This window comes from Pezoporus wallicus, unplaced genomic scaffold (assembly GCF_028554395.1).
Source record: "Pezoporus wallicus isolate ANWC-B61680 ecotype Strahan unplaced genomic scaffold, APGP_CSIRO_Pwel_v1 contig_5352, whole genome shotgun sequence".
Taxonomy (NCBI): Eukaryota; Metazoa; Chordata; class Aves; order Psittaciformes; family Psittacidae; genus Pezoporus; species Pezoporus wallicus.
In genome coordinates this window covers 79335-223513 of record NW_026639660.1, presented here as the reverse complement: position 1 = coordinate 223513, position 144179 = coordinate 79335, and the positions used below count along the sequence as shown (strand labels likewise).

The window sequence follows — 144179 nt, the reverse complement described above, 5'->3', positions numbered from 1 at the left end:
TCTAGTGAGGCTGAAGCCTTTCTCAGGCCTGGAAGGAAGCAGAGGTTGTAACCAGGAATCTTTGTGATTACAATACTTCAACTCTCAGTGCTCTTACTCAGACAAGAGACGCTGGTAAGCTGGACCCAAACACACATTCACTGAGCACTTTTGGTTACTGCCTGTTCAGCATCAGGCTCTTTATCTGTTCTGTCTTGCATCTCAGCTACTCTGTGTTCAAGTTTTCTCCCCTCTTCAGCCAGTTCTCAGTCCTCTGCCAGAACCCTCACAGGGCTCTCAAACTCTCTCTTTGATCACTTCTTTTCCCTGTACTCAAAGGATGCAGGAACACTAACTATACTTTCCAAAATTATTGCAGCAAGCCCTTCTTTACCATTTCATGTAAGAAGCAATGAGGTTTTAATCATCTAGTTCATGTTCATTAAATTATCTATGGTACCTACAGGCTACCCTGAGATGAACCATCATAATAGAATATGGTGAAAATTAATGTGGCATTAAGACAGGAGCATAAAGAAAGGAAAAGAAAATAGGGTACCAGGGCTTAAAAGAAAAGCAATGAACCTGTTCGCCTTCTTATGAGTCTAACCTGATCCAACAGAAACACTTTAAAATGAACGTTAAACTAGGAATCTGTTTCTATGTGCTAAAAGATAACTGAGCCAAATCCCCATTAATGCAACTGGAAATGATCAAGGCTTTGCTCCTATGAAAGGAAGCCTTCCAGGTTTTAAGGGAAAGTAGATTTGCTGCCTGAACAAGAAGGAATGTAATATGTTGGGGTTTTTATATATATATATATATATATATAAAAATATATATATATATATAATTATATCCCTGGCCATAAAGACCACAAAGCCATTGTTAGCTCCAAAATGGAAGGCTTAACCCTGTAAATGTGTAAAGGCAAATTTATCATCTGTGCATAGGAAAAAAAAAAAAATTAGCTAGCAATTAAAACATGAACATTTCCTAAGTGGCATTATGTCTCCAGATGGCTTTATAGATATTAATTCAGACATTTTGCTATACATCAGTGATAAACTTCAAGATTGTACCAATGGGGACTGATTGCATTTCCAGTCATTTTATTGAGTTTCCACAGGAATGATCCTAACATAGCACACTGGGAGAGGTTCTTGCCCCACATTTACACTGGGGCAACAGAGTTTTGCTCTTATGCTTAATGACAGCTATTTTTTTCCCCTTTCCAGTGGGGAAAGAACACTGTCCAGATTTCAGAAACACTGTACCATAAAGTCGAGTTATCCCATTCTTCCACTACTATTGGAAGAAAATAAAATAAACACAAAAAGGTTCAAAAGGTTCATCAAGGCTTTAGTCATGTTTACATTTCTGCTAAATTTTTATCTTCTGTCTTTCCACTCAGGTACCTTCCAATACCAGGTCCTTAAACTACTGCTTCTGAAACAAATAATTCCTTGACACTAGAGGCACAGATGGATTATAAGCAATTTGCACTTGAAGTGGAGGCACTAATGCTGTCAATGAACCCATTTGTCTTTTCTTGCCCTTCCAATACTTCTGCAAAGCACTCAACCAAATACCTTGTCTCCTGTTCTGACCTCTTTCAGAAATGCAGTGATGAAGTGCAGAGGTCATTTAACTGAAACAGCAGCATCAAAACCTTTAAATATGCACTGACTTTCATAAGGAAACAAGCTAGCAAGTTACTTCGCAGAAAATAACAATGAAAAAGAAGCAGCCTGTTTCTCATGTGCATGTTTTAATGGTGGCTGTGTGACTAAGTTCCTACTAAAAAACCCTCTGATTTTTTCCAGAGGGATGAAGGAACCATATTGCAAGTTGGAAAACGAGCAAACAGTAGTACTAATTTCCCAGTTGTATCCAGTCAATACAACTAAATTTGTTTACCTGAGACCGCAAAGCAGGACAGATCAAAGTGACGTGTAAAGGCTGGAGTACAAATCCCAGCCTTTGAATGACTTGCATGGGCTGTTTCATTTCTCCTCATCTGTTTTATGTAACAAAAGGAAGTTCTAACCCTTACCAGCGTCAAGACATAGCAGTACCTGTGAGACTGCACTGCCAAAAAAATGTACTTTAAATATCTGCCATTTAATGAACACTAGTTGCTTTCTGCTTTGGAATTTGAAATCCAATAGTCTGTCTGGATTAAAACTCCAAAGCTCTGTATTTGCCAGTACCTTTACCAGAAGAACACAATTTAGGACTTGAGAGTTGGGATGCCAATGCCTTCCCACAATCCCAGAACTGACATCCAAAAGTTCAAGTACTGCCTGCACTGCCCCAGTGACAGAAGTAAGACGTGCTAATACATTAGGTTTTACTGTGATCGCATCAGTTCTAATCACAGAATTACTTCTTTTATTTTCACAGTCAACAAATCACTTATTCTGTATATCTAAGGAACGATTAATGCCTCTAGTCATTCTTACTCATTAAAAATTGTGATTTTTTTTCTGCCAACTTTTTCAAGGTTATCAACCAGGTGACTTCTAAGTGGGTTTTTATGCCACTTATTCTTTCACTCGTTTTTCACTTCTACTCCTGTCTGACAGTTTTACAGAACAGCAATTATCAGCAGATCCACAGCAGCAGTACTGTGACTATTAAAAATGCTATAGTTCAGAGCAATGTTTTTAATTATTCACCAGAGGCAGGCTTAAACTGGGCTTACAACTCAGCTATTTTTACCTAGCTTCCTTCATTTCAAATGAAGATTTGATAAAACGTTTCAGTCACAGTTCCAGGATATTTTGCATTTTTAAATGAAAGACTTTTTCTTCCCACATCCTCTATGGGCCGATTAGTGATTCAATTCTTAATATTCCTATGGTAATCAGTATTCTCTGTTTATAATACTCAATAGTATCTACAGATGTTTCTTATGTTCATCAGAGCACAGTGCATGAAATTTATGTCTTAATGTCTACTGAAATCTTTCTGGAGAGAATTCACCACTGTCTAAGGTGATTCTGCAAAGTATCTCATTCCCATACATTCAAGACTCTGAATCCTCTTGGTTTTGGACTAAAGTAATTAAACACAAACTACTAGAACTGCATTCTGTATTTGGAAACTGTCTTAACTCCACCAATCTCAAGCTAAAGCTTGAGATTTAAAATTTAAATCTCAAGTTTAAGAACTTGCAATTAACACTAAATCACTGAGCAGTGTTGAGCTTTTTTCCAAATCCAGGATCAATGAATAACATAAAAAACTTGTAGAGATCTAAACCTTGTTTTTACATAGCATTTGTCTGCCTGAACTAGAACTCCAACTCTGCTTTGAGACACAGGGTTTGGGCAAGTTAACAATAGTAGAACAATACTAACTGCATCTAATAAGAAGCCATTTGTTTTAGCTGTTCTTAGCAGTGAGTTAAAGATATATAACCCACATTTTTCATTTCCTAAATGTTCCAAAGGATATTTGTAGCTGTGTCTTTGGCACTTTGACCATGCATTTTAAATGTTGCAGTGGCAAGGGTGGAAGAACAGGAATGATGTATGGTCAACTAACAGATGGATAATGCCACCATTTTCCATCTCAAAAACTGAATCTAACATAATTAAAGTTTCTTTTCAATATATTTTTTCCCTTCTCCAATGCTCACTACCTTCAATTTCCCCAACTATCATGATTTCTCCCAACACACAATTGGCACTATTTATCAAAAATGACATTCTCAGATAAAAGAAGCTCTAGAATGTAAGTACATAGCCTACAGCCTACAGAGCTCACTTCCACTGCCTTGGCCAGGCTGAGCTTCCCATGTAAACAGTGGTCCGCTGTCAGTCACTGAGTCTTTTGCACAGACTGCTGTGTTTCTGTTGCTGAAAATTGTTTATCATGAAACACTAAATAAGAGCAGCATTGCCCTGGAAGTTTGCAAAGCAGCTAGCCAAGAGGGAAGGGGACAGACTTTCTTAGCTCCATATCTGGTCACTTTTAACCTTTCTTTGTTTGCTTTACCGAATCTCTGTCTTTTCTACAGGCACTCTGTCTACAGATGCTTGTAGAAAATATATCATTCAAATGTATGAGTGTTTTTTTCCAGAATGACCTGTGGAAGTACTATCAATTATGTGGGATTATTATTCCTGTGAACAGAGACACCAAGAAAATTACCATGAGCAATGTTCCCACTAGACAAAGTGTTTTCCTCACAGTCAACTCAGCTTTTTGTATTTCTCACCCTTACTGAGTATGACAATCCTGGACATTCAGAGGTGCACTAAGGGTAAGGAGTAAGCCTCCTGTCCCACATACACACATCATAGTCATGAAAGTTTCAGCAGGCATTCCCTTAAAACACTTGCAATCCCATGGCACTACAAATGGCTCTGAATCTAGCATTTATCTCCCACATGCTTTCCCATATTTTCCAAATAATTTTAACCACTGATGCTCCCAAATATGTCAAGGGTAGTTCTGATGAATAAATTTGAAGCAATTACAAAACTTAGCTATTATGCCTGTAAACAATTGTGGGTTTTATGTCTGTTTTTAAGAGCAGACAGTATTCCCCAATGTGATTTTTGACAGTGGTCTTAATTTTCTGAATGCAATTCTTCAAAATTCCAGAAACCTAGCATTCTTAAAGGGAATACGGGCACACAGATGTGAATTTTACTCATGATAACCTGATTTTGTAACATGTGGACTACCACTGAGATGGGCTCACAATTTAAAAATCTCAAGGCCATTTAAGAACCTTCAGAGACTAGGCCCTTGGGAGACAGACAACCTGATAAAGTGATGGCGGCAGGAAAACCGAAAAGAAAAAGTCAGTTCTAAGCAAAACTAACTTGGAATATATGGAGAAAGCCTCTTGCTAAACAGTCATCCTGGCAATTCCAAACGGGTCAGTCTTTACTCCACTAGCAGACTTCCTTTGCCATCTTGTTCTAACATCAAGATAAGCTACTTTGCATGACATCTATCACATGAGTTTATACCAGGGTGGGTCAACTGTGATGACAACTGTACATTCACAAAATGGAGAATCCTCAGTTGTTAACAGAACGGTGTAGGTGGCAAGTTATTACTGTCTCAGCCTGTCCCCTTGTCATGGGTTCAGCAGTAGCAGTTGTTTTTCTCCTTCTTAGTAGCTGGTGCAGTGCTGTGGTTTTGACTTTCAGCCTGGGAACAATGCTGATAACACCGATGTTTTTAGTTGCTGCTCAGTAATGTTTATTCTGACCAAGGACTTTCTGAGTCTCATGCTCTGCCAGGGAGGAGGGGAAGCCAGGAGGAAGCAGAGACAGGACACCTGACCCAAACTAGCCAAAGAGGTATTCCATACCACAGCACGTCATGCCCACTATATAAACCAGGGCAGTTACCCGAAAGGGCTAGATCACCACTCAGGTCGGGCTGGGTATCAGTCGGCAGGTGGTGAGCGGTTGTATTCTCTTCTCTTGTTATTTCCCTTACCATTATTATCATTGGTAGCAGCAGTAGTCGTTTGTGTTATACCTTAGTTATTGGACTGCTCTTGTCTCAACCCATGGGAGTTACATTCTTTCGATTCTCCTCCCCATCCCTCTGGGAGTTGGGGGGAGGAGGAAAGGGAGTGAGCGAGCAGCTGCACAGCTGACTGGGCTTAAACTACGACACCCCTGTTTGCTTAAATATGTGAAACCCACAGTGTTTTCTAGCCAAAAGGTGAATGGGCTTTACATAACTACAATAAGGATAAAGCACAGACTTAACAAGTAGGAACTGCTCCAAGCAAACATAATAAGGAGCCATGGGGAAAGCTCAGACACAAAAAAAAAAAAGAGGAAACTTTGAGTTAAAAACAAAACAAAGTAAGTCTAGAATTGTCAAAATGCTGCTTTGGGTTTACTAACCAACAAAAGTCTTTTCCAACCTAAGTGATTCTATGATCCTCTAATGTGATAGGAATATTTTAAAAGCAGCAGTGATTTAAAGTAGCATGTTTTTCCATCAATATATTTCTTTTGGCTAGACATGCACCAGGCGGAATCTACAAACTTTTACACCTTATGAGAGCTGGGAGAAAGTCCTGTAGGACTGCAAGAAAGCAGGAACTCATCATCACCACTAGAACCTCTCCCTCCTGTGAGGGAAGTGCAGGCTGAGGTACTACATGCTCTGTTTCCACATGCAAAATCTATGGCTAGAAAAGGCTTTTCAACATTTGAATTTTCAAAATAGTAAGGATGGAAACATTCAGAGAGCTGGAGCACCTCTTCTATGAAGACAGGAGTTAAGATTGTTCAGCCTGAAGAAGAGAAGGCTCCAGGAAAACCTTATTGCAGCCTTTCAATACCTACATACATGTGGGCTACAAGAAATCTGGAGAGGGACTTCTTACAAGGACATGTAGTGATAGGACAAGGGGGAATGGCTTTAAGCTAACAGAGGGAAGATTTAGATTAGACATTAGGAAGAGGTTCTTCCCTCTGAGGGTGGTGGGGCACTGGCACAGGTTGCCCAAAGAAGCACTGGGTGCCCCATCCCAGGAAGTGCTCAAGACCAGATTGGATAGGGCTTTGAGCCTGACCTAATGGAACCCCCATGGCAGGGGAGTTGGAACTAGATGATCTTTAAAGCCTCTTCCAACTCAAACCAGTCTATGATTCCTTGATGATTCTATGAATATTTCCAGTAAACTCCTCCATGCAGAAGTTCAACCTCTTATCAAAAATCAAAACTACTTTTTTTCCAACAGCCCAAAACCTAAACTTGTTGCCTCAGGCCACCAGAGGATGTCATTCTCAGAATTAAAACTATGAGGATTTTTCTTTTTTCTGATGAGAAATAAAAAGGCTTTCAGACAGACCTATCCTTTAAACGTAAATAAGACAATAAGTTAGAAAAACTATTTTTTCTTAAGAATGTATTTTCTTCTTTTATCAGTCAAGCCAATGCTCCAGCATATTGTGAGCAAGAAGATTATTTCCCGCCTTGCTAGTATTAAAGCAGCCTTTAAACGCACAGCATGAAAACATCACCATTAGACAGTTTATCTAGAGAAGAAATATAAGCCCGTTGGCCAGAGTTTTCTACAGACCTCCCTTCACTTTCAGCCATTTCAGGGTTTGTAAATCCAAGCCTACCAATGAAAGACAGTCTGTTGTCTAAACTTAAAATAAATATTAATACATTGGAGAGCAGACCTTTCTGGCATAGATCCTCATAGTTTTCTGCCTGAGAGACAGTGTTGATCCTTGGTGGCTAGAGTCATTCTTAAAACATTCCTAAACAAAAGCATTCCTAAAATATACCTAAAGCACAAGTCATATGGTGACCTTCAAGCAATCAGGGCAGCAAAGCACTGGATGAAGAAAGCCAGCAGAAAACCAAGATTGTGAAAATGCGCCCCTGAGCAGACAATCACTTGTCATGCAAGAAGCAGCCAGTAGTCACTGCCCACAAAAAGCTGAGCACTGTGAAGTGTCTCAGGACCTTGAAGTGAAATGTTTCACATCCTGAAGGGTTTCTCATGGTGTAACTCAAGGCAGTGGGCAGCAGACAAAACTTTTCAAGAAGCTGGGTGTAAGTCATTCCTGTAAACAAATATGCCAATTATGATGTCTCCACACATAAAATCCATTTATACACATACAAACAGATTTTGCATTAAAAATCCTTTTCTCTCTTTCTCTTTGCATAGGAAGGGTTATTTATTTTTTCTAACTCTGTAAATTCTAAGGGCAGATATCTTGGCCGAATTATGGCCTCTGTCCCGACAAGCTTTTCTGTTCTCAGAACCTCTCCTTATAGATGTTTTAATCATCTTTTGAGTAATTTCTGTTCCTTCTCTATCAATCCTCATTTCTCTGTTCTAACCAAGCGCTTACAGATCTGCCTGTTTTGTGTTTTGTCTTCTGCATTTCTTTCTTAAGAGCCTGTTACAGCCATCCATTTTTATACAGTCAATTTCCCTGGGGATTTTCCCATGCTCAGACCAAAGGAAGCCAAATATAATCTTTGGATTTGTTACACGAACAGGTTCTGAAAACTTGCAATTTCTATTAGTTTCAACAAGAAAGAAGCCTGTTTAACAGCTCAGGATTTCAGATTCTTATTGCTTTTAAAAGATTCTTATCACTGGAATCCTAAATGCATACAGGGGGAACATAATCCTATAAAATCTGACCATTCTCAGCTCAGATGCAATTTGCAGTATGAAAACATGAACAAAAAGGTAGTTGTTAAAAAAACAAAAAAAAAAACAAAAAAAAAAACAAAACCAGCCAGTAATCTGAGAATGCTATGTTAAAATTCATCACCTTCACTGGTTTCCTTTTTGTGATTCCTTAAGCATGCAGTTCTCCAGTGCTCTTTCTATTTGCTGTGTCTCACTTCATTCATTGTTTATCAAGTGCTTACAGTTCAGATCCCTTTTGGTGAAATATTTGCAACCTTGTGCTACTGTTGATTTTAGCTATGCTCTTTGCTTGCACAAATTTTCAAGTATCTTGTTCTCCTAATACAAAAATGTTGATTATATAAAAATTTCCTGGGACACCCAATAGCTTGTTTCTATGAAGAAATGTTCACTTTACTATTAATTAAGCAAGAGCACACTAGCAGCTGCTTGAAACAAGTGGAAAACACACACTGGACCTTTCTGAATAGAATGTCCTTCCTTCTGAGAAACAGAAATAACCAGAAGAAAACCAAAGGGAATCTTCCCTGAATTTTGCATGGAATCATCTGGTTAGGTGTGAGACAGTTCCACAGTTTTCAAAAGGCCACAAATTATTGCATTCCACCTTAACTTTTTCCTGCATATATAGAGACTGAGAATGGTTTAATAATGAGAGCACTGGGACCTGTGTCCTGGCTTTGGTATCGTTCAGTTTGAGTCTCCTTGCTTCTGCTTCTTACCTACTCTTTTAACTTTATCTTGCCATGGTATCCAAGTGCCTTGAGCATTACAGAACCAGCAGCAGGTCTTCATTTTGAAGGTAAATGTCTGCAGGGTCTTGAGGTTTTAAGCTTAGTTAATTCACCATTTTATGACAAACAAAAAAAAAAAGTGTAGAATGTATATGTATAAAATATATTTGTAGATGTCCAATCACGCTTTACTTTCTTTTTGTTCTATTGTAAAACTAGGTCTTCACACCCTATTTCAACTGGCCCTGAAAGTGCAGAGGTTTTCACACGTGCTTAAGTAGCTTTTGTGTTACTGAAGTAACTCACTGTCTGCAGTTTTATAAATAACAGTTTGCAGGATCAGCACCTAAACCTTCAATAATACATGGTTTGTTTTTTTAACGCTTCCATTCTTCCAAATTGTTCTTTAATTCCTCTGTTTTTCAGCTCTCATCAATATCATCAAATGACTAGTGTGGGACTGATTAGCATTGAAGCAGCAGCATTAAAGTCTAGCTTTATGTTCTGCATCAAATTTATTCCAAGAAGTGTCTTATAAACCTGTGTTTAACATTTCATCAGATCAATTTTTCTCATTTTAGAGTTCAAAGGTTTTATACCCCACAATCCCCGCACACCGGCCCAAATACTCATAAGGGGAAATATTACCCCTACAGAGCAGATAATAGGTGTGAGCAGGGTCACTAGTGTACCTCTTGGCACTTCTGGGGAACTTAACAGGGCCACTGTGTGTGTAGAAATATACTTTGCACCAAAATTCCTTCTCCAGTGTCAAGTGGATATTAGACATTGCATTCATGTACACTGCTATTTTGTGTAGGGTATTTGTGGGCTGTTTAATAGTCATTTATTTCATTCTGGAAGTGACTGCACTTCAGGTATGCTTGGAATGAGTGCTTCTGTATGCTGTGCTTTGCTATTTTCCGGGAATAAAGATGATGTAGATGCTATAGAGCAATGTATTTGAAGAGAGGTTTAAATATAATCTAACAAATTCTATCTCAAATGGATTTACAAGATTAAAAGCTAGTTAGAGAGATAAGATCATAAACTAAGATACAATCACAGGCTAACAAAGGAAGAAAGGAGTTGAAAGGGAAAATATAACTGAGATGAGGCATGAACAGATGAGCTAAAGGCTAGAGTTACAGAAAAGCAGCACTGAGCAGCTGAAGCTCCAAATAAGAGACAGATTCTTGCTGCTTGCACTGCTGAGATTATTTGATAATAGCAGTCAGCGTGTTAGAGCAGAGAGATCCAGAGTCTTTTTATTGGCAGTGTGCGCAGTAAAAGGAAAGCAGACAAATGTAACCATCAAAGTCTGCAGGTAGAATCATGAACATAGTTAGCATATCATCAATTAAAAAAAATAAAAATGTAGAACACTAGGTAGGGATCAGAAAAATAATAGGATCTCCAGAACCTGGACTGGACAGCAAGAGATAAGAACACATGGTTGTAACACACAGGAATTTAGAATGAAGATTTCAGAGGGAAGACTGGGAATACTGGAAGCTCTTTTAAAGGAAAGGGGGAGGGAGATCAGAACCAGATAAACTGGAAAAGAACTAGAAGAACTTTAGAGGAAAGAGATGCATAGCAGATGCTCAGAGAAGACGAACAGCACTTAGGAAGCAGTTCTGCGTATATAATGCTACAGTTCTATATATATGTTTGCAACATATTTGTGAGTACGAAACACTACGTTCCTGGTAGTGAGGACAGTCCAGCAGGCAAGCAGGTAACAATGACACAGAGAACAAGACAGGGAGACTTTCCAGGTAGAAAGAAGTCTGTAGAGAAAGTAATTACTGTAGTATGATAATGGCAGGAAAAGTCATAGCTAAAGGGCCTTTTTTGGTGCAATAAGTTGCTTCTTATCAGAGGAGAACATGGGTAAGGGAGATTTGGAGATACTGAGACATTTGATTGTGACAGAACTTAAACAAAAGAAGAGTAGAGACTCAGATATGAATAAAAGGGATTTTGGAAATAAGCATCCTAAAAAAAAGTACTGTTCATGTCTCATGCTCCAAAAGAGGTAAATGAATACTGGAACATACAGAAAAGGAAACCAGGTAATGAGGAGGAAATAGGTCAAGAAACACAAGCTATTAAACCCAGTAGTTGAGTGGAAGCACATGAATGTTCCTCTAAACATCAGTAGGGATTAACATTTTTACACATAAATTACTCTGTAGTGAAAACATATTTGTAAAGTTTTGAAAGAAAGTCTCATTTGTAATTGCACAATTTGCTCCAAACAGGAGTACAGGCTAGGAGGAAGCTGTGCCAGACAGCTTGTTATGGGATAGCTCGATAGCTCTCTGTGTCAGAGAAGTCAGTCATGATTCTGCTTTTCTCAGTATCTGCTCTATCAGTCCAGTCTTCTGAGTTTTAGAAGGTATTTATCTCCTTCAAACCTCATAAAAATAATATATTCTTTTATTTATTGATAATATTTTTGTCTGGGTACCAGGTAGCCCCATACCTGACAAATGGTTTGTGCTTTCCAGTAGCAGGCCTCATCATCTCTGAAGCTAATTATCTTATCTGGAGTCTGACTAAAAATGTGTTTGCTCCTGCTACATGTTTGTGAATCCTATTCATAGAAATAAAAGTTTGGGGATTTTTTTTCTCTGAGATACTTTGTGCTTATATTCCACACCACTGACCAAGTGACCCCTAGCCTTGCTTCTGTGTTATGATTATTTTGGCTAGCATTTAATGAGTTACTACAGTGAGATTGCTATAATTCCCATATCACCACCAGAAAGTTACTGAAGGTAATATGCCCCAAAGCCATGATGACAGCTTTTTCACACCAACATGCCTCTATTTACAGAGTCAAGTTCATACAAATAATTTATATGTCTAGGTGGATATTGCCGCTTACTTTCAAGTACAAACTTCAACCTGTGCTATCTTACAGGGAAAAAATTAATAGGAAGAGCAGTTCAGGAGTGCTAGGCAGGTATATCATGCTACCAGAAGGCTGATTCAGGGAGTGAAGATATTCCACCAGAGAAACGGTGGTTACGCTGACACTTCATGACAGTAACCACACAGGCATGTACATCAAGAGGAAAATATCAAGCTGCCCAGTCTGGTTTCTCACTATGCACAATGAATCATATTCATTGCAGTCTCATACAGTATTGATCTGCCACCCCACACCTGTCTCCTCACCCTCATCTTCTTTCCCAATGTGGGGAAAAACTCCATGGGTGATTCCTTTATTGCACTTTTGTCTTCTCCTAAATTGGTTCCTTCGCTCCATACTGTGTTTTGCCATTTTTTTACTGTATTGCCACCTCTCTTCCTCCAAGCGCCAAAGCTCTTGGAGCTGCCATTTTCTCCTCCTTTCACATAACAGAAGGCTTGATTCAAACTTTGTAGAAAACCCAGTCATCAGGTTGCTTGTTTGAAGGCTCATCTCCACAAACACAAAGGAACACAGAAGTACAATACCAAGCAGGGGAAACACCAAAAACTTGATATGAGAAGGGGAGCTTCCTGCCCTGGCTCTACCCAGGAGGACTGATCAACCCCAATGGCCAGGTGTGAAACCCAATATGAGTCAACAGGAGCAGCTCCTCAGATTATTTCACAGATTGAGGGGGTGGCAGTGACTGCATAAAGGGGTATGGGATTCATTATGGGATATAGGGCAAGAGCATCTTGGGATTGCACAACATTTGTTATAGGAAGTTTAGGGAAGAAACCAAAGGTAGGGAAAAGGATGGATCAAGGTAGTCTGACCAAGGACAGTTGCCTGGAGCAAGGCTGATCCACATACAAAGCCTACAGATTAAATGTCATTCTGATACCAAGCATAACGGAAGTTTTATGTTCTCCCTGATATTTGTTGTTTCTTGTATTTACTGAAGAACATTGGAGGACAAAACTGAAATGTGTAATATATGGTATGAGCTTTCTGGTCATCTTTGTCAGCAGGCTTAATAAGGTAATTTGAAGACTCAACATGCGAACTGAAATTGTTTCATAGTTTCTAGTGAATATGGTTTAGCCACACCTCCATTTCATTTCCTGCCTTCCAGCTTCAGTAAAATTCCTTCACACCAAATCTATGTATTTAAAATTCAGAAGCCCTGCTGGCCATGATTCTTCACAGTTCCAAATGCCCACATTGTGAGCTGAACCAGAAAATAAAATAAAAACTTTTTTCAAAGGGAAGGTCACTGTTCAAGAGCTCGGAGTTATGGTGTGATAGTGTTTGAAGTTGCCTACTGAACTCACTCGTTCCCTGCGCTTCAGACACAGGGGTTATGTAGGATCTAAAAAAAAAAACAAGCCCCAAAAAACTCCAATGTTCAGAAGCTTTTTTCTGGCTTTGATGACAACTCCTCTGAAATTGCTTATTTTTCAGATCAGTGGAGAGTGATACAGAAGGTCTTGGATCATTACAGAACATGAAGATACTTACACATCTGAGCATATTGCAAGTGACAGCAGAGCACAGAGTGAGCCCCCAACAACACTGTCTGCAGCCAGAGTCAAGAAAATAACATTCACTGGAATTTTCCTTACTTAAAGATATTTTCTGACTTTTTTATTGACCTAACACTGTTGTAAGTTTAAAGCAGTCAGCAATGTGTTACATCAGCCCTGATGCTTGATACAGAAACCCAAGGAAAAGGAACCACATTGGTGATCAGGTCAACAATTCAGTCTGCATACAGATTTATACAGCACCTATCTTAACAGCAGCACTTTCTCAATCCCTCCATCCAGAAGGAGGCTTCTGTAGGCTCAGGAGTCTGCAGTCAAGGAAAGGATAGGAAAGAGAAGTAAGTGACATTGCAACTCCAGTACAGCACACATTAAAGAGCAAAATGGCCATTCTGGAGGCAGCTCAGAGGTAGAGCCCCCATGGGCATGGTGTACTCTGCAGGTCAGCTGAACAGCAGCAGATTTATCTGCTAAGGGTACGCAGCAGCAAGCACAAAACGAACCTCAGTGTTCATTTTTTTAAAACCCCTGGCTCCCACGTTCACAGGCTCACATGTGAATAATTTTGTCTTCTTTTTTTAGAGAGAGTCTCTGAAAGTTACCACCTAGAAGTTTGAAATTCTAGCCCCCAAAGGGATAAGAAAACTTTCCTCTTTCTCTTAAATGCAATGCTTTAAATGTATTCTCTTTATTTTTATGACATCTGGGACGTGATTTTTGACTGCAACATTCACATGTCAATGAAGTTTCCACGCTAAGCAGTTGTGCACGGTGCCTGCCCAAAATGCTTTTCTTGCAGGAGGTGAACTGCCTCACTGGAAGTTAGTGACCCTGCGATACCAGTTACCAGATGAGCTGTATCTATTGTCAACTGTCACTAATACTGACATACTTCACACCCAAGCAAGTGAAGGCAAGCTGCTACACCTGCTACTACAGGCTGCAAGTCCATGTACAATATCTTCCCAAATCCTTAAGCAGAAGTTTGCTCTTCCATTCTTGAAATGTCAAGCTGAAAAACTCACCACAGGGCACATCTAAAATAAGGCCAATCATAGCACAGATGCATTGTTTCTCATCCAGTGTTTCCCTTAGAGCAGAACACAGAGCACACAATCTGCAAAAGGGCATGTAGATGCCACATGTGTGGTACCCTTATTTGTGCAAGCATCTCCAGCCTTCGGCAGGCAGCTGTGAGCTGAGGGGAGAAAGGGACCACCTATGAGAATGATATGAAATGGCAGTAACCATTTAATAGAAGTGATCAGATAATTAAAAACTCAGAGGGTTACACATAAGTAAGGTACAAATCCTGAGAGCCAATGGAGCTATCCCTAAAAGAAGTATGAACACAGTTTGGTGCTATGAAAGATTTCCATTGACTGTTATGACCATCTGGTCTGACCTCAAGGTGCCATCTTAAATTCTGGTTTCTTTTCACAGTATCCTCCCATTTGGTTCCTTTCCTAATGATTTTGTTTCCACTTTAGAAGTTCAACTAGCAGCTGCAGAATGGGTCATTTTCACACCATCGTTGTTTCTACTTCTTCAAGTTTCAAAAAGAAATTTCTATTAAAGTCTAGAGCACCCTGCAGCTTCTGGGTTTTCTTTTCCAGGAAAAAGAGGGCTGTTGACCCACTCAATCCACCTTCACAAAAGGGAGGGAGATTTGTTTTTATTTTCTTTATACCTGTAATCTTCCCATCCTCAAATTACTTTCTGTGAAGATGATCAACAGAGAAGAAAGAACTGTGGCACCTTGTGATTGATTATAGCTTTTCTCCCAGGTTGCTCTCCTCATCTATTTCATATGACATTTGCAAAAGTTAACATGATGTTAAATTCATCAGTTTCTAGAGGAAGAAAATGTCTAGCAATGAGAGATCAATTTGTTTCATCAAAAATAATTGTATTTCTTCTCAGGCTATCTTGGGAAATGTAATGAATATTTTAAAACACATTTCAAAATATTTCTCAGACATATTTCTTATGTTATATCACATAAGCATTACTTCATTCTGCTTAGTTATCAGCAGGTACTGTTTCTCAGCTTTTATAAGTCTGGGTTTTTTTCCAAAACCTTCCTTTAACTGACTCCACAGACACCTCTATAGCACACACACATTCTCATTTACTGCACAAAGCCATGGAAAAGCTGACCAAAACAACAATTTGTATTTACTTGGTTTAGGTCTGCGTTGCATCCTTAACAAGAGTACAGTTCTGAGCTGCTCTGAGGCACCAAGGGAGGGAACTGCACTGCAAGCTGGTGGTTATTTACTGTAAACATAAGTGTAAGCTAGCAGCAAATAACTACTCTGATGCTAAAGTCCAATAAGGATCAATTGTGCTGGCTCAAACACTTTTCCCAGACAGTGCCTTGCACCCCCACAGGAAAAGAGAGCAAGGACACACGGGTTTTACTTCAGTGTCCTGGATAAGTGTGGAAGAAAGTATGTACCAGGAAGCCCCAGCCTTGCCAAACAGCATTCCTCCATGCACAGCTCCTGAATACTTGGGGGTTCAATGAGTCAGCCACAGGCAGTGTCAGCACTCAGGCCAGGCAGACCTGCTTAAGAGTCCCATCTCCCTCCAAGTACCAGGACCACTGCAGAGAGAGGCGTGTCGGTGTTGGCAGTGAGATATCCTCTCTAGTCTTGCAGTGATCTGTGAGCCTGGCAGAGCAACAAAGTGCTAATGTGAGCAGCGTGTTTGAGTGCCCTTCAATGCATAGACAGACATCAGCTTTTCGTCTGTAAAATCCTACCCCAGTTGCCATAAAACCTGTCTGTACATTCTCTAAAAGGTCAACGGTTGAGCTAGTCAGGGAATATGGCCTTGTGTCTCAGTGAAAGCCACATAAAAGTACAGTGTAGGAATAGCCACTGAGCCTACTGCAGAGTCCCTTTAACTCAACAGGAAAGGTCCTTATTAATTTCATTCTCTTTATTGCTAGTACTAAGACTTAGAAGCTGCTCATTAACACAGGAATCTGCTAATATTTAGTTCCTATTTAGCAGTTTACAAAACGGGCTCTGTCATGTCGAAGCACGTTATTTCAGCCCAGTATATGAAAGGAATATTCACTCTTAAGGATGTGAGTTGGCAAACAGCAGTCGGGGCCATATTCGGCAGCAGGATGTACCAGTAAAAAGCAAGCTGGCAAATATCAAGGGCTTGGGAGGCAGACACATTTTACTTGCTTTCCATTCCAAAGTGCTGTCTAATTAACATTTCAGTCCACCCTGAAAGAATGAACAGAGGGCTGTACACAGCCCCCTCATTAGCCAGAGCCTCCCATGTGGGCAGGAAAAATGTCTGCAGATTCAAGATAGATCAGTCCAGACAGGAAGGTATGATAGCTGGCAGATCAAAAACTCCTTTCTTCAGCTAAAACCATGGAAAACTTACAGCCATGAGAGAATTCTGAAGAACAGATGAAGTCCAAAGACAAGACTTTCAAAAACGGTGCCTACTCCCAGCCTCTAAAATCCACCTTGCAAGTAACTTCATCTGGTTTTCCTGCCAAACCTCATTACTTTCCTTCTTCCTGCTATAATTGTTTTACTTGCCATTTTACTCACTTTTTTGGGGTCTGCTCACTTCTGCCCTCTATTTCTGTACTGGTGACATGGAATGCTTTCCTAAGTTTTTCTCCTTTTCATTGGCAAGCATCTTTTTTTCCAGTAGGTAGCTTCCTTGTGGTTTTCCTGCAGTCAGCAAGCCTGCAGCTCTGCTCAAGACCAGGAATACAGATGCAGATTTGTTACCAGTGGCTGCCAGCACCCACTTTTGAATGAATGAAGGCTACACAGGCAAGCCCCCAGTGACTGGATTTCACAGATCCAGCCACAGCTTTCCAGGATGATGAACTATCTGACTGATAACAGAAGATACAGGAATAAACACAGCTCTGAGGAGCCTCTCATGGCAGCTGGGCTTCAGTGGCCTCTTGTAGAAAGTACAAACAGCCGCAATCAAGCAGACCACCTGTAGCCATTCTGCTGGGTATCAGAGCACCAGTATTCAAGGGACAATAAAAGCAGGATAGATAAGTATATTAAAATAAAACTAAAAAAAAACAAAAACCTGCCCAACTAAAAGACAGAAAATCATGTGTGTTTGTGCTGCCAGGCAGCTCACAAAAAACACTCTGTATCACTCACGCTGCAGTCCTAGCTCAACACCATAAGCTTAAAGCACCTCAGCACTAAAAACCATGAGCCTGGCAGGTCCTTGCCATCCACAAAGACAGGGCAGTCAGCCATCACTGATGCTGAGCATCTGAACAGCCACAATCACCCATGCTGCAGCTGCTGCTGGACAAGCATGGGCCAGTACAAAATAGAGTGAATGCCCTAAAAGATAGTGATTACAGTCTTTAGCCACGTTAATGCAGTAGATCACACCCATGCAGCAGCTCACACCCATGCAGCAGCAGCCTGACCTCAACAAGCCATGAAGTGAAGTTACCAGATGTTACCCAAGACGATCAGTGATGCTAAAGCACAGGACATTGTCCTGACATCCTCCTTCAGGATGCCATTTTGTCCAAGATTTTAGGAACTGGACACAAAACCCTGTCACACTGTCAGTCTGTGACACCACAGTGCAGAATCAGCTCCAGGCTAAACATCCCCCGTATACTTTTGTGTCTCACTCACTTCTGATAGAAACTGGCTAGAAGGAACATGCTGCTATTTCATTTCCAGTAGGTACAAGCTCAGTATTTCTTTTTCTTTGTACAAGGAAAAAAAAAATTAAAAATGAATATACCCTTTACTCTGTTCTTTTCCTGGATCTATGCCCAGAAATCAGAAATGGAAATACACACCAGTTCCAATGATTTACAGGAAAAATATAAACCCACATTTTCCCTCTGCACTGCTTCCTGTGTCTCCACCACATTCAGCTATCAAAACTTTCAGGTGCAGGCTGTGGTAAATTGGTTCTCCAGGACTGCTTCCCTATGTTAACAGAAAGCAGAGTACGGCACAGCAAGGAGCATGCTCCTGGACTGACTCCAAAGCTGGAGACATCAAGGGAAAGATTATCCCTGACTTCAGAGAGATTAGGCAAGGCTCTAGAAGATGTGTATAGAAATAAATGTCAATAAAAAATAAATAAATCTAGTATCAGTAATACTGAAAGAAAACAAAGCCTCACAAAAACATTAGGCAGCCCACTGAATACCGTTAGCCTCATCGGAGACTGGAGAGCAAGGTGCAGGGCAACCCACAGGTCACAATATACCCAGTATAGAGCGAAAGTCACAAAACACACCAGCCAAATCCACATAAGTTGCTTTTTCAGTAGTTGCACTACATGTCAACCTGAACATCTGTGAGAAGCACATGCAAAACACTGCTAACCATTGGTATCCATACCATGCTGGGATGAAAGGCCAGCAAAGGGATTGGGCACTACAGAACCCTGCCATTTTCTGCACTTTGTACAGTGGCTACCAGAGCTGCTGCAGTTCCTTGGTTTGGAGGCTAGGCTATGGTCCTGCTCAAAGGTGAGGCCCTGGTCTGCTCCATCACAGAAAAGTGGCTGTACTTGATCATACTAGGCCATAACCTACATTCAGCAGGTGCTATAATCAGAGAAGGTCAACTAGCATATAACCAGAGAATCCTTAATACTGTCCCAGCTTCCAGTTGCTTTAGCTCAGGGATGTGACTGCTGTGGTTTCTGTAGAGGTAGGAACCCCCAACTTTCTCTTTCCTGAACTTATCCAGTTTCCCTCAAACTAACATAAATGTGTTCATAACACACTTTAACAAAAAATTCCAAGTGTCCACTACCCTTTACATAAGGAATCAATTTTTTTGTCTTTAAGGCTTTCTCCTACTAGTTTCCATTGAATGCCAACCAGTTACTGAATTGGAACACACAGCGAATATTCAACAAAGTGAATATTCAACCCTCTACATGCCACTTCTTACAGACTTACATCACAGTCTCCTCACCTGTCTCTTTCCAAACTGGAGTCCCAGCTCACTTTGTCATAGCCTCCTACAAAAGATTTTTGCGCCTTTGATCATTCTTGCTGTCCTCCAAACCTTTCTAGCTCTACTGCATATATTTTTAAATACAGAGATCAGATCTTCACACATTATTCAAGATGCAGACAACATATCTATATTTAACATCATGTTTTGTTCTGTATACCTCTCCTTTTAAGTCCCAACATTTGATTTGCCTTTTTGACAACTAGTGATTAAATTGACCTTTTCACAGAATTATCTACTAATAATATATAGATAATTCTCACTCCACTTCCTGGTATGAGCTCAAATCACGACTCATCTTTTATGAGAACAGGACTGTTTACTCCCCACATAAACCACTTTATCACTATGTACACTGAGGCTCATCTGACATTTTATTAATCAGTCAGTCGGTCTTATGAGGTCCTTCTGCAGTTCTCCAGCCAGCATTCACCCTTGCCACCCCTACTATGATAGCTTAGTATCATCAGCGGTTTCTCTCCAATCCATTTGTGAAACTGTAAGAACTAAACATTGACCTTTTTATACAACTTTTAGCCAAATTATCTATCTATACCAGAACTGTCCTAGTGTCATAGCTGCTTAGCTTCCTGAAAATCCTCTAATGAGGAAACTACTTTTTACGAAGGCTTCTAACAAAGTAGGCTATACCACACAGATCATCTTTATCTACAAGCTTATTGAGTCCTACAGAGGACAGTAATACATCTGCAAGGCAGATGTGCATCCTAACTCATCCCAAGTACACAATACCTATCCAGACATCCTCTAATTCTACTTTTTATTATAGTTTCTGCACTGTACCAAGTACTTATATCAGACTTACAGGCCTTGGACTTCCTAAACCACCTTGGATACCTCTTGAAGCTGGGCATCACATTTGTCACTTCCCACTTCTAAAGTACAAAGGCAGCTCTACACCAGAGGTCACACAGCACTGTGCTCCAGCTTGGGTTCCTCTGGAGCTTTTGAACAAGCACAGTCTAGTCTTTGTGATTTGTTGCTGTTCATTTTGACATCTTTTTATATAACAATCTATAATCACTTCAGTTTCAGAAAGACTTTCTCAAGAGTACTCCACAGGAAAAATTCTGGCACGGGAAATCTCCCCAGGTTATCCCACAGAGAACAACAATGCAAAGAATTAATGAATTTTTATTTCATTGGCCATAACAAGTACTCCTATCTCCATCATCTATTACTCCTACACATATTCTATCAGTCTTCATGCTCCGGATGCATTTGAAGAAACACATGTTCATTATTATAAAAATTTGGATCCCTACTGGTAGTTGACAAAACCAAAAATTTAAGTACCTTACTGAGCTTTATATATAACCTGCCAGGTAGGATGGTTCTTCTTTTTCTTTCTTCAAGCATAACTTCAGCTTCTTGACAGACTCTTCTTACTTCTGATAATCTCTATTTAGGGTAAAAGAAATCATCATGGCTTCTAACAGGTGGAGTGTCCCTAAATAGTCTTCATGTCAGCTTGGTGGTAACACGCTCCCCGATTTTGACACAGTTACCCTTCTCCACATTGAGGACTGCTGTGATGGATATTGTGGCTTCCTTTGCTCTAATAAGGATGCTGAACCAAAGTACATTATAGTCCTCATCAGAGAGTTTCTCTGTCCTCACCAGGTACCACACATAATTTGGCACAATGCCAAGCATACCCACGCCTCTTGCATGTTTGCTAATCAATTGCTTCATGAGCCAGCTATAGATGGTTTCAACACCTGGTTTCTACATTATATGTTACCTTCACCCTGTCAACATGAGGGAAACCAAACTCTCCCATTACACTTGTTTTTCTTGTCCCTCACAGGCTTTCTGTTTTCCCAAACACGCTGTGCTGACTGCCATGTCCTCCACTAGAGTTTTCACCCCACACGAAATTCCTCTTGTATGTAATGATGGATATCTATTGACACTGTAAACAGAAACAAAGGTAATGGGACTTTATGTTAACAGTGGAGAGGCAGTTAACTAAAATGAAGGCTTTCAAGTAGAAGACGTGTATAATACCAGACAAAGTAGATAAAATAAGTAAAGAGGGTAGGGAAAAAGAGTAAAACTGGGTGAAACTAATCCAGGACTATATTTGTCCTATTACTCTAGTTCATATGGGCTCAGTGTGCTCTCTGTTCCAGTCAATGGAAGGATAATAAGAGTAGGCAGAAAAATCCAGGAATTCACATGAATATGTCCCAATAAAGGTCAGAGAAAAACCATTCCCTACAGTCTGTTTTGTTGTAAAGAACAACATCGAGAAAAACCACAGAAGCTTGTTGATAGGAAAAAGCTCACAACCACACACACCAAGCTCTGATGCCATGGGACACCAGCAAGCTTGAGTTATAGCTCAGCGGGGCTGCTCCCCTTCTCTGTCAAGACATACTCAGGGCTTTTTTGCGGGACCAGGGCTTTAGTGTGGACTCCATTAGGACTATTACCATTTCACAAAAAATACACTTGCCAGGGATATGTAAAGAAGATACTGCAAGGTTGCTTCATGCACTGTGTAATCTGCATCTCATGTCTTTGTGTGGTGCTATGCTGTCTGCACCTGCTGCCTGTTTTGCCATGCCAGTGGTAGTGCAGCTTCACCATTCAACTAGAACAAAATTGAGCTTCAAGTCAGCAGGAGTAGGATTACCTCTCAGACCGGTACTTTTAGCAACACCACTAAAAAGTATCAAGTTATTATACTGAATTATAAAATAAACTTTAATTTTCTTTTTCCTGGTGCGCTGAGAGGTGCTGCATAACAGTACTTCCCTTTGTACTTTGAAAGCAAGGGCTACCTTCGAGCAGATAGTCTGCATTTAGGAATGGCCATACCAGAGAGACCTCTAGTTCAACTATGCTTCATCTCATCAGCACCAAATTCTGCAGGGTAAGGTTGTAGAGGCCTCACAGCAGGCAAATATGGGATAATGAGCACCTCATGCTTCTGATGTCTTAAAAGTAAATTACGTCGACCAGCTCTTTATGATGTGCTTCAAAATTCTGTTTGAATAGATAGGTACACTTTTCATCAACAGAAACCAATTCAGTAAGGTTGTAACATGCATTCAGTAAGGTGTACATGCATTCCCTTACTCCATAAAGATTTTTAAAAAATAGATCTTTTAAAACTATTTCTTAGAGTGTCACTTGCTGAACAACAGTTGTTCAATAGTCTCCTGCACAAGAATTGCAGAAAAAAAAGAATTTGCTTTTATGTAAGTTCCTAATGATGACAAGTTTGGGTGTATTTGCTTTGTTTTACTGCTTTTTGAGCCCTGCTGAACAATTCACTCTCCATGTATCCATAAAGTATAACATCCCTAACAGCCATGCTACATTAATTTCAGATTGCCTTATGTTGAGGGAAAAACTGAAAAGAAAGGAAAACTATCTCAGCAGGTAATCTTTAAATAATATTATTCGAATGCCCCATGTTTTGATAATGTAAAACTTCCTCTGAAAGAGGAGCTAACTTGTAGACAAAAAATACCTGATTCCCAAGTGACCAAGACTAAGGCATGCTGAGTTTTCCTACAAACTTCACCAGAATCCAGGGTGTTTTTTCCAGCTCAGACTGAAGCAGCCTTCATTTTATTCCATCAACATCCTTACTAGAATGGCCATGAATAAAAGGCTGTGATATTACCATATAAAATGCCTGTCCCCGGGTCATAGCACATGCACTCTTTCAGAATATGTTTCTTTTATTACCTGAAAGAATTGCTAGTACCCAACAGATCTTGAGTTATGCCAGCTTGGCTGACAGGGCTTAAGTCACTTTACTGCAGAAAATGCAGTATAAACAAAAACATATCCTCCAACAATTACAATGCCAAATTCAAGGCCATTTTACAACATTTTCATTTATCTCTTTCAGACTGTGCTGTCCAACTTTACTTACAAATAAAATTAGATTGGACTTACGACATCAAAGAGGACCTTGTTGATGGACAGATGCAGACTAATTGTCAATGTCTTGACCTCCACAGGGGTCTGCAGTCAGTGTGGTACCTAAAGAGCTATTACAGTTAATGGGTTAGTTCTAATTGCACCTTCTTTCCCCAAACCCCACACTAAAAAAATGCCCTGTGAAGACATAATGTGCTGCTTGGTCATTCACAGAAGACTCAGGCACTCAGGGAAACTTACAAAGTGCTTATAGTAGGAACTAAAGCACAAAACTGTAACACGATCTGTTAAAACTAACAGACAGCAAATACAGCAAAGGAAGCACATTACAAACAAGCTGACTTAGCTTCTTCCTCTAAACTTTTTCCTTCACAGGTTTTTTGATGGAATTCACCTCCAAACAGATGATCAGTTTCCTACCATTTCTTTGCTCCTGTAGAATGTTAATTTCCAGAAACACTGCATCAAGAAAGTAACCTATTCATAAGAATATTTGAAACGTCAACATGCCCACTTACATCTCTTCCTACTGAAGTCAATCACAAACCAGAGTATGAATTAACCACTAAACACACAGGAAGTGAAAAACACTGTCCTTCCCATCACACTAGTTGTCACTCTAAGTTGCGCAAATCTTTCCCTGGATCATAAGGTACCAATCAGTGGCAGAAAGAGGATTTCACAGGACGAATCACTAGGTTCATCTTTAGAAGGACTCCTTTACTCTGCTAGGAGTAAAGGAGATGGAGATGAAGGCTCACAGGAGTAGAATCAAGACTGCAGAGGTATCCTTAATGTAATAGGGCCACATCTCATAAAATTTGCAGCCTGATCAGAGTACCAGCCTCTTTGCAGGCTGCAAAGCAAAGTTATTTCTGTTGTGACTTTTTCTTATGCAACTTCATTTTAAAAGAACAAGAACACAGACCACATTTCTAACAGCTGTGTCAGTCCTACAATAACTTTCAGAAACCGGAGAGCAGAATGATGTCAAGCACTAGGTATGCATTAACTTGGAGGTAGGAACAAGATTTAGCCTTCAAAATCAAAATTTTCAGGTTATTGGTGATATACTAAAGCACTTTGAACAAATTTTGGGTGCTGTAGGTATTCCCTATGGCAACAAAGCAAGATAAGCAGCTAGCAATCCAGTAACTATCAAAAATGAAAATATTTAGAAACAAAGAATTTTTGTTACACCAAGTATACCTTTTCACCTTTAGAAGATGCATACAAGCTAGCCGAATTAGTAGGGCTGAGAGGGAGGTTATGAGATTAAAATAGACTAGCTTCCTCAGTTTGACCAAAAAACACTCAGGGTGGGGTAGCAAGATTTGGAGCTTGCCTCTAATCTTCTGCTGAAGCTAAAATACCACAGAACACAACTTTCCCTGAAATTATTTTAGCATTCAGACTGTGCTATAAATCCTGATGTTTCAATACACAGTAACTGGATCTTTCTGCAGACTTGCTTAGGCACATCTATCTCAAACACCTCTTTATATATTTCTTTTCAGCAGGAAAAAAGCCGTATTTCCCTACAACCACAATTTCGCACTTTAAGCTAAAACCTATTGTAAACAGCTCAAACCCAGAGGCAGCAACTAATACCAAATTAGGAATTTGGTAGCTAAACTCTTGCCATAAGCCCATCCATCTTTCATGTTAAAGAGACACTTCCTACCAATTTCTCAGAGGCTGGCTGTGAGACAATATAAAATAGTGCCAAAAAATGCTACTCTTTTTCCTCAGGCTTATTTCTGCCATGGTTTCAAAGGCAGAAAGAAATCATTCTGTAGGACTCTTCATTAGAAGAAAGCTGACATCTATGTCACATTGAAAATGCTACAGGGCCTTTCCCTCTGTCTACAACAAAAATAGGAATTCCATGAAATTCTGTAAAATTTATATAGAACTTTTTTTCTCCCCATGGCAATTTTAAATCAGTAAATTGCCTTTAATGAAAATAACAGGTGAGCTATGGACATATTCCTTTGCAGTTTAACCATCAAAGGCTCCCTGTATTGCATGGGAAGTCCAGGTTCAAAACTCAGGGCTGAAGATCCTATTAAGTGTCTGAGCACCTAAAAGTGACAAAGAGCCATTCAGTGAAGTCCCTGTGAGTTTCAGCACTGTTTGCTCCGTAAGAAACATCAATTCCTACAGTGATACTGCACCAGGGAAATACCGGGACTCTGACAAAACCCTGTCACTACCCTAAAATGGCAAAGCCCATGGTCCTTTGCCAGCATCTCCAAGGGAGCAGGGACTAATTCCAAAAACAAGCACCACACTTGGACATAGCACAGGCAAATGTTTCATCACTACCAGCCAGGTTCAGTTTGGAGGGAGAGGTCCTAAAGAGACAATCTTCCCCAGCAATGCCATAACACATGCCTTAGCTGACATTCAAAATACACGAGTTCAACCCCATCTAAATCAGACCCTACCCCAGCAGGGTCTGGACTTGCAGCCTTCCCACAGCTCTGTGTCCCCCTTTCTCCCACCACAGCACCAGGCTTGTGCTGCTCTAGATACCCACTCAGCTTTTGCTCACGTCTGTGATACTCCCTACACAGACTTGGAAAGTCAAGTTACTCTATTCAACAGCTTTATGATGAGGCTAAGAACCTTACTTGGCCAAACCATTTTACACAGTATCTTTAGAAACCAAAATAACGTCTTGTACTTGTTAACTTCGCAGGATTTGCTGATTCCAGGCTTAGGCTCAGCATTTAAAGAACTTAAAGCTTAAAAAATTAGCAGTCCTCTATCACTTTATAACTCCAGAGCCAGCTTAACAGATCAGAATCATTTTATATTAAAAAAGATCACACATTTAGCCTGAAAACCTGGATATTAAGTTTCATTGTGGCAGGATTTCAAATGACTGAATGTAAATTTGCCAAATCAGGCACTGTAGAAGTTGATGGGCCCCATCACAGCCAAGCATTTAACAACTCCAATTCCTTGCTGAAGTATCAGAAGGACACTGAAAGATGGCATGGCTATTGAACAGTGCACTTACTTGCTCAGCATGCATGGTTAACTCTTAACAGGTAAAAAATTAAACAGAATGAAAATCAGCACAGCATCTTGCCTTTTAAAATATATAAATGTATAATAGCACTGGAAGACCGGTACCAAATCCTCATACAAAGTCTTTAATTGAACTTCAGTACTAGGCAGCCACCTTGCCTAATGATCCGTTTAATACAAACTATAGTTCTTATCAAGAATGTTCTATTTTGTTTATTTGTTTAAATAATAAATCAGACAAAGAGTGACTGAGATGATGGCAGATCTGCAGAAAATATTTTGGCCTCTTACTCCAGCTTCTCTCCCATCTCCCACCTTAGAATAAAAAAGACCACTACAGTAACTTGTGTTTTAAATATCAACTGCTATTAGTCAAGACGATGTTCTGGAAGCTTAACACAAGACAAGCGAAAAAGTTGCCTCTTTTTTATTTATTTCCTGCTTGTAGTTCCTGGGTAAGAGCCACACATATCAAACAGAGGGGCTCCTGGATGGATTTTACCAACATGAAAGATCCGGGGTTTTAAATTATCTCACAGTCCAAAAACTTCCTTACAGGTGAGCTGGTGTAAACACAGTTAGTGAGTAGGTATCTCTTGTTTAGAAAAAACTGCATGCAAACAGAACATACTCAGATATGCAGATACACACAAGATCATCCTATATATTTAGGAACGAATTCCTAGCATAGTTTAGACATTTCAAGGCTAAATTTGTCCCAGACTCTCCACATCCAGTGCTGAATCTTTCTTCCACTAGTAGTTCCTTCAAAACTTCCAAGGCTTTATTTTAGTGCTGGTATTCAGCATTTTAAATCAGTCCAGAATAAATCTTGTGGGTGGGGAGAAGTGATCAATACAAGCAAAACACTGATCTTGTCTTCAGAGTTACCTGGAGAAGGAATGGGTTATTGCTGGCCATGCAGGTGTTTCATTGAGCAGAAGAAATCCTCTGTGAGCCTCTGACTTAACAACCTTTCTCACCTTGCAGTTTCAAAGGAACTAGTTTGGCACACATTAAAATGTTAATTTTCCAGGTGTTTCCTTAGAGGGAAAACATGACTCTTCTCTTAATTAAAAAAAAATAAAATAATAAAATGTCAAGAATCCAAATCTTAATCTTTCTTTTTCATTTTTAAAGCAGGCCAGAGGGAAGGAGGGAGTCACTTACAATTAGGCAGCAAAGCCAAAGTCACAGACAGGTGACCTCCACTGTACTAAAACCCTAATATTCACAGCAAGCAATAAATGATAGGAGCCTTATGAACTCAGGACACAGTAATGAAACTGAAGCACAACACTGTTTTTCTCATAGCCTCCAGGGTTACAGTGGATTCCTCACAAATCTGGTATTACAGACTCCTTGTTCTCTCACAAAGGCATGACAGGCTCAAGAAGGGCACCATGCATGGTAGAGCCTCCTCTGTACAATCCTGCTCAGAAGCAAAGGCCAATGTATGCCCCTGCTTCCTCCTGAGCAGGAAAAGCTGCAGGCTAGCAAGGGTGAGCTGGCTGTAGGACAGCCTGAGCTTCAGCCTCCATCCCATTTCCCTGCCCAGCTTGAAAAAGCACACACTTCAAAAGGTCCTTCAAAATAAATACAGGCTTCAAACCAACCTCTCCCAAGTGTACTTTAGTTGCCACAATCTCCTATCCCACTAACATGCTTCATGTCAAATTCCTCCCAAGGGAGAAACGTCTGCAGAAGTAGCCTGGATACACTTTAAAGCTGGAGACAGGAATTCAGCAGTATGTCCTTGGCATGTCTAAGACAGTATTGCTCCTTTGGGTCTGTGACATTTGCCTCAGAAAACAGTAACCTATGCCCAGTCTTTACTGTCTGTTACTTCCTCTCTTTAGTCTCCCATCAAAAGACTGGTCTTTAGATTTCAAGACTGATGTGCAGAAGGAAGCACACATAAAAATGAAATTGGAAAGACAGAAAAATATGCAAGAGGGAAGGAAAAATGAGTGAAAGAGCATGAGAATTTGCTACTTGATTACACTTCTGGAGAAACTGCCCTAGTAAGCACAACTCAATGCTACCTATTTGTACCTTATCACATCCATGTCAGCATTGCTAATTTATTATATACTTGAATAGCCATATTTGTGTTAGTCTCCACTACACACTATCAACATTGCTTGCAAAACACAGGCTACAGCATTTCTCCCATACATCAGCACCACCAATAGCCAGAAAAAAGAGAAACAAATTCTGCTTCTGGAGCATATGGGAGAGCTAGAAATTTGTATACAGCAGAACAAAGGAAGCCAGAGTTCATTTCTATTACCTTTCAAGACAAAATTGCAGACCCGGATCTGTTATTCATCTGCACAAGGTGGCAAGGATGTCACTACGGAAACATGCTGAGAACACTAGGAGATGCTGTCCTATCCTGTTGAGTTTTTCCAAGAGGAAACAAAATTAATGGCACTTGCAAAGTACACAATCACTTCAATTTGTGCAAAAAGCTTTGTAGCCAGAGGACCCAGTCCCATGGCTTCTGTGCAGCATAGCCAACAGGCACTACAGACACCACAGCAAAGCAGAATCAGGCCTTGAAAGAAATACCAGCACTGCTGAAAGTGAGAGACCAGTGAAGAGGGAGGAAAGAAGGAAGCCACAACAAGCTTCTTGGTATTAAAGCATGCCCAAATACCACGCTTAACATCACTGCTCAACTGGTTGCACGCAGAGGAGGCTGCGGGGAATCAAGCCCTCACGAGTTGACAGTCCCCCATAAAAAACTGACACCAACAAATAAGACCACAACTGAAGTCCTCTATTTGTCCTTAAAGGAGCTGGAATAGTCTTCAAGTCATTCCTTTTCTATTCTGCTTAATTACTAGATAGGGATCCTTGAATCACTAATCCAACGTTTAATCTCAATTTTAAATGCTTCACTTATGGATGTAAGCCATTCCCTTAGCCTCTACACAGAAACAGTCTCTGGTTTGATACAGCATTGCTAGAATGAGGATCCAAGAGGCACTTAACAAATACTAACACTGGTAGTCTGTGGCAGGAAAAGTTGCAAGGGGTGCAGGTTTGGAGACCTGTTCCAGCAGGGCAAGAATTTCAGAGAGAAGTAGACTTTTTAAGTGAGCAAGGCTAAGCTAAGAAGAAACAGGAATGTAAAGTACTTCCCCTACATTCAATAGAAATGTACAGCAGACTAGAATCTTACTCAAAGAAACCCCAGGTCAGCCATTACTGTACTGTAAAATCTTGATCCAATAATCAGTCGTCTTCTTCCTCTCAAGGCCTTACAGAAGTGCCTGTGCTCTCTCTACCTCCTGGGCTTCCAAGCACTCTTCACTTTTAGATGTGCAAAGAAGGAGAGCCTTCAAACCCAGCCCTGTATTTCTTAGACACTCAAAAGTCTCCTAAACCTCAGGCACCAGTTCCACAACACCTACCTGTCTTGAAGAACATTAAAGGGATTTTTTTTTTTTCCTACTGAGTTTAAAAAACTGTTTGCTATAATCTCTCTCCAGAGGCTCACTTGCTGCTGGTCATTATCAGCTTTTAACATTGAGCTTCGTGATGTCCCCAGGCAACTGCAGTCACATTACCTTAGTTTTCTAGATGGAGAGCAGAGGCCAAGATGCTTACCTCAACACAAGCAGGGAGTCTGGCTAAAACAGCCAAAGCACAACACAAATCTCTTGACACCTACCAATATGCTGCTCCTTTCCCATGACCACAACTTATTGCCTTTTTATTACAGAGCCACAGAGAAAACAAAATGCCACAACACATTTAAGCCTCTATAGAGGTAAAGGACAAAGACCCCTATGGCTTACTGTGCAACAGTAATCAGTACTACTTTCCATGGTCCACTTGCAAAAAAACACTTAAGCAATAATTTAATGCCTCAAATTTGCCTTTGCATTTAATCAATCACAGAAATCCAGTTCATGCTGGGACAATCAGATGATATCAATTTCACTGCTAAAGAGCACTGAGGAACAGAACAATGTTTTCAGTAGGTACAAATGAAAGTGTTAGGCACTTAACAATGAAGAACAATTGTGTATCCTTCCCTCAGATGTAGAGATCTGTGTCCAGGAATGACAACACAGGTATCAGCAGGTCCTCTGAACATCATGGTTTCCTGGAGCCAGTTCAGCCCTCCCTCCTAAGCAGGAGAATCACCACAGTTGCCAGGGCAGGTTCACTGTTGTAAAAACTACATAACAAGATCCAAATTGTGAGTACTAGGGCTGCCCCAGAATAAAAGTTCTGTGAGGTGAGAATTACGTTTCTAAGTGCAGTCAACTACCTTGGGGCGTTTGACTGAGCAATGTGCAAGAGCAAGATAAAAGTAAGACTTTAAGAACTTGTTGGTTTCCTGCTTTTGAAGTGTATTTGTGCATTCAGCTGGCAAAGGCAATCATAGGTGATTTTAGAAGGTTGCATTTTAATTCCTACTCATGTTTCAAATGCAATTTATTCTAAAAAAAAAAAAAAAAAAATTAAATTTTAACAGGCTCCAAATACTGAATCCTAGTCCTGGTGATGTCTAGGGAAATTTTGCCAATCATGTCACAGGAACAGATTAACTGGAGAGGGGAAGACAGAAGTTAGATCTGTAATCTGCCAACTTCAAATTCAATACTGCCAAAGGAGCACATGCTCTGCAACACTTAAGAGGACAGCACGACACAGAATCCCCTTCACTAGGAACACGTCTGCAACTATTGAAGTAGCCTGAAAGCCATCACCAATCTGCCTTCACTTGTCGGTTCGTGGCTATAATTTAAATGGAGTCACTCCTGAACTAGAAAATCCAAAAAAGGTGAATGCATCCTGGGATAACCATGTCCCTCCATGTGAGCCAGTCTGTAAGAGGCCTTCTCACAGAAAGGGGTCATCTTCACAACAGAAAGCAGGAGCTGTGGTCCTTCATCTACCAAAAGGAAACCAAGACGCTGAGATAAAGCAATCCATCCCATCACACACCAAGCCTATGGGAGATCACAGACCTGAAAAGACGTTTCTTCTGTCCCTTCTAATACCTTAACTTAAAAGCAGCTGAGCAGCAGTTTTTAAGGAGGGTAAAAAAGAGAAAAAAAAAAAAAACAAAAACAAAAAAAAAAAAAACAGACCTAACATCTGTGTCAATTAATGCCCATTACTTTTCTTTCTGAAGGAAAAACGTGCTTACTAGGATCTTCACTGTCTACATCCTTCCCAGTGTAAAAGGCTATGCACTTTCTTACTCAAAACAGGGAAATGTTCTCTATCCTCATACAAAGATATGTTCAGACTGAGAGGAAATGCACCATTTGATGTAAATCTTCAGAAGGAAAAGCAAACGGTCCCTGTGGAGAGATAACCCCTTCTTCTATCTGCACTGTCAAGTTTGACTTATGACAGAATTATGACCCCAAAATAACATTTTAATAAGTGTTTACATGCTACCACTCCCCGAAGACTAGGCTGATATAATTCTCCTTCAGAACTAATTATGCTTCAAGACAAGGCTACCCTCGGCGGACGCAGCAGTGAAAAACAGGACAGCGCTAGAGCCTTCTCTGGCAGGAGCGGAGCTCCTCCTTGTGGATTGTCGTTGCAAAATTGCGTCCTTTGCACGTATTCCCATGAAAAGACAAAAGAAACTGAAGTCATGTGTCAACATGCCTGGAATATTCACTTCCTACATTAGTTACATTAAGAATATGTGGACATATCAACATGTCTCCCTTTCTTCTTCCACTCTTCTCCCTAATGGGACAAGGAAGGATAGATCAGCTAGATGATCACTGTGGAATTTTTCCTTACTGTGGGTTCAGGATCAGAGCATTGCAAAGGTAATGCTGCTTGGTATTATCATCTTGTGTTATACAGGCTGCGAAGTGGACAAGACCAGACATTACCTTTTCAAGTGTACAGATGGGAAGAGAAAACACGTGGAGAGACATACCTGAAGATCTGAGGAAGATACAATGTCTTGGCGTTCTACATTCCATTGCATGAAAGGGAATGGAGATTTCAAATATCGCCCTTTTCATCTTAGTGTCCACCTCAGTAGAGGTTCAGTTCATATTTTGAAATCCCCATATCAAGCCTCAGACTACTGCTACTAGTAAATATTCCCACAGTAATCCAGAAAAGAGTGGGCATCTCAAGCACACCTTTCTGAGCTATCTAGCACACAACCCTTCCCAAAGCAGTGGTTTAGAGCCACAGAATAGTCTATTGTTGCATGATTATTCACTGGAGCATCAAACACTTCAGGGGCGTGCGTGTGTGTGTGTGTGTGTGTGTGTGTGTGTGTGTGTTCAAGGAATGAAAATTGCTGAAGAGATCAGTCCTCCCACAGTCAATCAAACCATATAATACGTTCAAGAAAAGCACCAGTTAGGTTTCTTTTGCCTGCACTGTGCCTATCAAAAGTTCTTTTAGACCTTCCTGTTCTGATGGCAAAACATTCTTTCCAGCTAGAATGTATGCCTAGTGTACTTGCCCTTTCACTGGCATGGTTCTTCAGCTTTTCCCTCCGCTTCTCCCCTTGTCATCATCACCCCTAAGCACTCAGTCTCCCAGCCTTCGTTCTGCTGGTTAAACAAGAATAGTCGTATTCTTGCGCCTTACATCTCCAGAGACCTGCGGCTGTGCTAACACCTGTCCTGGTCTGAGGTTATCTTCCTTGAACATGGAGTGATCAGAACTATCAGAGAAATATATATCAGGATCAGAAATTAATTTCAAGAGTGTTAATTCCTCACTGTGTTCAGTGGGAATACCTTATCAGAAACTTCCTATACTGGCTTTTGATACCAGGATGTAATGACTGTATATAAACTGATAAGCCTGCAATTTCCAATTTGCAAGAGAAATGCAAATGGTGAATCTGAACAAACAGCTTCATGTCTCTGGAGCCTCTGTCCTCATGGAAGTTTCTGAATCATTATTTTACAATGTTCATCTGCTACTGGATCAACAGAAAATTGTTTTTCTTCATCCATAGGTGAGTTTTTCTATTCTGGTTAGCTTTCAACATTCATACTGTACTTAAAGGAATATATTTCTTTAACCCACAAATGATCGCTCTCATTTTGATCCGTTATAATTAAAAAATAATATCCCCTGATTTCACTAGTAGTTTCTGAAATCTACACCTCTAAGAGTATATTTATGCACTCCAAAGAGATTCTAAGTCCTCATTTCTAGATTAACTGCCTTAGCAAGAGCTGAATAAACCCCAGGGACAGACTTTTGGCCCCAGCAAGTTCCCTTTTGGTATAACCTGTGATGTTCACCAGAACCTCTGACCAAAAGCACCCAGAACTCCGTGACAAAGAAAGCTCAGTGCACACCTGGTCTCTCATTCCTCCATCCCACACCTTTCAGGGAATCCATATTGCCTGCTTTCAGCACAAGGCCTGTGCTATAAGGTAGCATTTACTCTTCCCAGTGCATACAATATAATATCGCATTATCAGAGTTTGAGTATCAGTCAGAAGTGCATGCTGTTCATGTTTGTTTACTTGTACAGAACCTAGACAGCACTTCTCTCTAAAAAACAAAGTCATGTGAAAAATCATGCATCAACCACAGAGCAGGCAAAACTGCATCTGTGCACAAGGTCACTATCTCAAACTAAGCTTAGGGCTGTCAACAGCATATCAACTTCAAACGCATATCTTCATCAATTAAAAAAAAAAATAAAGTGGTAATGGTACTTCTTTCTTTTTCTCTTTGGTAAGGGATCTTTATCCAAAATTTGAGCCATTACTCTAAGGAACATTAAGTATAGCAGTTCTTCACTGGGGCAGAATGGCCTACCTTTAGACTACCCGAGAATGATTAACAAGAGCTCTCTAAATAGTTATTTAATTTCTCAGGTGGCTGTGTAATTTACAGTGTTATCTTCTTTATCCTGCAGGCTCATGGAAATCTTCCACCCTGGCTAAATAACCTGAGTGAAAAAGACCATTTCACCGGCTGATTATAACAAATAAATACAAAGCTTGCAATAGGAAGGCGAGATCAGCCTTTCAGCTATGTAACGTTGCCATCTAGCGATCGTCTCTGGATGTTACGCACGACAGGACCCACCCGGCTGTATTTACATCTCCAGCCCTTACCCTGAATCATTGGAAACCTCACATCTGCAACTCGTCCTGGTTGACAGAAGTGGGTCAAACCAATTTGTAAGTGCTGGAGAGGCATCTTTTCAGTTTATGCAATATATATATATATATGTTCAGGGCAAACTGATATAGACCAAATGTTGGTTGCTACTCCATTGACCAAAGCAGAATTTGTTTACCCTACTTCCAGCTGTAAGTTGATGCTGATCTATAAAGTAAGAGATAATAGAAGAAATTGCCTGTAAGTCAACACTACTAGAGTACTAGAAGAGAGGAAAATTTTCAAACACTTATTTCATGTGCAGATTTTAAAACTCAGCAGATGATCATTCACTATGATTAACCTTGACTGAAGGGCAGTTTTCTGAAACAGGAATAATACCCAAGGGGAGGGGGAAACAGTGAACAACAATAAAAACAATCATCAAGTGGGAAAAAAACCAACCAGGGAAAAGTCTTTAAGCATGAAAACATCACAATCTCTCAAGTGGAGACCTTTGAAGTATCTGGAAATGCCAGCACTGGGTAGTCTGAGAGGCAGTATTTGTGTGGTAGTGGCTGTGTACCTGCATCACAGGATATTTGGGGAGGTAGATGATAATGATGATTTTTTACCCTCCAGCCTGCCTATGCCTAATTCAGATGGTGGCCAACAGAGAAGGTCACTGGAGTTTGGGAGAGTACAGACAGGCCACTTTAAAAATTTACTGCTAATCTAAACCTCTGCTGTGCCTGTGCAAACAGCAGGTCTAAATAGCTTCACAGGGAGAAAACAAAAGTAATCACTGATTTATGTACTTGCCCACTGCCAAACCCTTGGATGCTGGCACGTAGTGCTTTGCTTCACTTAAAAATAAATAAATAAAGTCATTCTAAAACTGGAGCGAGAGAAAGTTGGGCAGTAAGGTTTTATTTTTGAGCATTAGGTATATATGCTAAATTCAGCACTAGAAAGGCCAAACTAGAAAAGCCAAATCATCAAAAGAACCAAATTAGTGGCAAGCCCAAGTCATCAATATGAAAATTCTCAGAAAGAAAAGCAGCAAGTGAGCACAAGAGTGCAATGATGGAGATAAAACAACAAAAAGTTGTTTACCTGATGTTTTGTTATTCTTCACTATTTGACAAGTACTGTCAACATTTAGCACTTTCCTACATCTTCCAAAAGACAAGGTCTAATTTTCAATCCTTTTGAGGATACTCATCACACCAAAATGCCAGGAATAACTAATGAGGTTTTTGTTAACACTCGGTAGAAAATTCATTTGTAGGGTTGGCTGCATGTGCATACAGCTCCTTCTATGCAGGCTTTGCTATCCTCCCCTCATAATTTGAGCACTTAACAATGAGAGCATAAGTGTTCTTCAGAATTAAATAAATACAAACCAGAAGCAAAAGAACCTGTAGAAGAAAAATTATCATCTGTCTTTCTTTTTAACAAAGACGTACTGAAGAGATCTATCATGATCACCTAAGAAGATGGACACTGCCTGCAAAAGCCGAGCACTGAAGACAGCACAGCAGCACCTGCAGATATTTACATTTCTCTCTCCCTTCATTCTAAGTATAAATTTCTCATGAAAAATTTTACCCAAACACAGATCATAAGCTGATCAAAGTGTATTGTCTGGGGACAGAAGTTAATTCCGACCTGGGGAAAGAAGTTAATTTAGAACTGACTTCATGAGTTACCTTCCCTTCATTCTCTTTACTACTCCTCTGAATCCTGTTCCGGTATTTTGAGTTCAACTTGTTGATGCATTTTGATGCTGTAAGAGAAAGATTCAAAAAACTAGCAAGGACTATTTGCTGAGGGCCTTATCCAAAATATACGACAAAGATTGACTATGCTGTTTCTTACAGCTTGCTGTTTCTTACAGCTTACTCTTGCTGAGCACAGAACAAAACTGTTTTTTCAACTGCACTTTAATCATTATTAACTTCCTTTTTAATTCTTCTAGCTGAGTGGGCTCTTTCATTTAAGCTGACATGTTTCAGACAAACCAAGTTGATATTTTGGATTCAGCACTGAATATAATGAAACCAGAAAATAAAGACCAGAACCTAAGTCTGCCTCCTCCCAGCTATATATCCTAGCCACAAACACACACTCTTGGGACAGAACTTTAAAGCTAGCATACCATGCTAGACAGCAACATTACCCCTTTCCTAAGTGTGATTAGAAAGAAATCAGTCACATGAAACTGTATTTTGTAAAGGGTGTCTGACCACAGACCAACTCCATAAGCACTTGCAGAATCAAGCAGCCCATGAGCCAGAGGCAGACCACTTTCATTTCTGTGCCTTCAGAGGTTTCAGACATCACTTAATACCTGAGCTGCTTCACTTGTCAAGACAAGGATAATCCCTAACATGTACAGAGGGACAGTGCAGACACTTGGAGAACTTCAGTCAAGAAAAAATGCCCCTGTGTAAATTAGAAACCTCCAGGGTTTCTATACAAAGCTCTTTGGGTCATAATTTAGGATTCAAGGGTCTGAATTTATCCTAAATCCAATCTCAAGCATATAAATTCCAGCTTGCACTTGGCCTTGTCCCTACCATCTCTCCATACAATAGGCCTTGAGCTGTAAAGGGAGGTTCCTAAACCCTGTGGGACCATTATCACAGTAACCACAGTCAAAAAAATTGTTGTAGGATCACTCAGAGGGAGATGAAACTGGCACAACCCTGCAGTAACAAGAAAACAAAACCATTCACCTGCAAAAGATATTAATCTACAGCCAAGTCTGTAAAACTGCATGCTTCAAAATTGCTTCTCTTGCTCTAACATGCCTGCTATGGAGATAGGTTGATAGAGAACCTCTGAGCCATCTTATTCTGTATCTGTGGTAGTGCTTTACAGATTTTATGGCCATCCAACAATACCCTTTTCTTTCTGTAATTGGCTCTGCTCAGTACTTCACAACCATTTTTATTCTCTGTCTCTCCAGAGAGTTAAAGGGATTTAGACTTTAACTCAGGAGAGAAATTAAACCTCTAATTAGACCAGGTGTGTCTAGGATTACATTCCCCAGGAAACCTACATAATTCCACTTTCATTTCACAAATTTATAAATCATTAGAATGCAAAAACTGTAAATAAGAATTAATCAGAAGCTTAAAACCATACTGAAACACCAGGAATGAGTTCATGCTTTCCATACTGAAAACATACTGTGAAGTACTACATTCCTGATCCAAAGCTCAGTGGAATTAGTGAAAAGAGACCCACAGGGGTTTGGATCAAACCTGAAACCCTGCAGGCATACAGTGTTTAACCAGATAGAGCTGCCCTGGCTTGACAGAAACAGCTCAGAAGCTGCAGATTAGCTTACCCAATGAGCTTCCCAAGGCCCATGTAGAGGCTTTGCCTAAAGGATGAGAGCATGAATAAGACTGGGCCTGTGGGGCTAAGTGCTTCTGAACAAGAAAGTCTGCCCAAAGCTCAGAGAAAATTAAAGTGCAAAAGAAGAAACAATTTACTTAAGGTCACATAGGAGAATCAGAATTACTATACATGTCATCTGAATTCGGTTCTTGTGGCCCACCTCCTAACCTCAGGCTTTGCCTGCTACACTGGAATGTTCTATGCTTCACCCAGCCTCTCCGGCTAACACTACCTGTGCAGGGAAAAGCAGATCTTTGCCAGATAAACAGACATCAAACTCACTCTTTGCAAGGAAGAAAAGGTTATCCTGATAGCTCTCCTGAGCAGAGAGATCTGTGGAGAAAGGTTACTATGTGCAAATCAAAAAGCCCTCAAAGGGCAGGGCGGCTCATATCTCAAAGGGTATTTCTGTGCTATTAGACAGACTGCTTGACTGTCCAAGAAAAAACACCTGTGGAAATTGAGCAAATGGCATTTCTGGTTTATGACATTTACGGTTTATCCATGTTAATTTATGAGGATGAAACCTGTCCATGTTGGTCAGTTAAGCAACCACTGATTTTCTCAATCATGGAAAAAAACTGGCATGTCAGTAATTAAAATAAACAATAAGTCTTTCAAGGCATTTGTCAACCTGAATATCTGCCAGGGAATTCAGAAAAGCAATGGCCCATATTAAGATTATTATACAGAAGGTTTAAAAGAGATACTGTCTCTGCCTTATACTGGATCTATTAAAATGGAAATTAATTACAATATACACCTTTAAAAGGGAATGAGCTTTTCTAACTTTGGTTCAGAGTGTAGACAATTTTCCCTAGGACCTGTCTCTACTCAACTTAGTCATAAATCTCCTCCACAGACAAAGCAGCCATAACAGCTAGCAGCATTGCAAAACATCAAAGCAAAGAAATACTGAAGACAGGTGACTTTGAGAATCATATGGCAGGTAAGGACAAAGCAAATATGACTTACAGTAACCAAACGAATCAAATTGAGTAAAATGAGACATTTTGACATATACAAGGAAAAAACACTGTTAAAAGACAGTTTTCAGAGTCTATTTCATATTTTGCTACCAATTCAAACAGGAAAACAAATCTCATTAAAGATAGATTCCACGTGCCAAGTCTGTAGTAGCCCTTAGCTCTTCTTTATGCAGTGGCTTTAGCTAATGATAATACACTACATCAATATACCTAGTTTTTATTAAATGATGCTCAGCACAGAGTCCAGGGCTGTAGCCATGCTGCAATTCTAAATTTTCTTTCTTAGAAAAGAGTAACAACTGGGAATTGATGAAGAGGTTTTTATCTGGTTCAATTTTAGAAACAACTCAAAGCAGATATTTTCATTACTATCCATCATCTTCTGTATTAGCCACTAATATTAGTGTAGATGAAGTATAGCCTCTAGTCTACTTTTCTAGTTTATTACTCACAGAAGGGAATCTCTTTATCTGAAAATAACAAATTTTTAAACTTTTCATAAGATAGGGCACTGGGCTAGCTGTGAAAAAAAATGATTGTCTTTCATCTTCAGATTACAAGTTAAAATTCTATAATTGAATTCTATCAAATAGATAGAAGGGTGAGGGGGTTCTATAACACCGCGTGAGTCTTTGCATGATCTTTTTATACATAAAAATCAGATTCCCCACAGAAGTTGTTAAGATATTTCATACACGGGTACATAGATATACACACACATACACACACACACACACATATATATATGAAGATTTTGCTTTCTAGCAAGAGTCTAGTTAGAATATTCCACTGCAATTCGAGGTATACACATTTGGAAAGTTGACGCAGATTCTGGGCTGTCCTGTCCCCTGTGTCAGAGGACCACAAGTGTGGGAGCAGAAACTTTGCATTTGTGGACACTGAAATTGTAAGGAATCAGCTGTAGCAGCTGAACGTTCTAAGTCCATGGGGCCTGAGGGGATTCATCCCAGAGTACTGAAGGAGTGAGTGGATGTTATGCAGGACCCGTCTCAATCGTCTACCAAAGGCCTTGGGAGTCCGGAGAGGTCCCTGCTGACTGGAAAGTCCTCAATATTATTCCAGCCTACAAGAAGGGTGTGAGGCCACTAACAGTCTTACTCCCAACTTGTTAGTCAAATCTTAGAAACTGGAAAAAATTATGGAGACAATTATAAAGGGTACTGTTGAAAGGTATTTAAAGAAACACATTTCCATTGCAGGACAGTATCACCAAGAACTTGGTGTGATCTAAACTGAAAGTGTTTCGAATACCAGAGTTACTTAAAGTTTAAAAAAAAAAAAAAAAACACACAAAAAAATTATTCATATGAAAACAAATCATATGAAAAAAATACAGAAAAGGAGAGAAGGTCTGTAGTGCCTTTTCTGATGGGGGCATCTTAAAATGTTATTATTGAAGCTCAAACCCATTTGAAGGTTTCCATAAACATTTAAGATAGAGATCTCATACATTTAAGATAAGAGATCTCATACATTTAAGATAGAGATCTCATTCCATGAGAGGCAACTCCGGTGACACATACAAAGAAAACCCCCTCAAGAATTGACCAGGCATAACTTCCAGCTACTCATGTAGTACATGTGCTCTTTTTGCATACCACACAAAGCCTTTGAAGAGTATCACAAGCACAGTGCAGCAGTGAAGAACTTCACATGGAGAAATGCACTGATGCTGCCCGGGTGCGCATCTCTTCCGTGCTACCCAAAAATATTTTGTGTTAGCATGTAACATGCTGCCTACTTTCCTCTTGCTGGGGGCTCTTAAGCAGTGACCCACTCTTGTTCAGAGAAGCCACATAAAAATGCTTCAAGGAGTGCCCATAAACCAGCAGCATAGCTGAGCAGGGCAGTCACTGGTTTTATGGCCTCTGGCAGCATGCAATATGGTGGCTTTTTCACAAAAGGCTGGCAGAGAGTGAATGTGTTCTCAAGATATGTTCAAGAAAACATACAGAAAAAGTGTTACAACCTACTTGGATCAGGAATACAGCTTGACAAAGTCATGACAACAGCAACTTAACAAGGGTCCACTGGTGGTCTGTGGCTCTTCGTGTCAGGGTACTTTAAAAGAACAAAAAATCTCCTTTTACTTTCATAGACCACTCCGAACTGCCTAGGAATACTGGACTTTAATACAAATTGCTAATTCTTGAATAACTGTGTGCATTTGAGAAGAAAAATAACCCAAATTCAACCTCCTACACCTTTTCCCTGCATCACAAACAGAGGTGTCAACATTTTGAGGGTCAGACATCTCTGAGGGCTCAGCCATGTAATGCACTGATGTAGAAGACACCACTCACTTCATCTTGCTTAGCATAGTACATACAAGGAAATGATTCTAAACCTCACAGCCTTCTTTCAGGCAGCCCTGTACTGCCATGCCTTCAAATTACAGTCCACACCAGAGGCAAACAGAGGGGAGGAAGGAAAGGACTGACCCTGCTATCAAAATGAAGTTTGCAGCCTGGCATTAGCACTCTCTGAGAGTTCATTATATCTCACAGAATCCACAGAAATACACATTCTTACGTTCCCCATTCTGTAAAGATATTTTTTAATGCATAACCAAACTACTTTCGAGTGCTCAATATTTCACATAGTGCCAGAAGGCAGGAGTATTTCACAAAGCACTTTGGGGTATTTAGAAGATTTTTGTGCAGTTCAATAAATACTGGAGGTCAATTACACTTAATTTCAAAAGGTCGTGAAGGCTTTTACACTGCTCCAGAAAATGAACTATCTTGGGATCTTTATCTTGTTAACAAAAAAATACATCATTCTATGCATGTGATGAAACAAAGTCTGTGTAATCCTTGACCTTTGCCAGTACACCTGGAGGCTATGTCAAAACTACATCTGAGCCCCAAGCAATAGCTGACCCTTTAAATCACAGGAATAGCAAACACTTTTACAAACTTACGAAGCAATTGCATAGGCAATCTGAAGAACCGCGTGTACTTAGACTTAAGGAGGGACAATCAGAATTATATTAGCTTCAGAAATAAATGTAACAATATCTGAATTGTTTCAGTACCGTATATCATCTTTAGCTCAGGAAACTGTTAGACGTTAGGCTGAAACTTTTATCAGGATGAATGCTGTCCGGCAGATCTTATAAATTCCCCAAAACCTAAAGTAGCCTGATCCCAGGTGGAACCATGTAAGGGCAATTCCTATTTTTCTGAAGGACAGCAAAAGAAAAGGTGCTTTTGGAAGATAAACAGAAATATTAGTTTCTGCTGCCATGACCATTAAGTCTCATATAGTATTAGGTCTTAAGCAAAAGCAAAAGCCAATTTCTTGATTAGATCTGCAGTTAAGAGATAGTTTGGTCCTAAATTTCAGCCCAAAATATACTGCATTTTGTGTCTTTGCTACACAAGGTCTTCAGTAAAAAATAGCCTAACAACATAAGTCAAACTTATTTTATGAGTAGTTAATGCAGACATGACAATGTAGGGCATAAATTTTTGTTTCCTACTGCGGCACATACATAAGTAAGAAAAACCTCACAGAAGGTGGATCTTGGCATTTTGTATAGCAGACTGGAGGGAAATGCTCTATAATAATACAGTTGAAGAAGGAGGAAAGAACAAACTCTTTGCTCCTTTTTAGTTACATTGTAGTTTCACCTCAAGGTTTGAGAGCTGATGGCTGCTATACCAAGCACTCTGCCGTTGCGGCTGCAACTCACCCTGTGAAATTGGAGTTTATTCCATTCTATTCACTCCCATTAATATCCTGTGATGCTCCATGTGAAAGACGTTTATATAAAAATACATATTATTTTACTAAACATCTTCATGTTTACCAGGTAAGAGGAATTATCAGCCTACCAATACCCTGCACTGGTAGAGTGGCATTTGATGAACTCAGTCCCACACTCAAATCCTAACTACAAACACACTTTCTTCGAGTGAGCAAGGTTAAAACTCTGAATTCACATTTCTCAGCTGGTCACGTTATTTAAAACAGTACAGACCAATCCCAGAGATAAGTATACCCATGTTTTAAGAAATTAAACATTTGGACTCTTTTCCTAATTAGGGTTCCAAGGCATTATAATTCAGGTAATATTAAATTATGAATTAAGAATATGCTTTTGAAAACTAATGGTATGAGTCTGTTTCAATAATTTGGCAATGCCCTGCATGCAGAATGTATACCATTTTAATAGGATATTGCAAGGAACAAGAGGCATTCCTTGGCAATAAACCTGTGGCCTTCTTCTTCTTGTGGAAAACCATCACTGGAGCACGAGCAGCAGGGACCACCTCCATCCTGAGCCTGCCAGAACAGCTGCAGCCCTCTGGGACAAAGGAGCCCAGAGCAAAGGTGAGAGAAGAAAAGGTAGTCTCAGCTTTACAGAGTGCCCATAGTCTGTGTGAAAATCTCCTGGAGGACTTTGGGGTTCACCCATCTTGGAACCAAATATTTGTCTGGAGGTAGTACTTTATCAGCATTTGAGATCAAGGAGAGTGTTTGGTGAAGGATGAATGAGACCATAACTAATGGACTTAACCCAAAAAGGCCCAAAATACAAACACCTTTACTATGCAGGGAGAACTCCCATGTGGTCTACAGAGACATTAAATTAAACCTGTTCTCATATGCTTTTCTGAATAGGGGTTGTTTTAAAAAAGTGCTTTTTCTTAAAGCAGGGGCTTAAGTAGTAGAGAAACTAACAGAAGAATTTATCAGGAAAAAGTAAAAATCAGTTACTTTTGACTCAAAACAAACACTGGGAGCAAACTAGGTTCAAAGTACATCCTGCTGCGCAAACAGAACCAGAATTTGTAGTGGAAGGTTCTGTAGTATAATTAGCTAATTCTTAGCACCAATCTTTCAACACCAACCTAAAATCTCCCTACAACCAAAATGCTGTCAAATTTCACTAGCAGTAAAACCAAAAAAAAAAAAAATCAGTAAACTCAGTGCTGGAGGTAGACTGTTATTTAGCTGGTCAATAAACAGCAACTACAGCAGTTTCAGACTTTGCTTGGGGAATAGCAGGGCTGATAATGAGACATTTACAAGACTAATAATCCTGCACAAATTGTTTCTTAATGTACTTTCATGTAAAAATAACAGTAACTACATGAGTACATAGATATGCCACAAATACATATGCAGAGTCTTGGAACAACATGCGGCTTAGGGTGAGAGGAAGTCTTCTGTGGTATGAATAAACTGGATATAAAATGTTTACACACTTTTTTTGCTATACTTTTAACTCACGGTCACCGACACTCCCATTTTGTTCTCTTACCTGCTGTCTCCTTTTCTCTATCTTGCTACTCCCCTTAAGTATTCTTCCTGAAGCAGCTGGCTTACAATGATTAACAAATCCTTGACACCTGCAGGTTGCAGCATTAGGCTCACTTTTTCAGTGGGCCTTCCCTAGAGAATCAGAGGTGAGTGGGGCTTGTGCTGTTAAATACAGTCCCTGGAAACAACAGTGGGAACAAAAAGACACTTTAGAAGTGGAGAACTGTGACACCAATGCTCCCAGGGCTGTTACATGCCAAGATTTCCATGCATTGCTGTCACATCTTAGAGCTCTTTAATCAGTTCTCTCCAGAAGAACTTCAGAGACAGCACAGGCTAATTATGACACTGCAAACTAAAGATTACCCACTCAATCTCTTTCTACATACCAGTGGCAAAGTGCCATCAAATGCAAACAAACCATCTCTTTTCCTATATTTTCTGTGTCGCTTTAGGTGTGTCCAAGCTGACAAGGGAGCAGTAAAGACATCCTGTGATGTCTTACACATGCCAGAATGGGTATCTTTAGACAAGAGTTAAGATATGGCATTAGCAAGTCGCACTAGAGGTTGAAAACTATAGAGGACAGTTGGATAAGAAGGTACAAGCAGAACAGTGGTTGTACAGAATTTTAGTAACCCTCAGCTACCTTTTCCCACCACAGATCTGCCAGAAACTTTTCTTTTTCAAACTGCTCCAACCTCTCTTCCTCACCATTTATTTCTCAGCAGTCCTGTTACTTGTCCTGAGAAATATGGAGGTGATGGAGAGAAGGTACTGCTCTCATATCCAGTGAGTATAGGACAGACAAGCAGAGGAGTTTGCCCAGATGAATGTTACTCTGAGAGCAGACATTTCCATTTGACCTGAGGATCATATTGTTTTCATGCCCATATGTCTATGTATTTTCATTCTCCAATGTCTAAACCTGCCAGAATCAGCAGATGGACATTCCCCAGCCTCCCTGAGGACCTCTGACCTCACATGCCTGCCTGACATGCACCCATAGGATTGCTCTCCATACTGGGCACAGCACCAGCAGCCATTTCCGTTCAAGAAATACGGCACATTCAGCAATTAATGTACCATTGCAGAATACAGGAGACCAGTAATTTCCTTCCCTCCTCAAGTTTCAGACCCTCTACTATCCACCAACAGCATATACACTGGTTCAATGTCATGTTCCCTCTGTCTTGCCTGATTATTTTGATTGTTTTAAGCTAAATTCAACAGGAGAGTGGCTGAAGTCCCCTTGTATCACAGGAGTCTACAACTTGGCACTTTGATTCTATCTGGGGATCCATAGGTTTGACCCCTTCAGCTGTAGAAGGAATTAAACTTAGGAGTATGATCTCACCATAAGATCGAGCCAGAAAGACAAGAAAGGCACACTGGTATCATCATGCATGGGAAGAGGGAGGCAAGGAAGAGGAGGAATTGATGTCTGACCTCAGAGCACTAGGACATCAAAATCTCCTGGGGATCTACCTGAAGGAACCTCAGCTGATATTCTAGGAAAAGCAGTACAAAGAACAAATGAAAAATCCAGTATGTTCCTTGTATCCTGTAGCCACTGACAGTACTAGATGCTGATGGCTTCATTCCCAGGACTATTGCCTTGAGAGCAGAAGTGACTAAATTAACTACAATTAAAGAGACTTCACTGTCCCCCAGGATTTTCCCTGTACTTCCGCACCTCTCTTCTGTAATGGTGTGAAAATAATTTGTGCTTTTTGTTTTTACTCTGCACAGAGAAATGGGTTATCACAATACAAACAGTGACATTTATGGGGCAGGATCATGCCATGTTTTGCTGAAGGGCATTTTAATAGGTCTTTTCATATATTACTTTTGACTGAACCAGGTAATCAAACAGATATAACAAAACTAATAGTTACTGACTAAACCAGTCCGTCAGCAACCCAACTGTGTTCCCATGGCATAACACAAGAGCACAATATGAATTCTCTCCTCTTCCCCCTAATAGAAAGGGACTTGGAGCATTTTCCAGTAGACGGGTGAGAGCAATCAAAAGGTCAAACTCATCCCCCATGACACCAATGCCATGACAGCAGCTGTTTCTAAGGAGAGCATTCACCCAAGACCAGAATGTGGCACTGCTCTTCTATTTAATTTCAGGTAACATTTATAGTCCAAATCAGCAAAAAATAAAGTGGGGTTTTTTTTTCTGTAATAATCCCCACTATCCAGCTACACCCTCCAAAAGTAAATACAGATCTAAACTTTCTCTCCATCCCCAAATTTGCTACTAATTAGGGAATTAATTGTATGATATTCTGATGCAAAAAACTTTATAGGATAAACCAGAAAAAGATGGCTACAAAGACATCAAGCACATATCCCCCTGTAAAATGGTTCACTCACATTTAAGGGGCCAAAAAATCAAATTAATTTTACTGAATATATGGCCAATTATTCACAGCATTAGATTAATGTAATTTAAATTATAATGGATTTCTTCAAAAGGGGGCTGCTGTAGTAATTACATAAGGCATTCTTAACAGGAAACAAAGCCAATTGCAAATTTCAGATGTTGTTTTATGCAAATACTGTAGCTGTAGTGTTCTGAAGAACTCCATTGTGAGCTGAATTGTCTGTTTCCAATGCTATGAATAATTGCTTAGCCATTTGTTTGTAATAACCTATAATTTATGTGCCATTTCTTTTGTCCTCCTAAATGGTATGAAGCCATTTAGAGAAACCACCTACATGACAACTTACCAGTTATCTTACAAAACCTTGTAATGCTTTGGATTAGCTACGCGCATAATTAAATGCCAACTAACTATTATGTTCATATAAGTTAGCAAAAGTCTGTGAACCCCAACAATACAGTATTTAATTCTAAACAACTACTTCTAAAAGGAAGTAATTTATATATAATCACCCCAGAACACAACCAAAATTACACTCAGTTTTACCATTAAAAAGATTAGTGCCTATATCAATATTTATTTAAATAACAGCCAGCATTTTCCAGACCATCCCTGAAATCAATTCATTCTCTGCTTTACTCTTCCAGTGCACTGATATTGCATCCACTTATGCATGTGCCAAGAAGCATGCCCACGAGCAGCCCCAAGACACCGCATGTGTACCCCCATGTTCACTTTGGGACATACAGACATTGCATTTGCCCACTGGGCCGCAATCTGGCTCAGAGTTGGCAAACTGGATTACTCAAGCCTGTTGCACCCATGCTGCGAGACTTGGCTTTCCTCTTGGTCACACTGCTGGGCACCAGTGTTGCTCAAAGGGACTGCACTTGTGTTCTCAGCCAGCACAGACCTGAGTCCCACCATGTTCGGCAGCAGTGGGGAAGACAGTGCCATATCCCTACCACCTGGGCAGAGTGAGGCAGCCCACCATTGCCAGCAGCATAGCAGAAGCACACGACCACACAAAAAGCTTTAAATGTGTTTCTATTCAGGCTTCTTTCTTCTCTTTAAACTCACCAAAAACTTGCTGTAGCATCTCAGTAGCTCCCATGCCAAGGACACCATGTCTGGGGCTGCCTCAGGGGATGGCAGCATGGCTGTCAGGTGCAGTGGTTACCTGAAGGGAAGAGATATGCTGCCACAGTTACATGGGCAAGTTACAGAGGCAGCGAGCAGGACTTGGTCCTGGAAGCCTCTAAAAGTATCTTAAAATGGCTTCATATACATCGTTGTGTAAGTGTAAGTGTAAGCATAATCTGTGGGCTGGCAGGCAGGGGGAGCTCAATTTGCCTGAAGGTACCTCAGCCTAACTTTTCATTTCTTTAGCTTCAATTTTTCTGTATTTATGTTCATTCTTTTGCAATGAGATGCTGCATTGGGTTTCAGTTCCCTCTTTTTCCAACTGAACGGCTCCTTAGCCAATGAACGTGATTTGCCATATTGACTCCTTTGATACACTTTCCTTGCACCAGCATCCACCTCTGTTTCTGTGCTACTGAAAGGCTGCAGCACCGCTGTTATCTGAGCTAATGCTGTGTTGTTTCTTCCTTTTACCCTGTCCTGGGTTCAGCAGTAGCAGTCATTTTTCCCCCTCTTGGTAGCTGGTGCAGTGTTTTGACTTTCGGCCTGGGAACAGAACTGATAGCGATGTTTTGGTTTGGCCAAGGACTTTGTGAGCCTCATGCTCTGCCAGGGAGGAGGGAAAGCCAGGAGGAAGCAGAGACAGGACACCTGACCCAAACTGACCAAAGAGGTATTCCGTACCACAGCACGTCATGCCCAGGATGCAACTGGGAGTTAGCCAGAAGGGCTGGGAGACTGCAGGGTTGGAGGAGGTATCGGTCGGTGCTTGGTCGGGCTGAAGGGGGCGAGTTATTGGTCGGCTGGTGCTGAGGTGTTGTATTCTCTTCCCTTGTTATTTCCTTTATCATTATTATCATTGGTGGTAGCAGTAGTGATCTGTGTTATACCTTAGTTACTAAACTGTTCTTATCTCAACCCGTGGGAGTTGCATTCTTTTCGATTCTCCTCTCCGTCCCTCCGGGAGCAGGGGGAGGGCACAAAAGGGGGGGAAGTGAGTGAACGAATTACCTGACTGGGTTTAAACCACGACATACCCTCAGTGATTTTGACTTAACTTTAGACTTTGAGCAGCTTTCCTCCTGAATTTTCTGTTACTGTTATTCTGGAGAGTCTGCCATGCTGGCAAAGAACTTTGTATTTACAGCAGTTTATAATGATACTTATTCTACTTCATTACATAGTTGTCTTTTATATTAATGTATTTTTCATCTCTTTCTGTGCCCTCAGGCTTTCAGCACACAACTCATTTGTGGACAAAGCACTTGTATGGCCCTATATCGTAAACCATTCCAAACACTGGCAGTAAAAAATGCAACACGGGAGAGCCCTAGAGGGCTTGTCCTCTACTGCATGGAAACTTTGCAATCACCCACGTATAAAATACATACTCTGTCTCTTGTGCTTCAGATTGCTTATTTAAAACGGCAACAGTCAGGGCCAGACACAGGGGCCAGAGAGGCATAAAATGGCCTGCAAAGGCAATTAAAGTGCCACAGAGACATTCACCTTTGATAACTGCAGAGGATTGTTTATTGCCATGTTTACTCCTCCATCACGAATACTGTGCTCCAGGGTACAACAGCAGGAGGCCTGAGCAAACCCCAGCACTCGAACACATCTGTTGTTGGACACCCCTGAGGGTCTCCAGCACATACACACTTCCCACCAGCACCCGTGAGCAAGTGTCTTTCCCAAAGCTTTTTTCTCCAAATTATGATCTCCAGCTGTATGGGAACACACTCATCAAACCTCATCGGCTTCAGAGCCGCTCTCCTTTCCAGGGTTGCTTGTTTTGCGTGTTGCCATTCCTCCACATGCTCCCACACCATGTATGCACTCTCTGGTAAGACCACAGCCAGGCTTTACTGGTAGAAAATCCTCAGGAGGCCAGGATTTAGAGCATGGAGGGGACCACGTTTACCACTGTGCAAACACTGCTTGCCCCAGGCCTGCTGGCACACGAGGTGTGTCAGTCACCAGGATGGGAACTGACCCCCAGTCCGTTTGCCTCTGAGAGTGAACCGTATTTTTCAGACACAAGAGGACAGCTCCTCTCACCTTTAAAAGTAGTGCAGCACATCCAGGAGAGAGGACTCTTAGCAGCAGAGCCCCAGGCCACTGGGCTGCGGCAGCATGGAAGACCCTGCTTTTCTACTGCTCCTGAGGTGAGACAAGAGTGGTTTTTCCTCCACAACCTCCCCTCAGCGTGGCAAGGGCCCTGGGCCCATGTCTGACATGACACTGTCACCTGATTTCGGAGGGACTGAGGCACAGGGAACCCCAGCCTCCACCGCTGCTCCTTGTCCTACTCCAGTTAACATCCCATCCTCCTGGGACAGGGCCATCCTGTTTAACAGGAAGACTATTTAATGGCGCCTTGGCAGAAACCATGCTCCAGCTCACGCAGGCACGGGCAGACTGGATCCCAGGGTCCCCCTCACCCACTGGCATGAAGTCTCACCACCTCCATGCATAAAGTTCCTCTTCATGTTCCCTCAGCATCACAACATTAAGGTAACTTTTCTCCGGTGATGCACAATTGCCTGACCATGCCTCCGGTACCACAGCAGCAAGAAAGGTGAGCATTCAGATGCAAGTGAAGACAAACATAGTGGCTTGTCAGGAGAAGAAAAAAAAAAAAAAAAAGGAAGAGAAGGAAGAAAAATAAACAGTTTTCTAAACAACTAACAGTCAGGCAAAAACGATTCCATGTAATTTGGGAAAAACAGGGTGGATTGTGCTGGGAGACTGGAAAAGAAATGAAAACTGTAGTCAGCATAAATACTCGCCCAAGGAATGAAAGAGACCTGCTCACTCATGTGCAGAACTTATTCCAATCACTCTTCCATGCCTGCAGAAAAGAAATGAAGAAGAGGGAAGATCAGAAGTTTTCTGGGTTTGCTTGGTTGTTGGGTTGTTTGGTTTTTCTTATTTTGGGCGACATATGTCTAATGCCTAAGATTATATTGTATTTCCTTTTTTCCTCTAATTACAAATACATTGCCTATGGATAGATCAGAAATACACAGTAATGAACCTATGACTCATTTTCCTGCTAGGGGAACACTAATGAGTGTTCTAGTAATGAAAAGCAGATTCACTGGCTTGTAAAATGCGAAACAGCAAGGAACTCCCTGGAGACCCCACAAGCATATGCCAATAAACTTCCATTATTCACAAGTACAGAGGCCTCCCAAGACAGCAGTTCCCCAGCCTCCTTTCACTTCCTGACTGCTCCTGACTGCCTCACATTTTGAGCAAAGACTTTCTATCTTCTTCAAGCCTCTAAAGTTTTTTGCAGAAGCCAAATGATCCTATGAAAAACTGTCAACTCAGATGCAAACTGAATCTTTTATCAGCTAACACTTCCTATTATCCGATCTACAAGTATCACAAAGTGTGATAGCAATACAGGACAATTGTATCCATGACTATAAACATATGAACATCAATAACATTTTACCAGAGTGCTCTAGCAATGCACTCAGGCACAGCACAGTATGCTCTCATTCATAATGCTGTTGTTCTCTATTTCTCCTGACAATATTATCGTGCAGAATGAACACTGACCAGTCTCATTTCAACACTTCCAGTGTACATTGCCAAGCTCTGCAGTGTGTTCAGAGTAAAAAGGGAGTGCTAATCCCCACCAAAGGTGATCATTCAGCCAAAATTCAGAACAAAGTGTGAGGATTTTAACAAATAAAACACATTAGAAGACGACTCCAGGCATCTGCTGCCATAAAATTATTTCAATGACTGTATTTCATGTCCCCCTTCATTATAAATCCATTTTGCATCCATTCTAACAGCCAGGCTACCTTCAGAAAAAAAATTATTTGATGTTCCTGTGGATGTCATATGTGCCCTGTACTTTTACAGCAATTCTATTGTAATTCAACATCATCTTTCCAATTAAGGTACTGCAATATGAAATGCTCGCATTTTGTAAATGAGAAAATTGAGCTCAGTTCTGTCTGCTTTGATCCCATTTTACTTTTATTATAATTCAGAACCAGAATTCTCTTCCTTTTTGGTTGGGTTATTGACACCCTGAACACACACAAGGGAGCCATTTCTTGCATACGAAAGATACATTTATGCTTCTCTTTTCGAGAAGACCTCCAATTTCTCTTTTTCAATATGATTTTAATATACTTTCCTGCCTTATGATTATTACTGAACCACCCATAAGGGAAATAGATGTGACAGAACTACTAACAGAGCAGCAATTACCAGTTACCATAAATGCAGACATCATAAAATACCTACATCTACTGAAAAATGGTAAGTGCGAAGCAGATCACAAATACAGAAAAAATAAAAACAAGACTATGGTCAGGGAGTGAAAAAAACTCTTCTTTAGAAGCTGAATGATCCAACATACTCCTTAAATGTTGTGTGTAAAAAATACCATTTAAAGTTTTACTGCTGATTACCATAATGAAGAGTATAAAAGCAAAAATACCTACAAAGTATATAAAATATAGAAATGGAAAATATATATCCAAAATTGTTCCCTGTATGTATGGATGAAAAATTTTATGACTGGTGATTTTCCACAATGAGGAGTTCAATTTTTCTTTTGGGTCTGAATCTTCTGTTTAGTTTGTCTGCAGTCATCGTGGGCTACTGGATTTGACCTTAAATGCCACCATCTCAAAGCACTTCACAGTGTTTTTTCATCTGGAATGGCTGAAGTGCTTGAGGAAGCTACAAATCCTATCTCTGGTGACATTATGTCTAGCTGCTTTCCCTGTTAACCCCCCCCATATCATTTTTAACATAACCAAAACTACAACATACAGCTGCAAAAAAAAATCAGTCACCCCTCACACTCACTTGTCTTACACACTTAATACTTGTCATTTGCTGGCAATTACTGAGTATGTGCTGAGAAGAATGTGCAGATCAAACTGAAGGAATTTAAGGATGTCACCTATAAAATGTTCCCTGAGATAGATAAACCACCTCAGGTGGTCAAAAGCTGTAAAAATCCAAGAGTAGCCTGTTTAGCATCTTGAGATAGGATATCCTCTTGAACTACCCTGGAACACTTCATCATAATCTTAAACTGAGACATACAGTGGTTTAAGTGGACAGGCTGGCTATCACTGATCTATCAGTAATTCAGGCAACCTACTTTCACAGGAAGTAGCGTTCCTGTTTCAACATCATCCTTAAACAAAGCCTTTTGAACATCCTTTTATTAATTGCTTAGCTATGATCTTGACCTACTGCTGCAGCAAGGTACAGCTGAGGCAAATTGCCAAGGAATGCTGCTGCTTTTTTTCTAGTGCACATGTAAAGCTTACAGGGAACCTCAGATTTGATTGAGATAGCTTTAGTGACCTGAAAATTCCATTTGTTTGGTATTAACCCACTTCATTCTGATACAGTTTGGGTTGGTTTGTTCTGTTTTCCTCTTCAATCCTCACTGGTACCCCACTTTTGGTGTTTTAATTTTAAATGGCCATTATTACAGCTGTTAATCTTGAAAGCAAATTCACATCTGCCTTGATCCTTTTCTACAAAATTACAAGACGTTCCTAACTATGCACTGAAGTTCACTTGTGGTAAACCTGTGGTTTTCCAGTAGAATAATGAGAAATAAATGAGAAATAAAACCAAATCTTAAAAACTCCTTCCCCTCACCCCTTCCTTCTTTCCAGACTGAAGTTTACTCCCAAGTTTCTCTATCTCTACCCAGCAGCAGTGCAAGGGGATGGGCAATGGGGGTTCTGGTCAATTCATCATATATTGTCTCTGCCACGCCTCCCTCCTCAGGGGAAGGTACCTCACACTCTTTCCCTGCTTCAGTGTAGGGTACCTCCCATAGAAGACAGCCCTCCACCAACTTCTCCAACGTGCGTCCTTCCCACAGGCTGCAGTTCTTCACAAACTACTCCAGCATGGGTCCCTTACATGGGGTGTGGGGTGCAGTCTTTCAGGAACAGATCGCTCCAGTGTGGGTCCCTTCCATGCAGCCTTTCAGGAACAGACTGCTCCAGCATGTGTCCCCTGCAGGGTCACAAATCCTGCAGCAAACCTGCTCCAGTGAGAGCTCCTCTATCCCACAGCTCAGAAGTCCCAACAATCAAGTGGACAAAACCTGGTGTTCTCAACATATGTTTTCAATTTCCCACGAGTAACCCTGCGTTGAGGTGAAGCAACAAAGCAAGCCACCACCAGGAGGGGGACTCCAATCTCCATGAGCAAGTTCTATCCAAGGCAACTCCTTTAGTTGCTCAGGATGAGATCTCACATCATCAATGGAAAAAAAAAATATTATTGCCAAAAGGGGAAGAAAATTTCCACCACTGAGTTCCTTTACTTGTCACATTCATCAGCACACAGAAAGTAGCAAAAGACACAACTACAACATGACCTTTTGAAATTTCATTTTATACTATGAACCTCATAAATTAAATTATAAATTAGTACTTTGAATGTAGAAATTAAGAATTATGACACTTTATGATTGCTTTAAAAAAATCTCTTGGAAAATCACTTCCAATGTACCAAATATACTTCCAGTGATTTCAGTAGGTTTAGCTACTGCATATATATATCCCACATAGGATTCTATCAGGTAACATAAAATTAATTATTAGCTAAAAATCAGTGTTAAAAAACAAGTGAGGCCAAAGAACTACAGATCATTTAAGAAAAGCCAGTGAAGTCAATGATACTAGCTGCACAAGCAAGGGTTGCTTGAGTAAGTTAAGCCAGCAGAAACAGGTTTCCAAACTACATGCATTTTCAATATTTTTTTAATCAGGTATTGTCCTGGTTTCTGTTTATTTCACAAAAGTGAATGAAAAGCAGCCTGAACATGAGGTTTTTTCCATAAAGGAGGTTCAGACCTTGCAGTACACATCATATTTTAACTTTGCTCCCAGCTTAGTTCCTTCTAAGCGCACTTTGAATTTGGCATCCATTTCCTGGTTCTGAGCTTCAGTGAAAAGATTTTTCCAGTCTTCAACAACACCTGTTATATAAAGGAAAGTAAAGAATTACCCTTGACTGTAAGTACCAAGGAGTATGATTTAAAACATACAGGGTTGTTTTTTTATTTTTTTTCTTCAAGAAAAAAAATCTCTGACCCAAGAAAGAAACTCCTATGTTTTCCTTCTGCTTGGTGTCCTCAATAGAATGTGAACATAAAGTGAATACAGGAAGCTACTGGTCTGCCTTCAAAGCTTTGGCATGCACCTTGTACAGCTGCAGAGGACCATAAGATGACCAGCAGTTGTGAAAGCAATACAGAAAGTTCAGAGATATGGCTTTTAACAGCAAGAGCTTTGTGCACTCCCCTAAGGTACAGTTTACATTGAATCTAGATTTTCGAGAGTCCCCAGTCTGAGGCTATCTGAGTCTACAGCCCTAGCTTGATCCATGGGCAAAAGACATAGCTCAGTCTGTGCAGTGTCTGGATTCCACGTGCTGACTGAGGCTCCTAGGCAATGACACAGGCTATTTAGAAAACTCAAGAAGAAAAATCAGCAGAGGCATTCTGCAGACCCAATGCCAGGCCATCCCCAGCACTCACAGAAGCCAAATTAAAACTCTTGTTTTAATAGATGCTTACTGCATACCATGACTGAAGGTGTCCTACATGTAGGGCACTTCTGCTTATCATATTATATAAAGCTTTTACAAATGGTACTGGCCCTTGTGAAGAAATCAAGTGACAGTGTCCTGAAGCACAACCAAGTGTTTCTTAAAGAACTCCCAACCTTGAAAATTGTATATAAAGATTAACCACCTACCGACCCAAACTCCTGTCTGCTCAAGATGCAGTGCTACCATTCACCACTATTCACCCTGGAAAAATACAAACAAATTTGCCTTTGCGGAAAAGAAATGAGCCAACAGCACCATGAATCTCCTGAGCCTTATCATTCACTGCCTGGAAAGTGGCCTTGTCTGCAATGGACTGGATCTGCTCTGCCGCTGGGGAGAATCCAAAGAACTCAGCTATCTGCTTTAAGCTGGCAGTCAGGCTCTAAAAGTGAAAAGGAAAGATGCAATATGCTTACTCTAATAAAGGAGTTACTCACTTGGGATGTGCATTGCTATCATCTATTAACAATACATTTTCCTTCACCATGTTTTCTGCATTACACTGGAGCTCAGCTTTTGTATAGCTAGACTCAAGCTGTCTCTCAAACACAGGTTTCTGAAATTTTCCTGTTAATTTCAGCAAATTTCAAGTAATGGGCTCAGATGTGTTTTGCCTGTCAGTTCATAGCAACTGTTTTTACCTCTTTAAGGTCTTCATATATTACAGTCATAGTATTCTCATCCTGAACGTGTTTGTTCCAGGTGACTGCATGATCAAAACAGGATCCCCAGCTGACTGTAAAGAAGAAAATAAAAGCATCAGCGTGATATTCTTTTCTTACTGGGTACTTATTTCTCATCCATGCAAAGGAACGGAACAGAACAGCCTGCCCTTTCTGTGCTACCATACAACAGAATGACAGAGGTTTCCTCTAGACTTTTTATAGGTAAACGGTTTCCACGCAGAAATACGAATTTAACTAAGTGCTTCCCCTCTGTTACTTACTGTCATTTAAACATCCCCTAAAAGCCAAAGCCACACATTGGTCTAAACCTAAAACTTGGGTTACTAATGAGGTGTTTGGCCTCATGTTCAGAAGCAGTAAAGTCATCAAACTGTCATTTTATTAACACTTCAGATCTGTAGCATTTCATTCATCACTAAGTGGCAGAATGTTGACCCAATGCTATTGTCCAGCTGCCATGCAACTCCTTCACCCTTGCTTGGAAGAGCAAAATACCCAGAAGCAAAGAATCTTTTGGACATTCTCCCCATTCTGGCATTCAGCTGCCTCCTTTATCATGACATATGGCCATCAGTAAACTAATTATGACACAGCTGTTTTCCCAACGGCCCCATTTAGTTGTTTTTAATTTTATTCTTTTTTTTTCTGATGCTTCTTCAGCTACATTCGGTAACTGCAACAATACCTTTCCCATTCATGAACTCTGAGAAGAACTCATCCCAAGAGCTGTAACTGGGGATGCCTGGCACATTGTTGTGGAAATGGAAAAATGAAACAGCTGTATCTTTAGGGTTTCAAAACAACACTAGTATCTGGAGTGGGAAAAAGAAGTCAACAAGTTTAGATCACTTATTTCCCCTGGCAACCAAAAATGAGAATATAACCAAACATTCTGCAATCAATAACATACTGGGGGCTACAAAATATTTTATTAGTTAAGGCATGGAGAACAAACTTACAACATGAACACAATAAAGACCTTCTTACAACCTCCAAGATTTGCTTATGTCATGAAGCAACTGTAGAAAGAAGCAACTGGGAAAACTGTAATATTGTGATTGAATACTATCCCATAAGATCTGGGATAAGTTGTAAGCAACCATTTCCCAACCCTCTGCTAGGAAAATCTCTGTTTGACTCTCCTTGAGGAAACTGCAGCTGTTACAAACATCTCCCATTTTTCAAAGCATGGCAATAATGTTCTTAAAATCCTAAGAGACTGTAATCCTTAGAGAAGCATGAACACTTCTGAAAACACCTTATACATATTTAAATTTTTTGCTATACGCATTACATTTTTTCCCGTCTCTTACAGGACAGTGAAATACCAGTGAAACACAGAACAAGCCCTCATCCCTTAACCAGTTGTTTCCTTCATCTGTGATACATCTCGTGAGTGCTATGTATCCTTCACTGATCAGTGACCAAGTATCAGAAATACTGAAGCTTTAACAGTGTGACTCTTTGCAAGGAGAGAGCCAATGTCCCAGAGATACTGCTGCCACATTGATTCCCACTATGGCTGTGCATAGAAGAGTAATATAAAAAAGGAAAGCGTGACACTCCAGCCATTTCTGAGCATTGCAACAACCTCTAGATCTGTTCTTGTTTATGTCAACTACAGCACCCCTAAAACTACTATAAATCACAGAGGGTGCTAAGCTAGCCTAGGCATCATAAGACTCCCATTGTCTCCAAGCTGCTTTCCCCCAGTGCGACCTGCTTGGGTGCAAGAAAAGGACGTGGTCCCAAAATCACTTTTGCACGCTGGCACTGTCAGAGAGATGAGGCTTGTTCTTGGAAAAAGGAAAAAGCCCACCTTGGCTTTGTTCTTGAAAACAGAGTTGGGGAGGCAGTCGTAATTCAGATGTGTTGCCAAAATCCTCAGAGATGGAATTTGCTTCATCTCTTTAGAAATAAACAGAACCATAAGTGAGAACAGTTTTATTAAATGGGTGCAGCAATGATTTGCGAGAGTCGCTTGTGTGAAACAGCCCCTAATCAAAAGGCATTAGTCATCCCAGATTATCGTTTTTTCCCTCTCAGGAGAAATATCTTTACTTGCTGCATGACTTCATTTTAATAACTTGTGTGCGGGGGTGCAGGAGAGAGAAAACAACAGATTTTAAGTAGTTCAATAGCTTCTTTTCACTAACCTGGTATTTACCTAGATCTCCACATTCAATAAATGGTAGTTCTGTGCTCACAGGTTTACTCTGGATAGTTGTAAATATCAAATCACTTAAAATCTCAATAAGCCAGTTCACACCTGCACTAAGAAACCCAGAGAACAAAATGAAACATAGCAGAGGTTTATATAAGATCCCAGAGCCTTCTCATTACATGGCTAATTCAGCATAATAGACAGTCATCAAATGACAAACAGTATTGAAGTTCTCAAATGATTATAAATAAAATAATGCCTTCCATTAATGAGATCCTCAGCAGCTTCTTATCTGTGACCAAGGGCTCACTTATAACTGGTTATGTGGTATGGGGGCAGAACTGGATCAACAATGCACTTAACATCATTTTACCATATTCATTAAAGAGTGCCAGACAATAACAGGAGCTTTCTTGTCTTTTGCAGAAGCATCTAGGAAGATTCTAGATAGGAGAGGGAAGCAGTGAGTAAGCAGCGTCACTCATTTTGCCAAGGGCAGCACCTGGCTCTCTCTATGCCCTAGGTCAAGGACAGAATACAGTCACCTATTCAATATCACTGCTAGCACTTGTCCTCTGTGCCTATCGCTGTCTCTATAAAGTGCACACCAGAACAAGTGCTAGAAGAGCTGTTACCCACTGGACACCTGCATTCTCCCCACCTCTGACCCTTTGGAAGGGATCTTGCAGCAAAGCCTCCCCCATACTGGATCCTCTTCAGTGTGAACCTGTGGCCAGCTCCTGGAGCTGTGCCATGGTGCCTGCTTTCCCGAAGTTTCCAGGAATCACATTTGCTCCTCTGATACTCTGCCGATTGCCGGCAGGACAAAGCAAGGGAACAGTGTGTTCACCTTGGCCCACAGCACCCTCCCTGCATCCTTGTGGGGAGGTGCTTTGGAAGGCTTCCCACCAGGCCCACAGAAATGGAGCTGCGGAGCTGCCGCCTCCTGCACGCTGAAAGTCCCCTGTGAACACAGCTGCCAGAGGCACTAGCAAGGAACATGCAATGCAAACAGCTTTAACCTCATGCTTTCAGTGGAAAGTTATTCCCAGAACAGAATAACTTCCACCCCATGCTACACAAAGTGCCTCAGGATGCTTGAATGGAAGCAGCTGGTATGTCAGCATAGTACAGTAATGTTTATACAATTTGTACACATCACATAATGTCTTAGAATATTACATTTATATACCACCCAATCATACTTATTTATAAGACACTGTATGATTCTATGATTTATATCATTCTCCCATTTATACACAGATCAGAGCCGAAAGCATTAAGAGCTCCAAATCCATGTCCTCATCTGCCCAATATTAACTGCATGTGCACAAATACAAATTTTAACAAAAACCTTCAGTCGATACAGCTAAAATCCCTAGTCTCTAAAACACCTACTGGCTTAAACCATGACACTGACCTACCACAAACTGCCCAGTATTAGCAGTGTGAGATCTTTATCTACTGATCCTTTTCCCAAAGCAGGAGAGGTTTACTGAGTTACTAAACCTCAGAGACTATCAGCATCACAGCTCCATGTCTGAACTCTTCCAAACTCGATGAGAAATCAAAGCTAAGCTTTCACAATGACCTTTTAGGCCTTCCTAGTGTCCAGCAAAATGCTGGACCCAAACCCAAAGGAATTATGGGATCCTTAAAATAAAGATGCACATTTCATATTTTGTGCTAGCTCTCTTCTTTTGTATTTTCCCTCTCTTCCTGTTGGTTCGGTATTCTGTCTCACAGCTGCTATAAATTCACCCTAAACATTACAGGCATACTTCCTACACCCTTAAACATACAAAAGTCTCTTTTCAGATCAGAACTCACTAGCCAGCATGGATTCTGTGTGCCAAATGAGATCTTGATCTAGGACTCCCTGGTTAGAGCCCAACTTGAATGCATCCACCACCATGTTCATGAAATGAAATCCTTCTCTGGACCCACATTTTCTCCAACCACCTTCTTCAACAACCCAAGAAGCTTCTGCTTCTTAGGTTTTAAATAAGAAACATATTCTTGGGGGAGGACTTCCTAGATTAGCAAAACCCATCCGTTTCTTGTAAGCATTCTTGTAAGCAACCATGTCACACTTGACATTTACTAAAACTGGTCAAAATCAAGCAGTGGGTTGTTTGTTTTTTTTTCACTGCTCCTGTTGCACCTTTCCTCCTTTCTGCAAGCCTCTGACTCAATACCATTTTGCAGTCACAAAACAAAACACAAAAAACAATGCTGATACTGAATAATGCCAAGAAAGAGCTTATAATTTTGCAAGCGAAGGTGCTGTGTCCTGACACCTTCTACTCATTAAAAAGTCTAATGCATAACTTTATTGCTTTTGTACACTATACTACATTACTAACAAGCTTTCCAGAAAACACTTTATCATACTGGCAAAGTTTACTTGTGTCACTGCTATATATATAAAAAATATGCTTTAGTCTTACTTCTTCAGTCAAAAAAGTTTCAAAGCTTCCTTCCAGAAACATAAACCATATTAAAAAGCCTGCTTGAGTAACATAAAGCTGGACAAAACCCTGCTGCCTCCGGCTGCAGCAGGAATGCCCAATGTCCTCACACAATATAAACCCACATTCAGTTGTTTTGCCTTCTCATTGTTTCAGCTCATTTGTTACAGTATCGTGGCTCACAAAAAGCAATTTATAACTTATTCACCACATTTGGGGTAGGACACCAGCACCATATCATCTCTTCTGGCTTCCAGGTCCTCCAGAGCTTGGAACATATCCGCACTGCACACTGTGACAGGATATGGGGTCCCCCGGTAGGAAAACAGCAGATCCTTCAAGGTAAGTCCTTCACACTTTGCCAACACTTTACTTATCTTGTCAACAAAGGTCATTTATCCTCAACCATGTTTGCCACCCTTGGGGTGTGAAACTGTCAGTCTAATGCAGTGAGGGCCTTTAACTAGACATTATTAAGGGGTGGAGCAGAAATCCTTCTACCCTCCCCTAAACTTGATATGTTTCTTTCTCTCCTCCCTTGCCTCCTTTCTGGAAATGGAACCTCAGTTGATCCTGTCCACTGACAATCTACAGAGCAGGAATTACTTTAGTAAGAAATCCCATTGAGAGCAAGTAATTCTTGCAAGCTCAGCCACCAGGGAAACAGAATTGGATAATTAATCACCCTGTGGGAATGAACAGCAAAATATTAGATCTAATCTTCCATAACATTAATGGGAATAAATATCATCTCACTAAGAAAAGAAAATCCCTATTAAGAAAAATCCCAAGAGGTTTTATTTCGGCCATAAAACCAGCCCCACTCTATGAGTCAACAGAAATAGACAGTTAATGATATAAAACACTGAAATCAAAACTACAGAACAGGAAGAACACTACTGGCAAGGAAAGGATGCTGCCATTCTAGTTTCTAAATATGCCTATATGGAAGCTAGTCTGCACTAACACCCTTTTTCACATCAAAAAGATGCATACTGAGGTAGAATTATAGAATCATAGAATAGTTAGGGTTCGAAAGGACCTTAAGATCATCTAGTTCCAACCCATCAGGCAGGGACACCTCCCACTAGACCATGTCATCCAAGGCTCTGTCCAACCTGGCCTTGAACACCACCAGGGATGGAGCATTCAGAACTTCCCTGGGCAACCCATTCCAGTGCCTCACCACCCTTACAGTAAAGAACTTCTTCCTTATATCCAATCTAAACTTCCTCTGTTTAAGTTTGAACCCATTACTCCTTGTCCTGTCACTACAGTCTCTGATGATCTTGCATGGCACAGGTTTTGTCAACATCTCCATGAAAGAACTAGGATCCCTTTTCACCAGCTCTGAGCCTCGTGTACGTAGCTGCGTAGTCCCCTAGCAGTAAACAGAACAGCGCTGGCTCCCAGGGTATGACAGTGGGTGTCCCTGGGCAGCAGAAACAGGCAGTGCCACATCGGAACACCTGCCCTCAGCCAGAGGTGACGAGCGAGAGTCACGGACTGCCACCAGCACCACTGTGCCAGGCCTGCCGAGGCAGCGACGGGACCGGGGCAGCTCCTGCCACCTCCTGCAGCCGCTGCCCGTACCCGGGCAGCAAGGCACCACCTCAGCAGGGCCTCACACACAAACGCCCGCGCTCAACCAGCCACCACATTAGCAGGAAGACGCGAGGTGACGCATGCGCAGCCCGCTGCGCGGAAACGGCGCATGTGCGGCCGGTACCGTCAGTGACGGAAGGACTCTGTGGCCCTGCGGCAGCGATGGCTCGGCGTGTCGTGAAAGGCCTGCTGGTGCTGGAGGCGGCGGGGCTGCTCGGCGCTCTCCTGCTCTACCGCGCCATGGACCGCAGCCAAGGTGCGGCGGGACGGCCGGGGGACAGGATGGCGGCCGGGGCAGGGCGAGCTTCTTCCCGCCTGAGGCGCCTTCGGAGCACCTCACGCTGCCTGCGGAGGGGTTTGTAAATTAGGCTCTACTGACCTGGCTCGGCTTGTGTCCGTGTAGGTACACACACAGTGTTGTTTGCTGCACGGAACCTCGAGTACAGCTGTTACAGACAAGCTGCTGGTTTAGTTTTGCAAAGCCAAAACCGTGGAGACACTCCTGAAAGGCAGCACATGGCCCCCAGGAACAAAGCCGGGTTTGTGTGTTTGAACAGTAACAGCATCAGTTCAAACAGGCATTTAAAAATGAGAGGCTGTCTGCAATGAGGCAGTTACCAATCCTCCTTCAGAAACCTGATGCTCAGCCCTGAAGGGGTGCCCTTTCTCGGATATAGGTGTCACAGGCTCTGTGATTTGACATTTCCCAGGTAGACATCAGGCCCGGCTGGCATGAGGTACCCAGCATCATCTTCCCAGTGATTCACCTTCAGTCCCTCAAGTCTCTCAGACTTAGGACTCTGCCTCAGCAACACAAAAATAAGCCAAGCTCCAGCTCAGTACTGCAAGATGTGCTCTGCACAGCAGTGGTCTTACTTTGCATTCAGGGCTCAGCAGGTCGCAGTGCTGGTTTGCCAAAGCTGTGGGAGAAGGCAGTCCTGCTACCAGCACGGCCAGTGCCAGCCAAAAGGCAGACGCTGCGGTGGCTTGGAGGGCACAAGCCCACCCATTTCAGCAGTAGCTCAAGCCTAACTTCACCTATGCTGTCAGTTGGCATTTCTTACCAGATGCCGGCAGGCTGTTATACTTCAGCTATCTTTCTTTGCATTTTTATTAAAAAAATATATAATAAAAATCTGCAGGATATGTGTATGGGCCTGTCTTGCTAGCTTGGTGCTGGACATTCATGGTTTCTCATTTCTCCTTTTCAGTTCTAGGTCCTAGCTCTTCTATGCATTTGCAGAAGATAAGCTGTAGTTGATGTATTTCTGGAAGGTGCAGTGAGCTCTTTTAACAACTCAGTGTGCTTTAATGCTTTCTTTGTGTTTGTACTATCATTGGAAAGATCCTTCTGTGAGCTGCTGTTACTCATTAAACTAGCACAAAGCTATCATTACATGATTTTCTATTGGGTTGCCAGAGCAGCCCTCATGAGGATTCAGCAAACACCTAAAGCTGCATAAGGAAGCAGAGTAGTTTTCCCAGTTTTCATTTGCACATCAATCTGCTAGAGGCATTCAGCTTCCTGTGAATCTGTAGCTTGTATCTGGTTATCACAATTGTGAGAAAGCTTAGAAAACACTGCAATGATAGGGCTGCACATATAAATAAACTGAATACAGTCTGTAATACAGTGTAAAAAAAGTAAATTCAGATCACATTATTTAATGATGGCTGTAACTAAGGAACTCAAACTTAGGTAAAACTAATCTAGTTAGAAAAATAGTGCATTTAATTATTTACCCTAAACATGGTGGATAAAGTAACCGTGACTTATCTTTTTTGCCAGACTTCAGATACACAATGCAGAAGAAGTTCCCATCAATTCTGGAAGGTAGGTTTGCAGCTGTTGGCTTCAGAAGGAGGCTGAAGCTTCTGCTGTATCTTTCATACAAACTCAATTTTATTATTGCTTAAAACCTATCCCAGGAGACACTGCAGAAGTGTTTATTGTTATGCAGAGGTGTGGTTGGAGTGTCTCTGTTGGACAGACTCCTTGGAACTGAAGGACTGTACATCCAACAAAAACAGCCACAAAGTGGCTCACCTTTGGACATGCCTTACTTGGAGCTGACACGGATTTTCCTATTTTTCAGTGTATTACAAATCCAATGAGTGGTCTGGAATTCACGGCATAAGGGAGAATGACCAAATGGCATGGTTAAGCAGCAAGAACTGAAGTAAGAAAGGTGTGTGATTGACTGAAAAATTATTTTAGAATAATTATTGTAAAAAATGTCCATATTAAAATGCCCAGTTCATCTTTTTGATTTCTTGCCTTTGTACTTCTTTTTCAGCCCTTTGTGCCTGAACCGTTTCTTCCTTTTTATGATGCTTTTCACATCCCGGTCATGAAGCCATTTGTCGCGCTCTATTTCCCATTGGATCTGTTTAATATCTGTAAGAGGAAAGGTGACGAGGAGTGAACAGCTATCTCTGATAATGATGTAAAATACAGATGAAACATGTAACAGTTAAAACTTGGCTGCTGTATTTATGAATGTCAATAAAGTGCAAGCTGCCTTTTTGTTTTTGACACCAGAGAAAGTTTTGGGGTTTTCATTTCACAGAACATACCCCACCTTCTCAGCACCTCATAGTTTAAGACCACTCTTGCCATTGCTTTGTATTTTACTAATGCTAGATATGCTTATGTTAAGAGTACACAGTGTTTGAGTGCTGCTGTTCACATTTTTCAGGTGACACCAGCAAGACTTGTAAAAGCTCTAGAGAGGACTGATTATTCACTCAGTATATGCACATTTAATTCATTAGAATTATTTCTGGGGAACTACTTTTGCTTCACCGATACTGCAAGGAAATAACCCAGTAGGTATATAAATGGCCATGTCATATGCCTTCCTTTTACAGGAATCCAGGACACTTTATCAGAGCAAAATTCACACAAATGCTTGACAGACAGCACGCTGCCCATCCTTATTTACAGTGTGAAAGGGCCACATGATAGCCTCTTCATCTTTTCTGAAGCCTTGCTCTCTCCAGTAGACACAGTTAACATTAGCACTGGGCTAGTAACTAACTGTCATGTCTTATTGACAGTGACCTACCGTCCCTATGTGTGACTTCTGACCACATGTGAATTTCAGTTAGAGAAGGTACATCTTATTAACTACAGAACCAGAAGAGAGAGAAGTGAAACAGCATTACACCTTTCTGCTGTTTGTATCATGTACTTACTTGCATTATCTCTGTTGGCCATGGCGTTCATTCCAATATTATCAAACTTAGACCCAACATTTTCATCCAGCAGAGAGCCAAACTTTAAAGAGAGAAATTTTAGTATTTTATTACAAAGAACCAGGTAAAATGCTTGATCACTTTTTGCTAAGTACTGATCAAACTTACCTCCTCTGCAGATGCCAGTATCTTGGCATCTTGGAGTTTTCTCTTCTTTCCTCGATTGGATCCTTCAAACAAAAAGCATTATTCTTATAAGACAGAATTTCAGCTTCAGAAAGACACTAAACCAAAGTGTTACCATGTGGTTGGGTTTTGGTGAGGTTTTTAACATGTTTTTGAGACCATCTAAAATAGCTGTTAGAAATGTTTATTCTTCACCTCCCCCCCACCCCCCCCAAAAAATGGAACGAGCACTTTCCAACCAAGAACTAATAGCACAAATCAGACGTGAGGAACAGATGCACAAACTGCGAGTACAACTCCAATTTTCCTTTGAAAGTTCCTTCTTTGAGTCCCAGTTCCTGCTTTGAGTCCCAACATCAGATTGTTACTCTGAATTCGGCAATGGTGGTTGAAGGACAACCTCCTTTTAATTCATGGTTTATTCATCCAAAGGCATAGATAATCTGATGTACCAAAACCCAAAGCTCTTCAGACTGTATTTGTATTAAGCTTTCTCACATGGAAATCATGGCAGTGTTCCCTTACCTTCTAGTGATCCCGCAAAATTCGTATCTTTCTTTCTCTTGCCCTTTTTATTGACAGACTTCAATTGTTTGTTATTGTTTGCATCTGACAGAAAAGAAAAAGATACATCAAATCTTCATTCTCACATCATGTACGTATATTTAAAGCACGGCAGATACTAAAATTTCATTTTAGGCATTTTTTGGTTTATAACGGTCCAAGTCATTACTTTAAAAAAGTTTAAAACACAGCACAAACAACCAAATCTGGGATTTCTTCAACCCAGACAATTAAAAATTGGTCAGTGGTGCACCATTCTTTATGCTTTTTTCCACAGCACCAAAAAGGAATGAAATACGAATCTAAGATACATAAAATATGAAGGCTAAAAGCAGGTGTTACATACACCTCAAATGTCTGCTTGGTAAGTTGGGTGACATAATAATATGAACGACTATTGTGTTAACAGCTCTGTGAGTAATTTACCTCCTCTGCCCTCAATCATCTCCCTGTGACCTTCAGTTTTTAGCTGAAATACCTCATTAATCTGTGCTTTTCCAGCCACGTAAAGCGTGTACAGTGTAAGCTGTGCTTCTCAGTTGAAAAGATAATAAAATCATGAAGGTGCAACAATCAGTTATTATTACAACGGTAATAAAAATCTGGGTGCACAGTTGTATTAGAAGAGCAGCTGTTACTTATGAGACACCAATTAAAATAAAAGTTACCTCATTTAAAAAAACAAAACAAAACCCAAACATTAACTAGGTCTAAAGAAATAAAAAAAAAACATCACCAAGTAGCAACACTTCCTTTTTATTTTTCTCTTGGACATCTTTTAATATTTCTGCCTACTGTACCCAGTTATTTGTGTATAAAGCTACTTTTGTTACTGCCAATGTTTTCAGAATGAAAGAAACAAGTCTTCCTTGCAAATTTTTATCCCCAGATGCCAAATTCCCACTCACACTTGGGAGACTGCTCCAGGCAATGTGTCTCTCAAGACTTCATTGTCCAGAGAAGGTCTTGTCACTTCTCTACTTAAAAGCCAAACCTCCCACTTAGGTAACTGAATCTGAATTTATATATGTAATTACATATTAGATAACCTAGTTTTAAAGCTCTTTTTTTCTTTTTTTTTTTTTTGGTAAGAAATGGTACTTTACCTAGGCTGTTATCATCATCAGACACATCCATAAATACACCTCCCTCTTCATCCATATCCTCTTCAAAGTCTTCCTCCATACTTCCTAAGGAGACTTCCTCATCATCCAGATCACTGAATTCATCTTCATCATCAGAATCCTCCCCGTCAGCACTGGATCCTTCACTTCTTTGGCCTTTCTTACTGCCTTTGGTTTTCTTTTTTATATTACTAAAAAAATACGAAACAAGCTTAGCACTTTACCTGGCAAAATACTGTTTACACCCAGATGACATCTACTGGCAAACACTATGTTGGGAAAGTTCAAGATCATTGCAAACCACTATACATGTAGGCTGAGACCAAAGAAACACGTGTTACGCACTCAGGTACGTTTTCAACATCAACATGTGGAACTGTATTATAAAAGTAAAGCATTTTAAGAAGTTCTAAAGAGAATTCTATTATGAAACTAACAGAAATGTCAGTTTCAGTATCTTTTCTGCAAGACACACACACTGAAGCTATCCCTAGCAACTCTATTAAATGAAGAAATAATACTTCTTTTTCCTTTAAGTAAGGAAACATGGTTCTTCATATACTAGACGGTTACTTGGGTTTTGTCTCCTTTCTACTATTTTTCACTCACACCAGTCCAGTTCACAAAAATGTTCAGTTTCAAAAACACTTTAAGCTTTCATTCTCCTTTCACCTCAAAGAAAGAAAGTTTCTGTGTTGATTCAAAAGAGGCTACTTAATCATTAAAGGTCTTTTTAAATTTTAAAGGCCTTTTCCAACCTACGTAAGTCTATGATTCATGAAACTGCTGACTTCCTGAGAACTGAGCTCTGTGATTCTGGATTTCACAGAGTTTATTTACTGCAGTAGGTCCAGTTCAAACAGTCCTTATTGCAGCAGTACCATTATGCCCCATTCTACCTGCTCTTGTACGTGGTAATTCTCAGAAACCTGAGACCATGAAAAACAAGATTTTTACCTTGCTTATTGAATCACTGCATTGTATAAACAAAATACTACAGGTCTCGTGTCAAGCCAGCAGACTGTAAGAACCACAGGATCACAGTGCTCCATTATGGGACATGCAGAAAAGCAGCATTACCCAGCATTCAGCTGATATTGCCCTTTTTGCAAGGTGATATTCTGAGTGGCTTTGAAAAAGGTCTGTGCAATTTTGCAAGGTAAAACTCTACATCAATATGAAAAGGTGAAAAAAAACAATTTCAAGTCTTACCCAGCAAAGTCAAGGTCATCCTGGCCAACATCAATGGCATTATCAGCAGCTTCAAATGCATCTGGGGGAAAAAAAAATCGTTTATTACTACAAAGGCAAACAAAGAAATATGAAGTAACTGCAAAATAGATTATTTCTAGGTATCATTTTTCTGAGCAGTTTATATAATCTGCATCAGTAACAAAGGGCCCTGATACCAAAGGGTTCATGCTTCTATAGCAAAATACTCTACAAAACAGTTACCTAAAGTTAACTGGATTTTTTTCTGAGAAAAATCTTTTTCTGTGAAAAATAATGAAAATTTTCTTTATCCAGGATGTCATTTCTGGCCAGAACTAGATGTTGTGGAAGCAGGCACAAATAGTTTGAAACACTGGGCACACAATTGCACAGTGATTCAAACTTAATTGGCAGGTGGGATATCACAAGGGATACTAATACTTGCTTCAAGCCAGATAGAACAAAGTCTCAATTAAGAAACCCCAAGCAAGTGTCATGCCAGCTAATCTACGTGTTAATTTTCAGATAAGAAGTTTCACTATAATTTTTCACAGAAAAGCAAGCAGGCTAAAGGATGAGAGCTCCTATCATCGGATTCACTTAAGAACAAATTGCCATACAAAATAGCAGACAGAAACAAAACCTGAAAAATTACAACTTGTTTCAAAGGGTAAACACCAACATTAGAGGGTACTTAATTTAAGCTTCTGAATATATGAATCAAATTCTCAGAGACAGTCAACTTAGAGGTACTAACAATAAATGACAAACACAATTGTTATCAGATTCTTGCCCATGCTACTTGAGTCACTAAGGAAGAATCCTGCTATGGGAGCTCAGAATTCTCTAAAAATACTGTACAAATCAGTTATGGGGAGCTAGCTGGTTTTCATGGGGTTAGTTTGGGTTGGAGTTTTGTGTTGGTTTTTTTCCAAATATATGTACTATTCTATAAATAAAATATGAAATCATAAAATAATGGACATTTTATGGTACACTAACAAATTCGTATTCTGGAACCAATCATACACTAATTCCAAAGCAAACAAAGCACATGCTACAGGAAGAACTAAGACTACTGCAGAAGTTTGCCACGGACTTAACTGAACAAATAACTGCATGAAGGATGTAAGGAAGAATATGAGGAAGATTGAAAAAGGCCAAGCAGTAAAGAAAGAACAGAAGCAGATGTTACACGCTGGTAGAAAAAGTTATTTAACTCTCAGACTACATATGGAAAAGAAAAAAAAGGCATGAACTGCCACCCACAACCTTATGTTCAAAATCAGACAATTTCTACCCATTTGAATAAGCAACTACTGGAGTAGTGAGAGTAAGACCTCTGTCACAAGATGGCCATCCAGTTCGCTTGTGTGACGGATAGGATGAAATGTCGGCTGTAGTAGGGAACTAGAATAGGAACTGGAAAGCCAGTTTTTTTCCACTTCCATGTTCCTGTATCTGGCCCTTTTATACAATATAAACTACGGAAAGGATAAATTAATGATCTGCCAAAGCAGGAAATACTGGCATAGTTACTACAAGAAAAAAAAACAACCTTACCCAATGCTCTTTCAAATTCATCGTCATCTACATCTTCCACACTTTCTTCATCATCCTTACGCCTTTGTTTCTCTCTCCTCTTATCAAACTTAGAATAAAATCTGAAATAATACATTGCTCTTAGACACAAGATTACAGGTAATGATCTTTATGATCAGTTTATTTAAAAAAAAAACCAAAACAATCTGCAAGCTGTTTCATGTGTATGTTGCCAGTTAAGTAATGGTTTCAAATGCATCTCAAATCAGAGATGTATATTTTTTGTGTTTCAAAGAATATAAATCATTTCTGTAAGATTTTAAACAAAGAAGTTTCACAGCCAAAGGTGCCAGAAATTATTCTGAACATGGTGAATTTATAAAAGGGTATAAGAAAGATGTGAAAATCTGCCTTACACTGATAAGAAAGAAAGGATCAAGTTCAACATGAATCTAACTGGGAGGGGGGGGGGGGGGGAAGAGATTCACCCATTAAGTTCTATTAAATTTTCCCCTGTAGCCCTCTTCTTCTGCGTGCTTAGTACTACCTTCTGTCAGCCATTTTAAACCACTTTCTCTCCTTCATTTCATGTTAAAGAACCAGCAAACACAGAAGGCAATTCTGGGCAGATACAAGAGCAAAAGAGTACAGCACTCTGTATGGAAGACTTTGAATGTGTGATCACAGTTAACAGTTAACAACTGTTAACTTCCCATAGAGGGCATTCTTTTAAGCTGCTTTTCTTTAATCTCAAAATTAATACCACTTTTTAATTTCTTTTTTACATTACATTCCTCAATATTGTATCAATTGATTTAAAATAGTTAAGTTCCATTAACCCAATACTTCACAAAAGCAATGACTATATTAATAAAACAAAACAAAACCAAATAAAGTGAATTCAACAAAGTAAATGAAGTTAATTCAAACACTGATCTCCTAAGGAGACACTAACCAGTATTTTGAGCGACAAAAAATAAATCTTTGCCATATGTGTATCACTTCAATTTTAATGTTACAGTTACATTTTTATATCATGAACTATGACTATAATAAAAAGAAGGGAAAACTAGCTCCTCTGACTGTTTTTTGCATTGTTCCATTCTAATAAGCTTTGATGCTAACAACATAAACAAGATATATTCCACTACTTTTTTTTAATATACTTCTAATGCATAAGAATTACAACCCACAAGCCATTCATCACCACCCACTGTTTAAGGCTTCCTTATTGCAATGTCAACTTACTTAATTTTGGACTACAAGCACTGGTTGCTTATCTTCATAAGTGACAACTCTTTCCTAAGCACTTCTGATAGATGTTGAAATTACATTCTAAGGAAAGTACTATCATCAGAAGTCACTCAAATTAATCAAATTTTGAGAACACTTGGAATACCACAGAGTATTTAACAAAATGCAATGGGGTTTGATGGCACTGCAGTAAAAAGACAACACTTCAAATGAATGTTCATAAGTATTTCATTACCTGTGAAAAAACACTTCATCCACTGGGATTTTGCTTTCGTCTTTGGCACGGAATTCCTTACTGTTGACTGCAAAAAAAAAAATAGAACTGATTTTACCTCAGGCTGAAATGACTGTTATTCTTTTACAAGGTTAAACCCATGCGCAGACAGAAATTCGTAGATACTCAGTGTCACCCATTAAAAAAAGTGGAGCTCATCTCAAAACCTCTTCAAACAGACAGTGAGTTAAACAGGGAGGTTTGCAACCACCTACAGCAGGAATGCATTAAAAAAATATAAAAAAAAAAGAAGGGGAAAAAAAAGTAGTAGGAAATCAGATAAACTTGCTGTCATGCACTAAACCACTGGAACCACTTCTGCCCAGCCCTCCTGGCAGTAGAAATATACATCAGCAGCTGCAAGGCAGGATCGTACACCAGCTGAACATGCTGAGGAAGGGACTGAGCTTCACCCTGTCTCCAGGGCCACCCCACCACCTCTTCTTCCTTGCCTATCCCTTCTGAAAGCTTCACAGCCACCCATTCCAGCACTCCATGTTTCTGTGATAGCAGCTATGTCATAGCTTTCCTGTTGCACGATGGCTACTGGCTCCTCTTGTTTGCTGCCCATGTTGTGTGCATTAATGCAGATGCTTTTCATTTGGGCTACTGATCCTGCCACCTTTCTGGGGGGAGAAACCCTAATTCCTATGTGACCATTCACAGGTGTTTCCATGGTTTCTAACACATCAATAACCCTTGATGTCTTTGCTGCCTTCACTGAAACAGCAGAGCTAAGGACCTGACTGGCACATTATCCCTCAAACATTAGCATGCTGCCCCCAGGCTTGTCTCTAGCAAAGCTGTGTTTATCCCTTCCATCCTTCTTAAATAATTTTAGATATTTTTATGAACTCCAACAAATATTATTCATAAAACTAGGATGCCAGACAAGGAATGGCATGTTTGTGAGCAGAATATTTAGTATTTATAAACTCATGTCTCCCTAAGATTAGTACCCTAACAATTTGCTATTCTTAAACCACAATAGAAGAACCCAGGACATCTTCTAACCAGAAATATTACCTCAAATAAATTGCAAGGCTTTTTTTAGCTCTTTCCCCCCACTCCCCTAGGTGGTCATATTGCCAGATACAAACAAATTTGAAACTATGTTCTATACTACTCAAGAGGCTAACAGCTGAGGTAACTGACTTTATGTCATTTGTTCTTAAAATGATTCAAAGGATATAAAGTTGAAGCTGTGGAGATTCCATACACCCTCAACGAGAAGATTAGACCTGATCCTGAACATCAGACACCACCACTGCACTCCTGATAGGCAGGACTTTCTTTTATTGTGAACAGAAATAGCACAGATGGTGCAGATGACACATGTCTACAGTAACTAGACAAAATCTTTTAACCATCCTAATCTTAACTGAAAAGAATCTTACCTGCGAGATTCTGCACATCCTTCATAAACTGCTTCTTCTTTGGCTGCATTACCACACTGCTGGTGTTTTCTGTAGAAAAACATAAATCAGAAACAAATTACTACTGATACAAAACTGTGAGGAGTGACTGATAGACCAGAGAGTTTTGCTGCCAACCATAAGGACCACAGGAGGCTGGAGAAATGGGCTGACAGGAACCTCATGCAGTCCAACAGAGGGAACTGCAAAGTCCTGCACCTGGGGATGAAGAAACCCATGCACCGGTACATGCTGGTGGCTGCATAGCTGGAAAGCAGCAATTTCTGCACTGTGGATGTGAGAGGCAGCAGTATGTGATTGTCAGCTAGTTCTGAGTTGCAGACATCTCCTGAATACTGATCCCACTCCTGTTGCATGGCACGCACCCAAATACTGAGCAAACACCAAGGGCTGCTTGGCAGTCTGAGAGCAAAAGAGTTTGGTCACCATCAATGGACAAGATCATACGCTAATACGCACAGAGAAGTTCGTACCTTTGCCTTTGTGGAGTTTGGGACTTCTGTACACAAAGCGATCCAAGAATCTCATTAATGTGAAATCCTGCAAAGGGTCACCTGAGTACTGAATGTGATTTCCCTGAAAAAAGAAAAAAGGCAAGTATCATTGAGGTCTTCATTTTAGAAAGACAGCAACTAAACACAGAGGACTCAGACGAAGAACAACATTAAAACACACTTTAAATCAAAGACAAGGACCTGGGGATACTTCACCACATACACCTGACCAGTTAATACACTCCTGTACAGGTTCCTTTTTTTGGAATTTCAGTATTTTCTTAATTAAAAACCACCTCCCTCACTTTGTTTCAGTGATGAAGTGCCTTGCAATGTAGTGTGCTAACAGCAGTTAATCTTCAGCACCACTTGTATACCATATATTCAAGTGAAAATATTCTAAATACGTAATTATGTAAGTTTGAGTATTTTTGACACAATATCATACCAGTATCAAAAAAGAATTTGTTCTAAGAGTAGGGTTCCCCACATAAAAACTCATGTTAAATAAAGAGACAGACCAAAACTCTAAAAAAGGTTTAAGGATCATGTAACACCCACATTTCTAACAACTTAATGACTTCTGTGAGCAGTCTCCTCTATATAGTGCACTTTAATTCCCTGAAAAGCTTCGCATTTCAATGTACATTACAGTGCTGTAGCGTGCAAGAAGGCTTTATAACGTACTTTTTGAATGTCAAAGGACAGCTTACATAAATCAACCTTCCAAGCTCCCGATTAGAAGAAGCACTTACTTCTAGAATTGTTCTTGCAAATAGGGCCACAGACGGATGAAAATGTTCAGAAAGCTGAAAAACATTAACAGCTTATTTATTTCTTCTCCAAAAAGAAACGCAATCATTACTCAGGTTGACATGACGTCTGACAACACCACTATGTCATAAGACTGCTCTGTAACTCAACAAATATTGTAGACACATGCAGTAGGGCAAGTCTGATGTACTCTGCCCTTGAACAGCTGAAGAACTTCAACTCCTAATCTTTTGTTTGCATGAACTAAATACATTCCAACTTACATAAAAAGCTTTAGTGATACAAAGCTAAGATCTGAAAGTCAAAACAGATTCTTACTGTCCAAATCTCCACTTCAAAACTGCTAACCCCAACTCCAGAATATCAGCATCACATGTAATATTTACAAGCTTAAAGCTGAACAACATATCAGCTTTCACCTTTCTGTTATGTTTCCCAGGTGGCTACCCCAAGAATAAGCAAGTTCATTTTCTTTCGAATCCAACAGCCACACTAATGAACAGTAATCTGCAACATATGAATGCCTTACCTTCTTCAGTTCCCAAAAGCTTGTACTTTCAGCACCACAGTATAAGGGACTCCGATGCATAGGATCATAGGAAGCTCCACTCTTCCTGCCTGAGGGGCAGAGGAGAGCAAAACAAATTTCCTCAGGCAACTTTATGACAGCACTATTTTCATTTTAGCATGACAGTAATGCTGCCCATCACTCTTAGCCAGACAGGTCACAGATGTACTCAGTAGAAAGTAAGGATATTCACAGAATCATAGAATCATAGAATAGTTAGGGTTGGAAAGGACCTTAAGATCATCTAGTTCCAACACCCCTGCCATGGGCACAGACACCTCACACTAAACAATCTCACCCAAGGCTCTGTCCAACCTGGCCTTGAACACCACCAGGGATGGGGCATTCACAACTTCCCTGGGCAACCCATTCCAGTGCCTCACCACCCTAACAGTAGAATTTCTTCCTTATATCCAGTCTAAACTTCCTCAGTTTAAGTTTTAACCCATTACCCCTTGTCTATCACTATAGTCCCTAATGAAGAGTCCCTCCCCAGCATCCTCATAGGCCCCCTTCAGATACTGGAAGGCTGCTATGAGGTCTCCACGCAACCTTCTCTTCTCCAGGCTGAACAGCCCCAACGTCCTCAGCCTATCTTCATACAGGAGGTGCTCCAGTCCCTTGATCACCCTCATGGCCCTCCTCTGGACTTGTTCCAACAGTTCCATGTCCTTTTTATGTTGAGGGCACCAGAACTGCACACAATACTCGAAGTAAGGTCTCACGAGAGCAGAGCAGAGGGGCAGGATCACCTCTTTCGACCTGCCGGTCATGCTCCTTTTGATTTTGGTTATTCACCTGCCCTTCCCCACTGCATGAGCAAGTGTACAGGTGAGTTCCTGTGTGCTTCCAAGGAAGCTCCTGAAAACCCCTGCTCTGTTCCAAAAAGTCCTCGAGAAAGAGTGAAACTAGAGCAGATTTGTCCTGGGTTCATCAGTAGCAGTCATTTTTCTCCTTCTTAGTAGCTGGTGCAGTGCTGTGGTTTTGACTTTCAGCCTGGGAACAGTGCTGATAACACCGATGTTTTCAGTTGCTGCTCAGTAATGTTTGCTCTGACCAAGGACTTTCTGAGTCTCATGCTCTGTCAGGGAGGAGGAGAAGCCGGGAGGAAGCAGAGACAGGACACCTGACCAAACTAACCAAAGGAGTATTCCATACCACAGCACGTCATGCCCAGTATATAAACTGGGGGCAGTTACCTGGAAGGGCTAGATCACTGCTCGGTCAGGCTGGGTATCGGTCAGTGGGTGGTGAGCGATTGTATTCTCTTCCCTTGCTTTTTCCCTTAACGTTATTATTATTGTTGGTAGCAGCAGTGGTTTGTGTTATACCTTAGTTACTGGACTGTTCTTATCTCAACCTGTGGGAGTTACATTCTTTCAATTCTCCTCCGATCTCTCTTCCCAGAGGGAGGAATAAGGGGAGGGAGTGAGCAAGCGGCTGTGTGGTTCTGAGTTACCGTCTGGACTTAAACCATGACAGTTCTTTGTAGCACCCAATGTGAGGCACAAAGGGTTGAGATAACAACAGATCTGACCAGAGTGTGCCTAATTGCATCTGTGATAAGCATTTATTGTTTTGGATTAATAGTCACTCGTCACAATGCTGATTTATTGGCTCTCAAAGTTGTTGCTCTTGATCTCGGAGTTTCAGCATGTGGTCCCTTACTTACAGCCGGTATTTTCTGTGGCAGGGTGTGCGGGATAGTATGGGCAAGTATCCAGGTCAGTGGGCCCCTCCAGTGCTTTGGAATTTCACCACTGAAGTGCAAAACCCAGAAAAATTAGTAAAACACTTAAATGAGGTGTGTTGTCATTCTGGCCATACCAGAGACAGACAAATCATTGCAACGTGCTGGGGCTTGGCCTACACTTACAGAGCCCTGTTCAACACTATCCAGCACCTTCAAAGGGAAAAAGATGTCTCTGGATCTGATGGCAAAGCAACAGACAACACAGCTACTCCAGCTCCAAGCACAGCAGCTACACCAACCCCAGCAACAAGTACAGCAGCTACACCAACCCCAGCAACAAGTACAGCAGCTACTCAAACCCTGACAGCAACAGACAAAGCAGCTGCTGGTTCTACTCAACCCCCAAGCACAGCGGCTGCACCAACCCTGACAACAGATACTGCAGCCACTCTAACCCTAGTGATAGACACTGCAGACACTCCAACCACAGTCACTGCAGCTAAACCAAAGGACCAATTCATGCCACTATCATTTGCTCCTGTACGCAAAGGAAAACGCAAAAAAGAGGCACAAAAAGAAACCCATACAATGAAGAAAGACGAAGAACCAATGCACTTACTACACGGAACAGCATCTGATCAAGAGTTATTATTAATATGTGGATCAGAGGAAGAAGAGGTAATGTCTTGACCCCAGACCTCAACCAAGCTACGGAACATGCGGAAAGATTTTACCCATCAACCAGGGGAGCACATCATTACCTGGTTGCTCCAATGCTGGGACAATGAGGCCAACGGTCACAAACTAGAAGGTAGGGAAGCTAAGCAGGTGGGATCACTTGCTAGGGAAGGGGGAACTGACAAAGCAATTTCAAGAGACAAAAAGTCCCTCAGCCTTTAGAAGCATCTCTTGGCAACTATGAAGGAAAAGTTTTCATACAAGGATGATGTTACAAGTTGTTCAGCCAACTGGACCATGACAGAGAAAGACATCCAGTCTCTGAGGAAATCAGCCATTGCAGAGATGATCTATCCCAGTTGCTGGGAATGCATTCATAGAGCCAGATGAAGTTGAATGTGCACAACCCATGTGGTGGAAAATTACATGGAATGCACCCTCATCATGTGCCCACTCATTGGCATCAATGACCAGGCACAACGTAGCACCACCAACAGTGGATTAAGTGATTCGTCAACTCCAGGAGTTCAAAGACAATCTCACCCCTTCCATCATTTCAGCTGTGGAAAAACTGTCCTAGGAGTTCAAACAATTGAGAGATGATCCATCTGACCTATCCAGTTCCCCACACGTACCAACCCACGTCTCAGGTATTAACAAAAGGTGTCCTACTGTTCAAGAGAGAAGATATAGGAGGTACACACCACAGGCCACCCGATGGTTTTACCTGTGGGATCAAGGAGAAGACATGAGAAAGTAGGATGGAAAACCTACCTCAGCTCTGGAGAAAGAGGTGTGTGAATTGGAGAAGAAAGGTCATGGATGATCATCCCATGAAAGCTGTGGCTTCTGTCTCTGGTGAGCAGTTTTCCAGATGGAGTGGAAGAGCTGATTTTACTCTAGCTCCTGTGATAAAGAAGACTAATCCCTGTCTGCAAGACGCAAGTGTCCAACACTGTGATCACTGCCTCCAGCCAGGTGGAGGTAAGGGACAATCGGATTTACTGGACTGTGTGGATCAGATGGCCTGGCACATCAGTCCCACAGAAGTATAAGGCTCTAGTAGATACTGGTGCACAGTGTACCCTGATGCCATCAAGCTGTTAAGGGGTGGAACCCATCTATATTTCTTGAGTGACAGGAGGATCCCAAGAGTTGACTGTACTGGATGCTGAAATCAGCCTGACTGGGAGTAAATGGCAAAAGCACCCTACTGTGACTGGTCCAGAGGCTCCATGCATCCTCAGCATAGACTACCTCAGGAGAGGGTACTTCAAAGACCCAAAAGGGTTTTGGTATGGCTGCTTTGGAGACTGAGGAAATTGAGCAGCTGTCCACCTTGCCTGGTCTCTCAGAGGATCCTTCTGTTGTGGGGCTGCTGAAAGTCGAAGAACAACAAGTGCCAATTGCGACCACAACAGTGCACTGGCGGCAATATCGCACCAACCGAGACTCCCTGATTCCCATCCATCAGTTGATCCGTAGACTGGAGAGTCAAGGAGTGATCAGCAGGACCCGCTCACCCTTTAACAGCCCCATATGGCCAGTGTGAAAGTCTAACGGAGTGTGGAGACTAACAGTAGACTATCGTGGCCTGAATGAAGTCACACCACCATTGAGTGCTGCCGTACCGGACATGCTAGAACTTCAGTATGAACTAGAGTCAAAGGCAGCCAAGTGGTATGCCACGATTGATACTGCCAATGCATTTTTCTCCATTCCTTTGGCAGCAGAGTGCAGGCCACAGTTTGCTTTTACTTGGAGGGGTGTCCAGTTCACTTGGAACCGACTGCCCCAGGGGTGGAAACACAGCCCTACCATCTGCCATGGACTGATCCAGACTGCACTGGAACAGGGGCAAGCTCCAGAACACCTGCAATACATTGATGACATTACCGTGTGGGGCGATACAGCGGAAGAAGTCTTTGAGAAAGGGAGGAAAATAATCCAAATCCTGCTGAAAGCCGGTTTTGCCATAAAACGGAGTAAGGTCAAGGGACCTGCACAGGAGATTCAACTTTGGGAAACAAAATGGCAAGACGGACATCACCGGATCCCCACAGATGTGATCAACAAGATAACAGCAATGTCTCCACCAACTAATAAGAAAGAAAAGCAAGCTTTCTTGGGTGTTGTGGGGTTCTGGAGAATGCACATCCCGAATTACTGTTTGATTGTAAGCCCTCTCTATCATGTGACCTGGAAGAAGAATGATTTTAAATGGGGCCCTGAGCAACAACAAGCCTTTGAGCAAATTAAATGCGAGATAGTTCATGCAGTGGCCCTTGGATCAGTTCAGATCGGGCCACGTGTAAAAAATGTACTCTACACCGAAGCCAGGGAGGATGGTCCTACGTGGAGCCTCTGGCAGAAAGCTCCATGGGAGACTCAACGTCTCAGCTTTTGGAGTTGGGGATACAGAGGTTCAAAGCTAGCAAGCTTCACAAGTGAATGAGCAGTTACACATCTTAACCTTGGCTACATTACTTCAATTTGAAAAATTAGAATAATGTTTTAATCTCTTCATATTACAAGTCTTTATCAACATGCCACTGTTACAGAATGTTAGAAGTTAAATTAATTATATTTTCTTGCTAATTTACCTCCCAAATTCAGATGATGCACCCATGAGGCTGTTGAATTTGAATCATTTGTCTTAGCAGAGTTTTCCGTTGTGTTTCTCTCTTCACCTACTTCTTTATCTGCATCCACAAATTTTTCCTCATCCTCTTCAGGCTCTTCTTGATCCTTAAAGCACTCTTCATCATCCGACTCCTAAGCAACAGAAAATGCTAGCAAACAGCTCTTCCTTTCCACTTCTGTTCTATTAGAAAAAAGCACCTGTAATTCTGAAGAAGCTACTTACAAAAATACAAACAAATGATGGCCGATGTTTAAGCAATACAAATTTTTGGCCTTGATACGGGACTTAAAATTGATGTAAACCTTACAGCTTACATCACACACGTGTAATGGTCCCTCCCTGCCTAAGAGAGGGAAAAAAAAACAGTCCTGCCTAGCACTACTTCAGAGACAGCAGACAGAAGAAACAAACAGGCCATGTCTTGATAAAGCTTTTGGGTGAAGAATGCTCACTTCCTGATTTACACAGCATTTAGTATATCATTCCTCTCTCCATGAATGAAGTCCATAAACCCACCGGCATTCTTAAATCACCTTCATCTATGCAGATTTTTAACGCAGTTATAAATGTTCAAGGCCTTTCTCCCATGACATAACATATCAGCAAACTCTCAAATTACTATTAAGCAGGTTAGAGAAAGGTGCTTATGAAAACAGCTCTTACTGAAAAAACAATGAGATAATGAAATCATCTTATACCACATGATCCTGCAACTGGACCCTTAACTCCGGTTTTACTTTCAGAAGCTCAGACAGAAGGTACAGGGTTCCACAAATGAAGGGTGGCATTTGTCCACAACTGACTTGAAGTAACCTCTTCACAAAGGCCTTCACCCGCCGTAACACTACATCAGCCTTCAGAGATTTATAGATAAGATTAAGAAACATGGATGGCTTTGACCAGGTTGCTAAAGCAGGATCTAGAAGCTTCCTGTAGAACACACAGGAGAAAATATTGCTGATTGTCACAATGCACATAGGAGAATAATTGCTAGTAACAACAGTCATCTACGTTTTTCGGAGTGCCATGTAAAGGACCAGTGACAGCTTGTTCCCCAACACTCAAAATCATTACGATCAACCCTGAACTGTCAACAGCTGTGTACTTCTAGATATACATATGGCAATCTGAAGGTTAAAAAAACTTGTATCAGTAAAGAAAAAAAAAAATGTAAGAAAACATAAAGAAACAGAGTTCAACTAAAAACAGTTTCAAAATCTGAGATACTCAAAGTAATAAATCTGATTTACTTAGATGTTAAACAAAATAGAAAGAAAATAGGTAGCAAGCACCATGCTTCAAATCAGACCTGACATGTATTAGCAAGTTCATTTTCTACTCCATGTTTTTTCCAGGCTGCCCGGCACAGTAAGGCTTTTAAATGCATTGCATATTCTGGGTGAACTCAAGTTCCCCTTTATAAAAAAATCAGCGATTTCCCTCTGGTCAACTAAAGAGCAGCCTGCAAGGACCTTACAGAGAGCCCAAATAATCAGCTGGCGCAAAAGAAGAGGTAACTTTTACAACACAAGGCTTTCCAACTACACAAATTAAATGATCTAAAGAATATGTTAAAGTAATATTCACCCTTCCCCATATGAAAAAAAAAAGGAAAAAGAAACAATATTTTAGGCTATCACATGACTAAATCACAGTATCAGTAAAAATTATTTCAAAAGTCACCAGTAAATTTCAAATAACATCTGGAATTACAACATGCCACCAGGAAACAGTTGCAAAGGATGCAATGTGTATGTTGTGCTCTCAGGACCTATCATTACCATTTATTTTAACCCCACATTAAATCAAAGAAATCACATGCACTTTCTTCTAGCTCACACAAACCATCAGAAATTTTTAGCTAGTGAGACATAGAACTCACAAGATCCTAAAAGTAAAACAAGTGTTTCTACAACTTGACATCAATGATGTTTACTTCATAAAATGAAATTTCTATATAAAGGCCAAACCTGTCACTTACTTGTACAGTGCTGCATAGTATCTATCCGACACAGATTGCTGAGAGTCCATCACCTGGAACAGTAACATCAGGGCCTGGATGCTGGTACTGAAATTCACAAGGTGCAGAACTCTAAACAACGTGTCCATTTGCTCTTTCACCTTCTCATCACCAGTCTCAGCATACGGGTAAGCTCTGTTCACCCCGCAGAGAAGAGCGCTGAGCATTTTGGATTCAACATCTTTTTTCTTAATGCAGTTCCGAAAAAAGCAGAAATACAAAGTTATGAGCTTGTTGGCCAGGGCGCTTTCTTCGTGACTGAGGACTATCTGATTTAGAAAGCAGATGGCGTAATACTGAGTTTTCACGTTAATGTTTGACCGGTACAAAAGCCTCTCCACCTCACTGCACACTACTCCCTTCATATTTGGATGCTTGTGAAGTAATGTCTCTAAAAGGTAAGAGGCTTTGGTAGCGACTTTGTTCTGAGGGTCTCCCAGTTTATTTACCAGCTGAACAAGCAGAGCTTTCTCCTGCTCAGGCTTGTTACAGAGAAGCTCATGGGCAACTGCCAGAGCTCGAGATTTTGGTGCTGTCAGAGAATCGTGACTGAGTGTTTCTAATGCTTGCACAAACTCTGCCACCTGCAGTTTCAGATGATGCTCAAAGTACCACAGTATCAACCGCCTGTCCCTGGAATCCCTGTTGCCACTCGACATCTTCTCTATGTTGTTAAAAGGTCGTTGCGAGAAAGACCATAATTTTCGATTGTCTGGTAAGAGGTCTGAAAGAAGAAGCTCCTTGAAAGTATCCAAAGCCATGAGGCTCTGATGCCTGCTGCCCTTCTTCTTTATGAGGTTTACCAAGTTCTCAACAAACTGTATACTGTGGACAGCACTGTCCTGAATGAGCAGGGTCATCGCTGCCATCCTATCAGCCAAGGTACCTGATGACACAACAGTCTTCATCCAGGCTGAGGAGGCCCTCTTCTGATAATCTGTTTTATTCTTATACAGGTCTGTCTCATGTTCGTACAGCTTTTGAGCCAAGGCCTTATACTTGGAGAGAAGCGTCTGATTTTGTGCCTCTGGAGAGAACTCACTGGTGTATTCCTGATCATACCATTTGCCCCCTGGTTTGATCAGTATCCCTTGCCTAGCATGAAATTCAAAATCTTCTTCCAGCCTCTCTTTCTTTGCTGAAAGGTGCTGGCCCTGCTCACCAGAAGAAGCAGCTTGCTTCTTCTTGCTGTCTTTCATGCTGCTTGCCTTTTCTTTGGCTTTTTTATCTTTTTTCTCTTCTAACGAAGGAAGATCAGTTTCTTTCTTGCTCTTCTCTTTCTTTGGGGGTTTCTCTTTCTCCTGGCTGCTGCTGCCGCTGTCATCCTCCTCCACCACCAGGCAGCTTTTCGCGTACTTGCTGATCCCTAGTGAGTTGACGAACGCCTCCAGCTCCCCTTCCTTTAGGTCGTCGATCGCGTCCTTCCTGCCGCCGTCCACCATCTCCTCCGCCTCGTCCACGGCGCACAGCATCACGTAGTCTTGCTGCAGGCGGTAGCACACGGCAGTGACACGGGGGAACGCTCCCCACAGTCGTCCCCGTCCCCGTCCCCGTCCCCGTCCCCACTCCCGCCCCGCTGTCACACCAAACAGGCCTGTCCCGGGTACGTGGGAGCCCATCAGACACGTGCTTCGGCTCCCTCCCGCCACCCCACCTTACCTTGGTGCCGCCGAGGCGCAGCACCTCGTCCAGCGTGAACCCTTCTCCATCTTCCCCTGTTTCTTCTCCTTCATCTGCCTCCTCGTCGCCGCTATCGCCGCCCGCCTCCTTCGGACCCCTCCCGCCGAAGTCCCACAACGCCGCCATTCCTGCCCGCCGGAAGTACCTGCGCGCACGCTTCCTGCCGTGGGGCACCACGGGCGCACGGGTCCTGTAAGGGGTGTATGTGGCGCTGGAGCAGCTCTCCAGAGGAGGGGAACGAGACCAAGCTGGCGGAGAGGGGGGATGTCTCAAACAAACTGAGCCGGATCTTGTCTTTCACTCGCCCCAGCTGCGCTTAGCCGGCGGCTCGTTCTCACACAGGCGGAGGGATGTAGCGGCCCTAGCTAAGCGGCCAGGACCCGGGGAGGAGCAAGGAGCAGCAAGCGGCTGCAGGTGGCGGTGCCATGGTTTTGCTGCCCGCCCGCCGTGCTCTTTTCGCCGCCGGCCGCCGTTGGCTCCCCCCTCACTGTGGTAACCGCCGCCTTCCCCCCTTCTTCTCCCCGGAGCCGCGAGCGCCCCGCTGAGTTCTCCTCTGCTCTCCCCACAGCTCCGGCGGCAGCGCGGCCCTCCTCGGGCTCGGGGGGCGAGCCGGAGAGTGAGGGGCCCGGCCGGGACACTGCGCTGCTGCGGCACCTGCTGCTGAAGCTGCGGGCCACCGGGCCCGTGACGGTGGCCGAGTACATGCGGGAGGCGCTCACCAACCCCGGACAGGTGCGGGCGGGGACGGAACGGGGGCTCCGCGCCTCCTCCAGGGGTGCCGTGCCTCTCACCGCACCCCCGGCCCCTCTCTGTCTGCTCCCCGCAGGGCTATTACACACGCCGCGGCGGCATCGGAGAGAGCGGGGACTTCATCACCTCACCTGAAATAACTCAGGTGTTTGGAGAGGTAACGCGCAGTGCCTAACTCATGGAGTAACTTGCTTTCACTCCTGAGCTGCGCGGGGCCAGCTGTGGTTTCCAGGCCTGCGTTTGGGTGTGTTACTGATGTCAAAATACTTGAATAGCAGTTAGGAGCTTCCAGTTATTATCCAGGAGAAAAACGGGGTTTGGAGGAGCAAGGGTAGTTTCTGTAAGATCGGGGAGTCCTTTCATGTGTTACAGTCAGGGATGCCATCTGTGCTTGGTAGCACTTGTCTTCATATTAAAGAGAGTTACAGTAGTTTCCCAATGTGAAAACTCGGGAATTATTTTCAGGTTTTGGTGTGATTTGTGTGTCACTTCTAGCAGTGAAGACTGGCTAAACACCGTTCTTCCCTTTGGTGAAATACATGTTCATGAAAAGCAGTTGTTCAGGGGCAGCTGGGCAGTGACCTGCATTCGAGCCTGGAATAAAAATTCTTGCTATAGCCAAGAGAGTTTACTGATGGAGAGTTGCTTCTCCTGGTCTGACAGCAGCCACTTATTCATATTTAAAGAGACCCAGGGGGGGGAAGTATAATCATAATGATTTTTCTAAACTTTAAAATGTGTTGAGAGAAGGCTGCCATAGTATCTTAGCTATTGCACTTGCCACCAAGTCTTGGAGTGATTACTGTAACTCTTTGTGCCTTTTCTCTCTCAGTTGATAGGAATATGGTTTATCAGTGAATGGATAGCCACAGGCAAGCCAAAAGCATTCCAGCTGGTGGAGCTGGGCCCGGGGAGGGGCACTCTTACTGATGATATGTTACGGGTAGGTGAAAACTGTTATTAGTATTCTTTATTCCTGGTTTTATTCCACAGCTACTCTGAAATCTGAAGGAATGATGTTTTGCTGTCAGGGTTTAACTTTTCCTGATAACCAAATCATTTCACTCAGGAGATTTGCAGTTTAGACTCTAATTGAAATACATGCGTATTTCTGAGACCAGTTGTCTCAGTTGAAAGCAGAACGCAGGTCAGCATGTACACACTGCACAGACACACGTATAAGCTTTCAGAAGGGGAGGGCAGGAATATGCCATTACAAAATATTTCTGTATAGGAAAGCATTGTCCAAACTGGAAACCCTTTAGGAGGGTGCTGCTGTGTGTAACTGGGAAGGAGGCCTCAGTGCAAGTAATAGGAGAAAGCGTGAGGACAATCATACAGAAGTTGAGTTGTGCCAGTTTCTTTGGGGATTTCAGGGGCACATTCCTTCTGAGTTAGAATCAGAATCATAGAATAGTTAGGGTTGGAAAGGACCTTAAGGTCATCTGGTTCCAACCCCCCTGCCATGGGCAGGGACACCTCACACTAAACCATCTCACCCAAGGCTCTGTCCAACCTGGCCTTGAACATCGCCAGGGATGGAGCATTCACAACTTCCCTGGGCAACCCATTCCAGTGCCTCACCACCCTTTATGGTAAAGAACCTCCTTGTATCAAATCTAAGCTTCCCTGTTTAAGTTTTTACCCATTACCCCTTGTCCTATCACTACAGTCCCTAGTGAAGAATGAAAAGTTAACCCTTTGTGTTCAGTCATGCTTGTATGGCTGTCAGTTAAAATACTACTGATTTTAAAACAGGTTGCTGGTGGGATTTAGAACCTCGGAAGTACTTTTATTCTATTACATATGTTAATGAAAAAACTTTAATAAGCAAAATGAAATGTAAGATATTGAACACTTTTTGTTAATTGTCCTTGGGAAAACAGAACCATTCTTCTCCTAATGCTAAACCCTCTGCAGGTTTTACCAAACTGCAGGCTATTACTAAGTTGCTAAATTAGCATTTCGTGGTGTTGTCCTTACAGCTGTGTAATGCATGCTGTATTTTGCCAAATTTGCATAGTAGCTTTTATCAAAATTGATGAAGAAATTCCCACTTTCTTCTGGAAAAGCAAAATCCAGTCTCTTTCACTGAAATTCCTTTGTCAAATGAAAGCCAAATAAATTTTTTATTTTACATGGAAATAGTGAGATTAAAAGTTAAATCTTTAACATATGCAGCATGTGACTGTGCCTAATAGAATTCATCTGCCTTTATAGGTCTTCAAACAGCTTGCCTCTTTACTTAGTAAATGTGATGTCTCTATTCATCTGGTAGAAGTGAGTCCCAAACTCAGTGAGATCCAAGCACTGCGGCTGACAGGAGGGAAGGTGCAGTCAAACCCTGAGGACAGTTCTGCCTACATGAAAGGCGTTAGCAAGACTGGAATTCCCATTTCCTGGTACAGAGACATTCAGGATGTGCCGACAGGTAAGGAACTTGAATGTCTCGCCACAGGGATGACATCCTTCCTCCATTTGCAGCTTTTGATAATGAGGATATCTCTTCTAACCTTCACAATGGATAGAAAAGTAGTTAATACACATATTTCTTCATGTATGAATCTGAGGCAGGATATTAACCCATTTTCATAACAATTCTGACTACCTGCATTTTGGGATAGTTACCCAATTGCATGTATTCTGACTTTTTCTTTTCATGGGAAACCATTTACTGGCTTTATCCTCCTTTTGTGAGACACTGATCTAACATTCATGGCCTGGAAGCTAAAGCCAGCTGTAGAAATGCTGTCTTTGATGTACCTAAGCAGGAAGTAATGATAGATATTTCACAACCACATTAACTAGCTTAATTCATTAGAAGTTATAAAAGCATTTACATTTTCAACTGGAAGCTGCTATGGAACCATTAGTAATTTAACACATTCTCTTTTTACCTTCCCACAGGTTACAGCTTTTACCTTGCACATGAGTTTTTTGATGCCCTGCCAATACATAAGTTTCAGGTATAGCAAGATGTTTGTTGTAATTGGGACCATCTACTTAAATGCCTTCTTTCTTTGAGGAAGAGTAGAATTAGGGTGCCAAACTAGACTTGTGTTGTCTCTGATGTTAAAATGTTCTTCCTGACTGAATTTGGACAAAAAAGGCTTAATTCAGTTGCTAATTATAAAATTAATAACTGTTCTTGAATGGAAATCTTGCAGAAAGCCTTTTCTGCTGAGAGAAGTCTCCAGCTTTTTAATTCCCATGTTATTTTATCTGCGACTACTAAGAAAGCCTGAAGGGCTTCCATTTGAATGGTAATGACAGTGGCAAAATAGAAGCTAGTTAGGATTCAGAAGTGTCTTTCAACTTCAGTCTAATTCATTAAAACCACTGGTAGAATAATGTATTTTGATAAGTTAAATATTGTATTGTCAATAGAAAAGCATCATTTTTTAACAGCACCATTCATTCTTTTGAGTAAAATTAAACCTGTATTTGTTGACTCTGCAGCTGAGTCTTCTCTTTGGAAGAAAAAGCTTCTTCCAAAGCAGTTACTGGAATTAAATAGGAGTAAATAATTGTTGTTAATAGTGTATTATGTTCTTAAAATGTTTATGAAAATGCTTGACGTGTTAATGCAATCAAAGAAACAAGCTGCTGTTGTAGCCACTGAAGTATAAAACAAGTGCTTTGGGCTCATCAAACAGAGAACAGAGAAGGGCTGGTGTGAGGTGTTGGTTGATATAGATCCAGAAGTTCCTGACCAGCTGCGGTTTGTCCTGTCACCATCCCGTACCCCTGCAACGGAAATCTTTCTCCAGGTGAGGCTGTGCCTACCAGAGCTCATCCTTACATCTTCACTGACTCTCTCAAGTACATTCACTGCTGCTCAATTCCTCTGACAGCAGGAGGAAGGCTCTCAGGCTGCAGACGAGTAAATACACCTCACCATTTCCATTTTGAGAAACTTCCACCAGCATCTGACTTTGTGTGCTTGAAAATGTAGCACAGAAACAAACACGTACATCAAGCTTTGCAACATCAGAGCTTAAACAGACAAAACATTCCAGAGAACAAACAGAGGCACCAAGGGGCAGGGGCATTGTATGTGTCACATCAGTGGCAGCAGCCTTGCCTGAGCCAGGCTCTCAGCACAATGCTGGGTACTTCTGTGCTACACTGGCCTTTAATGGAAAGGGTCTAAGATTACTTATTTCCTGAAGTTCACTGGATTCTTAAAGTTACGAAATGAAGTAGCTGAGACTAAAACGAGCTACAAAGTCTCACACAGAAAAAGGCCTTTTTGAAGGGTGCACACAGCCAAAGAGCTGTTTTCTTTCTTTCAGTACCACAGTAATGCAATTTCACCTGATGCAGGTATTCTTACTTGTTAGAAAAATTTGTATTTCAGTCAACTATAGGTTACAGAAGAGATGACTGAAATCCAGCACTCAGAAACCACTACTTGAAAATGACTGTTAGCAAAAGCTCAAGCTCTAGGTAGCATAGAACACAGCCCTGCGCCTCTGTGCCCCAGTGAAGCACTGACAGTTCCATGACATCAGGTGTGAAGAACTCTTGCCCTGTGCTTGTTTGCTAACACAGGTGTTTTGATCTTTGAACTCTGCACTAGCCTGAGGAAACAAGAGATCATGTGGAAGTGTGTCCTGAGGCTGGTGTCATCATTCAAAGGCTTGCCTCTCGGATAGAGGAGGATGGCGGGGCTGCACTGGTTGCTGACTATGGTCATGATGGAACCAAAACTGACACTTTCCGGGTAAGTCCTTTACCCTGAAATAATAAATAAAATGTTACAGAGTATTTTGGCTTGTCGTTTGGAGCATTAGGCTCTTGTAGCAGAAGTATCTTGGGTGAACATAATAGCAAAAATTGCCTTATGCTGTAATGATAAATCTGAGTAACAAAGTCCTTAATTAATCAGTACGCATAAGGGTTTGTCAGACAGAAAGGATTATCTGAACCCTCCCTACACTTACTGAGATCTTCCAGGTATAATTTGCTATTCTTACTCCTCACAGGCACACCTTAGTGTTGGCTAGCCCTGGCTGTGGGAGCAAGGGCTACAGCCGAGTGTGATCTTTTAACTTCCTTACATTTGTCAGGGTTTCCGGGATCACAAGCTTCACGATGTGCTGACAGCCCCGGGGACTGCAGACCTGACAGCAGATGTTGATTTCAGCTATCTTCGAAAGATGGCTCAGGGAAGAGCAGCCACCTTGGGCCCTATAAAACAGCGGGAGTTTTTGAAAAACATGGGCATTGATGTCCGGCTGCAGGTACGATTGTGTTACAGGTGCATAAACACTCCTAATCCACATGCAACAGCCTTAGCCAGCAAGAGAGCTGTTATAAAACCTGAATTCAAAGGGAAGTTGTTTAAAACAACATGTATGGGCGAGATCAAGGGTTGCTTCTCCTAGACGTAGGTTACTCTGGGTCCCTCAAAGTAAACTTACCATATTGTGTTTAGGAGTATTTAATGCAAGACTTCACTACATAACAGCAATGTATGAATTCCATCAGGGATCTCACCACTTCTACTGGACAGTACTGCTAAGTTTGTTTAAGTGAAAGGGATGCAGCGAGGGACCACAAGTATGAGGGAATTTATAGGAAAGCAGGAAGGGCTTTAACTGACTTTCTTTTTTCAGGTGCTGTTGCAGAATTCACATGACACAGCGACTCACAAGCAGTTACTTCACAGCTATGATATGCTGATGAACCCCAAAAAGATGGGGGACTGTTTTAACTTTTTTGCCCTGCTGCCTCATCAGAGACTTGTACATCCTGACAAGAAACATAAACAAGAATCAAAGTCTCCCTTACCACCTGTGGCTGGATTTAGTGAACTCTTAATGAAGTAATTTCACCTACTACAGTAGTAGCTTGCAAGAGCAACTTACTGAATAAATTACACAAATAAAAAGGAATAGAGTCCTGCATTTTATGGTTTCATGTACTAAATGTGTCCTGGGTTCATCAGTAGCAGTCATTTTTCTCCTTCTTAGTAGCTGGTGCAGCGCTGTGTTTTGACTTTCAGCCTGGGAACAGAGCTGATAGCGATGTTTTTAGTTACTGCTCAAATATTTAGGCTGACCAAGGACTTTGTGAGTCTCATGCTCTGCCAGGGAGGAGGGGAAGCCAGGAGGAAGCAGAGACAGGACACCTGACCCAAGCTAGCCAAAGAGGTATTCCATACCACAGCACGTCATGGCCAGGATGTAACTGAGAGTTACCGGGAAGGACTAGGACTGTGGGGTTGGAGGAAGCATCTGTCGGTGCTTGATCGGGCTGGGGGGTGAGTTATTGGTTGGCTGGTGGTGAGGTGTTGTATTCTCTTCCCTTGTTATTTCCTTTATCATTATTATCATTGGTGGTAGCAGTAGTGGTTTGTGTTATACCTTAGTTACTAAACTGTTCTTATCTCAACCTGTGGGAGTTGCATTCTTTTTGACTCTCCTCTCTGTCCCTCTGGGAGTAGGGGGAGGGAAAGAAGTAGGGGAGTGAGTGAATGAGCTGCCTGACTGGGTTTAAACCAAGACAAAATGTTTTGCAATAACATGATTGGTGTATAACTACATGTGCAGTAAGGGAAGAGCCAAGTATTTTACCCTTGAGCTGAAAGCATATGAAACATCACATTACTTCCCCAGACTCTTTTCTCACCCCACTCTATGCTTCAGGGCCATGTTTTGGCAGGGAGCGCTACTTCAGAGTAAAGGTAGTGCTTGTGTTTTAAGATACTTTTGAATGGAGACAGGAACCATGCAAAAAGTTACTACAGTTTAAAGCACCAGCTAACAGAATTCCCACAGCAGGGCATATCTAGTGATAAACCCAGAAACAAGGAAGTATAAAGAACTATATACTCCCAAGAACATGTTATATTTTACATAATTCATGTAAATAAAGAGAACAAGTCTGATAGGGAAATAAATTTTATTTTCAAGCTTATCAGAGGATATTTACAAACAATCGGATGTATAAAAATATAAAAGTACTTGACAGTGTCCTTTTGAGGCTATAAATTTTACATGAGCTTTTTTCTAGCATCATCATAGCACTATTTCTTATGAACGCAACTTAATTCACCTAGGGGTAGGGATATTAAACACTGTAACCTACTGCTGTCAAAGGCTGCAGTAAAGGTATTAAAAAAGGGAATAGAAAACCTATGCTGAAAAAAGTTTACTCAATGTATGTCTGATTTTGGTTTGGTTCCTTGACTATTAGCTGCTTGCAGCTTCTACTGTCTGGCCCCATAAGTCTATGTACACATTCAGCTAATGTCCTCCAACTGCCAACAGCATTACTTATTTTAATACAACTTGAAGAATAAATAGCTCATATAATATTCTAGAGCACAGCAGACTTCATGGGGAGAGACATCAGCCAGGCCTTCTACTTCATTGTTGTCCCCTCCTTCCTCTTTTCCTGTTGTGCTTTTTGGAGTGACTGAACTGGCTTTACTTCCTCCCTTAAAACACCACCAAAAAAACCCAAAACAAATCAAACCCAAAACCACAGGAAAACCTGAAGTGACAGCTCAAGCATAAACGCTGAAGTTTACACCAGACTGAAGCTGCATTATTACAGTTAGGATGGAAAACAGCAAGTTTTACTGAAATTTGGGCACTTCCACAGTGGAAGTTGGAAAAAAGCCCTGCTTCCCTTGCCAAGGCAGGGTAAATGCCAAACTGCTGATTTCATGGGTGACTGCTCTGGCTCCATAGGTGAAAAACAGTGCCTTGCTGCAGTACTGGTCCTGAACACCTGCCTTAACAGGATGGCACGGTTCCACTCAAGAGTTCCTCTGCCCTCACTGCCCTAAGAGCACAGAATGAGGAAGGTGACCCCCAGTGTAGGAGTGGCAGTGACAGGACAGCCATCGGGCAGGTCCCCTGCACAAGCCTGAGAGAAACATGTACTAAGAGAGAGGACTGGTGGCTAGAAGGGCTGGTGGGCACTGCCATGCACTAGCATCTTGTGCTAGGTTTGGTATGCCCTAACAGGGAAGCCAGAGTGCTGCCTTTACCAGCCTGGATACCTGCAAAATGTAGTGGCAGCCAGATTAAAGGCAATAGGAAAAGAAAAGGCAGGTTAAACATCCAAACCTACCTGTGGTTATATATTCCTGCAGCTGCTGCTGATGTTTTTATCACCAGGTCACTGTCACTGCAAGGAGCTGCCAGCCCCGAAATAACCTTGCCAAACTTTATGTATATCTAACATAGAAAAAGTCTGTTCACCTGCATCCTTACCTGAACAACAACAGTAAAACACACATACAAAAAGTCTTTACAGGAGAGAGAGCCTCTCGCTGACTTTGCAGTTCAAGCCTCTATTAGTTCTTTAAAAAGTATTTAAAATCAAGCTGCAGTTGAGCAGCTTGGCAGATCAGGGATAGGTACAGCCGTTCAGCACCTTCCATCATCACAATGCTGTTATCCCACACAGAAAGGAAGACTTCACTTTTTCCATTTCCCAAAATTAGACAAAAAACAAAACCAAAACCAACTTTCTTCTCTTTGCATTTAGCATTCAGGGCCTCAAACATCTTTGAAATACCAGGAACTCTTGACTGCTACACTGTCCTCTGAGGGCATCATTTCAAAGAACACTGCTGCTTACTCTCTATTGTGCCACAAGTCCATAAATGGTTGGAAATCCATCAGCTGAAGCATCTGCATAGAAACTGCATTAGGAGCTGGTCTGGGACTCTACATTCAGCTCAAACAACACAGTAAAGAGGACAAGGAGGGACTGCAGGTTAAGGTCAGAAGGCAAAGCCCATTCTCCTACAGTCCAGCTGCCCTGGCAGATGCAACAGGTGACCTGATACCCAGTGTTGCTCCCAGATTTTTGAGCAGTTAAGACACAAGCTCACAGGCTACAAAGTGCTCCTCATGTAAGTCCCGAGAATCTTAAAAATACTAGAAAAGTATTAGAAAAACTTAAAAAATCTAATTACTCAGAACAACAGAAGGAAATTGCATATGCTCTTCCCTGTTTTTCCACATCCTTCTGCTAGAAGCTGGTTTTCCACAGTGAAAAGGTACGCTACATCAAGTCTTGGGTGCTCTCTGTGCATTACTTGGGTAATGCCTTTGGTGTGTAACAACAGCATGTGCACCAGCCTTGTGCAGCAACATACTGTTGTGGTTTACTGCTCTGTTTTAACAGACAACAGAAAGGACTAGCATAGCTTTGATTGTCATCTCTTTGGATTGTCAGCCAGCATTTCAAGAGGAATGTGAGAAGTTAGGGGGTGTTCTCTTTGAGGGTAGCTGGAAAAAGTTCAGTTAGGGCAAAGACACACATATTTAACTGTTACCAGCAGCAAGTTATTCCTTCATCTGTGAAGCTGTATTTGACCTAAACCACCATGTTTTGCTATTAGCCAAGGTATTCTGCACTGATTTCTTTTTACAGTCTCTTTTCACCATGCAGAGTTTAAGAAATGGGAGATGTATCCAAGTAACAGAAAACAGTCCTCTACGGCCTAGTAAATAGGGATTAGAAAACCATTACAAAATTCTTACTGTGTAGGCTATGAAAAAAACCCAAAACAACAAAACCAACAAACCGAAACCAGTCCAAACCTTGAAACCACACATACCATTCAATGTGGGCACATTACACCTCAGTAATGGCTTTGTAGTCACACAACTTGGTAAAATGCTACCCAGTTGGGCCTGTGCCACTGTCCAGCAACTACTCATAGTTTAAGCAGAGATGGAGAGAAGCTTGTCAGATGACAGTCTATTCTCAAGTCAATGCAGGATCCTCTGGGGCTTTGCACACTGAACAGCATACAGCATTCAGAAAGCACAACAGTTGTGCCAAAACTTATCTTCAGTTTCTGTCGGAGTATCTTTCCTTGCTGCAATTTAGCATAATGAATAGATCAAGGGTCTTCTTCCATATCATCTGGGTTGGGAGCCATAATAAAATGCTGGGGGTACTCAAGGTTGTGTTCATAAGCATGTTCTTTCCAGCGTGCATCATCACTCTCGTGGGTAATGTAACGCTCTCCAATGCGTGTTTCAAATTCTCTGAGGTCAAGCCAGGTCTGATAATCCTAAGGAGTAAATGAGATTTAAGGAAGCAGTGTTAAGAAACAGCAGTACTACACTCCCACAGATAAATTCTGCAGTTTGCCTCTACTTTTAGTATAATGTTAAAAAACCCAAAACCAAACACCTCTCCCCAAAATACCCCAACACTGTCCACAAAGAATGGTTCAAAATTAAATAGGCTGGTATCTAAGGTTGTAATACTGTAAATCCTCAAAACTTTTTGTAACAAGACAGCTATGTCAGCTTCATTATAAAATTACTTGTATACATACCCATATAAGAAATTATACTCATTCCAATATTGTTTGAACTCAAAAGTAATTGAATTTTCCCCATAACACCTTTTAGGTTATTTGGGTGCATGGATACATCATACAGTATTGTGAAACCATTGCCAAAGGCACCCACCTCAAAGTGGTGGATAAATTCGTGGCACACACCAGCCTGTGTGCCTCTTTCAGCACTGAACTAACAATGTTTGTCTCTAACACTCATTGCAGCGCGGCTTCGTGCACACATCACTGCCCACATTCAGGAGATGCCAGAAGAGTAAAACTCTATCTTGGTGTCAAACAAAAAGTAAGGGGCATAGTGACAGTAAGATAAAGTTTCCCTTGAGGAAAGAAGCCATTAACAGATGGATAGAACATCGGAGCACATAAAATGTAAAGCTAACCCCAGAAATACGTAACCTGCTGTGAGTGCTTCTTAACAGACTTTGATAGCAGATTTAATAAGCCTCTGAAGGATTTAATTAAAAAAAAAAATTAAATCATTATTCACCCATTATAAACATAGAAAAAGGCAGATGGGTTTACCTGTAGCCACGGATGACTAAGGGATTTGTCAACACTGAAACGCTTTCTCATCTTCACTTGAAGCAAATTGTTTATTAAATCAATGGCTGACAAAGAACAGGGTAAAAATGACATTGTTTAAATATTCACCATCTCCATCATCATTCACATGCTGCAGTGAAAGTCAATTTTTTTACAACTGTTTGTACAGAATGCTTTCAATCAAGCTCTTGAATTTTGTATTTAGCTTTGCTTATGTTAAATGAGGCTACCAAAGCTAGGGGTGAGCTGCCCCCTAGCTTTAATGGAAACACTAAAAGATTTACTGTGTTCCTTGTTAAATCTTCTCCCCTCCTGATTTTAGCAGTTTTCAGAAATGCCTAAATAACTTGAGCATAATCCTGTGTTCCAAAATCATGCAGCCACTTCCACTATTGTATACTTCTGTTCTCCTTCCACATCTACACGTGTTACTTACATATACACAGCTGGCACTGGACAGCATCAGAGACCAACCCTGTAAGCTTCTAGATTGTTCAGACCTGACATTTAGATCCAGGTTTTGTTTCACTTGCTAATATACAAAACTAAAATTCCAGAATCAACTTAGAACTGTTTCTGTAATATGAGTTTAGATTAAGCACGTTTTGAGATCAGCATTCAGCAAGTACTCACACACGATTTAACTTTTCATTGGGAATTTGGGGAAGTTTCAGGTTATTTACCCTACTCCTCATGCATGCAATTTATTTTTCTTGCTAAATCTATTAGCCCCTCCTGTATTTGACTGTATTTTTCACAGATATATCCCAGCTCGTATTTATCCATTTTGGCATAGTCTACTAAACTCAAGCTATCGATAATTCTCACACTCCTATCTATCTGAATTAACCTCAAACTTTAAGCATTTCAATGCACTAATCTACATATAAAGGCATTCTAAAAGCAAACATTAATTTCCTTACCTTCACTAGAAATTTCCTTCCAAGGATTTGGTGGGTACATAAAGGCTGCATTTTGAATCTGGTCATTGATATCCTCATCTTCATTGAATGGGAATGTACCACTAAGGCTCACATAGACAATAACTCCTACTGACCACATGTCTAAAGAGCGGTTGTAACCTTTACTCCTGAGCACTTCAGGGGCAAGATAAGCAGGTGTCCCCACCACAGAGCGTCTGAAAGATTTTTCACCAATGATGCGTGCAAAGCCAAAATCACACAGCTTCACCTGCAAAAGAAATACATTTTGAACTGAGAAATCTCTGCTTGATCTCCAAAGCATGCAGCTGCCCAAGACCAGAGTGGTACTTGATACGCTTGCTATCCTCATTAAACATGGCATCAACTAAATCAGAGATAAACATCATGTAAGCCAGTCAGTTAAGGTTTTAGGTTGCTGGTTTTGCAGACTGCAGACCTAAACTGGCCTTGCACAGACTCAGGTCTGAGGCAGTTTGTCTATTACATGGCCATCAGTGTGCAAATAAGGTCAAAACACTTGATTCCCAACTCAGCACATTTTCAGAGGCAAATCTGCACCCTCACAGGGCACAGAACCAAAACTTTAAGAGCACATGAATCCCAGCCAGATCACATTCCTCTTCATCGGATTCCTGAAGCTAGTAGCTTCAGCTACACAGAAATCAAACAATGAGGTTTAGCTAGAACTCAGACCCAGATTCTGGGTGGAAAGAAACTGAAACAGACCACTGAGCATAAAGCTAGGCTAAGAGTTGGAAGGAAAAAAAAGACAACTATAGTACATCTAATTCAAGTAATTCTACACTAAATCAGTTGATCAATCCCACGAGAGGTAACTTTTTAAACTGCAAATTCTGTATTTCTTAAAAAAACCTAAACAAACAAAAAAAAACCAAAAAACAAAACAACAACAAAAAAAAAATCCCACAACAGTGAAAAGTGATGAAAAGTATTTTTTAATCTTCACTCACTTGAGGGAATGGCTCTGCTGATGCTAGTAGTACATTTTCTGGTTTTAAATCACAGTGCACAATGTTCTTGAAGTGTAAATTCCTCAAAGCAACAAGTATCTGCAAGAAGAAAGAACATTTTCAGAACTATTTAAGCAGATCACAAGTGTCAAAAGCCACAAACACTAACCAATACAGTCATTTTTATCAACATAGTCTTCGAGAATTAACCCATGTAATATACTACGCAAGCCTAACAGGAGTTGGTACTGATGGGGTTTATTTTGCTTTCCCAACCCCGTCTTTCTGAATGCTTACTGTTTTAACATGCATCTTTGGATGCTCCTAATGTTATGTGTTGGGAAAGAAGAGCAAATAAATTTAACATAATTAACAGCCAAATTCTTTCCATGTTTACTCCACTTTCCGTAGATGTGCAGCCCTCTATGCTCTTTTAAATAAGAGTGCAGAAACCCCCTTCTCCAAACTCCATTCTCACATAATTAGAAAAGACACATGTACTGAAGTAGAGAGACTGGCTACCAACCTGAGTGACCATGAACTTAGTTATTCTTTCTGGAAGTCGACTTTTCTCACTGGAAAGAATCATCTCTAGCATATCCCCATGCAGCTTTTCCATCACAACAAAGACCCGTTCTGGCGTTTCAAACATACATTCCAGGTTCACAATCCCAGGGTGGTGCAAATTCTAAAATACAGTATAGGTATATCACTAAAACAAAATGGTATGAAATATGCCGGATTACACAGACATGCTGTACCACAAATCAAAAAGCAGCCAAGCGGAGAGTTAGCAACAAACAAACCAAAAAACCCAAACCAACAAAATGTCTGAGGCAAGAAAGTAGCTTGAAACCAACATCAACCCCTGAAACATGCTAGTTAAGATTAATCTGATCCAAAATTATAAATTTACGGTTGATATACTTAGCAGCTTGAATACAAAAGCTTTTTAAACTTTTTAAACTGCAAATTCTGTATTTCTTAAAATATATACTTGAATATATACTGATATATATTGATATATATCAGTTGATATACTTAGCAGCTTGAATACAAAACATACAAAAATAACACTCAGATTGAGGAGCCAGTAGTGGAAGACAGCAAAAAAAGTAACACAGAATTTCCTGTTACCTGAGTACACACCTCCCTCAGTGGATCCCCTATAGGGGATAGATACCACCCCCAAGTTATCAACTGTACCAAATACTCAGGAATTCCTGCTCTTCTAAGATTCCCTCTTATAAAAAGACTCAGAAATCACATATGCAGATTAAACAAATCAATTCAGAGCACATACACACATTACAAAATATTGTAAATGGCTTATCTGAGAGAACTCCAATGTGATCCAAAACCACTTTTGTACCTGGAGAATGGCTACTTCATTACGAAGCTGACTTTCCTGTTTAGTTGGAAACCTCATCTTGTCAATGATTTTGATAGCCACATCTCTTCCAGTCTTCCTATGTTTTCCTAAACAGAAAACCAATGTCAGCCATCAAAAGGTTACCATTTTTAAACCATCAGTTAGCACTTTTTTTTTCTTTCTTTCCAGATTTATGATCTGTGGTTTTCTCCACACTTGAAATTTGACACATGGGACCAAAAAATACAGGAAGAAAAAAAAATGTGCTGATTCATGTCTAGCATTTATTCTTTTTGTGACTACTCTAAATAAGCTATACATTGCAACAGAATTTTTTAATAACTGAAAGTGATAAAACTACATTTTAAACCCAAGTTAAGGTAAAGAATTTCTCCCTCTACTTTCTCCTGCTGACAGAAATTTGAAGCTAAACTGTTTGCATAAAATATGTCTATAATACTTGCATAAACAGCCAAACCACAAATTAAAATATGTATTTTTCTAATTGCTTGTGGCCTCATTTCTCAGATGTCATTAAAAACCATGTATAATTGACAGCCTCCTTAAATGGATGACTTCTAATACTGTGTAATACAGACAACAGTTAGAATTTGCAATTAAAAACAAACAAGCAAAACCACAAAGGCTAAATGCAGAATACAGACTGCTCTGTATTTAACTGTGGTCAAAATGCAATGCATATGCCGAAATGATTTTTATGCCAATGCAAAACTCTAAATGCAAAAAAATGAATTGTAAGAAACACTACATAAAAACTGCACAGAGACAAGGTAACATGATCCAAACAAAACTTCTAACATGATAAACTTCACCTGGACAATCTAGGTACAGCTAGAAATAAGAAAAGAGAAATTTTAATAGACATTCTAGCTCAGTAAATGCTTAATGGAATCAAATGTACTTTACCTCCATATACAATACCAAACTGACCAGATCCCAGCACTTCATCAGCAAATATTTGATACACAGAGCTGATATCCTAATGCATGAAAAAGAGAAATCACAAATACCAGGAGTAGTCAAAATGTTCACAAGCTTATTAGTACATATATAGCATACAAGTACAGGTTAAGCTGTATTTACATTTGACATTAATCAAGCTCTGTAAAGGGTGCCACCATTCCCCTTAACGGAGTGGAAAAACACAACAAACTTTTCCTGAAGAGGATCCACTTAGCGGCACTGTTAAGTGGGGACAGTCAAATATCAGTTGTGCCAGGTAAGTAGATTACTTCCATATTTAATACAGACTTCGTTAGCTAGAATACCCTGGTGTTGATTTCTCATCTGGACGCTGTTACTACTAAGTACTTCGTAATACCCAGGTATTAACAAAGGTGATCCAGGCTAGAGCACTTCTCCTATGAAGACAGACTGAGAGAGCTGGCCTTGCTCAGCCTGGAGAAGAGAAACCTCAGGGGAGACCTTACAGCAGCTTTCTGTACCTAAAGGGGCCTACAAGAAATCTAGAGCGGGACTTTTTACAACAGCATGTAGGACAGGACAAGAGGTAGTGGCATTAAGCTGAGAGAGGGTAGATTTAGATTCAATACTATAAGAAAATTCTTTAGTATGAGGATGGTGATACACTGAAACACGTTGTCCAGAGAAGTTGTGTCTGCCCCATCCCTGGCAGTGTTCAAGGCCAGGCTGGATGGGGCTTTGAGCAACCTGCTCTAGTGGAAGGTGTCCCTGCCCATGGCAGAGGGGTTGCAACCAGATGATCTTTGAGGCCCCTTCCAACCCAAACCATTCTGTGATTCTACGAAATAAACACCATTATTATACAATGCACATACTCACCACATTCTCTTGGACCTGGCAATTTGAAACAGAGATGCTTAAAGATAACTCTTCTGCAATAAAGAAGACACAACTGAGTAAGTAAGTAGGAAGGGCAGAGGCTTTTTTTAGTAAAAAGGGGGGGGGGAAAAACCCCAAACTAAAACCAAACCAAAAATCCCCAACCATTTACTGACTTCTAAACCAGTCATGATGAAACAATTTTTATTGATGTTCTGCAGAAACATCATATCCTGGATCATGGATTTCATGGATTGATTAGATAAATAACCCTAGGAGTTCTGCTGGAATTATTTGACTATTTTTTGTCATACCACTGATAATAGAAAGAGTAGAATGAGTGTGTACACAACAGAGAGCTGATGATCCAAAAGCAACAGTAATGTGGCAATTGTATCGGAGTTCATTAAACTACTAAGAATTTCCAATAGTAATATAGAAAAATACAGGAAAGCAGACCAGGCAGATACCTTATAGTCAAATGAACACATGGTTATTAATTTCCTTTGGCATCAGAAGATGCAGAATTAATGCATGAGAAAAGGAAACAAATCAAGCAAGGCAAGAAGGCCTGATAATTAAAAAAGCAGTAAAACCCATAATATAAACAATCTTTGTTTCATGGATAAACTATAGAAGCATACGAGTCTTTGGAATATAAGAGCACATCTCAGAAGTGTAATTTGCAAGTAAAAGCATGAGATAAAGAATTTTTCAGCCTTCAGCAAATTTTGACAAGAAATTTTCATTACAGGAATGACATTAAGATGCACAGACAAGAAGAGATATGTCAAGGCAGGCAGAAAACACCTCTTTCCTTTCACTTCCAAATGCACCTACAAGGTGGAAAGAAGATATACTACATATTTACTAGCCCTTTGAAAAAGTTTTCATTAGCCTTATGAAGAACCATGAGATTTAATAACCACAATTTCAGAGAACAAAGAAAATGTCTGTATCTGACTTTTGCCACCTGTGCTTTACCTCAGAGAATGAATTTAGAGCCTCAAGATAGGAATAAATATGAGTTCTTAAAGACACCCTTCATAGCTGAAATATGAACTGGAATTACAGACTTGCATATGTCTACTGATTATTGACTATAGCCAAGTCTGCATGGGAGTAACAGTACAGAACACAAGCAAAACCAAGAAAGGTGGTAGACAAAAAAGTTACTAAGGTCAACACAAACAGTTTTTTGAAAATGTTTGAAGAGAACACACTGAACCCTTCTCCACAGATGGCTACAGCATACAAAATATCTGGTAGGTAGAGTCTGAGTTACTACTTTCAAATAAATCGTCTGCAATGCTAAGAGCAATGGCTGAAAAACAGACACTTCTGAAGACCTCAGTAACGCCAGATTCAATACATAATCTATACCAAGTAACATCTTACTAATCTTCTCTCATTTCAGCTCAGAAACATCCCACCTCAACCCCCAAGCACAAGGTCAGAAAGGACTCCTTCCCTTGGGTCAGACTGGAAGAGCATCCTCCTTTCTAGCCACTTTCTGGACAGACTGTGGTATAAAGTGATAAGCTAGTGTTTTGTGGACATTTCAACACTATAAATTCCCTGATGCTGCTGCAAGCATTTCAAGCAGTAGCAATACCTCCCTCCTCTTTCGGTCTTGTCATTCAGAAGACCGTATTACAGGCTTCTGCGGCTTTGGATTTTTTTAACTAGAAGTCTAGTTTTCTCAGACTCTTGGAAACTTTTGATGCCTTGTAATGTGTACAAAGAAGAGGGATGAAGGGGTATTTTGTGGGCTTTTTAGAGTTTAAAAACCAACCTGAGTTGTATAAGGATATGTGAATGCCACTCCACAACTCATGGTGGTTACTTCTACTCCTAGAATCCTAAACGCTTCTAAATACTTCAAAATACTCCATTCACCATACCTACCCTTGCAGCTCTATTTCCTACAACTGCCAAGTTTTAATATAAAAATGTTATTATTTACATCTGAAAAAATACCAATTTGGGAAAAGCAACTTTGCAAGTCTCAGCAACAATAAGCCTCCAGTTCTAGAAGACAAAGTGAACTTTGGTGTATATATATTTGGAACTAAGAATTTTATATTGAAAGTAGCATTTTACATACGTATAAGGCCAGTCGTGAGGTACCATCTTACAGGTATGTTTCTTCACTGTAACTGAATACAGATACCAGTACTGGCTTTCATAGCTTACCATTTCAGACCACAGTTGCATCATTTTCAGAAAGTGCCTTTACCTAACACTAGTGGTTACATGTTCTTAACCATTGCTGGTGCAGAGTAGCCAGACATCAGAGACAGAGAAACTAATCTCACAATCTCCCGCAAAAAAAGAACTTCACTAAAAGAAGATTAAGGAGTAGCTGAAAGATAAGAGGAAACTAAAGAATGAAAACATAAATCTCAATACAGAATGTGAATTAATGTCGTCACAAGGAACAAGATGTTTGAAGAGAAAGAACACAAGATACAGTTTAGTGGAGTCTTGATAATGAATCTGATCCTATGTCAGAGAAAGAAATAGAGGGCAGATGCGTAAAAAGAACAGGGCACTTTTTATCTCTACCCACAGCTCAGCAATAGTCCTTTCCAGCACTGGTGGTATTTACATTTTATCACTTACTCCTTTTCTTCTCAGTTACTGACATCTCACAGCTTTAATATACATACAGGATAACATCAAAAAATATCCAAATTTAGTTTTCAGAGTATATGATCTGAATATATTATGCAAGTATATTAAAAATATCTAAACTAAGGTCCCTTTTTACGTCCAGCAACTACATGTGAGATCTTACTGCTCCTACAATAAAGCTCTGCAATACGCACTCATGTTGGTAAATCCGATTCCTAACTATTACTACCTGCTACAACAGATTGAAGGAGTTGCCCACTCTCCACAAACCTGAGGGTCACTTTTTAGAAACCTGTGGGAAATTATGGACACAATTCAGCAGAGGACAGACAGAAATACTTCACTCTAAATGAGACCTTTCCTGAAAGGAATCTTTACTATTAACAGCTTCAGAATATGAATGATAGTGCCTTGTCTGCCTGCTTACTGTGATCTTTTCCTTGTCCTGCAGCAGTGCAAACGCTAGCTTGAGGAGTGACTGGCATCAAAGCCTGACGAATGGCTTTCTCCCAGCCCTGAGCTACGTCAAGTCCAACTCCGGTGGCAGCAAGAACAGGACTGTGATGACTGCTGCCATTGTTTTCGCCAACAAAGTACACCATGGTGTCAGTGATGATCTCAAAACAGTAGGGGTTGCTGCCCTGCACCACGTTTGAAAAATCTCGAGGCTGAGTCACCTGGAGAATTTCTGAAAGTGGAATCTCCTGAAGAAAAATATTAAAGGTTAAAAAAAATGAAAATGCACATACTATTTTTATATACTGGTATTCAAAACTTAAAGTGCTTGCAAAGAAATAAAATACATCAAAATACCAAACACCAAGCATCGTAACTAATGTCATAAACTACGCATGACCATTGCCCACCCACAGCTTTCTGAATTCCTCTCTACAAGCCTAGAGAGACTTCCAGCCCCAGCACAGCAATCTTGATACATGCGTGAGACATCCCACAACCATACACAAATGATGCACAAGTACAGAATGACCATTTTCCCCCTTGTAGTTTATGCAGCTTAGCTAGAGAAGACGACAGGGGAAAAGTGAAACAAGACAACATTAAGAAGATGATGCAGTTATATAAGCTAGTCAATAAGCACTGCTTCACTTATCTGAATCATTTTGGGTAAATAATCTCTTTCATACAGATATTAACAATTTCTGACTCTTCAGCCCTGTCAGTTTAAGATCATAGTATAAGCAGTACTAGAGAACAGATCTGAAGGAAGAAATGGTTGCAAGTTCACACTAGCTGGAGGAGGACATTCCACATACATAGGAAGGTGTACAGGTACATATCACTTGCAAGAGTAGGGAACAGTAGGTGAACACAGGGCTGGCATTAGTGTGATAAGAGACAACAGGCGATTAAGATGAAGAACAAATAAATGTAAGGGCAAAAACCTGAATTATTCTAACAGCAAAGACAAATAACCTGAGATTTAAGCAGTTAAAAAGAGGGGTGCAAACGGGCAAGTCAAAGGACTAGAAGCAGTGACATAACAGAGCAACAAGCAAGGAACATATTTTACCAGCTGTGTTTTGAATGCACAGGGCAATACAAGTTATCAGAGAGGTCTGAGAAGAAGAGACTGCATTGGTCAAGATAGGGATGAAAAGGATCTGGGCAAGTTTAGCTGGGTGTACAGAGAAAAGGCTTGGTCTTATAAAGGAAGAAGCTCAAGATTTGGACCCCCACCTAAAGGTGTAAGACAAGAAAGGGAAAAATCCTGTTTATACATTCAAACACATTTTCTAAATATTCCACCATTGAACACACTGTTATATCAACAATACACTAAAATAATTGCTAAGCTTCATGTATATAATGCCAGGCTGCACACTAAATTTTCCTCCAAATCTTGCTTTCAAGTTTCAGTTGTACTGTTGGAATAATTTAATTTTGAGATCAAATGAAATACATAAGCATGCAAACTTCCAGTCACTACTTCTATATAGAATGCAAAAACCCTAGCTTTCATTAGACTGGCAGCCAAACAGATTCTCTGGTAATCGTAAAGAAGGTTTAATTTGCTAGGTAATTCAGAACAGTACATGTAAAATGTAAAGAGAGACATAAGGAGAGCTGCAAGCAACTTTTCAGAATTGGTTCTGATCCTTCTCACAAAGTTTGGCCAACAATTAACCTGGTCAGTTTTGATTAAAAAAGATGAGGAAATTAAGAAAATACTTATACTGCTCAGAAGTAGATTTTAGATCAGCAAAACACTGTGCAACATAATTATTACTCAGCATTCATTACCTTGTAATATTTTGTGCCTGATTCATTCTGAAACAGCGTGAGGCATTTGCTGTCCAGTCTCCAGTAATGTCTTTTTCTCTACAAAACACACAGTACAATAATGTAAGAAATAAATTGGTATGGCTTTGATTACCTGATTATTTAAATAAGAAATGCTTAAAATTACTAACATCATCAATTAACATAAATCTACATGACTAGATACACAAAAAAGAAGCTCAAAAGTTATTTCCGCAAACCAGAACAAAGTATCACTTACCTGACAGTAATAGCAGTGTTATATATCACTTAAATATCGCTTATCTAACAGCAGCTATCTCACACAGGAAAAACACTCACCTACATGGGTTTCACTCTAGGTAATATGCTCCCTGAATCTGAAGCATTTTAATTTAGTAACAATTGTTGGGAGTCATGCTTCCTCCCTCTGAGCCCTCACACCAACATCATAAGGGTTCAAAGGACTGAACAAGCCTAACAAGTCCTTAATTCTTTTGTCAACACAGAGTTCAAGAATGTCAAGAGCCCACAAGCAAGACAGACTGTGAGATTCAAGTGGACAAAGTATTGGGGGGGGGGGGAGAAAAATAAAACTCAAGACAGACTGAACAGCCATCTTCTGAAAGTCTCCACCAATAAGAAACATCTGCATCAAAATGAGATACAGATTGCACATAACTGTCTTGTAATTTTAAGCAGAAGAAGCAAGCTTTTAGTATGTATGACTGTATGAGTCTAACTTACTTTGCTTGCCCCATGCTCACTTATTAAACCCATTTTTATGTTTCCGTGACAAAAACCCAAGACCCTCATTCTGGCTTAGGATGCAAAAGTTTAAAACATAATACAGCAGAGCTTTAACACCTTCAATCATGGGGAAGCTAGGTCTACCTGTAGCAGCCACACAAAGAAAGCTACGTCATGAATGGATTTAACTAAATGGAATTCCCAGCCAGCACTGAATGGAAGATGGGTAAAGATGTAAGGATGAACCGGTCTCTTGGACATATATACTCTTTATAAAATCATGAATCAGGAAAGACTTTAGAGGAGGGAAAAAAATCAAGGAACACGTTGTAACTCCCTCGGTGATTCAAAATCTGCCTATGGGCAGAAAGGATGGGCTCAGGGTGAGGAAAACAATATGGATGATAATACAGAAACTTCTCATTATAAAGGGTGGAATATCTTGTTACCCAGGATGAGCAAGAATACAGATACTGCTGTTAAAATGAACCTTTCTGGAACTGACAGAAAGCCCAACCTGTTCAGGTACAGAAAACAGTCTGACATTGCTGAGAACAGAGGGGTCAAGGGAAATAGCTGATATCGTAATGCCTAACACAGAAGTCTCTTCCCATTAGGGAGCTCTATGAAATCTTGCTTAGCTGACAATACCTTGCTTTGGGGCAGAATACTTCACTTTATTTGCATGGCCTTCTCGGTAGATGTCATCTAGGTAGCAGCCAGGCTGACAGCAGAATAAAAACAAACTAAGCTAAGGTGTACAATCTGACCACTGTTCCATGAAGAGGTTTAAAAACATTCATGGAAGAAAGTACTGGCTGTACTGAAAGATTAAACCAGAGAGGAGTACCACGCCTGCCATGAATACTTCAGAACTATGTGTCTTCGCCTGCTACCTGGCCTTAGTTTTTCCATAGCTAGCCGATTACTGTGTCTGTTAAGTAGCCTTAGCTGGAATGTCATCTGAAATACACTAGATACTTATTTTTGTTTGTGATAAATACATCCAGGTATTACAAAACTGTATTTCAAAGATATTTTTTAAGGCAGTTTCTGACAGACGACAGTGGTCTGTTTAGTTGATAATCACAAAAAACAAAAATACTACAGTAGCCTCAGCTGACTAGTGTCACTCATCAGCTTGACTTTAGGATAACTTAAATTAACTTTTCTTCTATAAATTCTTGTAGTCCCCTTCAATTGGACTCCTGTGTAAACACAAAGAATGCAAAAGTATTTATGCTGCCTTTCATGAAGTCTCAGTATAACACACTGCTGCATGAGATCTGGAAGTGTCTTGACTTCATCCTTTTCATTCATCTACTAAAAGATGAGAGGATCCATTCTCTCCTATCAGACAACTCTAAGGAACCCAGTTATTCTTCCTTATTTTCCTTCCCAATACATAAACCCAAGGAGCTTGCCTAAGAAGGTTCAATTAAGAGATGATTACTCGTAGCACTGGAAACAAACAATGTAGTCTCTTTGGAGGATGCCTGAATAGCTAAGGACAGAGTCAAGCCACAATTCTTTATACCAGTAACATCAAGAGGAGTAGTGAGTTTCTGGAGAGTAGGGTGTGTTCAATAGTGCTTACTTTTAGATACAGCAAATTGATGGGAGAATGAAGGGCCCTCATATCTACACATAAATATTTACAGACACCTAGATCATTAGAATATTAGTGTCAATAGTTAATAGTTCTTTCAAATGATACTGTAAACCAAAATATCTAATTAAGATAAGTAAAATACACTGGTTTAAAAAAAATAATCTAACTTAATTTAGGAAGAAATTAAAGCCACTGACCAGATTGTCTCTACTAGTATAGTGGACCATCCACCCTTCCTTCACCATTGTACTGCTCTTCCTCTTTGTGTGCTTGATCGACTGTACAACTCTCATGAGTGGAATATTATTGCTCGTTGAAGGACTAAAAAAAAGATAGAACAGTTAACATTTAACAAACGAATTACAACAGTACTGCAATTATACTAGTACTACACATTTAGACCATTATTTTCAGGAACAGGCACCTTTTCTTCCCATACAAATTTTATTCATAGCTGAAACTGGTAAGGTATCAGAGTTCCCACTATCTCTCCTAGCACAAGTGTTGCAGTACATAAATTATCTACAGAACATGGAAGAAACACACTGGAATGAGGACACCTACGGAAACCATCTCTCAAAACAATTAGTTGAGACTGCTAGTCTAAAACCAGCATAAAAATATAGTGAACATCAGCATCACTATTATTTTCTCTTTTCTAAGCTGACTGCTACTTCTTAATATTTTTATTACACTAATGAATGTCCCTAAGCATACCTTCTAGTTATGAAAATATTAACAGGGGTGTGTTAATTCAAATCACAGCTGCACTAGAAAATTCTATCACTGCTCAGGGATGGTAACTGTTCTGCAGACAAGAATTGACAATCTTCAATATTCTGACAGACACTACTTAAACATACATTTTTTAAAAGCACTGAAGATGGAGTCAACCACTAAGTTACCTGCTTTACACCAGAGCTCCTACATGTGGCACTAACAGAAACATTTGTAAATGAAATCTCAGATTCAAAACAAAAAACGTAAGGATGCTTTAACACAGCATTCTGTGTAATTCTAGTATACAGAATATATACTATATAGTGTAATTCTACAATGTAACTGTAGATGCCACAGGATGCTCTACTTGCTAAAAAATTTAACTGCTTCAAATCCAATTAGAAATAAATGGAAAAATCCTACCCAGAGGTGGAACGCAAAAAAGCTGCTACTTCCAACGCAGGAAGTCCTTGACCTATAAATCACTTAAAGTTGGGAAGGTATCACTATATGTTCTTCCTCACATATTTGAATGTTAAGTCCAGAGGTACCGTGACCTTTAGTTTGCATCTAATAGAACTGTTCTTATGTTAAGAATAACATAAGAAAAATCAGGATGACGCTATTCAGAATACAGAAAGTAAAAAGAGCAAACCTGATTAAAGGAGCTACGGAACAGCGATTAAAGGAACTACATAACACCTTCAGATAGAAGACTTCAGAAAAAACACATTCAAGATAAAGCAAACTTCTGCCTAAACTAATACAGATTATGATGTGAATATCTAAAAGTATCTCAAGTAATTCCTTCTAAATCAGCAGATGTATAACAGTAACTAAATTAGGATGAAGTCACAAAGATCTAAGTAATGTCAGCCATGTTAAACTGTAAGTTTTACCATGTTTTGATAACATTGTTTTACCTCTTTGGTAACAGCCATTTCACAGCACCTTTTCAATTAAAAGAGATTATATTATGGTAATTTTTATGTTTCAATTTTCTTGAGACAGAATAACTTTCTGAAATGTTTAAGTATTAAAAAAAAAAAAGAAAGAAAAGAAAAAAACACTTTAAGCAATGCAAGTTGGCTGATCAAAAATGTTTTACTCACATTATTGAGGAAAGTACATCCAGAGCAAAGAAATCCACCTTATGACTTACCTGATGGTTTTGACAGCTTCTTCATCTTTGTCTGCATCAAGGTCAGATGGATCCATAAAGAAGATCTTGTCCTCTGGTGGAGAGGGCTCCTCAGCATCATCTAGACCTCGACTACCATCACTGTTCAATTCACTGCTATCAACTTCCATTGGCATGTCCAAGTCCTGCCCTGGGCTAGCAGGTTCTGGAAACAACACAGAATTCAGATATTCTTTCAAGTATACAGTTTAAAAAAAACCCAAACCACCATACCCAAATACAACTCCACCACACGCCACCCCCGATTTCTTCCTCAGTGTCTTCAGTTCATATTTATGCAAGTAAACATAAAAGTAAAATCAGAATATAAAAAATCCTCTAGTTCTCACTACATGAGGGAAGTGCAAAATAGGCTACTGAACATTATCAATTTGGTTTTGCTAAATGCCAAGGTAATAGAGACGCAACTAAAACAAGAAACATATTGAAAGAAACAGAGTAAAAAGCTTAAGGTCTAAACTCACTAAGTAATTCTGTTCCACAAGTAATCAGTACAAAGTAACCTTTCACTGGCTAGCGATGACCCAGAGGATTACTCCTGTGAGAATGAAATTCTCCATCAACAGAAACCCAACTCTGTTCTTGCTTTTGTAGCCCATAATAGCAAAAGCAAGAGAGAAAAGAGGGGTTGTGGTATTACAGAAAAAAGAGAAAAGCAGAACAGATCTTATTCACATCTGACTTTCTGCTGGCAGAAGTTTAATGTTTCTAAAAGCTTTATGACTTGCACTGTGTAAAATTACGAATTAAGACATACCATTTAGAAATACCTTAATCTATAGCCCTTTTTAGCCTTTATTATTATTATTATTATTATTATTTAGGCCTGAAGAGAGCTCAATTGAAGGGTGGGAGAAAGAACAATCAATAAATAAATAAATAAGTAAAAAGACTCCTTATGTCCACAGAAGAATTATATGAAATCATAGTTCCCAAACTACGTGCCTTAGCACCATCACAAGGGTGCTGAAAGTAGGCTGAAGCAACAACATGCTGGCCAACAACCAAAAACCTAGGCAAGAGCCTTGGGGCTGGAAAATGGAGGCACGAATGGATGGAACATGCTGTGCAATGGCAACAGACCCACGGTTTTTTCCTTTCTCCTTTACCTCAGAAACTGCTGGGCTAACTCTGGCCACTAAAGATCATTGATGTGGGAAAGTCATAAAAAACGGTACTAGTCTTCAGGTAATAACATTTACAAATACATTTCATGGTGAACAATGAGCAGACTAATCACAACAGATGATTATTTTTTCAATGCTGAGAAAGCTTCTTGTTTATTTCTTTGAGCAACCTCAGGCAAAGCACACTGCGCTTGCCAAGGCTGATGAAATAAAACTGAAGTCACCAGAGTATAAGTTTTACAACTGTTTTTTAACTGTTTTTAATAAAACCAGATCAGTTATCTCAGGTGAAGAAACTGGGAAGATAAAGCAAAAATATGTAAAATATTCAAAGATGAGAAAGCCAAAAGGTAATGCATCTTGTTAGACCTCCAAAGATCTGTCAGTATTTGAAACCATGTTTCTCATCTTACCTCCGTTAAAAATCACCTCTCCAAGACAGTCTTTAGGCACTTTAGATGCACAGCGTTTGTGACAGTTGAATCTGCAATCTAAAATAGAAGATAAATAAGATTATGATACCAGAACCTCACTCCTACTCAGCCACTAACATTCTAACATTCACTACTTCCATTACAAACTTCAGCTCAGTTTTACACGTTTGTATGTAACTGAAGACAGCACCAATGAGGTCACCTCTAGAAGGAAATTAACATTCTTGTCCTGATGTCATATGTTGATTTGCCCCACCACTATTCATTGCGTCAGCACTTCCCCTTCCAGTACACAAGTTTTCTACTTTTCCAGCTTTCTCTGTGGATATTTTTGCCATTATGATGTAATTTTTCCCATCCTCTCATTTGTTCCACATCCTTTTTTCCACTGCTGTGATTCAAATGTCTCATCTCTACCATGTTTCCTCACCTGCCACCTTAGACTTTCAGCTATCAGAGCCTCTAGGATCACACACCTGCATCACAGAGCAAATATGCTGTGCAGTAAATCCCCTATCATTCAGACAGGCTGAACACTGAAGCTCCATTTCTGCCTGCTGACATAAAGACAGACAGAATAATGTTGTGCCCAGATCTGGCCTGATGAGAAGATGGAATTTAACCTGGATGTGTGCCATTTCTGCATCTGAGGCATCAGATGCAGCCTACTTAACAAAGTCCAGCATATAACATTAGGCATATTTAACAAGAATTTCCTCTATTAGCAGTATCACCATAACTTTCAACTCAGTATCAGCATCATCAATCTCAAAACTCCCTACTGTCCCCACAACTGTTTTCAATCTGACAGTTTAGCCCCTTTCTGCTATCCAAGGAAAGTTCACTGTGCTTTCCTTTTCAGCCCAGACAAGAAAAATATCAGTATCTCCCCAGACTAAGAGCAAGTCAATCCTAACAAATTAAACTACACCTAAAAATATTCTTGGGATTGCAAGTAGTCTAGTAAACAGTTAGAAACATTCCCAGACTTTTGGTCCACATACTAGCATATAGTCCATAACTAGTATGCTAGTCCATAACTAGCATACTTTTGGTCCACAGCATTAGCACAGTCCCAAACAGTTCCCAGGTCTAGTTCTGATTTATATCGGAGCACTCCATGAAATTGTTCCAACAGGCAGTCTGCATACAACCACCCAGGCTGGAATACAAAGAGAACTTGCTCATGAGCATGGGTCATTTTGTCCCAGTTGACCTCGGTGTCCAGGTCCAGGAATGGTGCTGAGCCCATTTTAATTTATTACCACAAATACAGCTTTAGCATCCCAGAAAGTCCAAGCAGATGCTTGGATGAATTCAAGAAATCCAGGGCTGTTACAGGTACTCAGGAACACGGTACTTATGAAAGACCCATGACGCTGCAGATTTGTGAATGTGCACAAAAAAGTCGGTGTGAAACCTTAAGAACCTGCAGGAGAAAGTGGTATGAAAATATTTTCATTGTTTAATATCTATCCCTGATATAGTAAAAATACATATAGGATCATACCACACAGACCAAGGCCTATTAGTATTTCTGTCCTCTGTGTATATATAACATTTCTCTCAGCTTGTTTTCCATACATAAATGTTAATTTTACCCAACATCATTCACTTCCTTGAAATTGATGTGGTAGCCCCATTTGTTTGGCTGCATATACAGTCACTGCATATGGTCAGTAGCATCTATGTGTTAACTATGTTCTAAAACTGCAAAACACCTTTTTCAGGCTTCATTATTTATGTATTGCATATATCCAAGAGACACAGTGACAGGAAAAAAAAAAAAAAAAAAAAAATCAAAACAGTTCAGGATGCTGCCTTCAAACAGACGACAAAGACTGCAAATTAATAAAACCAGAAATGAAAGATAAAACTACTTCTTTACTTGAGACAGCAGTATTTTTAGTAAAAAGAAAATTAACACAGCTGTAAGCTTACAATTTTTGCTCTCCTTTACTTAAGGAAACTGAAAATGCATTCAGTTATCTCTTTTAAAATGTTGCCTTTTGGTACTCACATGTGACTAATTCACATGAGAGAAATGGAAAGTCCTTTCCATACTGTTTATGATTCATGACTACAGTCTTCTTTCCTAAACCAAAGCTGACAGATTTGCACTACCCAGCAATAAACAGCTGGAAAATGTCACAATGTCATACTTATGCCCTGGGAACTGCATGGAAGTCTGAGAACTGAAGTCATGTATCTTAACAAATAAACCCCATGCAGCTGATGAAGCCTAAGCTAGCTCAGGAAAGGCACCTGAAAAAAAATTTTGGAAAATTTTTCCAAATGATAATAACCAGTATTCTGTACCAGAATAACATAATGAAAATTTACAAATTCTTTAGTGACGAGTCTGGAAGATATTGAACAAAGGGAGGTATTTCCCATTTTTATTAATTTAGGATTATCCTTTTACAATTAAGGTATTCCCAAACTACTTGTGATTAAATCTTATTTTTCAGAAAAACGTCCAATGCACAGGCTACTGAAATGAGGGCTGCTGTCATCCTCTCAAAAATACACAGTTTTTCCAAAAACTATACTGCCCTATTTCACAGTATGCATCCTTCTGGCAATGAAAACAGAAGCTGGAATCAATTTTAAATACACTGAAACTTGTTGCTGCAGCAGAAAAACAGATTTACCTTTACACTGCATTCCTTGGCGGAAAAGACCCTTGAGCAGCCGTTTGCAATACTGGCATATGGTTGGACGAGTGTAAGAATGAACAGCAAAGGTGTGCGGAACCTTCACTCTGCACAGCACCATCTTCTCCATCCAGATGGGACGGCCACTCCAGGAGGGAATCCTCTTACTAGGTTCTGGGCAGCAGCGCTGGAACAAAGAAGATATACATGATTTGCACCAAAACTGTTCTATTGTCATGACTTTGAAAAGTCATGGCAGTAGGTGAAGTCCCTGGTGTCTGGAAAAAGGCATACATAGCACCCATTTTTAAAAAGAGGGGAAAGGAGGACCCCTGGAACTACTGACCTGTCAGTCTCATCTCTGTGCCTGGGAAGATCGTGGAAAAGAGTCTCCAGGGAGCTATGTTACACATATAGAGGACAGTGGAGTGATTTAAGACAGCCAGCATGGCTTTACCAAGGGCAACTCCTGCCTCACCAACCTAATAGCCTTCTATGATGGAGTCAGTACATGAGTGGACAAGGGAAGAGCTACTGACCTAAAGCATTTTAAGACTGCTGAAAGATGAACCACAAATAGGATAATATATCACTGACCATCCAAGCCAAGTATTCAAAATCAGGTAAGAAAGAGGTGGCAAAGAGGTACTAAACACACATGCAGAAATCATAAATTCTGGGATAGGAGAAAAGGTTACAATTCTATGATCACTGAATAAATCTTACCAGCAGTTACAAAATTCAGAATTCAGTACTTTTCATGACTCAAGACTAGACTTCATAGCCTATAACTAAAAAATACGTTCTTGAACTAGACAATCTATATAATTTATATTTTAAACTGTGGTAAGAATTGTTATACTGTAAAGTATTAGAATTAGGTAAGTAGGAAAGACTAAGTGCCTAAAGCACTGCTTTTACCCCCCCATAAAAACAGCAATGAAACAAATGGATCTAATCACTGCCTGTCCTGTCTTACAATCCAAATATAGTTGCAGTATAATCAATAACCTCTCAGCAATCATCATAACCATTATAACAAAGAACTATTATGGATGATTTTATGCTGTAAGCCCTTCATTCCCTACACCCTCCCTGATAGGGCTTTGGGTTTTTTAGACTAACTCTCTGAAAAGCATAACAGCATATCAGGAACTCACTCTAGTCTCCAAGCATAAAAGCTTACAATTTGTACTGCTTTAGACAAGTAACTATCTTGTACTGATACCATAATTACAGAATGAATCTGTATTACAAAGAAGGCAGGATGTTTTATCATTCCTGAAACTAAATTCCTCAGAGTTCATATAACTACGAGTGACAGACTAATAACAAAATTATACATAAAAGTTATAACTTACTTCCCATTTCATTTCTCACAGTAATAATAGTTATCAGTAAGTGCCACAGGTTAAGACTTAACAGATTTAACAAGCAAACTAAACCAAATCATAATGGTTAAGCTCAACTCCCTGGTACCCATTATGAGCCACTTGCAACACTATCTAGTTCCCCAGAGGTTTAAGGGTTTAAAACCAGAAACTGTTTCCCCTTTCACATTACATACTTCTTCAGAGGCAGAGGATGTGTATTCAGCTTGTGCTGGTCTTGGAACTGAAAGCCCTGCTCCTGGTAAAGACACGTTAGACAGACGCCTCTTTCTCACTCCACTGCAGTTATTTGGAATCTTGAAGGCACATCGCTTATGGTAGTTTAACCCACAACCTTAAAGAGAAGTTATTTTAGACAAAAAGAAACCCTCTCAGCATTCAAAGTAACAAAATTAGTATTGATATTTTGATAAAGCAGTTAAAAAGATGATCCAGAAAAATGGAAAAGGCAGAAATAGATTATTCTGTTAAACTCTCTTTAGCGTTCTTGTGCTTCACAGAAAGAGTTTTTTCTGCACCACTTGCTACAACACTGGTCCTCAGTAAGCCCAGCTACAGGAACAGATCGAAGACTCCAAAGCAGCTTTTCCCTCCACCATGCAGCTTTCACCAGCTTTTCTCTTCAGAGCACAAGGCCAAGGAGAAGCCAGTGAGCAGACAGCATCAGTACCTGTCAGCAGGCTGCAGACTGCTCCACAGCCAGCTGGATAAAGGCCAAAAGGAAAGGAATTCCCCTTCAGGAGTCTCTTCAAAGTATGTGCTCCTTGTGCAAAGAACACACTCATAAGCTAGCTATTTCTTTCAAGTAGGAAACGAGAACACTTCTTAAGTCTTTTGCCCAGGGTCACACAAGGCTTGCACTAATGCCAGGATGAGAACTCAGTATTCTGATGTGTGACCCCTTCAAACTCTAAAATAACACATTTATCAGGTGCTAACATATCAAACATGATACACTTTCTTTTTCCTCATCCTATACAGACACACATACACAAAAACACACTAAGAATCACAGACTTACCTTCACATTTTAAGCCTTGTCGTACCAAACCCCAAAGCATCTCTCCACAGTAGTCACAAAAAGTAGGAGCCTTGTAGGAATGCACATAAAGTGCATGAGGACGAATCTGGAAATCTTCAACTGTAGCCAAAGCTTTTAAAAAATTGCAGTAAGTTATGGTTCTTGCCACAGGATCAACAAGGATTTACGGAAAGAATATGTTGTTTTAAAAACAGCACATTCAAAGAACACTAACGAGCTGTTTAGACAATAGCATTTTACTGTACACCATTTAAATATGCTTTTAGAAGATTCCACAGTTTTCAGTAACCTTTATTGAGGAAAAAATCTGTTGGGGTTGGTAGGCTAATGGCCACAACTAATCAACAGTATGAGTCACAATGCTGAAAACTTCACTAACTTGAGAAGGTGAATACAACAGACATTGCTAAAACCAACAACATTTGAAAAAGCAACTTAATTTTCAAGCTGTTTTGTAACCTACAACTTTCAAATAAGGGACAGTTCTACAGATTATTAGATTTTTATCTTCTAAAGGACTTTTTCAATAAAAGCTAGTTAGATTGACCTTCGTCTATCAAAACAGAACTGTAGATAGTTTCCATGTAACACTGGAAGTTTCGTTAGTAACGCTCTTTTTCTTAAGCACAGATATACTTAATTTTTTCCTGTTCCTTTTGAATGTAAATTGAAGAAAAAAAAAATTGCTGTATTTTACATTAATGTTACCTTGCCCTGATAGCAAGGTAACTATCGCCATCTATGACTAAATGCTATGCTTTGACCAAATATGCACTAACACTTCAGATTCCCATGTCTCAGTTTTAAAACCCTACTGAAAGGGATTTCCGTCTTCAAAGCAGCTTATTTTCTGGTGGTCTGTTTATAAGGAAACAGTCAGAGACTGTCAAAAAGAGACACACACAAAAAATTTTCCAAATATGCCATTCACCAGAAGCAATGCAAAGCTCAAACGAAGATGATCAACTCGGTCGATCATCCTTGACATGCTAGAACAGTAGGTCCTGAAATGAAGAGAAGGATCTCAGCCTCACAGCTCTGGAAATCACACATTATTGATCCAATTTTCAAATCTAATCCCACAATAGCCAAGAGATGTCTCTTTCTAAAACATAACCTCAGTTTGGCACTTCATCCTCAAAGTCTGAAAGAACAGCTTGATGCTAGTTCAGCTTTTATTCACAGCTGGCTTTTGGCTGAATTTGACACAGTACTGATGAAACACATACGATTCATATCAGTTAGGATTTGAGGGGAGGAGGGGTGTCCTCATTATTGAGGAGTACTGCAGGTTAATACTACCACTCTAAGGACTTTATTGTTTAGAAGAAACTGTTTTTAAGTACTACAGTAACCCTTAAGAGTCTGTCCTTACAGGTATGATTCAGCAACTACATTTCTGTGAAGCCTTTTAGAAGTATAAACCGTCAATGGCAAAAGCTACAGAATAAAGATAGATCCAAGCAAAAGAAAGCAAATGACAGGGTTGAAATAGCAAATTCTGAATCCTACCTGCATTTCAGCTTCAACAATTACAATAATAAACTTATATAATTATAAATCTAATAATTCAGATTTATTTATAATAATAAATCTGAAGATTAAAACATGACAATGAAACTAACAAAACTCAGTACTGAGGCATCAGTACCATTTGTATTTTCTTGGAAACCTTTAACCCAAAACAGTCATCCAGTAAGAGATTCAAGTCAAAGACCTCAAGGCATGATAATCGTGTTCCATAAAGTTCTGTTTCATATTACCTGTTGAATAAAGTACTGTTCACTATTACAACAATACCTACCAGAGAGCACAACCTCAACAAGATCTCCCTCGTGTATCTCTTCTGCTGATGTAATTCGTTGCAAAATATTATCAGAGTTCAGGTCATGGCGGAAAAGGAGAATTTTGTCATACATGCCAAAGAAACCACACTCTGGGAACTGCAATAGAAAGCAAACTCTAAATTAACACATGCTGTCCGATAATCCTATCCATAAATGTTTCTAGTAACAGCTACAGAACTTGAGATCTTTAAGTGTTCCATGAAAACAAAACTGATCTGTTTATTTTTGAGGAACTGAAACATTTTCTGCACTGAAATGTAGCATAAAGAAAACAAACAAACAAAAACTGAGAAATAACCCACACCAAAACAAAACCTGTAAACCAAATCAATACCAACTTCTTCCCTTCCCCCCCAACCAAAAGTGACACTTTTTTCAAACCTGAAAAGAAAAAATGTGAGAGTTTCTGTTTCTTTGGGTTTTCTCTCAGACCTGCATAATCAGTCTGGCATGTGAAAACCAAAGCAGATCTAACTCACACACCAGCACCTGTAAGGTTTATTTCAGACATTCTGGTCAGGCAGGTATTCAGCTTGAGACATTCCACCAGCACCTGCCACACTATTCTTGAGAGACAAGCCAAAAGAGGCTCCATGTCATTGTTCTACAACAGTTTACATCCACATGATGTAAGATGCAAGAAAAGGAAAACTTGATTCCATGCATGGACAGAAAATAATTCTGCAAATCCACACAGGGAATAGATAAGCTAAGTAACACACCATTTCCCTGTATACTACACTGAGAATAGCTTTCTCAGACTGTATTTTCCCCACTCTTCAAAATATTGTCAAGTGTGAGTAAAACTTCATAAAATGAAAAGTTTAAAGCAAACAGTTCATAGAGGGAAAAAAAGAGAAGAAATAGACTCTCAGAGGAATGAGTAGGAATCAAACAGCTCCTTTGGCCTTTTTGCTTAAAACGAAACTCATAGTGGGAACACGCACAGGAAGAATATGGGGAAAAATATGGAAAAGCACACCACAAATTTTCATTTAATTAGGTGACAAACTACACTTCGGCAATTTAGATCTTACACAGTCGATTAAGTAGCAGGGTCTAAACTGCATGAAGCTTGTGGTATATTAATTGTCCTTAACTAAGGTAGTCAAAGACTTGTTTCTACCAAATCAAAGACATAAGGAAGGTATCAGTCACACCCATTGTTTTCACACTCCCTTCCCATTCAGAGAGAAAACAATTTCCTCTTTCCGGTAGCAACTTTATCCAAAATACTAAGTTGGCTTTCTCTGGTGTGCACACCCTACACATTTACATTACACATAATGCTGAAGAATCCCCATGCTCTGGAAAAAAGAAAACCTGCATGGACAGTCACGAAGAGTGGCAGAACTTGTGCCATTTAAGCCATGCAAAAGGAGAAGACAGACCTGATGAAATTGTACTGACACCAGTAGATATTTTATCCACAGCAGAAAGAAACTGATGCACTGGGCTGATGCCAAAGCAGCAGGCTACTTCCTCTGTCTCCCAGCTCACTCTTAGGTTCCCTACTTAAATCTGACACTCTTATATACTCTGCACAGTAGCCATGACAGTAAAGATATGACAGTATCATTACAGTCCCCTAAACCAGATGCTTTTTAAACCTTTATACAATAAAATCCTATTGCTTAAAATTCATTAGGTCACCTGGAATTACCTGTAAGAACTCTTATCATATTATGTTCCAGTATACTCATCCGCTGTATCAAGTTTACAGAACCACTTACCACAGATTTTAAGGAACCTCTAAGGTATTTCACAGGTTTAAGTCTCTAAGTCTCTCTCGTTGGATGTGTCTTTGTTTCTCTTTTTTCCAGTCTCAGAGACCATAAACCTATCATGGAGCTGCCAGAACATCCCTACACATAATTCCCCATCCCAGTAACCAGAGGTCACATAATCACATACCAAGAAGTACTTACTTTAAATACCACAACCATATGCATTTTACATGTGCATTTATCCATTCTAATGTAAAAATCTTGGACTTATTAAAATGTCTTAAACATACCATTAATTTTGGCGACTAAAAATGGTTAACCTCCTGAAAGACTGTTCTCGTCAGAACAATTGGCTGGCCATGCCCTGTGCCTGATCAGCACCATCTCGCCTATCTTTTCATTAAATTCCATTTCTAGGTATTTTCCTGGAGAATGGGTTCTCATTCTGAGCACATGTGCATGTACCGGGGGGGAGGTCTGAGTTCCAGCAAACTGGAGCCAGACCACAAGACCCACGTGGTGTCAACGGTGCCAGCAATTGGAGTGAGTAAAATCAAGAGCTTGAATATCCAGGTGCCAACTGGATATTCAACTAAGGTGCAACTAGAAAGATCAAGATGAAGCAGCACCTACTGGGCCTGACAGTACCTGAGCCCGGCTGCTGGGGGCATCCACTTTTTTGGTGGTGGTGTTTTTCTGTTGGGGGGTTTGTTTGTGTGTCTTTCCACTAACCAAGCTTCAACCTGAACCACCAGAGGAAGGTACAGTATGAGACCACGGGCGCTGCATTAATGCGAGTGCTGTGTGTCTGCCTGTGTTGACCTTTGTGTCCATATGTATGTATTGCAGACCTGTATCCAAGTTGTACATCGGTATCCAAGTGCCCGTGCCTGCTAGGAATACATGGTCAGTCTTGCTGCTGATTGGACCTGGGTATGGAGCTGTTGCAGCCTTGTCTCTGCCAGGAGGCTGTTGGATTCAGTCATCCCTAACTAAACTTTTCAAGTCTGATGAACAAGTCCCACCCTTCCACACACACTTCACCCCAAGATTCCCCTGTGATTAAAGCACAGACCCCAACAGAAAGATGGCTGTCTGACCACTCCTTTCCGCACACTTCAGCTCAGACTCTGCTCTGCCCCCACTGGAGTCCAGTGCCCCGGGCACTGGAAGCACCGGCTGGCTGCCCTCCACACGGCCGGCCCTGATGAGCTGCAGGTGGCCCGTCACAGCCTGTGTCTAAGGCACTTCGCCAGGCTTCCATGGGGGAGCTGTGCAGGCAGCTTGGCTCCTCACACACTGTAGCGCCCTGCTCACTCTTCCGCTCCCCAGCACATACGGGAATACAGCATTCCTTGCTAGCACCTTAGCCAGAAGGCTATGTGCAGACTGCTGGCCAACAATAACCTCATCGATTGTCAAGTGGTATCTTTTAACAGAATTTTTACGCAAAGCTTAAACTATGTTCAAGTTGTACACTACCAAATTTTTCTCTCTTGTACAGCGGCAAAGTACAGCTTTTACAGCCTTCCTTATGCTCAGTTACATGAAGCTGTTAAGGAAGAACGCTGTCCAGCTCCTCTGAAGCGTTAAGAGCTCATAACGTAAACTTGAAAACAAAACTCAGAGCAGAATTTTTTTTAGACTGTTTCATTTTATGGGATTATACAGCTATTACTTGCCTGCATAAAAACCCAAAGTATGTGCACAGTGACTCAGAACATATAAATGGCTAATCCCAGTATTACTATATTTCCTAAAAGCAAAATAGAGATTGTTCCCAGTGTTAACAGCTCCAAAAGAGCATCTAAATACAGGAAATCACTTGCGGGAAGTCTACTTATGTAACAGACTGTGCCAAAATGAATCTCTGGTACACCAGTATCAACTACCTAGGTAAAGAATGTAGGCAACCCCTTGCACTTACACAAGTGAAACTACTAGAGCATTACTGCAGTTACACTGAGGAAAACCAATTGGTGTTACCTAGACTGCTTATACTGTAAGTATTACAGCATGTCTAGTTTTAATGGATAGTGCATTACACTGTTCTTTTTACCCAAAAGAACTCAATACACAGCGGCCAGTATTGCTGGAGCAAAATACAACTGAGGCTTCTTTCTATCTTGGCAGAAACTGCAAAATCCCTCTCCTTCAAGTTCCAGGACTTACTTTACAAAGTTCTGGACCAGTCGCCAAAAACTCACACTAGGGAAAGGCGTAGGAGGATATTGTTTCAAGGTCCAATATCTCATGACCCATCCTAACTCAAAACAAATGCTTCAAACCACTGAAAGCTAATTCCAAAGTCTAATGGTACAAAACAGCCATTACCCTGGAAAGTCTCTTCGTTCACTGAAATCACTCCAATCTATTACCCTGCATCCCTACCCAGCTATTCACTCCCACTCTTTAGAATAATATGCCAAATCACATTATCACACAGAGAATTAGCTTCAAACACATTACATGAGATCTTTCCCTCACCAAATGCCTCAGTACAGACATACTTGGACTACTGCTTGGCTAGTTCTTTTCCAGCATACAAACCTAATACCCTGCTGGAAATGCTAACCTGCTCAACACATACCACATCCATGCCCCTTCTACTCCCCAGCTCCCACCTTCTCACAGACACGTTTCCTTTTTGTGCCTCAACTCTCCATTACTCTGCTGGCTTACTTAGCCCATAAGAAGAAAGCAGATGAAAAACCAAGAAGGCAGACCAACAAAAGGAAAAATAGATTTGAGCACACGGCGGATGAACACAAACCACAGTTTTAGACACGTTCAAAAGTACGTACAGTGAACTACAAGCTCAACCTAGAGAAAAACCCCAAAGGAGAGCTGCACTACTGTTATCTATTAATTACACCAAATTAAGCTGCTACTGCAAGAGTTGTAGAGATCTGTAATACTGCCAGACTGTAACATGAACTTTGTAATATGACTCTCTTCTCAGTATTTTATTAGTAAAACATCTGCTAACACTTGAGAAATCATATGAAGCTTCAAGTCAACACCTTTGCCACAATTTAGTTAGACAGCCATTACCATGACAGTGCCCAAACTTTTGGAAGACAGCTCATACTCATTTCACATGTTTTTGGTCTTTGCACAATGTGACACCTTAAAGTACTTTAAAATAAATTTGTCCCCCTTCTAGCTAGCTATCCAAACTACTTAATTCAGCCACATTAAAACTTGAGTTCTTAGGTATACAAATAATACATTTAATTGTCACTTGGTTAGAAAATTCTACAGATGTATTTGCATGTTCTTCATTTCAGGCTTTTTTCCCCTGATTATCAAAACAAAATATTTGATCATATCTAATCTTCCTTCCCCCTCTGCCCCGGTGTATTCAATTTTTAAGGGAAACTGGCTGGTTTGTCAAACAATCCAAGGATCTCAGTCATATTCCAACTATGGAAAATGAAATCCCACCTTGTCTAATTAAAATAATACGGCAGGACTATCAAAAAAGTGCACACATATTGACAGGATCACATTCAATTCAGATTATTCAAATTCTTCAGATTATTCAGTACCAGGACTACAACATTTGCAAAAATGATGAACATATGAAACTACAGAAATAGCAGAAAGATGCACAAGCAGCTACAATATGCAAAATTTAACCCTTTTTAAACACAGCTATACTTAAGTGATTGTGTTCTGAACAACTTACACAGTCATAAAGAAATAAATGTGAGCGTGTACATGTTCAGTATCCATGTAAGTGACTATCGACAGATTAACGCCTGAATTCAGGCAAATCAAACAGCATAATGTGGGGGGAAACAACCAGGGAATCAAGACTACTAAGAAAGCATAAGTACTGTTGAGAGAGGAGAAAGTATTTAAGGTAAAAAATGACACCTTAAAGACATTCATTGCCTACAAAAAGACAGATGACCCAAAAAAAACCAACATGGAAAAAACAGCCAAAAAATAAGAAGCACAAAGCAAGCCAGTAATCAAGCAGAAATTTTACAATCATAAATTTGGTGTTGATAGCCAATTCCGTGCACAGTTGAGAGTGATCATATTAGGATGAAGAAAAAACAACAAAAATATTACTGCTAGTAAAAGCAAAGACACCAAACACACTAAAGTTACCAGAACCCAAATGAAATCAAGAGTTGCTAGATAAGCGTTTCATGCCTGCACATAAGCAACACAATTTTGAGACTACTTTTAAGAAAGGATTTAAAAACCAACATACGACACATGGAAGAGCTCAGCAATAGCAGAATTGTAAAAAGTGTTTGTGAAGAAGGTTGGAGAGCAACCCTGAAACTGGTAGGCCACAGAAGGCCCAGTATCTGTTGGAAGCAAACTAAACAAGACACAAAATAGACTATAAAATACCATGTTGAATCAAGTTTGACGAGAAAAAAAAGATAAACAGAGAGGAAACACGTTCATCAAACAGGAATGAAAATTAGAAATATATAAGGGAAGAGAAAGAAGAGGAAGAGAGTGAGAAAATAATTTTGGCTTGTCTTTTATTTTCCTTTAAATTTAAAACATATGAGACGACTATGTTATGAAAATACAGAAGAAAAATCTGAGAAAGGCTTATTAATCAGTAAGACTTAAGAAATATCCCTTTGACTTTGCTAAGTGGTGATCATTGGGTTGAGTTCAGTGAAGTATTAAAAGGAAAATGAGTTTGGGAGATTAAGAAACAGAGTGTACGCGTAAACAGCATGTCAGTACCCAAGTCAAAGAGAAGCCAACGGTTTGAAAGGACTGCAAGAATTTCAAGCAAGCATCCTAAGGTAGGAAAGCAAAATGCAGAAAAGCACTTGAGAAAAAGCCAAAAGGAAGGATGCAGAGTATGACTGAAAACGAACAAGATGAAGGACAGGTTTGTAGATGAAAAAGGCCGATCAGGGCAGTTTCAGAATAATGAAAGTAAAGTTTCAGACCAAGTTACAACAAATCTTGCAGGTACCGATACTATACAAGTAATAGCACTGAACAACCACAAGTTTTTAATTTACAGCTATTAGTTTAGCTAGAACAAAATAAATAAGCTAGAGTAAAGCATTTATAGTAACCTGCACCACATAATTCACAGTCTGCAGGCAGTGGAGCATCACCACACAAGAGTTTCTAGTTTTAAGCCAGTAAACCCTATGTTCTACTTCATGTCCTCTCATGTGAGGAATGAAGAACCAGCATTTAAACATGAAACAGGATTATGAACTTGCCTCTGAAATATCTGATCACTGTGCAAGGCCACACACTGTCTGTCTGCAACTTATGCTACATATTTTTCTGCTTCTAAACACACTCTATTCCAGCAGCAGTCATTTCTGTTCATGCTTTAGTTCATCTTCAGACTCCCCCTGAGAACTGTATGTGTGGTACTTTAATATACGGCAACTGGGATAAGGAATGAACAGAGAAGATAGATGCTTCAGAAGACTCATAGTTACAGTCTCAATCTAAAACTTGTGTTTCCTGAGGACTTCTATTAAGCATACCAATACACAACGCCCCCAACATAGCTCCCCAAATTTAACTGTAAACACGAAAAAAGTTTTTGCTCCTCTGCTCACATTTAGGTTTTAGCAGAGCTAAAAGACACATCAAATATTTGCATTACTCATCTTGCTCTCCTTGCAGACACATGCCTCTTTAGTTTCAGTTCTTCTGATGCTAATTTTAATTAGCCTTCTGCAAAACCTGAACAAACTACATGCAACAGCAGTGTCTGAATCAGGAAGCACAACTGACCATCAACAGTACAGCAAGACTACCAATAGAGAAAGAGCTGTGAAAACACATTAGGTAAACACAGTACTCATTTATTACACAGTACTCATTTATTACACAGTACTAAACTGCTCCCCAACACAGGTTTTTGCTAGATTGTTTTCCTCCCAGCTGATTAATTTCCTCTGGGGAAAAAAAAAAGGCTACATATAAAGTTATTTTTCTGGAAAAAGAAGTTCAGGCAGGACTTATTGCTGCTGTCAAATAGAGGGCGGAGGGAGGATATTGCCATTTGTGCACTGGCTGCAAAACTACTTATGAAAGAGGAATCCACTACACACAAGGTTGTTTCCTGATCAGTTTGCTGCCTGCAAACATGTTCTCACTGAGCAATCATTTACTGGTAGCATCAGCCACAGGACAGCATACACTGAATCAAAGCCAGACAAAAGAGGACAACTGATCCTGAAATCCTCATCAAGTCTGCAGTACATTAAGGCTCAGTATATAAGGTATTTCTTGAGCTATAACAGGCACTGAAGTTAAACTTTTAGATGAGCCTGCCAAAAGAACAGAAAGGAAAAAGAAAAATAAGCATCAATGTTTTCATCTTTCTTTAAGAAGACAGGAAATATGCAGATGCAAAGAGAAAAAGTTGATGCAGAAAGAAAAAGCTGTCCCTAAAATGGCTGCAAAACAGTGCACCTAACATGCATGGTACAGAGACAAAAAAACAAAAAACTTGACCCAAATAACTTGTCTTTTCTGAAACTAACATGCTGAACTGTGTTTTGCTAGCCCACAAAGTTATTATGAAATCAGCTTGCTTGCCAGCTAGTTTGTAAAATAAAGATGCAGTAAGTTCTGAGGTGGGGGAAAAAAATACACAAGCATATGCAAATGAGAGCTCACATAATGTTTGCATTCATGCTCTTTCAAGCCATTATGTAAAGAAGAATCATCTAATAAAACTGATCACCCATAAACAGCAATCACAACAACAAAAGACATGGAGAAAACAATTCCCTACAAAATAAAACTACCTTTCACTCCCTCCCTCTCATCCACCCCTGGCCTTGAGGGGAAAAAAGTAATTATTTTTTAATTAGGTTATGAAATAATGTTAACTGCTTTTCAGATTGCTTAGTAAGGTCTAAAATACATAACCTAACAAAAGATAAAATTTGGATGCAAAAACCGCAAGACCAATGTTATTTCCTTCCTAAGGAGTCAGAACCTGCAACAGCTCAACAAAGATACATCTGAAAAGCATGCTACCAGGTTTTTTATTTCTTGGTCAACTCCCTCTTAATAGAAACTATGCCAATAACAGTTCTCTCGTGAAAGAGTAATGCATGCATTCATTATATGGAAAAAAACTACAGCATTAGCTGTTGGTGGAGGTTTTAATTATTAACTAGAAACAGAAAGAAAAGCTAGGATCTTGCAGCATGTTTCTGTAGCCACAACTGGTCCTTTCATTATAGCTGGCTATAAGGTTCCAAGAATGCTCCTTAATAATAGCAAGTAAAAACCTAAGATAGCAGTGAAAATCACTGAAGGGAAAAAACATGTTCTTCATATTGTGAAAACTAATTCTTGCAAAAAAATCACTACTACATCTTTTACTAGCTGTCACAAGCAAGAAAGTAACAGGAAGGTCTTCTTTTACATATCTTGGGAGTTAGAAAATGTCTTTGTGCATAACTGCAAGCATCTAACATGTGTATCTGTCACCGTACAAAACTTCTTGGCATATTCCAGTCACACACTGTTATTACTAAGCAGCCTGTTACAAAACAACTGTTGCCATCAGCAGAACATGGCAGTGTTATACCATACCTTCTGGTAAACTATAGAGCACACAAGGTCTTTAACAGCAGAGAGGGACAGGTCCTGAGCTTCAATGGTGACAGTCTCTCGAGTGAGACCAATCTGCAGAAGGAAGGAGACCCCATGCATAGAGCCTCGGGAGTTGGTGAGGCTCTGGGTACTGAAACTGCCATTGGAGAGTCGACTGGAGAGCCCCGACTGGGGACTTGAAGACAAAGTTGGGGTTTGTGGTGCAGCAGCATGACACGTTGGTGGGGAAAACTTCTGTAAGGATGGGGGAGAAGAGTCGTTTGCTGACATCTGACTTGCTTTACTCTGCCGAGATCTCCCTAGTAGTCAAATTCTAAGAAAAATATGTTGTCAGTTCTTGGTTTGAAATGAGAACAAGGGTAATGTAATTTTCCCTTTCTTAATTCAGTAAAACACCACTGACCAGCAAAACTTAATTTTCCCTTTCATTCTGTGCAAGCCAAAGAATAAAATAATTTCAGCTGCAAGTTACGTTAAATTAAAGGTTATCTCTTTGCAGTTACAATCAGCTGATCAAGAGCAGATTGCCTGTCCTTTAGCACCACATCCAGACAATGGAGGCTTACATAAAGGCCTCGCAGAAATACATCAGCTCTGCTGCTTTATATTTGTCTTTCATTTTTATGTATTAAAAAAAAAAAAGCTGGAAACACAGATGGAAATAAATGTTGGCAGCTCATTAAAAGTATTCTTGTTCACCTAATTCCACAGATCACATCTTAAATGCAGACTCATCTTCACGTAGACAGCCTTTCAAAATAAAATACAGAAAAAAATGCAACAATAGAAGTCCATGTATGTGATGAACCTACTCCTCCTTCAGAAAGTCTTCTCTGACTTCACGGGACACAGTTAACATGGAGATTCGCAAAGGCATCCGATTTCATTTTTATAAAATACTTTAGCTCATGAAACGCAGACGCAGAATGTCTGAAGACACAGTCACATTCAATGTAATCTCTAGCTTCACCCAGATAATCTCCAGCATTTTGAAACGTTGTACTCTGCCTGTAGGGGAAAAGGTTGAAGCTGTTATTTCACACGAAATGCATAAAACTGTACAGCAACGTCATAACCACTCTACTTCGAGTCAGTAGGATCACCAATTCCTTGTACTCAAGTATGTTATGTTAGTAACAGTTTGCACTTGTAACTTGAATTTAAGTGTTTTCCCACTGTATGATACACAAGCCAAGTCAGACTAACACTTCCCAACACGTTACCACATCTTTTAATTAGCAGTGATTTAGCAGTGCAAAGCACTTAACAGTTAAGTGAAAAAAAAAGGGGGAGGGAGTAGACCACAGCTCTGCTCTGCAGGTATATACTGAGAAGCTGATGGGAAGGGAGAGAAATTTATTAAATGCATTGAAATGTCCAAAAATCGTAACATCAAACCTCAAAACAAACTCTACGTAGCATGTCCTCAGTGAACCATTTTAATGCTTTTATTCAAGACAACTGAAGAACACATGGACAAGCTCTAACTGCAGCAAGATATGCACAGCAGTGAGAGAGAGAACTGGTTCTGGGGAGGGAGAAAGGGGAGAGAGGAAATAATTTACTGCTCAGATGTCTGATTAAAAGAGTAAATCTGCCTACAACCTTTTAAAATAAATCATTCCATAAGTTCAAAATACTTGTCACAAGATGCTGTGCTACCTGATTTTAAGCTTCGCATGAGTAACTGAAATGCTTGAAAAGAATCATTTTTAGATTCCCCATGTAAGCTCTTCACAGAAAACGTTACCCATAAAAGCAAAAGAAGCTCAAGGCAGTAGATACTATGTATCACTAACAGGTTTTAAAGGAGCATAGATCCATAAATAATAATTCATCAATAAATCAATAAGCTCACATAGTTTTTCCTTCTCTTACATGAAAATAAATAAAAAATCTCAGAAAGAGTATTACTAAAATTAAGTGAAATGTTAGCAAAGAAATGCCACAGTTTATCACACACAATATAAACCGTCCTTACTAGAAATAAAGCTGATAACTAGTAAACAGTCCATTTAATAAATTACACACTCCTGCTATTGACCAGTATAATAACTCAAAACTGCACTACCACTGCATTCTAAAAGTAGGTAAGGAAAGGGAGATACACAAACTGCAGTACTGGAAGGAAAATAAGCCTCTGGTTCTGTGATAAAAATTCCTAACTTCAGAAGTGAGAACAAATTGACACCTTCTGGATTTTAAGCACAGGTATCCACAAACAGTTGTCTTCAAATACTCAAGAGTTGATGGACATTTACCAAAGTCAAATTCTGCTTCAAAGAACACACTCAACACCATACAGATGAATGTCATAAATACGAAGATTAAGGACAGCAACACTGAAGCATCTTTCTCAAGAGAACAGCTTTACAGTGCCTTCAGCTGTGCTTGAAGATGACTTATTTTTGCTTTCCACATACTGATCTTCTCTCCCTCACTTCTCACAGATACTAGAGGCAGTAAACACAAACCCTCAGGCATCTGAATTTAAAAAACAATAACACCTAACCAACATAAAAGAAAACTGAAAACCTACATAATGTGAAAAAATTAATGGGTATACTAAGTAAGTTTAATTTAGCCAGTGAAAACATGCTGTGAAAGCTCACCTACAGCTGCCTAATGAGAATGTTAATTACATTTACCAAAAGCGTGATGCATTTGCATTTATAAAGTCTTTTATACCAAGAGTATTTGCATATAAGCCTTTTATGCAGTTTACTTTTACTACGTGATAGGAAAGAATGGATCTTTCTAAGAGAGGAAGACCATAGAAACTGCTCACTTTGTAGTCATAGAATAGTTAGGGTTGGAAAGGACCTTAAGATCATCTACTTCCAACCCCCCCCGCCAGGGGCAGGGACACCTCCACTAAACAAACTGATTTTGAACATCAAATACCAAAGTTCATATTCAATCCTACGACTGTACTCAGATACATATACAATCCCTACACCTGAAAAAGCAGAGGCACACGGGCTAGGAAGGGAGCCCACCTGACCCTCGCCCTGCCGCACCACTCGGAGCTATGCTTTCCAGGCTGCTCTCGCCGCAGAAGTGCTGACTCTCCCCTTCCTTTTGGGGCTGCTCCCAAACCAAGCAGCTTTCAGGCAGCTTCTCCAACATCTGGCACTTCACTCGCCCTCCGTTCCCCGCGCTACACGAGGCACGGGCTCCGAGCCGCGCTCCCAGCGGCTTCTCTCGCTCTATTACCCTCCCTCCCGGGAACTGCCCCCTTCCCCGGTTCCCGCCTGATCCCGGCCCCCCCCCGCAGGTGCCAGACTGGGTCTGCGAGCGGCCTCCCCGCCACCACGGCGCGGGCGGGACCGATGGAGGAACGGCGGGGACGCGTCCTGCCTGTCGAGAGTCACGCAGCCCCGTCCCGTCCCTCCCAGGTTTAAATCCCCGCTGGGCGGCCCGCCCCGCCGGCACAGCTCCCCGCGGCGCCGCTCTCCGGAGATGATGTGGCCTCGGCCCGTCACCCCCACCCCAGAGCACCCCTGCGACAGGGCGGAGCTGCCGCCACGACGGCGCTTCCCCCCCGCGGGGGGCAGTGGCGGCCGCGGGTCTCCCCTCACAGCCCCAGGGGTAGGGCCCTCACCGGGGTTCGGCGGCGGCGCCGCCGCTCCCGCCGCGGCAGGAACTTTCCGAACCCGCCTCCGCCCTTCCCCGCCGTGGCGGGCCCGGCCCCTACTCCCCCCGCACCGTGCGCAGATCCCCGGCCCCAGCGCTGGCGGCACTCGCGCCCCGCCGTCCTCACCTGCGGCCCCGCCAGACGCCCGCTGCCCCCGGGCCGGAGCTGCCCCGCGCACATCTCCCCCGCCGCTCAAGCCCTCCAGCTGCCCACACACACCAGAGCCGCCCGGGACGGGCTGCCGCGCGGGAGGTGACGGGAGCTGTAGTCCCGCTGCCGCGCTCTCACCCGTGGAGCCGCGCTCAGGCGAACTACGAGTCCCGGCGAGTCCCGCCGGGAGGGGCTCATCTAGAGCAGCGGCGCATGCGTAGGGCTGCCAGAGAGAGTTTCCGTTAGTTTTGTTGCCCGTGGTGGAGCCGCTTTGCGCCTCTAACGGGACGGCGGGGCGGCGCCGGTTCAGCGCTCTCCATTTTGCCGCCGGCGCCCCACCGCCGCCCGCGCCTCCCGGCCCCCGCGGGCTCCAGCCGTGTCAAAACCTGGGTCCGCGTCAGTTCGCATCCGCCGCTGTGCCTCGAGTTGCGACAGCTCCTCCGCCCTGCCCGCTGTACCTCAGGCAGAGCTCCGGGCCCATCCTGCGCCTCTTTCGGTTCACCTCCCCGGGGCGTGCGTGGCGCAGCGCGGCTCCGCGGGGATCCCCTCAGGGCCTCGGACGGGGCCCTTCATCTCTGCACAGGAAATACTTGACATAGTGTGTCACAGCATCACGTTGGTCTTGGGCATGGCCGCTCTGACCCGGTGGCTGCGAGGGAGCAGCGTGCCCGCCAGCCCCGCCAATGAGCCTGGAGCTGCCCGCAGGAGTTCGGCAACCCTTGGGGCTGTCCCCATGTGCTGCTATGGTTCAGCTCTCCGTTAGTGCTCTTCACACGAACCCTGCCCTTCTGCTTCGCGTTAACAATGCCACTCTTCCATCATCAGCCAATCTCCTCACGCAAGATACTCTCCAAAACCTTTTAGCAAAAGTGCTAAATAAAACCAGTCACAAGGCAAAGCTGTCTTTGTAACATCCGTCCAGCCAGAGAGCTCCCTGTTAAAAGACATCCCATAATCCTTGAATTTGGGTTCAGTGTCTGCACACATGTCTCCACTACCATGAGAAGTGAGTGAAGTTTAAACATACACTAGACCTAAAACACTTGGAAAAGGCAAACTGTCAACAAAAATTAAAAGGCTTCTAATTCTTAGTTCAGCAAGACGCAGATGGAGGAGCAGATTAGTGCTTTGTCATTTACAGCGCTGTTTGTAACGTACGTTATTCATTTCCTTCATCTTGTGCTCCTGAGGCCTGGCTTAAAACCCACTGAAGCTGAGTGGAGGCTTTCCACTTACTTGACCCTATTTTGCATCAAGCCTTTACAGAGCACAGCTGATACAGAATGTACCCAAGTTCTGACTGGAGCCAGTTTATTTGATAAATAATTAGCCTGCAACTTCTGGTTGAAATCTGGAACTACTTTAAACTAAAACTGTAGCAGTTAATGGTCGATTCTGCCTTTAACTGGTTTTGAATGCTAAAAACACCCTGGGACTTTTTAATGAAGGCTATTCCATGAATAGAGGGTGTTCTTGCCAAAGCTCTGCACTAGATAACTGAGCAATCTTCGTTTCCTTTTCCCTCTAAAGTGGGACTCCCACACGCCACCACTGTAAACATCAAGCTTGCCTCCATAAACATGTTTTTTGATGTTTAGCACAGCAAGAAGTCATACTCCAGAGCATTTAAAGTGCAGCAAGCTTCTCACATTCTGAGCAACAGCCCTAAAAAATAGCTGTTTATGGATGACACCAGATGGGTATTAGGTATTACCACAGTCACTGGGCAACGATTATAGTTTGCAAAGAGCTCAGCTTTATACCGTCCAATAGGGTTGGTGCCATTTAATTTGCTGCCCTAAGCCATCATAGCTGCTTTTTCAGAAATTAGAACAGGAGATGGATTAGTAAAAAACAATTTATTACAGAACACAGGAAAGCATCAGCCAAAACAAAGCAAGTTGATATAAGCATCTGTGCAGCAGTGCTTCTTACTAAAGAAATACTTCTGAAGCATCTGGACACTGCTCTGATTGTAAAGATCTCTTGAGTAAAACACATCTGAAAGCAGCTCTGCACTTCAGTATCTATGTATAGAGCAGAACAAACATCTGTGCATCTGCACAACTGCCACTGTGTGACTCTATAGCGCAGCAGCATGGCAGCATTAGCCCTTCCTGCACCAACCAACAGAGTGAGAATTCTGGTGTATGTTTGTGACCACTGTAATTAGCGATTTCCTGTGGATTTCATCAAAGTTCTCCAGCTCCTTTCTGGGCTCACATCATGCCCTCAGATGGTTAGCTTGTTTTCACAGCTCAGAGCTTGCTCTGCTGAAGCTGGCTGCACTTTACAAGTTGCTCTCTCTCTTACAGGATACCAGGAAATAGGGGTAACTTTTATTGTATGTATTTGATTTTATAAAAAATGGGGCTTGTTCTGTATGGACCACTAAGTCTGTATAGACAAATTGCATTTGGAATGAGTGTTTTATAACTGTAAAAACACATCAAGTTTTTCCAGGTTTAAATTCCATACCATCAAACTGGGTTACAAAGAAGGCAATGTCCTGGGAGACTTGACTGGTGCCTTTGTCTGAGAAACTCCCTAAGCACGTGCTGCCATGATTAATTTTCAGTGCTTTTGACACCAATGTTGCATAGCAAATGCTCCCATTCTGGATTTGCAAGACCTGCAAGAAATGCTTGCAAAAATAAGAAGTGGTATCTCTATGGACAAAATGTTAAAACAGCTTTCTCTTTGTTTTTTGGTTTGGGCCTGTGAGCTTTTTATTGTTGTTAGGTGGGGTTTTCTTGCAGTTCATGGTCTCTTTTCTCCCCCCCAACCATAAGAGAACTGACAAAGAGTTAGGAGTTCAGGTTTGGGTTGGATAAACTCCTGAAATGTGGATGTGTCTCTGAATTACCTCATCGTCTCGGTTTGAGCCCTTAGCTGAACTTTGTCCTAAAATCCACCTCCAACAACACTGAAAAGTTTAGTATAGGCTTAAAAAATGTGGAATTGAAATTTACCTTGGTATAAATCCACTGAAAACAGAATAGATATTTATATTATTAGTTATATGTAACTGACCTTTTGGAATTCACTTACTCCCCACAGTTTGAAGAATGATTTCACAGATCCTTTCGCTTGCTGCATGGGTAGCCTCATTCATACCATATAATCCTCCTGTACCGACTCTGGAATAAACAAAAGTAATTTCCCTAAGTAAGTGTCTAGGGGTAACCTGCACATTTCACTTCTTAAAGCTTCATCTGTGAATACATCACCCCATGGAAACAGAATCTCTTAACCTTGAGTCACCAAACATGGTACTTCCACAGCCTGTAAAGGCTCTATTCCAAACCATACAGGGATCAGCGGTGGGTAAGTTGACAGGGATGGGCCCATAGAGCACACATGAGCATGAGGCACCTGCAGCCCAGCCACCCTTTCCCTCTGGGCTGTAAGAGCTGCTCATGGATTCATGAACATGCAGCAGCCCAAGCTGCCAAACACTGGAAGTCTCAGGCTGTGTGTTCTAACCACTGCTGGCAGAGCAGCCACAGCTCAGGCACAAAATTGCCTTGTATGAGGCAATTCGAAGCACAGCAAACCACACTTACTCTCCTCTCCCTACCACAGGCCTGCCAGTTGGAAGAGCTCAGCATCAAAACTGGATTTGAAAGGGTGGAAGGCCCAGGAGTCCCCTTTCTTGAGAAAATGGGCGTGCATTAAACCCGCAGCCTCTGGCAGAGTTTACAACCGAGGTAATGACAGAGCATGCAGCCTCGGCTTCCGAGGGGCGCTTTGGGATGAGACGCTGCTTTTATGGTGCAGGGCCAGCAGAAGTAAAAGGTTTTGACAGGGCTGCCTCTAGCGTCTGTCCTTCGGGACTTCAGTAGATGGCACTGTCACATTAGCTGGGTTACAGGAATGGAGCGATGTACAGGTCATATTTTCACAGATAATATATGCTCTTCTTTTCTCTCTCTAGATGATATCTGGTTACATCTATTTGATTTTTCAGGGTCACAAACCAACTGTTTAAAATGCATAAAATAGAACAGCTAACCCCTGAGCAATCTTTTGATTGACATCCTTTCAGTTTGGTAGTATGGAGTGGGACTAAACAGCATGGGTTTTGTTCATGAATCCGTGGCAAAACAAAACGTTCATTAACTTCTATAATTTTTTTAACTTTGTGTATTATTTTTTAAAATAGTTATATAGTTCTTTTTTAAGCTGTGAAGTGCTCTGATTTCTGATACATTTCAATAGATGCTTTTTTCCCCCCTGTCTTTATCTCATTCAACACAGAACTTTGTGGGCTGGTTCTGAGGAGGAGGGAAGGGAGGTCTCTGCTCCACATTTCCAAAGTAACACCTTTAAAAAGTCCTGTTCAATCTCTCTGAGCATCTGGTCCAGAACTGGTCTGTGTTTCCCATGTAGGTGAGATAACGCTGCCCTAAGCTGACTTTACACTTGCCAAATTTGTAATCTATTAAAGAACTGTAGCTCTTGGTGGGTCCACAGTCCCTCAGGGGAAAACAATGTTAGTTAGTCCTGAACCAAGCTTAGATTCTTGGCAAATTTCTCCTGTAGCTATTGTACTTATTTTAATTTTTTTTTTCCTGCTAAATTGTATGAGGACCTTGGCACATTAGCCAGAAATTTTGTCCAGCATCTGTATTATAGAGTCAGCCACAGGAAATCTGACAGAGGGCAACAGATTTTGTTCTGTTTTGCAGTCCTGCTGGGACCGCTTGTCATCTTCCTAGGTGGATTTACACACATTTCCTGTGACTTGATCTCTGCTGACTTGCCAGGGCTTTTGCCTAAGAATCTGTAAACCCTGCTGGTTTTTCTTGCCAATCAAATGATTGCCCATTTCTCCCTATTCACTGGTGACTTGGCTTTGCTTTTGGAACAATTTCCTAACAAAGAGAAGTGTGGACTTCTGGGAGGGGAGAGGGATTAAAACTCAAAGGCATTGATTTAAATTAACTCTTTGTTTCCCCATATGTGAAAACCTTGGATACAGCCACATCTGAGTATCAGCTTGGAGAATGCTGACTCTGCAGTAAAACTGTTGCCTCCAAAGATCCCATCTGTATGCTGGGCAGCAGATCCACCAGCTTTTCTAGGAAATCTGTGGAAACTGGGCAAGAATCTGCAAATCAACAAATTGCTCCATTTCTCTAATATTACCCTCAGACACTTCGAATACTCGCAAAGCTATAGTTTCCAGGATGCGGCTTTCCAGTGCAAGCTGAAGAGCTTGTTGCTTCAGCTGCCTCCCTCCTTTCTTTTATTTCTTTTTTTAATTTCTTTCCCATTCAATGTGTTTTAGCATTAAGTCTGAAGTTGCAAGAATGATGTAAAGCTCAGAGACTTTAAATGGGACATCTGTGATGCAGAATGGTCAGATGCTCTCCACAAAACCACGGAGGGAGGATGACGGTGTCAAATGACCTGAAGAAGGGCTTGTGTGCTCAGATGCTTCTATCTCTGGTTTAATCGTTTTAATTGGCCTACTGCAAACTATCGCCTGACCACAGACTGTGCTTCATTGGTAGTTAATAGAGTAACCACAGAATTTAAAATGCCTGAAGGCAGGACTGACATTTTAGCAAGCATTGTCGGATTAGGCCTCAAAAAGGTCGCAAGAAGAGCCTTGTAAAACAATAAATTCACCGCTTTGCAGTTCTGTAGGTCTTCGCCGTTCGGGCCCCTCCCCTCCCGGACCCTCATTGCACACTGTCCACAGCAACGCGCGATGCCCGAGGCCGGGCCCTCACCCAGCGCAGGGGCTGCCCGCCCGCCTCCCGCGGAGCTGCTGACGTGGTGCCAGGGACCAGGCGCGTTTGGGAGCGGGGACGAGCCGGGGGAGGCTGGCAGAGCTGCGGCCGCAGCAGCCTCCTTCCCTCCCTCATTCCCTTCTTCCCTCCCTCCCTCCCCCGCCTGCCCCGGCTCCCTCCTTCCCGCTCCCGCGCTTCAGCAAGGCGGAGGGAAGGGGGCCCGCGGGGAGAGCCGTGAGGGAAGAGCAGACCAGAGGAGAGGGATGGCGGGGGGCGAGGAGCCGGCGGGCGCGCCCCGGCTGCTGCGGGCACTGTGCCTCGCCGCCGCCTGCCTGCCGCTGGTGCTCGGGAGGGACGCCGGCGCGGCGTGGACCCTGGAGAAGGTGGGTCGCGGTCGCGTCTCTGTGGCTGGCCGCTGCGCTGGGTTGCGGGGGGACGCCTCGCCCAGCCCCGACGGTCCGGCCCTGGGACAACGCGGGCTTCAGCGGCGGGTCACCGGTCAGCGGCCGCCTGCGGGGAGCGCAGGTGGGGAGGGATAACATGGCTTCCTGCCCACCCGGAGCTAATGGCCGCAGGACAAGGCTTCCTGACGGGTTTGTCACATCGGAGGTGAGCTTTGGAGCAGTTAGTGGATTTAAGGGAAAACCCAGAAAGCACAAAAGGAATCAAAATCCCAAATTATATTCTGTGTAGCATTCCGTTATACTCCAGTTTTCAATGTGATTATCTCTTCCAGCAGTGATGCACATCTTGGGAGGAAAAACAAATAGGGATGGTGTTGAAAGCTACTACAAAACTGCTTTGAAAGGATGTAATATTCTGGTATGTCATAGAGACGTACTATATTGGTTTTAATTCAAAGCATTGTGTGAACTAGTGAAAAAAGCAGTCTTGAGGCAATGTTTAATGAAACAGCAGTAAGCACTAAACCCCCCATTCCTCTGTGTAACAGCTCTCAATGGTCAGTATGAAACACTACATAGTTGTTCGTGAAGAACTAAACCACAGGGAACATGGGAGAGTACACAACTGCAAATTGCATTCAATTCAAGAGTTCAGGCATTTCCAAATGGAAAATACACTTTTAGGGCCTATTCCCAGGTGTTTGTGGAAGAGTTGAACTCAAAGTTCAGCCACAGCCGACTAAACTCTGCTAATCCAATGCATCATCCTCTTCCCCAATAGACCAGAGTCCAGGACAGACTAGCAAAATCAAGCTTTCTTCCTGCCTTACCACTCACTTGCCCTTAGTCATTCCCCTTCTTGATTTTATTCACACCCATTCAAATAAGTGTTGTGGTGTTTGGTTGTGGGTTTGTTTTTTTTAACAGAAATTTTGCCATTATGTTCTATTAATTGTATCTTACTGTATATATAGCTCATGTATAGACTACATATCTGTAACACGATATATCTATAGTATGCATAATAAATATCCTATAAGGATAGGCAAGGCTAAATACTTAGTCATACTAGTCAATGTACAAGTGTGTAGCCTCACTGCTCCTTTTGTCAGCCCCCTTGAGCCACACCAGTACACCCTTTAGCTGATTCCATTCCCACTAGTCAATCTACTTGCCAATGACAGAAGTAGCATCATCTAACCGCAGAACCATAGCATCCGTACTCCTCTGCCCGCGCAGACACTAACCAAGAACCACTTCCTCTCTCTCATCAAATTCTTGTCCCTTGACAACTATTGTTCCTTCTCCCTAAAGGGATGTGCGAGCTGGAAGTTGAAAGCCTTGCACTGTACAGACCTTCCCGTCTTTCTGTCATTGAGGAGGGTCCTAAACTTAAGAGTTCTTAAGAAGCTAACTTCCATTGGCACCAAGCTGAAATACACCAAAATTGACAAGAAGCATGGGCTACCTGCAGAAGTTGAAGTCTTGCTGGTTTATGCAGCTTGGTACAACAGGTTATTGGTAGCCCTGTCATAAATGCATTGCTCTGCCTCTCTGCTGTGGCCATGGAGGAAACAGGGATTGACCAACACTGTAAGGAGTGAGTCACCTACAGATCTGCTTCTCTTTTCTTTTATGACCACTTTCGTAATTCCTTTCAGTTCCCAAATTTGAAAATGCCTCTGTTATTAGAAGTGGGAATTTATTCCTGTCATCTGAAGTGTTTTCATACATTTGTACTTTGATAATCATAATGTGTCTTTGCAAAGTGATTCGATGACCCGAATTACCAGGCACACTCTGTGGTTAGAAGAAAGACAATTCCACATTCTCACTGGGCCCTTCAGTTGTTCAGCTGAAGGCATATTTTCTGAACTTCCTTAATTAAATTGTCCTCCTACATTCTTCTGAAGTACACAGCTTCAGCTTTTCTCTTGTACAGCCTGTTCCTCCTAAACAGAACAGCTTCCTGACAACGTTTTCTCTTGCCTCTGCCTTTTCAACACTGGTGTAAATTCCACTGTATTAAACTTCGGGTCTTTCAAATACACTTTATGCATCTTCTACAAGACAGTTTCCAAACTTGTAGAAGTTCTTCTTTATGTATCAGACAAAATGCAGTTTTTCTTTAACCCATGTATAAATTCAGTAGCATTAAAAATGTTAACTGCACATCCTAAAATTTGGTGTCCTCAAAGTCTTAAAATACAGCTTGAAAGACTATCTTAAAATTAGCATCATAGAATTCAGTGTCTTTGTGTCTCCTCTCTACTTAATTTCACTAATAAAATGAAGTGGAATTGGAGAAAAGGTCCACTCATAGATAAAGAGGCATGAAAAGGGTAGAATTTAATGTTTACAGTGAAGCTTAGAAAATATTTGTGCTTGTGCCTGCTTTGCTCAGCACACACAAATGAAGTAGCAAAGACGCCAAATAGTGAGGCAGAAGCATTTGTTAACAATATTCATTAGGCAGGGTCATTAAGATAGCAGGTCATTCATTACACAGGGACGCAGAAGCTCTCAAGGTCAGTACACTTTCTGGCCAGGGAGTGAGTTCCAGCAGTCATTTCAGACAAATGTGAAATGAGGTACATGAGCGAGGGAGAATGATTGGGTTTTGTTAACATATACAGTAATGGAGCTAGAGTAAATACATCTGTGGAAATGTCAGCTTGATGCAGCAGAGTCCAAAAGCAAATCAGTTCTTCAACAGTCTGAAGAAAAAAATAGCAAAATGGTAAGTACCATTATCCTACACTATAAACCATGGTGCACTCATGTTCCACTTTCTCTCCTCTTTGTCGTCTCAAAAGAGGATGAGGTAAACAGGGTACACTGAAGGACAGCAATCTGATCAATCATGTAAGGCAGTTCTGATCAAAGAACAAATAAACATTTTTCCAGTGGGAGAGAGGTGTGAAGGAAAGTCTCTATGATAGAAATCAGGAATGGATGGGACTGGAATATCCTATGACAGTGCCTGAAATAGGAATCTATAAAAACAAGAGTGGCTCAGGAAGGTCCTGAGGAGTCAATTGCTAGAGACTGGGTAGATTCAAACTAGGTGCCCAAAGGAACATTTGCGATGTCCTTGATGTTCCCATCTGGCATTCAGCTACCACTCCAGAACACCACAAGGCTCTCACAGGTTCAAGACGTGCACTTGCCAGCCCCAGGAGGATCTCTCAAGTATTCTGGGTCACCTGAAATAGCTCTAAAGGTCTGTGTTTAGGCAGCAGAAAAGAAGCCACTTGAGCGGTAGCCATTACTGGGAGCTGCTGTCACAGGAGAAAAGCTGCCAGTTCTGAGGTTAACCCATGTGTCACAAAGCTGACATAGACCCCAGCTAGCCCCAGATGAGCCACACCATGCTGTGTAGTCACACCAAAACCACCACTGCGGGCAGGGACCACAATGACACAGCTTCACTGCCTCTGGACTGAGCCAGCTTATACATTTCCTTGCAGTCCTGCACCTCATAATGTAGACACCCACTGCATAAAGCTAAATATTAGCACTACTAAAAACAAAGCTTCTGGTGCTTGTCTCAATGGAAACTTCATTTGAAGGTGTCATGGTTTCAGACACGACTGTATGTATGTAGAAGAAAGATATTGGAAAAGAAAAAACCCAGCCACGGGTTGTGTTTTTACAGGTAGGTAAAAATGTTTCCCATGATTTTATCCCAGTAAATCAAAGTAGCAGAATATACCACATTACCATAATTCTGGAGAATACTATGGTTAAAAAGGTCTAGTAATAGTTACAGCAATCTTGGCTTTTTCTCCCTCATACAGTATTCTCACCGACCAAGAATTTTACATGCTGATGCTATCAAAAAAGTTGCTGCAAACACAGATGTTTCTGAAATGTGGGAGAATGATTTGCGCCCTATGCTGATAGAAAGATACTCGGGATCACAAGGAAATTATATCGTACGACAGGTAAGGCAACATCTACTATTTATATTCTGGTAGTGCTTTTAGTGACAGCTAAAGGGACAGACACATTCCTTTCATTTGGCAGGACAAACTCTATCATTGCTCAACCCTAACTATTCTATGATTCTAAGTCCAGACTGCATAGAGCCTACATGACACAGCTTGCACTCCAGCTGACATTATTTCCCAGCGCTGCATAGCATGATGGAAAAAACCCCTACGGTCTGTTTTTAAACTTATAAATTAAATACCTGTCATGGTTTAAGCCCAGCCGGCAACCCAGAACCACGCAGCTGCTCGCTCACTCCTCCCCCCACCCCTTCCTCCCCCTGCTCCCGGAGGGATGGGGAGGAGAATTGAAAGAATGTAACTCCCATGGATTGAGATAAGAACAGCCCAGTAACTAAGGTATAACACAAATCACTGCTGCTGCCACCGATAATAATAATGATTAGGGAAATAACAAGGGAAGAGAATTCAACCGCTCACCACCCGCCGACCAATACCCAGCCCGACCCGAGCAGTGATCTAGACCTTCCAGGTAACTGCCCCCAGTTTATATACTGGGCATGACGTGCTGTGGTATGGAATACCTCTTTGGCTAGTTTGGGTCAGGTGTCCTGTCTCTGCTTCCTCCCGGCTTCCACTCCTCCCTGGCAGAGCATGAGACTCAGAAAGTCCTTGGTCAGACTAAACATTACTGAGCAGCAACTGAAAACATTGGTGTTATCAGCGCTGTTCCCAGGCTGAAAGTCAAAACCACAGCACGGCACCAGCTACTAAGAAGGAGAAAAATGACTGCTACTGATGAACCCAGGACAATACCGTGCCTCAGGTTTGGTAACCAGAGCACAACACAACTGTTGCCCTTTCCCTCATATAAGCAGCTTTTTGGTCACCAGTTCAAACCCTTTGGGACCATAAAAGGGGATGAAATAAATGACACCCAACCGCCCTTTCTCTGTAGAGATGTACTGTTACACTGCCCTGCAGTGTTGCTTCAGATGTGTGGATCAACACAGAAAGGGACCAAATAGGCCCAAAAGGACACGCAGGTGAAACAATCAAAATGACAAAGTGCAGCAGTGGCCCAAGTACCACATCAGCTCTGCTGGCCCAAGCACAGTAGTGAGTTTGTGCTGGGGTAAAATATCCAGATTGTGCTTAGCCCCAGGCTTTTACTGCAGCGCATGGTATTTGAGCCACAGGGAGTTACCACACAACCAGGTTGCTGCTCTGCACTCACAGCAGAGGCATCTTCAGGACCATGTCCATGCTGGCTCTGGATTATATTATCTAACCAGGAGACTAAACAGTGGTACAGCTGAATTTGCTAGAAGGCATTCACACCATCTCATTAGCCTTTACCTACCCTCCAGGCAGTGGCTCAACAGCTCCAAGGCAGCCCTAACTACAAGAAGATTATCTGCCACTCTGCAATTGGTAGACTGGAAAAATGCAGCTTTTTTATGCTTTGTGTGCGTGCACACGTCTCTATAGTTTTGTGGTTTCTTTAGTGATACCCTGGAAGGCAGCCAAGTGAACGGGGAAAGAGTAAGAAAAAACAAAAAACTAGCTGAGCCTAGGCTAGAAAACCACAAATCATGTTCAAAATAGGATCATCCTGTTACAGGGTAACAGCATGTACCAAAGTAGGGCCCCACCAGCGGAAAAAAAGAGTTCTCATTGTCAAAGCACTACCGACTTTGAGAGGAATGACATTTCTTTGTCAAGACACAGAAGAAGGGAGAAGACTAGTACCAGTTGTAGCTAGTGGACACTGGGAAATCCATTCAGGCTTCTATATTCCCCATAATCCATCACAGACATCCTTTGCTCTGCCTATAGATAGTCATACAACACTGTAAGAGCTTTTAGAGGGTGACCACAACAAAATGGCAGTTTGTTCTAGCACTAACATTTATGGCAATATTCCCACTGACTTCACCAAGAGCAGGACAAATCTTCAAAGTCAATTTTCTTTTTACCCCTTAGAGGCTTTTCCTAATGTTTATTTAAAGGGAGAGGAATCTGTCTCGAAGCGGTGCTCTAGGGACACATAAAAATAAGTTGCTCAGCAGAGATGACCCTCTAATAAGAATTAGCCAGAACTCTGTACTAAGTATAACTAGGGTTGTTATTAGGGGTATTCTCTTTAGGTAGAACAATACCTAAAATGAATGATCTCTTTTATGTAGTCCCTTATTCTTTACGTAAGCTACATGTACAGGGTTTATTTTTTAAAACATTGTTCTGAAATGCTTAATTCCTTCTTCAATTTACAGGAATCAGACTGTCTTGTACAGCCCTGTAAGCAACTTACGTCACCTGAAAGGCAGATACCTCATAGAAGCTAAAAAGACTAAAAAGAAAACACCCCCCCACCCCCCCCAGCCCCTAGAACAAACAAACAAAAACCCATCATCTTTCTTATGCTGCTGTGACATCTATGTGTGGTAATTGTCAGATTAGCCACATCAAGTTCTCTGCAGCCCTTTTTGACAATTTAAGGTCACAGCTGAGTTTGGATTTGAAGAAGTAAACATTAATGCTGTCCTGGTGGCACCTCAAAAAACACCAGCCTGGAAACTTCAGAGATCAAGATCTAAATGTGTCATATTAACGGGCAATCATTCAAAGCACCTTCAGACTCAAAAAACAAGAGACAAAACGGAGAAATGAAAAGCAGCTAAGCCAGCCACAGGCTAAGGTAGCAAAGATGTTGCTCATTTTGTATAGTGACATTACAATTTTTGTTGTAAAATTAATCTTTTAAAAATACCATGAACTCACAGAAATAAGCCCAAGTGCCACTGATAACTAAGCACAATTTGTCTGCCACATCTTTCTGAAGCAAGCAATACTAATGTGGTTGTTTATCCTTTTAACTGCAGCATATCAAGCACCGTCTTCAAAGATTACAGGCTGGCTGGGAAATTGAAGAAGATACATTTCAGAAGTACACACCATACGGATATCAAACCTTTTCAAACATTATCAGCACTC

General features: G+C 41.0%; 5 protein-coding genes and 2 long non-coding RNA genes across 11 annotated transcripts in view; 4 read left to right on the top strand and 3 right to left on the bottom strand.

Annotated features, from left to right (window-relative positions):
• Positions 1-54169: 54169 nt before the first annotated feature.
• On the bottom strand, positions 54170-61014 carry SULT6B1 (sulfotransferase family 6B member 1). The gene is given in 8 exon segments (XM_057415419.1): positions 54170-54649; positions 55510-55666; positions 55926-56020; positions 56656-56782; positions 57790-57878; positions 58123-58239; positions 60814-60999; positions 61002-61014. Coding segments are annotated over 8 exon segments (915 nt in total). The 3' UTR covers positions 54170-54518.
• Positions 61015-62333: 1319 nt separating this feature from the next.
• On the top strand, positions 62334-64746 carry LOC130602462 (uncharacterized). Its single transcript, XR_008972908.1, has 4 exons — positions 62334-62466; positions 64000-64044; positions 64307-64399; positions 64508-64746. It is a non-coding gene; the product is annotated as an uncharacterized LOC130602462 (long non-coding RNA).
• On the bottom strand, positions 64420-83677 carry CEBPZ (CCAAT enhancer binding protein zeta). Its single transcript, XM_057415343.1, has 16 exons — positions 83531-83677; positions 81833-83355; positions 80550-80781; positions 79811-79982; positions 74798-74886; positions 74250-74303; positions 73474-73576; positions 72962-73030; positions 71526-71592; positions 70058-70158; positions 68495-68555; positions 67265-67473; positions 66120-66203; positions 65577-65638; positions 65409-65490; positions 64420-64608 (listed from the first exon to the last, which is right to left on the bottom strand). The coding sequence occupies exons 1-16, from the start codon at positions 83675-83677 to the stop codon at positions 64469-64471; spliced, it is 3195 nt and encodes a 1064-aa protein (XP_057271326.1). The 3' UTR covers positions 64420-64468.
• LOC130602463 (uncharacterized) lies at positions 66241-67239 on the top strand. The gene is made up of 2 exons (XR_008972909.1): positions 66241-66522; positions 67048-67239. It is a non-coding gene; the product is annotated as an uncharacterized LOC130602463 (long non-coding RNA).
• A 77-nt stretch (positions 83678-83754) lies between the features above and the next one.
• NDUFAF7 (NADH:ubiquinone oxidoreductase complex assembly factor 7) lies at positions 83755-90213 on the top strand. The gene is given in 12 exon segments (XM_057415330.1): positions 83755-83817; positions 83862-83918; positions 83920-84043; positions 84120-84283; positions 84378-84458; positions 85134-85244; positions 86522-86732; positions 87209-87267; positions 87958-88071; positions 88884-89027; positions 89374-89547; positions 89923-90213. Coding segments are annotated over 12 exon segments (1515 nt in total). The 3' UTR covers positions 90136-90213.
• Positions 90214-93211: 2998 nt separating this feature from the next.
• On the bottom strand, positions 93212-131193 carry PRKD3 (protein kinase D3). Of its 5 annotated transcripts, none has more exons than XM_057415309.1 (20): positions 131061-131193; positions 127997-128305; positions 127277-127610; positions 117935-118073; positions 116110-116241; positions 115265-115422; positions 113695-113884; positions 111020-111097; positions 109441-109624; positions 107756-107879; positions 105200-105277; positions 103365-103641; positions 100301-100353; positions 99404-99476; positions 98477-98583; positions 97631-97792; positions 97105-97203; positions 96113-96380; positions 95169-95254; positions 93213-94352 (listed from the first exon to the last, which is right to left on the bottom strand). In XM_057415309.1, exons 3-20 carry the CDS (start codon positions 127565-127567, stop codon positions 94179-94181), a joined length of 2673 nt encoding a protein of 890 aa, XP_057271292.1. In that variant the 5' UTR covers positions 127568-127610; positions 127997-128305; positions 131061-131193; the 3' UTR covers positions 93213-94178. The 5 variants fall into 5 exon arrangements, with proteins under 5 accessions (XP_057271295.1, XP_057271292.1, XP_057271293.1 ...); XM_057415310.1 differs by having other exon boundaries at positions 128110-128305; XM_057415308.1 differs by lacking the exon at positions 131061-131193 and adding an exon at positions 130297-130504 and having other exon boundaries at positions 127277-128305.
• Positions 131194-136993: 5800 nt separating this feature from the next.
• The window catches only part of QPCT (glutaminyl-peptide cyclotransferase), a 12768-nt gene continuing 5582 nt past the window's right edge, over positions 136994-144179 (top strand). Inside the window, exons 1-3 of the mRNA XM_057415382.1 lie at positions 136994-137208; positions 141030-141176; positions 144068-144179. The exon at positions 144068-144179 is cut by the window's right edge and continues 170 nt beyond it. Of these exons, the coding sequence (XP_057271365.1) occupies positions 137089-137208; positions 141030-141176; positions 144068-144179 (379 nt within the window). The 5' untranslated portion in view covers positions 136994-137088. The remainder of the gene's footprint in view (positions 137209-141029; positions 141177-144067) is intronic.

Bases quoted from the DNA above. Each gene is read 5' to 3' on its own strand.
- CEBPZ (XM_057415343.1), bottom strand. From the start codon at position 83,677: ATGGCGGCGTTGTGGGACTTCGGCGGGAGGGGTCCGAAGGAGGCGGGC. The intron at 74,887-79,810 runs GTAAATTAGCAA...TCTGCCCCTCAG, and splicing joins GCATCATCTGAATTTGGGAG to GCAGGAAGAGTGGAGCTTCC. The intron at 71,593-72,961 runs GTAAGATTCTTT...TTTTTTTTGCAG, and splicing joins GGATGTGCAGAATCTCGCAG to TCAACAGTAAGGAATTCCGT.
- PRKD3 (XM_057415309.1), bottom strand. From the start codon at position 127,567: ATGTCAGCAAACGACTCTTCTCCCCCATCCTTACAGAAGTTTTCCCCA. The intron at 107,880-109,440 runs GTAAGTCATAAG...TCTTTTTTTTAG, and splicing joins GAAGCTGTCAAAACCATCAG to TCCTTCAACGAGCAATAATA. The intron at 97,793-98,476 runs GTACAAAAGTGG...ACTGTATTTTAG, and splicing joins ATGAAGTAGCCATTCTCCAG to AATTTGCACCACCCTGGGAT.